At 37.1% G+C, this 144,179-nt stretch overlaps 5 protein-coding genes across 8 annotated transcripts in view; 1 reads left to right on the top strand and 4 right to left on the bottom strand.

Annotated features, from left to right (window-relative positions):
• Positions 1 to 36,176: 36,176 nt before the first annotated feature.
• znfx1 (zinc finger, NFX1-type containing 1) lies at positions 36,177 to 57,130 on the bottom strand. Its single transcript, XM_081380881.1, has 15 exons — positions 57,030 to 57,130; positions 55,750 to 55,852; positions 53,533 to 54,962; positions 50,305 to 50,591; positions 48,612 to 48,847; positions 48,332 to 48,454; positions 47,908 to 48,056; positions 46,990 to 47,133; positions 45,877 to 45,988; positions 44,712 to 44,965; positions 43,700 to 43,839; positions 41,322 to 41,622; positions 40,417 to 40,527; positions 40,202 to 40,297; positions 36,177 to 40,076 (listed from the first exon to the last, which is right to left on the bottom strand). Exons 2-15 carry the CDS (start codon positions 55,814 to 55,816, stop codon positions 37,626 to 37,628), a joined length of 5,901 nt encoding a protein of 1,966 aa, XP_081237007.1. The 5' UTR covers positions 55,817 to 55,852; positions 57,030 to 57,130; the 3' UTR covers positions 36,177 to 37,625.
• A 1,810-nt stretch (positions 57,131 to 58,940) lies between these two features.
• On the bottom strand, positions 58,941 to 77,815 carry ddx27 (DEAD (Asp-Glu-Ala-Asp) box polypeptide 27). Its single transcript, XM_081380884.1, has 21 exons — positions 77,501 to 77,815; positions 75,742 to 75,888; positions 75,603 to 75,662; positions 70,703 to 70,916; positions 70,572 to 70,612; positions 70,401 to 70,484; positions 67,546 to 67,651; positions 66,923 to 67,096; positions 65,774 to 65,924; positions 65,294 to 65,393; positions 64,108 to 64,249; positions 63,245 to 63,398; positions 63,080 to 63,161; positions 62,828 to 63,005; positions 61,899 to 62,005; positions 61,699 to 61,795; positions 60,978 to 61,069; positions 60,458 to 60,578; positions 60,269 to 60,359; positions 60,127 to 60,198; positions 58,941 to 59,056 (listed from the first exon to the last, which is right to left on the bottom strand). Exons 1-21 carry the CDS (start codon positions 77,585 to 77,587, stop codon positions 59,041 to 59,043), a joined length of 2,316 nt encoding a protein of 771 aa, XP_081237010.1. The 5' UTR covers positions 77,588 to 77,815; the 3' UTR covers positions 58,941 to 59,040.
• A 476-nt stretch (positions 77,816 to 78,291) lies between these two features.
• On the bottom strand, positions 78,292 to 86,983 carry snrpb (small nuclear ribonucleoprotein polypeptides B and B1). The gene is made up of 7 exons (XM_081380902.1): positions 86,734 to 86,983; positions 85,647 to 85,798; positions 84,359 to 84,470; positions 82,647 to 82,799; positions 80,013 to 80,145; positions 79,681 to 79,806; positions 78,292 to 78,970 (listed from the first exon to the last, which is right to left on the bottom strand). The coding sequence occupies exons 1-7, from the start codon at positions 86,734 to 86,736 to the stop codon at positions 78,933 to 78,935; spliced, it is 717 nt and encodes a 238-aa protein (XP_081237028.1). The 5' UTR covers positions 86,737 to 86,983; the 3' UTR covers positions 78,292 to 78,932.
• A 1,377-nt stretch (positions 86,984 to 88,360) lies between these two features.
• Positions 88,361 to 115,448, bottom strand: itcha (itchy E3 ubiquitin protein ligase a). 4 transcript variants are annotated; one of them, XR_014031223.1, is made up of 25 exons: positions 115,223 to 115,448; positions 112,204 to 112,264; positions 111,886 to 112,027; positions 110,813 to 110,937; positions 109,825 to 109,956; positions 109,027 to 109,075; positions 107,250 to 107,422; positions 105,690 to 105,879; positions 105,361 to 105,456; positions 103,766 to 103,940; positions 103,555 to 103,621; positions 103,346 to 103,430; positions 102,223 to 102,351; positions 101,885 to 101,957; positions 101,445 to 101,516; positions 101,255 to 101,343; positions 101,014 to 101,173; positions 100,767 to 100,900; positions 100,417 to 100,557; positions 96,950 to 97,070; positions 96,247 to 96,351; positions 96,039 to 96,135; positions 91,936 to 92,008; positions 89,758 to 90,492; positions 88,361 to 88,642 (listed from the first exon to the last, which is right to left on the bottom strand). XR_014031223.1 is itself a non-coding variant. In XM_081380883.1 (24 exons), the coding sequence occupies exons 2-24, from the start codon at positions 112,226 to 112,228 to the stop codon at positions 90,393 to 90,395; spliced, it is 2,553 nt and encodes an 850-aa protein (XP_081237009.1). In that variant the 5' UTR covers positions 112,229 to 112,264; positions 115,223 to 115,448; the 3' UTR covers positions 88,361 to 90,392. The 4 variants fall into 4 exon arrangements, 2 of the variants coding, with proteins under 2 accessions (XP_081237009.1, XP_081237008.1); XR_014031224.1 differs by having other exon boundaries at positions 103,555 to 103,624; positions 115,223 to 115,389; XM_081380883.1 differs by having other exon boundaries at positions 88,361 to 90,492.
• Positions 115,449 to 117,170: 1,722 nt separating this feature from the next.
• necab3 (N-terminal EF-hand calcium binding protein 3) overlaps positions 117,171 to 144,179 on the top strand; it is a gene marked incomplete at both ends in the record, with an annotated part of 46,922 nt that continues 19,913 nt past the window's right edge. The window contains 5 exons of the mRNA XM_081380901.1: positions 117,171 to 117,293; positions 125,007 to 125,031; positions 136,934 to 137,042; positions 142,867 to 142,892; positions 143,768 to 143,865. Of these exons, the coding sequence (XP_081237027.1) occupies positions 117,171 to 117,293; positions 125,007 to 125,031; positions 136,934 to 137,042; positions 142,867 to 142,892; positions 143,768 to 143,865 (381 nt within the window). The remainder of the gene's footprint in view (positions 117,294 to 125,006; positions 125,032 to 136,933; positions 137,043 to 142,866; positions 142,893 to 143,767; positions 143,866 to 144,179) is intronic.

Below are 144,179 nucleotides of genomic sequence, written 5' to 3'. Positions count from 1 at the left end.
GACAAAACAAACACTCACAAGGTCCTGCTTCCGCTGGCACTCTGTTAACACTCACTAACCCGAAGCCACGGTCACTGTGGTTTCCACCGGCCCTCGAGTAACACCTACACGAGTCGGCGCTGTCTGTATCGTGCTGAGGTCTCCTCACAATCCCCGCTGGGCCACAGATGCTTCTGCTTTCACACACACACACACACTCAGACAGGCCCTTGACGGCTACCTCAAGTTCATCACCCCTGCCAGGCCGAGCGACGCCAGCCTTTAGCACCATATGCTAAATCAGGTTCACACTGGGCAGCGGCAGAATGACAGATTTAGCACAGCAGAAACAGAAACATTCACCAGTAATGGGATATTAGATGTGGGAACGTCAAACATCCAATAGCGGGTCAGTGAACCGGCCTTCTGCTGAAGTAGAGATAGCGGACGCTGGATACTCCATGAAAACTGCTGGGAAAAACAGCATCTATTTACAGAGTCGCTGTCAGGTGTTTGTTAAGCGTCTGCGGCGGGACTCTGACAAAGAAACATGGTTATCCAGAAACACAAAGACAAAAATTATATCTGCAGGAAGCAACACATAGGCTACAATTTTGGAGTTAATATTTTTTTGCACTATGGCTATGACGTTGTTTTGATGCAGGGAAGGCTGTTCAATGAACGGATGAAAAGTATTTCATTTTTATAACATTTGCACTCTAAAAAATGCTGGGTTGTTTGGATCAAATATGGACAAAAAAACCTAACCATTGGTTTAAAATGTTTAATTACATTTTTAAACACAACAGTTGGGTTTGTCCATATTTGACCCAAACATGGGTTGTATGGGTTGTAAATGTAATATTGTAAAATAAAAAGTCAATGTCAAAATAATATCTTAATATCTTCATGCCTTATAGTCACATTTAGCAGGTTGAAGATGGATGATAATATAATTTATATTTAAAATGTCATAATTATGAAATAGTCAAAATTATGAGAAGAAAAATTGAAATTGTGAGAAAAGTGGAAATAAATGGCAGAAAAGCTCAAAATTGTGAAAAAAAAATTACAAATTCTGACATAGCTACTAAGTCTTATAAATAATTATGCGAAATTCTGATATTTAAATTCAATATAATGAGATAAAAAGTGATATATGAGATAAAAAGTGATATACTATGCCTTTCTATTCAATTTTTTACATTGGTTTTAGTCAAATGTATTTTTATCTTCATGCCTTATAGTCATATTTAGCAGATTGGAGATACATGTAGTTTTGCAATGGTTACAAGCAATCAAGCAGTTGAGATCTGCTATATAGTAATATATTGCTTTACGTGAGTGTACTGTATAAAGCTGGACATAACTATATATCCAAGTTTATATAAAGAGCTGGGCGATAACAGTTTGTGTGGTGTTTGTAAAGGCAGCATCACTATTACTGTTCCTCGTGCTTGTTTATGCTCCCATAACATCAATTACTGAGTGCAGACTAAGCCAAACATAGTCTAAACTTCTCTGAAAACCACTTTTTAAATCTTTCTTTCTCACTTTGCTCTTTCATTTGATAGGACAAATGGGTAGATTAAGCAGCGCGCTGTGCAAATGTAAATCAGCCCCGGAAAGATCAAACACAGAGAGGAGGTTTTGCCATCGGTCCACAGAGTTTAACTCCATATCTGAATTACAGCGTTACAGTGATTCCTCATAAAACCCTCCAAGAATTGAGAGTGAAATTTGCCTAAACTATCTCTCTATCACATTATATCTCTCTCTGACTGTCTGAATCTTCAAAACCAATGAATTCATCATATAAGCTACTGTTAACAAAGTTTAATAAACATGTATTGCTCATTGTTAATGCATAAACTAACATTAACTGATGGGAGCTCATTGTAAACATTTCAATGCAAGCATCACTATTGATAAATGTACAGGGTGGGCCATTTATATGGATACACCGTAATAACATGGGAATGGTTGGTGATATTAAAGTCCTGTTTGTGGCACATTAGTATATGTGAGGGGGCAAACTCCTCAAGATGGGTGGCGACCATGACATATACTAATGTGCCACAAACAGGACTTTAATATCACCAACCATTCCCATGTTATTACGGTGTATCCATATAAATGGCCCACCCTGTAGTGTTAGTAATTAAGCATCTAGGTGATTTCCAAGTGTCATATCGTCCCTTAAAGATGCACCAGTGGTGCCAGATTGGAAATGTCCAAGTATCGTACCAGAATCTCAAAATTATCGTATTTGGAAGAAAATTGCCGTACACAAGTCAAACGTACAGAATACAGCTCTTTATAGACCAGCAACTTTTTGACACGACCTGAAAAATACTTTATTGCTAAATAACTTTATTGCTAATTTATTGCTAAATCGACCTCAGCTTGGAAAAAAACTGACCTAAGCGCGCGCCAGTAACGTTAATTTTTTTTTTTTATATATATATTTTTTTTTACTTTTTTCTTCTTGCAAACATACAGAGATGACATGTTAATGTTATACAACTTTGTATACAATATACAAAAAGAACATTAACTTGTGAGAGAGAGTCATTCTCCACGATGATTGGCCGAGAAGACAAAGATGGAAGACATGCGTAACACCACGTTCACGTTCTCCTCACAATCATGATGGTAATCCACAGCTAGATCAGTAAGTATAGAAGCCCTATGATTACAACAACCATTATTTGAAGTGTCACAAAATTCTGAAATGATCGTACATTATGAGATTTTTTTCATTATTGATCGTACAATTAGTGATCAAAATTATCGTACAAATACGATCATTATCGCACGTCTGGCAACACTGAGGTGCACTGTGTAATTTTTAGCGGCATCTAGTGGTGAGGTTGCGAATTGCAAAGTAGCCAGTTAAGCAGTGAGGTTTCTTTACAAATACAAATTAAGAAATTAGATTTACTTAATTATTCAGTAAAACGATATGTTATTGCGAATATTATTGTTACTTGTTCATCATTGTGTCAGTGTTTTATTCGCTGACTTTAGCTAGCAACTTTGCACGAAGAACAACATAGTGACGAAACGCGTTTGTCCGTTTAGGGCCACCATAGAAACATGAGGATGTAAGGGGACCCGCGGTGTGTGTAGAGAGAAATGGCTGATTCTAAGGTAATAAAAGCATAACGGTTTCATTATAAGCTCTTTATACACCACTGAAAACATAGTTATGTATATGATATGGCATTTCTGTCAACAGATCCTCCTAAATATTACACAATGCACCTTTAAACCTACTCTGAAGAAAGCACCACTTAGCAACCCCCTAACAACACCTTAGCAACGTGGGGACAAGCAACCTTAGCAACGACGACTCAAGCACCGTTTACTTGAGAAAATGTAAAAATGTACTTTATTTTGCATGTGCACACATATTATTCCTTTCATTTGACACTTAAATAAATCAAACATGATTCTTTTCCCCTCGGCAGACTGTAAAATAAGGTGCTTCTGTATTTAACCATTCATTATAAATGGAAACGGCACACCAGCCCAAACTCCATCAGGTATTTCTTATTCGCTCGCGCACAGCTCAGAGAGCATAGACTAATGCTCGCTGAAATATGAGCTACGAGATCGCTTTTATTAGGCGCCTGTCTGAAATAATTTACCTCTCTCTTTCATAAACTTTTGCTGTGCTTAACTGCCGCTGCGAGGAAAAATATAGTAAGTCGTTAAAAGTCTGTTACAAAAAGTGGCTGTAAAATGAAGGCTTGACCACTGAAGAATACAGGGCAGCAGAAGTCCTGATTCATGTAAATCTGAGAATAACGCACCCGAGAGCCTCGTAAAGGAAGATTTGTGTGTAATTGCTTAGTCAATGTTACACACAGTCATGGTCAAACTCGATCCTCTGCCTTTCCGAACAAACTTTGACTTTGTTCATTCTTTGTATTTGCATTTTCAATCCCATGACGTAATACGAGTAGGGTAAATAACAACAGCACAAAAAATTATAAGTATTAGCAATAGATCTGACAAATTGTTTGATTGACTTACAGAAATCGGCATAATATTATTCTTAAATGGGCCAAAATTTCTCCAACAGGAAATGTTTACTTGCCGTTATTGCTGAGATACTGAGATCATTTTGGTTTACAAGTAATTTCACATATTTATCTCACATATACAATTTGAACCGAATTTGGTTACAAGTAAATTTGGGTTTAAAAGTAAATGTAAAGTGATGCTAACACCTTGGTATTGAATGATAACCATTTTTATATACTATGGTGATTTGCATGGTGCTTCAAAGAATACTACGATGGTCTAAAACAAACATAGTAATACATCATGCCCGATCATGCAGGTTTGCACTGCACACCATCAGGAAGATCAGGCCTTTCCAACTGAGCATGCAACACAACTTCTCGTCCAGGCCCTGGTCATTTCTAGGCTTGACTACTGCAATGCTCTTCTGGCTGGACTTCCATCATGTGCAACTAAACCTCTACAAATGATTCAGAACGCTGCAGCTCGTCTTGTCTTCAACGAGCCCAAAAGGACCCACGCCACTCCTCTCTTCATCTCTCTGCACTGGCTACCTCTCGCCGCTCGCATCAAGTTCAAGGCATTGACGTGTGCTTACAGATCTATCACAGGCTCAGCTCCCTCCTCCTTTCACTGGCTCTTACGAGTCTACATCCCTACCAGAAGCCTACGATCAGTCAACGAGCGACATCTCACAAAGAGCCACAAAATCACTTTCCAGAACATTCTCATTCCCAGTTCCATGCTGGTGGAACGCTCTCCCCACCCTCATCCGGAATGCAGAATCCCTGACAACATTCAAAAGACAGCTGAGAACTCATCTCTTCCGTGAGCACTTAACCTCATAGAAAGAAAAAAAAAATCTTTCCTTTTCCTTTAATCCTCCCTTATCGGGCTTATGCTACTCTGAACAATGCCTGAACTTCGTATTTTGAGCACTTCTTGCGTTGTTTTTGCCTCTTCACGATGACTCGCTTAATTTAGTCCTAATTTTGGACAAAAGCGTCTGCTAAATGACTAAATGACTAAATGTGAATGTAAAATACCATGGTACTTTTTTGTAAGTGAAACAGAGAGACCGAATATGCTGATTTGTAATTTTTCATGGCCCAAATCACTAAACACCCTCCAAATGTCCATTCAGCACTTCCATGCTTCAACAGCCAATTTATAACAGGTAAAAGTGTGTTTTAATTATTCTTACTCTGTGAAACTTCTGTCTGATTGCTTTTTCCTCTGATCCTTGTAAAAACATCTTTTTGCCTATTACCCAATTAAAATAGGGCTAATAGGTTGAACAGCGAAACGTACGAAGAGCCCCGGAGGATTGCGTTCAGCTATGAAAACTGCAACTGGATTTTAGAAGATTTCATTTGGATTTAGACTTCATGCTTCAGAGTCTATTCTAGGGAGACTGGACTGCTTTAAGTCTAATTTCAGACCAGTAAGAATATGATTTTTCATCCTGCTGAATGAACTGAAACCTTTAAGGCACTGATTTTGTTCAATCATAAGTTTATATATTCTTCCTAAACACTAATAGCAAGTAACTTACTATAATTTTGTCAAGTTATCATGTCCAAGGATCAACATCCTGACTGGACCTAAAACAACATCGCAAAGCAACGGGATGCAATGAAAAGCAAAGCAAAGCAAAGCAAAGCAATGCAATGCAATGTAAATCAATGAAATTCAAAGCAAAGCAATCCAAATTAATGCAATTAAATTAAATTCAAAGCAACGCAACACAACGCAATGTAATGCAATGTAATGTAATGAAAAGCATAGCAAAGCAAAGCAAATCAAGGCAATTCAAAGCAAAACAAAGTAATGCAATTAAATTAAATTAAATTCAATACAATGAAAAGCGAAGCAAAGCAATGCAATGCAATGTAAATCAATGAAATTCAAAGCAATGCAATGCAAAGTAAAATATAATTTCTTAATTTCTAATAGGTGAAACACAACCTATGAATGTTTCTGTGAGATTCACCTGTTTCTAAATCACAGTCAGTTCAGTCAGGTAATATGTAAATGTCCAAGCGCACATGTTACCTATTCCCCTACGATATCCTTGGCCAATTTGTCTTCAATGTGTTGACAGGAACATTAACCTTAATGTCAAGGCTCAGATTCACTACATGCAGTGAAAATATGCCTGAGACTTAAAAAAAAAATCACCCCATTTAAATAATAAATGAGAGTCCTCGCTCGACCTTTCTCCTCAGGTTGCGGAGGTGATGTATGGAGCCCCAGCGGGGACATATGCTACAACTGGCTTAACCTGAACTGAGTCAAAGGAAGCTGATGAAAAGCTAAGCTGAAGGAAGCATGTCCTCTGACAAAACGCCTCAAGTCTGAATGAGATGGACTTCATCTCCAAGTAGGAACATAGTCATCCTCAAAGGAACTTGGTGACAGTCAGACTCCAGATTAGGAAGGGAGAGTGAGGGAACAAGGACCAGGATAAACCACATTGGTTGATCTTAAGTGTTATCATCAGATGCATCACTGTAGCTTGATATTATCACAGTACTTGTGGAGAATGTAATCACATCAGATCAGTTGGGGCAGTCTATTTCCCATCATGCATCTGAGAAAAAACATAGGCTTTATAGTCAATGTTAAACTGCTGTTTGCAACCCAAAATACTTGGGTACACAATTTGACATATTTGCAAATGAAACATTCAAGTTCAGGAAATATATGTACACATGAAACCTATATAAATCTACAAAAGATTTGATTGAAAATAAAATTAATAAAATAAAAAGTAAAATTAATAAAATAAAGAAATAATAAATAAAAATTAAGTAAAATAAATCTTTTTTTATTTTTTCATTTTCAAATGCAGAATGGATGAGAATTAATTGTATCCACCAAGACTTGATTGGATGTTGAAAGTATGCTGTTTTATATCCGTTTGCTCAAACAATATAAGCAATATAAACATTATAATGGCTCCCTAGTTCAGTAATAACTTCTTAACATTAGTGTATTTGTTATTCATTCACCGTCACTGAACCTCATATTTTTTTTTAATGGTCTCTACCACCTGTTCTGTGTCCTAGTGTTTTAATTAAACTCTGTTAGGCGTGAGTCTGACATTGAGTTATAACGGACCCACGATTCACTACAGTTCGATTCCATAATGATAAATAAATAATGAAAGCATTCGGCTGCATATTTTTCTCCTTCTCCCAGCTAACCTTTGAGCGGCAGTGAAATGTTTCTCTAATCACTCATTACACTTCTCAGTATTGAATTTCTGTTCCAAAGTTCTCGCTTTGCATAGAGGCGGCCAATTAATCCCAAACCCTGCAACCGCAGTCCACAAAGACCACATGAGACCGAGAGACAGCGGCTATAAGGCGATTAATGTCAGGTGACGACATCTGAACATCACTAGTGCCTAATGCCACTCTTCAAAACCTCCAACCAGGTGCATGAAATCTTAAAGTTGCTTTTTGTTAAAGGGGTGATGAACTGAGAAATCAAATTTTCCTTGAGCTTTTGACATATTAGAGGTCATCATACTATCAGAATATCCTGTAAGTTTCAGAACTAAAAACTTCCTTGTTAGTCCAATAAAAGCTTTTATTGACACCAGGCACAGGTTTTTCAGGCCATGTCCACACTAATAGTTTTCGTTTTAAAACGTATATTTTTCTCTCCGTTTTGGCCTTTCTATTATTAATGAAAACGAAGCTTTTTGAAAACGCACTCCAAAGTGGATACATTTGAAAACGCCATTTTCATGTTGTGGACTGTGAAACCGGTGGTATTTAAAGACATAAATTTAGTCATGTGATGCATATTGTACCAATAGATATTCATGTTTATACCGGTGTTGTGCCTGTTATGTGCTATTCACTTTCACACTGTTGCTAAAGATATTCTACATTGCACACTCTTCATATCACAGTCCTGCAAAGATGACAGAATTTACTCACATTTGCTGCAATACATGAGAGCAGTTTCATTTTAGACCAATATGGTGACTGCGTGCGACCTGGACCGCATCAGTGAATGGTGAGATATTTTACTAAATAAAATGATCCTGTCAGAAGAATTGCGCGATAACTTCATTATTTACTTTTCCATCTGAATCATATCAGTAATCTTTTGTGGGATTTTACGCATGCGCAGTAAGCTGAATTTAGCGTTTTCAGGCGTTTTTCAAAAGTTTCTCATCCACACTGAAACGTCCGAAACGCCTGAAAACACTAGTGTGGACGGAGAGCGTTTACAAACGAAAACTAATTACTAAAACTAATGATTAATGTAGACGTAGCCTCAAAGTGGGGATCTATGACGTCAAAGGGTATCAAACCCCGCCTCCGCAGAAGAAGATCAACGCCTACTTAAACACTGCCTGTTTAGCCCCGCCCACCAATTCGTTTTACATGAAACTCATTATAATATGCAAAACTGTTATCCAATCATAGCAGTGGCCGTTTTCTTCCAAGTCTTCAATGCGGCACGCCCATAAAAAACGAGCGTTTCAGGAGCTAGGCTCAAAATTACTTATTCATTTTGACGTTTTTGAATGTAAAAACCAAGCGAACATCATAAGTTGACCTCAGAAAATATAAAAAAATTAAAAAAGCCAGTTCATGACCCCTTTAACAGCTTCACATTAGGATAAAAAGAGCTCCTTGTTAGGTGGAAGTGAAAACACCCCTGTGCAGTTTTCACACAACGACTTTAATTGCACGTTTTAACAATGCCATTTTAACCGCGGGTACGACACAAATTTAAACTGTCTTAGGTTAATGACTCCATTAGTTTAAACGCAATGAGCTTTAATTATTTTCAGCTTGTCAGACCTCACTATCGTTCTGCTCTGGTGAAAACTTAAAATGCATTCGCTTTCCAAACCACAGGCACTGCTAGAATTCAGCATTTGGGTCATTCTCTGCAGTGTCATTTTCATGTTGTCATTTTGACTTTATCCTCCAGGAAGTGACATCAGTAAGTATTATCTTCATAATGTTCTTGTCATTGTGCAAATGACATATTATATGAAAACGAATTATTATTATATATTATATATATTATATTATATTATATTTTGATTATAATAATAATAGTATAATTAAAATAAATAAATAAACACAATACAAATATGATCAAAATAATCAAATTAATAGGGTCGACGCGTTTTTATGCTAACCTGCAAACTAACTCAATGCCAGGTTTTATTTTTTGTTATTTTATATGTTCTTGACTTTCTAAAAATTTTCTAATTATTATTAATAGTAATAATATAAAATATATTCATAAATAAATATATGAATAACAATTGTAATCAAATAAATACTTAAATAAAAAAAATATACAAATATAATAAAAAATACTAAAAGTAATAATGTTACAAAAAAATCTTTACACTAACCTGTTTTTTTTTTTTGTTTTTTGCTCTTGACTTGCATAATAATAGTAATAATAATAATAATAAATAATAATAATAATAATAATAATAATAATAATAATAAATAGAAATAGTAAAATAAAAAATAAAATAATATTTTAATCAAATTATTTTATTTGTTCTTGACTAATTAATAATAATTATATATATATAATTATTATTAATTAGTCAAGAACAAATAAAATAATTTGATTAAAATATTTTTATATATATTTTTTATATATAAAATACAAATATAATTAAAGCTGCAAGCAGCGATGAAAGGGCCCTCGCACCCGTGCCATCAACACTCGGTGGCTTTAGGAAGACAGAGCATGGTTGGGAAATGTACATTTAAGGAGGTATATATAGTAAGAGTATGTCAAAGTCAGTTACAAAATGTTTTGTATAATGGTGATAATAGCATGCTTCATGACTCAGCTAAGTGTTGCTAGCATGTTTAATCTGTTTCTAGCATGCTTAGTACACAATAATTATGTGGTTAGTACTGCATTACTGTGTTAACCATGTCAGTTTCTGTTGCCAGTAGGTTGCGTTATGACTATAACTGAATATGAGCATGGATGTGTGTTCAGGACAGAACTCTTATCAAACGTGTGAAGTTTGGTGCAAATTGGACATTGCCTTCATGAGTAACAACAAAGTCATGTTTCACTGAATTAGCATTCTTTAGCACTTAGCTAAGCATTGTTAGCATGTTTTAACATGTTTCTAGCATGTTTAGAACTCAATGGCATTTTTAACATGTTGCTAGAACGGCATCAACGTGTTAAACATGTCACTTCCTGTTGCCAGTAGGTGGCGCTATTACTATAACTGAACATTCTCATGTAGATGTGTTCAGGCCATGACTCTTATCAAAAGTGTGAAGTTTGGGGCAGATTGGACATTCCATGCCTGAGTTACAGCAAATTCCTATTTAATTGCAATAATAGCATGCTAATAATAATAGCACTTAGCTAAGAGTTTGCTAGCATGTTTTAGCATGTTTCTAGTATGTTGTTAGCATGTTTAGCACTTGCTGGCACTTTTTTATATGTTATTAGGAGTCCATAACAGTGTTAAACATGTCACTTCCTGTTGCCAGCAGGTGGCGCTATGACTGTAACTGAATATAAGCATGGTCATGTGTTCAGGACAGAACGCTTATCAAAAGTGTGAAGTTTGGGGCAGATTGGACATTCCATGCCTGAGTTACAGCAAATTCATATTTAATTGCAGTAATATCATTCTTTAGCACTTAGCTAAGTGTTTGCTAGTATGTTTTAGCATGTCTCTAGTATGTTGGTAGGATGTTTAGCACCTACTGGCATTTTTTAATATGTTATTAGGAGTCAAGAACAGTGTTAAACGTCACTTCCTGTTGCCAGCAGGTGGCGCTATGACTATAACTAAATATGAGCATGGACATGTGTTCAAGAGATAACTCTTATCAAACGTGTGAAGTTTGGGGTAGATTGTACATTGCCTTCTTGAGTAACAACAAAGTCCTGTTTCATTGAATTAGCATGCTTTAGCACTTAGCTAAGTATTGCTAGCATGTTTTAATATGTTTCTAGCATGTTTAGAACTCAATGGCATTTTTAACATGTTGCTAGAACAGCATCAACGTGTTAAACATGTCACTTCCTGTTGCCAGTAGGTGGCGCTATTACTATAACTGAATTTGAGCATAGACATGTGTTCAGGCCATGATTCTTATCAAACGTGTGACGTTTGGGGCAGATTGGACATTCCATGCCTGGGTTACAGCAAATTCCTATTTAATTGCAGTGATAGCATGCTTTAGCACTTAGCTAAGTGTTTGCTAGCATGTTTCTAGTATGTTACTAACCTGTTTAGCACTTGCTGGCTCTTTTTTATATGTTATTAGGAGACCACAACAGTGTTAAACATGTCACTTCCTGTTGACAGCAGGTGGCGCTATTACTATAACTGAATATTCTCATGTAGATGTGTTCAGGCCATGACTCTTATCAAACGTGTGAAGTTTGAGGCAGATTGGACATTCCATGCCTGTGTTACAGCAAATTCCTATTTAATTGCAGCAATAGCATGCTTTAGCACTTAGCTAAGTGTTTGCCAGCATGTTTTAGCATTTTTCTAGTATGTTGTTAGCATGTTTAGCACTTGCTGGCACTTTTTTTATATGTTTTTATGTCCACAACAGTGTTTAACATGTCACTTCCTGTTGCCAGCAGGTGGCACTATGACTGTAACTGAATATGAGCATGGTCATGTGTTCAGGACAGAACGTTTATTAAAAGTGTGAAGTTTGGCGCAGATTGGACATTGCCTTCTTGAGTAACAACAACATCCTGTTTCATTGAATTAGCATGCTTTAGCACTTAGCTAAGTATTGCTAGCATGTTTTAACATGTTTCTAGCATGTTTAGAAGTCAATGGCATTTTTAACATGTTGCTAGAATGGCATCAACGTGTTAAACATGACACTTCCTGTTACCAGTAGGTGGCGCTATTACTATAACTGAATTTTCTCATGTAGATGTGTTCAGGACAGAACGCTTATCAAAAGTGTGAAGTTTGGGGCAGATTGGACATTCCATGCCTGAGTTACAGCAAATTCCTATTTAATTGCAATAATAGCATGCTTTAGCACTTAGCTAAGAGTTTGCTAGCATGTTTTAGCATGCTTCTAGTATGTTGTTAGCATGTTTAGCACTTGCTGGCACTTTTTTATATGTTATTAGGAGTCCATAACAGTGTTAAACATGTCACTTCCTGTTGCCAGCAGGTGGCGCTATGACTGTAACTGAATATGAGCATGGTCATGTGTTCAGGACAGAACGCTTATCAAAAGTGTGAAGTTTGGGGCAGATTGGACATTCCATGCCTGAGTTACAGCAACTTCCTGTTTCATGGCGAAACATCGAAATTTGTCAGGCCGCCGAGGACCCGCCCTTTGACGAAAACTCAAGATCTTCGCAATTTAACGTCGCAAAGGCCTTAAGATTACACTCACCAAATTTGAAGATGATCAGATTAAAACTGTAGGAGGAGTTCGTTAAAGTACGAGGCCTGAAAATGGCAAAAAGTGCACAAAAATCTGAGAGGAAGTTCAAAATGGCTGACTTCCTGTTGTGTTTAGGGCTATGCTCCAAGAGACTTTTTTGTAGGTATTAGGTCATTACATGTATGTACCGAATTTCGTGCACGTACGTGGAACGTTGCGGGAGGCGCACTCCGTTGAACTTTTATAGGTGGCGCTATCGAGCCATTTTGCCCCGTCCAATTCTGAAACCTATATCAGATGTAAATTTTCGCCAGTTCTGACGCGTGTGCAAAGTTTCGTGAGTTTTCGAGCATGTTTAGGCCCTCAAAAATGCAATTCAATGCGGAGAAGAAGAAGAAGAAGAATAATAATAATAATAATAATTAAAGCTGCAAGCAGCGATGAAAGGGCCCTCGCACCCGTGCCATCAACACTCGGTGGCTTTAGGAAGACAGAGCATGGTTGGGAAATGTACATTTAAGGAGGTATATATAGTAAGAGTATGTCAAAGTCAGTTACAAAATGTTTTGTATAATGGTGATAATGGCATGCTTCATGACTCAGCTAAGTGTTGCTAGCATGTTTAGTCTGTTTCTAGCATGCTTAGTACACAATAATTATGTGGTTAGTACTGCATTACTGTGTTAACCATGTCAGTTTCTATTGCCAGTAGGTGGCGTTATGACTATAACTGAATATGAGCTTGGATGTGTGTTCAGGACAGAACTCTTATCAAACGTGTGAAGTTTGGTGCAAATTGGACATTGCCTTCTTGAGTAACAACAAAGTCATGTTTCATTGAATTAGCATGCTTTAGCACTTAGCTGAGCATTGTTAGCATGTTTTAACATGTTTCTAGCATGTTTAGAACTCAATGGCATTTTTAACATGTTGCTAGAACGGCATCAACGTGTTAAACATGTCACTTCCTGTTGCCAGTTGGTGGCGCTATTACTATAATTGAACATTCTCATGTAGGTGTGTTCAGGCCATGACTCTTATCAAAAGTGTGAAGTTTGGGGCAGATTGGACATTCCATGCCTGAGTTACAGCAAATTCCTATTTAATTGCAATAATAGCATGCTTTAGCACTTGGCTAAGAGTTTGCTAGCATGTTTTAGCATGTTTCTAGTATGTTGTTAGCATGTTTAACACTTGCTGGCACTTTTTTATATGTTATTAGGAGTCCATAACAGTGTTAAACATGTCACTTCCTGTTGCCAGCAGGTGGCGCTATGACTGTAACTGAATATAAGCATGGTCATGTGTTCAGGACAGAACACTTATCAAAAGTGTGAAGTTTGGGGCAGATTGGACATTCCATGCCTGAGTTACAGCAAATTCCTATTTAATTGCAATAATAGCATGCTTTAGCACTTGGCTAAGAGTTTGCTAGCATGTTTTAGCATGTTTCTAGTATGTTGTTAGCATGTTTAACACTTGCTGGCACTTTTTTATATGTTATTAGGAGTCCATAACAGTGTTAAACATGTCACTTCCTGTTGCCAGCAGGTGGCGCTATGACTGTAACTGAATATAAGCATGGTCATGTGTTCAGGACAGAACGCTTATCAAAAGTGTGAAGTTTGGGGCAGATTGGACATTCCATGCCTGAGTTACAGCAAATTCCTATTTAATTGCAATAATAGCATGCTTTAGCACTTGGCTAAGAGTTTGCTAGCATGTTTTAGCATGTTTCTAGTATGTTGTTAGCATGTTTAACACTTGCTGGCACTTTTTTATATGTTATTAGGAGTCCATAACAGTGTTAAACATGTCACTTCCTGTTGCCAGCAGGTGGCGCTATGACTGTAACTGAATATAAGCATGGTCATGTGTTCAGGACAGAACGCTTATCAAAAGTGTGAAGTTTGGGGCAGATTGGACATTCCATGCCTGAGTTACAGCAAATTCCTATTTAATTGCAATAATAGCATGCTTTAGCACTTGGCTAAGAGTTTGCTAGCATGTTTTAGCATGTTTCTAGTATGTTGTTAGCATGTTTAACACTTGCTGGCACTTTTTTATATGTTATTAGGAGTCCATAACAGTGTTAAACATGTCACTTCCTGTTGCCAGCAGGTGGCGCTATGACTGTAACTGAATATAAGCATGGTCATGTGTTCAGGACAGAACACTTATCAAAAGTGTGAAGTTTGGGGCAGATTGGACATTCCATGCCTGAGTTACAGCAAATTCATATTTAATTGCAGTAATATCATTCTTTAGCACTTAGCTAAGTGTTTGCTAGTATGTTTTAGCATGTCTATAGTATGTTGGTAGGATGTTTAGCACCTACTGGCATTTTTTTATATGTTATTAGGAGTCAAGAACAGTGTTAAACGTCACTTCCTTTTGCCAGCAGGTGGCGCTATGACTATAACTAAATATGAGCATGGACATGTGTTCAAGAGATAACTCTTATCAAACGTGTGACGTTTGGGGTAGATTGTACATTGCCTTCTTGAGTAACAACAAAGTCCTGTTTCATTGAATTAGCATGCTTTAGCACTTAGCTAAGTATTGCTAGTATGTTTTAACATGTTTCTAGCATGTTTAGAAGTCAATGGCATTTTTAACATGTTGCTAGAATGGCATCAACGTGTTAAACATGACACTTCCTGTTACCAGTAGGTGGCGCTATTACTATAACTGAATATTCTCATGTAGATATGTTCAGGACAGAACGCTTATCAAAAGTGTGAAGTTTGGGGCAGATTGGACATTCCATGCCTGAGTTACAGCAAATTCCTATTTAATTGCAATAATAGCATGCTTTAGCACTTAGCTAAGAGTTTGCTAACATGTTTTAGCATGCTTCTAGTATGTTGTTAGCATGTTTAGCACTTGCTGGCACTTTTTTATATGTTATTAGGAGTCCATAACAGTGTTAAACATGTCACTTCCTGTTGCCAGCAGGTGGCGCTATGACTATAACTGAATATGAGCATGGTCATGTGTTCAGGACAGAACGTTTATTAAAAGTGTGAAGTTTGGTGCAGATTGGACATTGCCTTCTTGAGTAACAACAACATCCTGTTTCATTGAATTAGCATGCTTTAGCACTTAGCTAAGTATTGCTAGTATGTTTTAACATGTTTCTAGCATGTTTAGAAGTCAATGGCATTTTTAACATGTTGCTAGAATGGCATCAACGTGTTAAACATGACACTTCCTGTTACCAGTAGGTGGCGCTATTACTATAACTGAATATTCTCATGTAGATATGTTCAGGACAGAACGCTTATCAAAAGTGTGAAGTTTGGGGCAGATTGGACATTCCATGCCTGAGTTACAGCAAATTCCTATTTAATTGCAATAATAGCATGCTTTAGCACTTAGCTAAGAGTTTGCTAGCATGTTTTAGCATGCTTCTAGTATGTTGTTAGCATGTTTAGCACTTGCTGGCACTTTTTTATATGTTATTAGGAGTCCATAACAGTGTTAAACATGTCACTTCCTGTTGCCAGCAGGTGGCGCTATGACTATAACTGAATATGAGCATGGTCATGTTTTCAGGACAGAACTCTAATCAAATGTGTGAAGTTTGGGGCAGATTGGACATTCCATGCCTGAGTTACAGCAACTTCCTGTTTCATGGCGAAACATCAAAATTTGTCAGGCCACCGAGGACCCGCCCTTCGACGAAAACTCAAGATCTTCGCAATTTAACGTCGCAAAGGCCTTAAGATTACACTCACCAAATTTGAAGATGATCAGATTAAAACTGTAGGAGGAGTTCGTTAAAGTACGAGGCCTGAAAATGTCAAAAACTGCACAAAAATCTGGGAGGAAGTTCAAAATGGCTGACTTCCTGTTGTGTTTAGGGCTATGGAGCGAGACGCAGCAAAGCATTAGCAGTCTGGCACCATCTGTTCTTATAGCACAACGGCTACATGCTTCCATGCTATAAAACCGAGGAGTGTTGTTATAGGCTTGCAGTGCTGAGTTAGCGCTCTACGCCATAAAACCTTACGCTGAATGAAGTATATTGTGGCTGACTTCCTGTTGTGTTTAGGGCACAGAGCGAGACGCAGCAAAGCATTAGCAGTCTGGCACCATCTGTTCTTATAGCACAACGGCTACATGCTTCCATGCTATAAAACCGAGGAGTGTTGTTATAGGCTTGCAGTGCTGAGTTAGCGCTCTACGCCATAAAACCTTACGCTGAATGAAGTATATTGTGGTAAGAGATACTTTAATAGACTTCAGGATTGCAGGCCAAGACAAAGTAAGATTGAGGAACTGGAGATGTGACGATGGGCTCAGTCATTAACTCATGGACTCAATATTAAACTCATATTAGTGTTTTATTTACATTCTTAAAAATAAAAATTTTTCCAAAAGTTGTTTTTTTGCGGAAATGCCTTTCGGAATGGAAGAACCATTTTTTTTGTTTTTAAAAGAAATTTTTTTTTTCTAAGTGTAAAGAACATTTTAACCCTTTTCCCACTTTAAATAACATTTATTTGCAATGAAAAGATTCCATGGATATTAAAGGTTCTACATGGAACCATCAATGCCAGTAAAGAACTTTTATTTTTTAAGAGTGTATCATTATGAAAACATGAGATTTAAATCATTTCATTTCTGAAAAGCTGGCAATTTATTAAGAAATATTATAATTAGCCTACATAATAACATTGTTTTCTTTCTTTAATCACATTGTTTCAAACTAAAACAAGCGAGTCCCTTAAACGACATCATTCTCCAGGAAGTGACATCATTTTGGAGGGAATATGAAATAGGATTTAAATAATTTTGTGTCTCTCTAAAACTCAAACCAGTTTCATTAATATAAACATTTCGATTGAAAGTATGAAATAAAGCATCCTCATGTAAGCTAACTGATCAATGATTAAAGGGATATTTCACCGCTGGAAAGATGAATGTGTATTTAAATTGGGTCATTTATGTAGTAGAAATGTGAAATTATTTTAGTAAGTTGGAGCCTTCTAGACTGAGAAAAGCCAGAAAATGTATTTTTGGCTCATGTGGATGAAAGACAACAACTCCCAGAATGCACTTGCTTCGCTGCCCTACGAGGCCACTCCCAAGCCACGCCTCCCGGTTACAGAGGGCAGTATCGGGAGAAATGATACACCTAGGCTACTAGTGACTCGAAACTGAAAAGACGGCGTTTTATCGTGAGATCTCCCTATGGGCGGGTTGAAGACATGCGGGACGAGCTCCTCCTACTGGCTGTAATCTCTCGCCTCTGGACAAAGAAGCCTCTGATGAGCTAAATGATGATTTTTGCGTCATCTGAGTTTTCCAGACACACAATCCAGAAATCTCTCGTCTCAGGGGGACATGAGGGAGGGAAGCACGGTCATTCCATAATACTACCAGGTTTCTACTGATACAAAGCTTAATGCTAATCGGTGAAGTATCCCTTACGTTAGCTCTTCCTGCTCCATTTTCTTGTCATTGCATGTAAAGAATGTGAAAGTTAGAATTAATAAAGTGCCTGAGTTTGACCAGAGCATGAATCTGACAGTCTGCAATACGCTTTTATAAAAGGTGCAGTGTAACAGGAATGACCCAGTGTAATATTAGGCTTGTTCTTCCTCATTTGTGTCTGATTCCTGTCTGAATGGACGAGATCCACTCCTGGGATATCTCTAAGCCGATGAACCGTTCCCCCCTGGCATCGGTCGTCTAGGTCAATGCAGATGTTTTCTACTTCCAGCGGAGCAGCTGGCCTTTAAAGGTCAAACTATGCGAGGCAGTTCAGAATAATTATTACTAACAGCTTTTCCTACTTAGGTTTTGCCAGAATGCTGCTATTACTGATGTCAATTATGAAAACAATTACAGAATGAATTCCATTTTAAATGCACTTTTGCAAAAGACTGAAGAAAGTTTTTGAATGGCACAGATCTGCTATGCCAATGCACAGGACTTTTCTATTCTTTACAGTGGTACATTTTGCAAAAACTGCATTTGATGTGGCATTATACCACAAAAATAGTGTATACTTCTTATATATTTATACTTATTCATACTCTTTAAAACCAACTGTTGATTCTCATGCACAGCCGTGAGAGAAAAACAGATGCACTCATTGTCACAACAACAGCAACATTTTAGGCAGCTGTGATTGACATTTCATTTTATACAGACCCAAAAAACAACATAATTGTTTTGATGCTCCATTCGCATGTCTACAGTCTAGTTCCGGCTGCAGTGGTAATGGTTATAAATGTCAGCTCATGTTTGCATAGATTCAGTTTTTATGCCGTGTTGTTGCATATAAATTACACCAATGCATAATGCATCATATCAAAGACAAATTCAATCAACACTTGCTCTTTGCCACCGTGGCCATCTATCAAGTATGAGTCACCATCTTTGACTGAAAACCAATGAGTTTGATGCTGAAAACTGTTGCTAATTGGATGCTTTCAACAGTAAAAGCAAGACCAAAAAAAACAAGAAGGACCAAAATGTAAATTATTGCCATATTTTTTGGGATTGTCCCATTATCAAAGATTTTTGGAGAGGGATGCACATTGCCCTGCAAGATATTTTTAAATGTGTAATGACAAGTTACATTGTATGTAAAAATCTAATTAGGCCCATAGATAAAGTGAAATACATATGAATACGTGTTTATAAACAACAAACACCACGAAAGTTAAAAACAAAGGTTTTGCATTTCACAAATGAAAAAAAAGTGTGTTTGCTTGCTGGTTTGCATGAATTGATATTGATTTTGATTTTTAACATACGCTTGATTAATTCCCATGCATGATAGAAACAAGATGCGCTCATTGTCACACCAACACCAACAAAGCTGCTCAAAATTATATTGTGCAAATCACATATTTTTCCATTAAATTACAATGTATTGGTCCCAAATCATTAACTTTTCCAGTTTGCACTTTTCCAGTTTGCACCAATTTTTTCCCCAAACACCAACATGCAAACACACGTTTTGTCCATTATTAAAATGAAAAATTCCGCATAAATATTCAGTATAAAATGAAATGTCAATCATTCTGAATTATGCATGGGAATCAATCAAGCGTACATGTTAAAAATCAATGGTTGTGAAACCCACTTTTTTCCATTCTTGAAATGCAAAACCTTTGTTTTTAACTTTCGTCTAAGCAGTTATGATTAAAAAACGCCCATCTTGAATGTCATGAGGAGCGGACTTTGAACTTGAGCTTGTTTAATGTGCGATACCTGTGCTTTTTTTCTACATAACTTCTCACCTCTGATTTCATTTAGGAAAAGCATCAAGCAAATCTGCAAGACAATAAAATAATTTAAACTCCAATCAATATTAGATTTATTTCAGTGTGCATTTGCATTGTACACTCATACAATGCTAAAACAATTTTGTCTCTCGCCACTACAAATGCAGTGCAATACCTCGAGTTCATCAAGATCTGTGCAAAGCATACGACTCAACCCAACGTTCATTTATCAGTAATTCTTGACCATTCTCTAGGTCTGAATACTGGCGATAGTGTGCACTGTTGAGAAGTCTTAATCACACTCCCCCGAGACTTTCACAACTCCACTTCATTCATACAATGCTACCCACAAAGCTAAAGAGTTTCTAATGGGAAGAGTTATAGGATCAATACTGTGATTAGCAACTGCCTTGTAGCTATTGTGTGTTGTTAGCAATCTATCGTATCAATGCTGATGCCTCCGGGAAAAGCAGGCCTGCTGCGAGAAGAAAAGGAGACTCATGGGCTTAACCGCTCGGCCTATTAGAAACTGTTTGGCAGCACCGCGGTCAATAAGGGATTTAATAAGCTCCGGTTTTGAACCACGCTTATTTCATCTTGAGAATATGCAAGGTGCACGCAAATATTTGCACGCAAGTTTCCTAGTCGTGCTCGTAGGCAAGCGGTAAGGCTTCGTTTCTGCAGGTCTGTCAGTTGATGTAATTGAACGGAAGACCTAAAGAGTGCAGCTAAAGACACTATACTCATTGTGCCAGAAAAACTCAATAACTTACCGAGGAAAAACATGACATGGCCTTGATTTGATTCCAGATTAAATCTGCTCCACAAAGAGTTGTTTACCGTTACAGACTGTATTGATTGTGGTAGACCTACGTGTAAGCAAAAGACTGAACTGACAGCAGACATTTCCAGCATAGGCTTAGAGTATTTACGCTGTTTTGATTTTTAACATGACTCAAGCAATAGTCTTATAATAAAAAGTAAAGGAAATGCATCTGATTGTTTTTCTTTATGATGCCTTATGCACCAGAACAAACATTTTTACTCTGATATGAATAACAAAAATGTAAATATTGTGCTTTGGCATTATGCAGTCCACTACACCAAGTGGGAATCATGCAGTGCATTCACTTGGCAAAATATAAATAGCTCAAGGCAAATTCAAGTGTAAAAACAAAAGCATTTCAGGGAATATATCACAAACTGATGAGTGATATACATATAAAATCACATGTTGTTTGGACAAAAAAGCGTCTTCTAAACATAAATGCAAAACGATCTAACGGGGACTATGAAGCTGCAAGAAGGAAAAATGTTGAAGCTACATTTGGAGTGAAGAATGTGTTTATTACACTGCAAAAAGTGATTTTCCAGTACAAATATTGAAACATTCTGAAATCGAGATACATTTACTGTTGAAGCAAAATTACATAAAATAAGAAATCTTGTTTTCTGAAAATATGTATCAAATTATGAATTTATGCTTAAAACAATTAAAAAATATCTACCAATGGCTCTGAAAAACAAACGTAATTCAAAAGAAAACAAGAAATTTTTTCATAGTTTTAAGCATAAACTCAATTTATTTAATTTTTAGAGAACAAGACTTCGCAGTTATTTTGTTTCTCAAGGAAATGTATCATTTAAAAATGTTTAGATATTTGTACTGGAAAACAAGACAAAGAAAAACACTTTTTGCAGTGCAATCAGTATTTGCTCTTGTTTTCCATCAAATATATCTAAAACATCCTTAAAACAATATATTAAGGCTTGTCTCTTGAATGAATTTTTTATATACATTTAATCGTGATCATATATAAATAATTGTTGTATATTTTGTTAGATTCCTTCCTTATATTTTTGCCAGATGGGAAAGAATAATTAAAGGGTTAGTTCACCCAAAAATGAAAATTCTGTCAGTAATTACTCACCCTCATGTTGTTCCAACCGCGTAAGACCTTCGTTCATCTTCGGAACACAAATTAAGATATTTTTGATTAAATCTGAGCGCTGTCTCACTCCTCCATAGATTTCTAAGGGACTGAAACTTGCTGGCCCAGAAAAGTTATTAAAGAAATCGTTAATATAGTCCAAGTGACCACAGTGTCTTAATCTTAAGTTTATCAAGCGACGAGAATAATTTTTGCGCGCTAAAAACAAACAAAAATAACGACTTTATTCCACTATTCATTTCCTTCTCTCTGGGCCTCAAGTGAGTTAACGGAGTGTTTTTGCGCTGCGCGTCAGTGTTGCACGTCACCACGTAGGCTCACTATTGGCCGACGCTGGTCATGTGTGTGACGCGCTGCGCAAAAACACTCCGTTAACTATCCCTTTAGGGTTACTATAGGCCATCTGAAATGTTTAAAGGATGTTAAAATATTATTACTAACAAGAAACAAAATATTTTTCTACACGATAAAGCCTAAAACTGCCATTCTTAGAGCCTGTCTATAAAATCTAAAAGGTTTAATTAATTTTGTTTTAGTTATTTTTTTATTTCAATTAAGTTGTATTAATTTAAACAGCTTATAAACCTATTTTATCACTGGTCAGACTAAACATTAGTCAAAAATCTTGCTTCAAGTCTAGACTGCAGTAAACATGAAAGTAGCCTATTATGCATTCATTCAAGACATTTCTCCTTATAGAACCTTTCTGGCATAAAGGGTTCCTTAAAAATTAGGTTTAGAGTGTGAGTATTTTGGTCTAATTTAACAATAAAACAGTAAAAACACACAGATATGGTCAGTGATACGGCGCATTCTTCTCATCAGTGTGTCTGTGGTTTGTTATGACTGAAGAGCTTACGGGATTATAGAAGAACTTCCTCGAGGAAAAGATGATGTAACTTTCCAGCAATAATCCTCATCTGCACCGAAACCTCACACGCACAAACACTTTCAGAAATCAACTGGAAGGTTTGAAAGAGCACTGCGTCAGGAATTAAAGAAAATGGAAGACAAAAAAAATGACAAGTCAACCGGCTTTTAATAAGGGTTATGCCTTGTCCAAAAATACGCTTCGGCGCGGTATTCGAGGCTCCCATCATGCATTACGTTCGGGAACTCATGTGTCCCGAAATCGCGAGATGCCGAGGAAAACATTCCACTGTAATTTAAATTAATTAGATGCATATAATTTGGTAGTAAAAACACAGTGTTGCACATTTTATTGGTGCAAAGATGAGTATGGTCGGCCAATTTTGTACAACATTTGCAACTGTTTTTATCAGTTAATTAGAAGCACCACAATTTTGTGTCTTGTTAGTTACATAGGCATAGCGACTACTGAACAGACATGTAGAAGTTTATTTTAAAATGCATAGAATTGAAAATATAATAAATAAAAGCACTTAGACTATAAGTGTGTCTGCCTGTACTTGAACACTTGGGCCAAATAGAGGAAATACGTCATGCAAGTCCGTGAAGTGCAAAGACCACAAGTGTGGGTATTTGGACAAGGCATGTCATTCGTTCATTCACACACAACTCTCAGTTTGCACACTTCCGACTCAATTAGAGGTCTGGGACTGTGACGGCCTGCTGGAATTCATTATGGCGTTTCGTAACACGGGATGAGAAGAGGCCAATCGATACAGTCAGTATCTGCTGCTTCTAATCTCTGTCGCCTGTGTCAGCGCCGCTATCTGTAATAGATCTCCGGGATTATAGAAATCCCTAAGACACTACGGCACTATGGCCCAGGTTACGGGCTTGTCTGCGAGCTTCGCCTCGACCCGCCGGCGTGAGGGGAATGCCTGCGGGAGTTAATGACCCGGGATGGAGGACACCAGGGCTGGAGAGCCGGATAAGCGCGGAGGGCAGGCGAGCAAAGACTCCATGTAATTTCTCTAATCCTCGTGGCATTTATACCTCCACTGACAGATAATGAAAATGAAAAATAAAAATGGTGGGGCAACTTTTTTTTTACGTTTTAATCTGTTGCATGCTTAACGCAGTTTCTCCCCGGTCAGCAAGAATCTAAATGCTGACTCATATTTAGTGCAGTCTAGACTTGAAGCAAGATGTCTGACCAACATATCGAGAGACCAACCAGTTTTGTTTTTTGTGCCATTTAGAGGATGGTAGAAACGCATGAAACCAAATAAATAAACGGTTTAAGGGTTAGTTCACCCAAAAATTAAAATTCTGTCATTAATTACTCACCCTCATGTCATTGCAAACCTGTAAGACTTTCGTTCATCTTCTGAACACAAATTAAGATCTTTTTGATGAAATCTGAGAGCTTTCTGTCCCTCCATTGACAGCTACGCAACTACCACTTTGACACAGTTCATAAAGAGATCATAAAACGAATTCATATGAATTGAGCGGTTTAGTCCAAATTTTCTGAAGTCTCGATCACTTTATATGATGAACAGATTGAATTTAGACTTTTATTCACATATAAATATTAATCAACTCACACAAATGAGTATATGAGATAAATGGAAGCTCAAGCATGTTCGCTTGACGTGCGAGAACCAATGAGGTTCATTCTCGTGTTACGCATCACGTTTGAGCTTCAGCAAGAGCCAATGAGGTTCATTCTCGTGTTACGCATCACGTTTGAGCTTCAGCGAGAACCAATGAGATTCATTCTCGTGTTACGCATCACGTTTGAGCTTCAGCAAGAGCCAATGAGGTTCATTCTCGTGTTACGCATCACGTTTGAGCTTCAGCGAGAACCAATGAGGTTCATTCTCGTGTTACGCATCACGTTTGAGCTTCTGCAAGAACCAATGAGGTTCATTCTCGTGTTACGCATCACATTTGAGTTTCTGCAAGAACCAATGAGGTTCAGTCTTGTGTTACGCATCACGTTTGAGCTTCAGCAAGAACCAATGAGGTTCATTCTCGTGTTACGCATCACGTTTGAGCTTCAGCAAGAACCAATGAGGTTCATTCTCGTGTTACGCATCACGTTTGAGCTTCAGCAAGAACCAATGAGGTTCAGTCTCGTGTTACGCATCACGTTTGAGCTTCAGCAAGAACCAATGAGGTTAATTCTCGTGTTACGCATCACGTTTGAGCTTCAGCAAGAACCAATGAGGTTCATTCTCGTGTTACGCATCACATTTGAGTTTCTGCAAGAACCAATGAGGTTCAGTCTTGTGTTACGCATCACATTTGAGCTTCAGCAAGAACCAATGAGGTTCATTCTCGTGTTACGCATCACGTTTGAGCTTCAGCAAGAACCAATGGGGTTCATTCTCGTGTTACGCATCACGTTTGAGATTCAGCAAGAACCAATGAGGTTCATTCTCGTGTTACGCATCACATTTGAGTTTCTGCAAGAACCAATGAGGTTCAGTCTTGTGTTACGCATCACATTTGAGCTTCAGCAAGAACCAATGAGGTTCAGTCTCGTGTTACGCATCACGTTTGAGCTTCAGCAAGAACCAATGAGGTTCATTCTCGTGTTACGCATCACGTTTGAGCTTCAGCAAGAACCAATGAGGTTCATTCTCGTGTTACGCATCACGTTTGAGCTTTAGCAAGAACCAATGAGGTTCAGTCTCGTGTTACGCATCACCTTTGAGCTTCAGCAAGAACCAATTAGGTTCATTCTCGTGTTACGCATCACGTTTGAGCTTCAGCAAGAACCAATGAGGATCATTCTCGTGTTACGCATCACGTTTGAGCTTCTGCAAGAACCAATGAGGTTCAGCCTCGTGTTACGCATCACATTTGAGCTTCAGCAAGAACCAATGAGGTTTGTTCTCATGCGTCAAGCATACTTTTTGGGTGACCTATCTCTTTAAATTATTGCACAGAAGTTTTGGCTGCACAGAAAGCACTAAAGAAACTGATGCTGCATTCACGCCTTCACATAATTACCGTAATTATGATGTAACAACACGTGTTCACATCCTCGGACACTGAATTATGGGTTTCTATGGCAAAACTATCAACTGCAATATGAATCTGCAGAAGTCGGTGGGTTCAGTGGTCACATGGTACAAATCAGTGCTCAGAAAATTCCAAGTTTACAAGTTGTTGTGACGTTTACACTTCTTCCTTATGTTAATTACAACATGGCATGAACGAACCTTGAAGTAAAATGTGTAACGGACTGTAGGAAGAGACCATCTAACCAACATATTAAGGGTTTTTGTGCATTTAGGGGACGATTGCATAATAAATTCATGAAACCACTAAAGAAACTAACCTGAAAATATGTATAAGACTGTACAAAGATCTGATGCAACTAACCTTGCAAATTTTGCTAAACCCATTGATGTGATTTGCTCAATCCCAGACTCCTGGAAATCATGCATTAGTTCTGATTGGAGCTCGTGATTGTAACTGGTGCTTTCCATTGTTTGTAAACCTGCAAATCAAATATGAAAGTGTAAAGCAAACTTCTCGTTTCACTCTGTTAGTCTCAGCAAACAAGACGATGCATCAGCTCTCAGCCGTGAATGCACGTGAGAGGTTGAGTGCATCTCATTGAAATGGAAAGGTAATTGATGTAATTAATTGAAAAATAAGTATGTGCCTGATGGTGTGATTGTGATAATCAGATCCTCCAAGAGCTTCATACTCAAATGATTATTAAATCATATAAAAATATCCATCACTGAAACAGGGAGCGATAATCATAATTAATGATGTGGAAATCATTCAGTCAGTAATTTAATTGCACTGTTGTCAAACTGTGCTGGGAATATCTTGGTTGCAATGTCAAATACTGTAGGCTATATCTAGCTGCAGGTTTCACATCACCATTTTTTAGTTTACTCAGTTTACATTAAGTTCGACTGATTTTAAATGCTTTTGAATGATGCTCACAGACCTTTTTATGTGAGCGAGAGAGAGAGAGAGAGTGTGTGTGTGTGTGTGTGTGTGTGTGTGTGTGTGTGTGTGTGTGTGTGTGTGTGTGTGTGTGTACAATGTAGAACAATGAAGTACAATGAAGTCCAAATCCAGTTCACACCCATTTATCATAATGCAAGAAATCAAATTGACTTTACTGCAATCTGTAAAAAATAAGATACTAGATTATTTAAACTGTGAAGTGTGCCGTTTTTACTGATTTAAATAAAACATCACAGTGTAGTAAATCAATTACTGGACCACAGTAATGACAACCCTCGGGAATCATCATGTTTATGATTGATTCAATATGCAAACACTGTAAAAATCTACAGGTATGCATTTCATTATTTATAAAATATTCGTAAAAACACGAGTGATTAAACTGGTCAATAACGCATATGAATAAATATATATGCATTTAGAGGTCATTAAAATGCAGAGTACTGCTTATCTTTGTAGAGTTAGCCTTTTGAGGGGAAGATTACTGTAAAACTGAATTGCAGTGTTGTACACAAAGCACTTGACATCCGGTCCACAATCCTGACATGGCCAGAACCGTCCCTTTGCGTACGCACATTGCAATTAACCTCCCGCTGTAAAAGGTCAGCAAACTGCTAAAACATTCAACGGTCGAAAACCGTGCTAACTTTACACAAACTGAATTACTGCTAATGATAAAATTGGTAGCTTTATGTGTCTTCTGACCACACCAGCAGACAGGGTTGTGCAGATGAACCTTATATAGCTATTAAGAGACAAACGACTGAAACAAACTTAATTGAGATTTGAGTGTTTGTTGTGCCACTGGCTGCGTTGTTGATGGAAGCATGATGTACAGTATGTCCATTTCACTGGTTCAGGCTATATTTTTTACTCTTGAATCAACATGACATACTGCTTCATGCTAATATTGCTTCATGCATTTTACTGTGTAAAAGTAATTATGGCAACAGTGCCTTTCCACTTTTTCAGTGGCATTACTGTATATTCCCATTCATTTTTTCCCATATAGGGATTTTTTAAAAGTCTTTGTTAAAGAGTTATAAGGATGAACTAAACCAACCAAGTGAATCACATTTGCAGCAAAATCAAGCATTTGAAAATCTGACAAAAAGATAAAGGTTCAAGACTGTGTTTAACAGTCTTAATGAGGGAAAGAACTACAAGCCCATGACCATTTTGTAAATTTTGTTATTTTCAACCTAATCAGGTTGTCTAATAAACCTGGCATTGTATATTACAAATATTTTTGGCTCTTTGACAAAATGCTTTTGCTCCTCTTTTGTAAGTCGCTTTGCATAAAAGCATCTGTAAATGAATATGCAAAATATGCATATGATGCATAGAAATATTTAAGTATTTTGAGAGCGTATTTACTCGATTACGTCATTCGCAGAGAGTGGGCAAGTGCTAAAGAGTTATGGTGCGTCCAAGTCATGTCAGAAAGATTGTATTTACGAGTTGAACGGCACCACAAAGTCGTAAATACCAGTGGGAAGCTCAGGCCGGGTTTACGAGTCAGTGAGAACAATAATACAAGCTAATTGCCTGCACAAAATACACTGCCCTGCTAAAAAATCCTGTTCGGATTTAAATAGGCAAACGCTTAAGTCAATGATTGGATCATTATTGCAGGTATTATTATGTTTTTTGCATGTTATATGTTCTTCTAACCCTAATTGTTGGAGTGTGTAGCTTTTCATTTCTTAAACAAACATGTAGGAAGACACATCATGACCATATTCCAGGAGGATAATGTCAAGATTAATCAGGCTCAGATTGTGAAAGAATGGTTGGGAAGAGCATGAAGAATCATTTTCACACATGAATTGGCACAGACCTTAAATTCATTGAATGAAAGTGTTTGGGATGTTCTGGAGGAGACTTTACAGACTGCTGGACTCTTGCATTGACGATACAAGATCTTGACTAAAAATGTATGCACCTCTTGATGGAAATAACATCACAACATTTTATTTTTACATACATACATTTTTAGTCAAGATCTTGTATTGACAATACAACTATGTTTTAAGAAATGAAAAGCTACTCCATCAATTAGGGTTAGAAGAACGGTTGCAAAAACCTATAACATGCTAGAAACAAAAAAATTACTGCAATAATGATCCAATAATAGACTCTTAAGCATTTGCCTGTGTAAATCCAGTGATAGCATTAATATACCTATAAAATGCAGCAATAAAGTTTACAGTGGCTTCATAAATGAATTAAAAGCATAAAAAAGCAAAACACACCTGATGCACATTCTTTGTTCTTCAATTTAAAACCTTGCTGTTGTTTTGTGTGTATTTAATTAAACTGAAGTTACACCGCCATCTTGCTCCGGCGAAAGTGAGTTGAAAGCACCCGACGTCATGAACACAACTTCCCAATTCATGAATACGAACTGCCAAGGACAACTTGAACGCGCCATTTTGCAATTTGTTGCAATTTGCTTGTTTCAGTTCTCTGATTGGTGAATATTTCATTGCAGAATCATGGATAATGTATTTTTTCACTAGGAATTCTCCTGTTAAACATGATTATTTAAAAAAAATAAGTTGAAATAGTGTGGGCTGATGACGACTTCAACAAAAGCACAAACCATCGATAAACAACCTCATAGCTCACAGTAGGTCTTTCTGTAACTAGAATTTATAGTTCAGAATCAATTCGTCTATAGAGAAAATGAATGGGACTTTCACATCCAGATCACTTGATCAGTCACATGACCTTTACAGCTCAGGTAATTGGCGTAAATAATTACAGTTACATTTATGCTTTCATATGTTATACATAAATACTGTGTTATCGGAGCCAAAATTTCTCCCAATTTGTAAAAAAAAAAAAAAGTACAAAATCATCCAAAAACATACAATACACTTTCCCTTTTCAAGTAGTTTAGAGCTTTACTTACATGTCTGAAAACATCTGCCTAAGGTTTTACCAAGATGCTCGCCACGTCAGCTGAAGAACATTTCAGAGCAAGTTATTACATTTTGATGAAAGCGATTTAATGTGAACAGATGAATAATGCTAAAACCAGGAGCTTGTATTAAGAAAGTAAATATCACGGCAGATGTCACGTTGACTAACTTCAACAGATGAGAAACTTCACTATTTTCTGCATTTTAGTAGAAATCAGTGTCTTTAACTCGGCTCTCTGCCAGACCGTTTCCTCTCGCGATGGCAGAATGAACAGGTGTCGCTTGACGAAACGTCCCGGGCGTCTGGCTAATTGTGTGCAGATTGTTAGCAGATGTTGTTGAGGTGATGCCACAGCAGGATGACAGGGCTTTGACAGGTCTCAGGTCAGCAACGAGAGACTCTTCTTCCCTGTGTTCCTCCTCCCTCTCTTTGGCCCCGGTGCTGTCATGACACAATGTGACTATCTGGGGCCGTGCAGCTGTCGAAACTCATTCAGACACCCGCGGGCGCAGGACACCTCGCTCCGCTGATCTCAGGGAGAAGAACACTCTCCTGTACAGCAAGGCATATGCAACGTGCCATGACAAATCCAGAGGTCTGCGTGTGCCGGCCTTTTGTTTTATGCTGTGAAATTCCCTGCTGAGGACTGAGGAGCTCTGTAATTTGCTCAGCTTTGTGACGGCATTGAGACTCAAAGGATTATTTGAAGAAACGAGAAACTCGATGCATTGGAAAATGCATTATTTTTTAAAGCTCAACTTATTATATTGACAGGAGTGTTCACACAGATCTCATATATGCCTTTCATTGTGCTGCTTTTCCATTGTTTTTTCTAAACGTGCGCTAGACGGATGTGTTTGACCATTGCACTTGCGTCTAATGTCTTTTGTCTCATGCATGGAAAAAAAGAGGAAAAATTCCACATATTTACATTGAAGGAAAGACCTGATCCATATCTAGAGACCAGAATATCAGAGAGCGGATCTTTTCACTTGAACCTGTAAGAAACCACCCAGAACAAATCAAGTTATTAACATTCATGCAATTATTCCTTGTAAGCTTGTTACAGTTTGTCATTGCAAAAAGTAAATAAATATATATATATCTGTATATGTGTATTTAATTATATTTTCTATGATCTAAACATTCTTTCCAAGCAAAACACACAGTCATATCTTAATTGCAGACAGACGTATATGTTCTGCGTCGAGTTGAACTTTAAACTTACAGCAAACATTGAGCTCAAACAGATAAGAAAGGCTTTTCAATTCCCATCTGAGATCTGCCACCTGGATCCTGATGGAGTTGGATCCGACAGAAATTGCAAGGCTTCTCTTCCAGCTTTTCCCGCCAGCTGATCCCAAACGACTGAAATTATCCCACTTACAATCAGCAGGGAACAACTAAGCAAATAATAAAAAGCATCTAACCATATAATCATGATTATGGCAAAAATAAATAGATATTTAAAGGCGAGGGGAAACACTTTGCATACTATTTACTCAAAAACCACAAATAAAACTATACGAGGTAAAAAAAAAAAAAAAAAAAAACATAGATTAAGTATGGGTTTAACCTGCAATGCAATAAGGATTAATTAAACATGGATTGCACTGAACAATATTGCAGTTTGTGAGGTGAACTATTGCCTGCCAAAAGCATGAAACCACTGAACAGACATATACATATACATACATAGTTCAGTCAGTTTCCCAAAATTCAAGGAAGTTCTCAAGGTGCCAGGTGAGGCAAAACATTATTTTTAACAATAATCTTTCAGTTTCATCCTTTCTTATTCTTTTGCTTCTGCCAGCCCAAGATGAAATAATCACATAATGACATCCTGTCAGGTCGGCATCACATTAATCCTGACATAAACAGTGCTATCGACAGAGCCATTTTTAATGAAAGGCAGGCAAAAAGGGAGGCAAGGCGATAGTAATTGTTCTAATTTGGAGTGGATCGATGGTTTTGGCAGAGCACAAATCACGCAGCTACGCAGGCATATAAAAGCAGCCTGTCAGACCCCCCCCAAACCCCCACCGCTCCTGCCAAACATCCATTCAGCACACTTGGCACGTTGCAGCGTCGGCAAAGGTGGCATGCCAAGATTTTCGGTTCCCTTTTCAAACAGAATGGCTTTCCTAGTGTTATATAGTGCACGGATGTCTTTTAACACACAAGTCAAATGGCGGCAGGTTAAATTAAGGAGCCTCTGCTTCTGTGTCAAACCTGAGACGACAATAATATCCAGTACAAAGACAAGCAGAAGCATTTCCATTGCTCAATTAGGGGATGATACCTCGATGATTCCTCAAATCATGCAGCTTGTTGAAGAGAGCTGTGGTGCTACTATTTATGAACCATCAAAACAAGTGAAATAATCCCTTAGATTTGCATTGAGGGATGAATCTTCATACCCAAATACTTCATTATTCTAATAAAATAATGAATTATTACAATTACAAGTCGCATGCTCGTTATGTAGCTACTCCAGTAAATGAACGCTGTCTGAAATTGTAAGTGAGATAATTGGTTCTCATTAGCTCCAGTTTCTTGGCTATGTTTCATTAAATGTGAAGTACACACACACATAATTGCCAATTTCAAAAAAGCACATATGGTGTCATATTGAAAATGCTGAATTGAATCCAGAATTATGAAGCATTTCTCAGCCCAGCGCGGAAAAACGACTTAATGTCACTCACTAACTCAACGGCAGGTGCTCGTATAGCGAGCCGCCATTAGGTGGAATTGAGTTTCATACGTTTATTCAAATCAGTTTAGAATCACAACTGAGAAAATATGCTTAACTGGGCAAAAAAGGTGCAAGATTTTATTCACGTGTCAAGAGAGAGGCGTGCATCATCTGATGAACTAAAAGATTAACTCCAAGCTCTGGTGACTGAAAAAGGCACCAACACAGTTATAATGTTCATTATTATTATGTGAAAAGAATCATGTGTGAGTCTCAGTTCAAGATGATTATGTGTAATTCACAATTATTTCACATACCTGGGGTTGTTTTACATACATGTTGTGAATGAAGCTCAACTGGTCGTGTCAAACCTGTCAGGCTTCTATAGAAAGAGAGTTTTTATGGTTAAAGAAAATGAAAGTAATGCATAATGCAGAGCAACAGTTAAATTAATGCATGGATGTCCATTGGGGAGCCTGTGCATTTCCTAAGTCAAGCTTCAATATTATTATTTAAAGTCAATGGACTAATGATAAATAAATAAAAATCCCAAAGACACACATTGAAGGAGGGACCCGAGCCTCGCCATGGGCGATAACGATAAACGATAAAGATATAGTTCTAAATATAAACGAATAGCAGAGTCCACACCACACCACACCACAACTATAACGATAATGACACAGAGAAACGATTTCATTGGAATCACTATTTTTCCAGCTGATGAATGATTAAAACATCGGCAGCCAATCAGAATCAGAGTCCATCCTGCTTTAAAGAATTTGAGCATTTAAAGCAGCAGACGATTAAACTGCAGCCCGCGCTTATAATGAACAGAACAATACTGTCTGCTGATGGAGTGGACGCTATAGTTATCGTTCTTGGTGTGAATGGGCCTTTATTAGCCTGGAAATCCAGACCTAAATCTGAAAGATTAATGGTCTGGCATCGACTAATGAAACTCGTCCAGCTCGAGGGGCGGCACCAAGCATGCATTTGAAAATCTCACTGCACGCAATTGGATAACACTACGACCAATCACAACAAGCCCCATACGCTTAGCTACCAGCGGAGCTCACTGGTAGATTAGACTCTTGCTGGATCGACAAAACAGCAAAAACGCCCTTCTTGCAGAGGAACGATTCGAGCGCCGTCTTCTGTTCCTCTTTTAGATAAAAAGCCAAGTCTAACTCGTTCATTGTAGCGGCCAAAGCCGTTTCATCCATAGCCATCTTGCAATGTTTACTAATGACTTCGACGTCGCAGCGCTGTCCTCATCTGTTTAGCTCGGATACAAGGGCATATTTAATGAGCTTCATTACTCGACGCCAGAGTAAACTCGCTGAGCAAATTCAACTTGTGCTCTCGCGAGAACTCTGGATTTCCAGGGTAGGCCTTCATTAGAAATCAACAAAAAGTAACCACCTTGTAACAACTAGTATTTGAATAACAATGCACTAAAACCACACAGAACATATTAGAAAATCGAACAGCAACCCACAAGACTCGAGTTTACCACTAATATTTGATCTCCTAAAACTGTAAATGAAAAACATCTACATTTAAAGTTGTAAATTACAACTTGTTCCTCACAGAATGCATCTTATTAATCTTGATTCTCACACTTTCTCATCTTGGAATTTTTCAAATTTGCTCCTCTCACAAAAAAGCATGTCGGTGCATGTTTTTCTTTTATATGCTTATTAAAAGCATGCTTTGCTGAGTCTGTAATTGGCAGTGGTTGTACAAAACACATTGGCAGGACCGGTGCCAAAAAGAAGCGGAGGCACCAGAGAACTGGTCCACTCCAAATAAAAGACTTGCATTACAGGAACGTGAGCCAAAAGGGAAATCAGTTCAACAGGGAGTGAGGAATTAAGAAGCATATTATCAGTGGATGCAAGTTTATTTTAAGAAATATAGGGCCTAGTTGTTTAACGGGAGATTGCACCATGATCAGTGGAAAAACAAACCCAATAAAAATGTGTGCTGCACATTTTAAATAACAGAAGTGATCTGTTCTGGTTAATAAAGTGAACCAACAATATAAGAATTCTGCCATCGAAAATCAAACCACATATTTCATCAGTGCATTATATCCGGTCGTGGTTGAGATCCGTTTCGTAACGGATGAGTGAGGATGCTCGAGTAGATTAGGTAAGTTATTGGTGTTTTTCTCATCAGGTTTGGAATGACAGAACCTCTTAAGCAGGTTCATCTTTTAGCCACTGTTTTCCTCCTTTACTGTTCCCATTTGTAATTACATGATTAAAAGTTTACGCAAATTTTCCATGTTTCATAAGGCACTCCAAAACTCGACTTATGATTACACCTCGTTACACGACAAACCTCCTTTTGAACATGAATCATTGACTGTTCAAAGGACTTATAATCCAACATTAATTAAAGCAGCCGTACTGCAGGACACAAAAGTGCCTGTCGCTGAAACACAGAGCAGAGAGTGAATAAGGCTTTCATATGCTTTTATGGCGAAGCTATAACCTTACCAAATCTATATTTACACATCCGCATGCACATTATTTCATGAAAGCATATAGCTGGTCACCACAGGGCCCAATGAAATTTTAATCAGTTCTTTTCAACCAGGCAGGTTTGACAAATGCAACGTGGAAAACAGCCACAGATTTGATTCTTATAACGTGCACACCAACCTAAAGCCAACTGTGAACAATTTGTTTCAGATATTATTCATTTTAAGCTTGCATTAACATTACAACAATAATCTTACAAACCTGTGATTGAGAAACCCAGACATACATAGGCCTAACATGGTATTATTTATTTTTTTAATGGTATCATTATGTCAAAACATCCAAATACCATGGTATTTTGTTATTCTCAGCACCTGGAATCATATTCTACATGATTCAACAAGCCAGAATCCTACTTTTCCCATCTACGGTACTGTAAAATATTTTCCCCCATTTGCATATAAGCACTTGAACCCTAATTACATTAGCACTCAGGGTTAGCATGTGCTCGGCTGTGTCTCTGTGAACCCCGCAGTCCAATCTGTGTGACACGATCCTCTCCATTAAACACGAACAATCATGCATAGATGCTCAATCCCTCCTCCTCCCCCAATCATGCGTCAGACTCTGTCCTAATCTGCCCTTGAATTCAAACTGAAAATAAAAGTCACATCCATAATGAGCAGATGAGTGTGAAGCCACTGAAAAAATCGACTCGCTTTAACCCGTAACCTCACGCCAATTATGCATAAATCTGCCAGAATGCCTTGTTGATCTGTAGCAATAGTAAATGTTCTACAGCTAAACTAATAAATTATATTAATTAGCAAAAACATTGATTCATTGAACATGTGTCTTTTATCATATTGCTGTTGCCACCATTGCACAAAAGCAATGAAGCACTGAGAGATGGATTTTTACCAGAGTTTGGCCCTATAAAATCACAGCCCGTAAATACTGTCCCTCAAAAATATGCTTAAACTTGTGCTTGCTTTTCCTTTGCATCCTGACACAACAGATTTCGTTGTTGTAGTCGTTTCTCCACCCCACCCTACCCTTATTTTCTGTGCAGAAAGTGCCGACTTTGCATTCGGGTTTACGTTATGACAAGGTAACATTCATCACATAATAAACTGATGTAAGCTGCCGGGAAGTCGACCCAGCATCTCACGACTAGCCTCTCGTCTCACGTGACTGCTGGTAATTTAGGCTGATAGCTCGGGTAATGCTTTATTATTAGCCAGATATCAGTGGTGGATAAACCTGCTGAAGTTGGCAGAGACCAGCGTGTTTCTTGATGCAGGTCAAAGTCTGACCGTACATGAGAGAAACCACAGCTTGCATTATGGAGAGCACAAATGCATACTGACTTTGTCCCAACACAAGCTGGAAAAGTTGTCGACCAGTACACTGCTGCCACCTAGTGAAATTAAGCTTAGGACATACTTACAACTTCAAAGCATGCAATAAAGCATGAGAATTTTGGTGTATTCACAATAAAACATGGCCTCAAGTGCCTTATTGCTTTTATGAAATGGTTAGTATTTAATAAAAAATACACACATTTTCATTAAAACATGATTTTATTAAGCATATTTATGATTAAGTGCTATTCTTCTGTGAGCATGCATGTAAGCTACAGGTAATTTCATTGGTTAGCATTGTGTATGTTAGCACATCTGGATCCAGGACATTTATAGTCATGGCCTAGAACACCATATTAACCAATCAGCATCTACTGGTAATCTGCTTTATAAGACTATGCACGGACCTCCTTTATTAGGAGCATGAATATGTTGCACTTAAAACAAACTAACTTACTGTAAAAAAAAAATTAATTAAATAAAAACAAAAGCTGATGCACTGAAATGTACAGAGCGTAATATTTCTAACCAGTCGCCGGTTGCATAAACTGCAAAGTCTAGTCTTACAAGTTACTCTTAATTTGTTTATTTAAGACAGGTCAGCTTTAATTGTCAGTAGGTAGATAGATTCAGGCTAGTTCTTCAGACATAGTGGCTATGTTTATGCAGCTGGACCCTGGTTCAACTCACTACGCATGAAATGAGAGTTAAAATAGGCTTTGATGAGACAGTTACTCATCAATTAGAAGGCAGTAAAAATGATTTTGACTCTCATGTCACTTTTTTTTAAATCTGACATGTCATCTAAAGAAATTATTTGCATCTTCTAAGAAACGTTGTTCATGGAAAATATGCCATCATAATTTTTGCTGAAAGTGTTTTTCTCCACCAAATGAATATATGAGGATCATAACCAAGTGGAAGGAGCATTTCATCAAGGGATTGACTAGTTGCACGTACAGTAGTAGAACAACAACAAATATACCTACTACAAGAAAAAAAAAAAAAAAACATAATTCATCACAGGCACAAAATCAATGTGAGGAAATAATGCATCCGTCAATCATTCTCCCTTCAGTGGCGAGCATGAGAAAAAGTTAACTTTAAACTCTCTTGCTAACTGTTAAATTACAATTTGCTCTGAAAAAAAGGTGCAACCTGCTTACTTGGTTAAAAACCACATTTCATGATTTGTGTTACTGGATTAAAACCCAACACCTATCTGCACACAGAAGACAACGATAGCCCCTTTCTCAGAGCGTTGATCCCAGAAAATTGCCATAGAATTGCTATAGTGCCTTCTGTGTGAACGCAAACACATCCCAGGATTGATTCCGGAATGGGGACCAAGTAACATTGCTAGGATCAGTCCAGGAATGACCCTGTGTTGATAAAAGGCAGGACCAATGGCTTAAGGGGTGAGTCGTCGCAATGACGTAGTAATCGTGCAACTCTTTGACCGGGGGTTTTAAATGCACATCAATGTTCACGTAGGAACAAAAGAAGGACGAAATTGTTTTTTGCAAACACGCCACATCCAGATTCCAGAAAACCACCGGCAGTATGAATGAACCAAAATCAAATCAAACGATCCCGGGACACATAATCAGTATATTTCTATGTGAATCTCTATGTGAAAGGGGCTTAAGAATTTCAATCGTCAAAGTTCATCAGGTTATAGTTTGCCATGTTGGCAGCATCTGACCAGGCAGCATGTTCTGCACCATCCATCTCAGACGCCACAGCGTTGTCCTGAAGGAGATTGTGATTAGTACCTCCAATAGCAGCGTTGCATTCTGGACATTTGCTTTCTACCATAGCACCCCCACAATCACCAATTGCATATACGTGTCCATTGGGACATTTGTACCAATGCCCTTTTTTCAAACCGATGGCTTTGAGTATCATCACCCTCTCTTCGTCAGTGATCCCCAGGCCGCTGCGTGGTAGTTTATCATCCAGCTCCGTGAACATTTTCTTGACTGTACGTTCTAGACCCTCAGAGAAAGGCAAGGTGTCCTCCAGGATCTCTCTCAACTGTTGGACCTCGGTGGCAAGAACAACGTCTGAAAGTTTAACTTGAGACATCTTGCACCGCACTTTGAGCTCAGCCAGGTAGGAGAGTCTCTTCAATTCACGTTCGAGATCTGCAACCTGCTGGTCGAAAAACCTCTGACTTCGATCCATGAGAAATTTCAACGCTTCTTCGACTTTGCGGGAGAACTTAATATTGTCTGGTATTGTCATATGTTCTGTCATTTCTTTCAGTTTCCCAATGCTCTCGAGGAAGCTCATCAAGTTCTCGAGATGCCAAAGTTGTTGGTATGAAAGGTCCTTTGTGTTGAGCTTCTCATCAAGGGAGGCGAACTCTTTGGGAAGATGCTTCTTCAAGTTGTTCTGCTCAGACAGTTGCAGTCTTAGGTCTTCCTGCTGTTGCTTGATAATATCAGGCACACCATTGATCTTCTCCTTGACCATCTCGATGGCTGCCAGGCTGCGGTTGATGTGAGTGCCATACCGAAGGTTTCTACGGATGGGAGTGCGACACCTTGGACATTCCTTGAGTTTAATTGCCCTTTGATCCAATCCAGAACCTTGGTCTTCGTCGAGACTCATGTATTGATCCATTCCTTTGGTCTCAAACAAGTGCTTGCAATCTTCTAGCTGAATAAAACAAGCATCCGGTTCGTCTTCACTGCCGAAGAAGATCTCCGTGACCTCTTCCTTGTTGCAAACGCGACACTTATTGGGACAAGGGTCTCCACACAGGCCTATGCAACGATGTCCGCAGGTTAATTTTTTGTTACAGGGAACTAAACACGGTGGCCGGTCGCATGGTTCGTGACACAGCTTGGTACAGCTGTAGTGAGGGCACTGCCATTCGCAGGGTTCGATGCAGCGGGTGCAAGACTGTCCACAAGTCTTCTTACAGCTGCTGTGGACGCAACGGTTCTCGCAAAATGAGGAACATGGTGGACAATCTCTGACACAGGGTTCCCGACACGGATGAGAACACACAAGGGTTTCTCTGCATTTGTGGGTGCATCCTTTATGCAGGCGACCTTGACAGCAACCATGGCAAGTTCCTGGGCAAGGGTGGCCACATTTCAAGGTGGTGCCACATTTCGTTCTGCAGATTGGCTTCTTTTTGGGGTCCCTGGAAATATAGCATGGTTCTTCTTGGATGTGTCCACATTTTAGCTGCATCTGAACTCTTGCCATGCACTGAGAGGTGCAGGAGTCTCCACAAGTCGACTTGCATGGATGGCCGCATGAGAGGGTCTTTTGGCAATGCTCTTGACACGCAAATGTTTCAGGGTCTTGGTGGCAGGGCACCATTTGATTGTGCAGGCATGATGGTATTATCTTGTCTACGGGTACCCGGCATTTACCGCACTCTTGGTAACAGCGTTTCATGCATTTGTGGCCCAGTTTACACATCACCTTTGGACAGTCTTTCATGCACTTGTATTTCTTGTGCTCAGCATCGTATGGGTGGCACATACGGGTGCACACGTGGCCACAATCCAGGCGGTACTCGCAGGGCTGATCGCAACCACCCTCAGGGGCACCTTTGAAGTCATTCCCGCATGAAGCCTGGATCCGTTTCTCCGGATGGTTCTGACAGCTCAACGTCAAAGCGGCACCCACTTGATCCTGCTCTTTCAGAGTGTGAATGATGTTGCTCCACAGTTTAACCGAGCTAAGCATGTCCATATCCCCAATACAATAAAGACCCATCTTAGCACGAGAGAGAGCGACACAGACTCGGTTTGATATGTTCAGGAAGCCGACCCTCCCCTGACGGTTGCTGCGCACCAGAGACAATATGATGATATCATTCTCCTCCCCTTGGTATTTGTCAACGACATGGACTTTGACGCCAGTGAATTCTGGAGAGGGCATGAGCTTACGCAGACAGTGAAGTTGTCCGGTGTAGGTTGTGAGAATGGTAATCTGGGAAGGTTTGTATTCCTGGTTAAGCAAGTACCGGCAAAGCTCAACAACAAAACGAGCTTCATGAGGATTCTGGTGACTCCGTCCGTCCTTAATCTCTTCCTCGTGTTGAGAATGTTCCACAAAAAAGAGATTTGTCAGAAGCCCCTGCAGACCCAAAGATACAGGTGTCAAGTAGATTAATTTGAGTAATAGCCAAATAATTGTGATAAGTATAAATAATGACAGTGAGCATCTAAGGTTGTGTAATTATGTTCACTTATATTCCTTACCTTGACATTGTCATACTCCAGCACAGAGGGGTGGTTTTCCAGAGTTTCATAGATATGAGGAGTCAATAGGCGAGCGATGCTTGGCCTCATGCGATGCTAGAAACAAACAAAATATAAAGAACAGGATTGTTGTTTTAGCGCATGATTCACTTGAGGAATTATTGACATCTGTGAATATGTAACCCAGTGGCTGATGTGGTTTTATAGTAACTAACCTGGTAGTTGAGGCGCACAAACGGGAAGTTCACTCTGACAAGCCTCTCAAACATCGACACTTCCAGATTGAAATTCTTGGCAAGATCGTACACTGTTGCGCTAGGCCTCAGCTGTGCAGGTTCAAATACAGAAAGAATTAGCATTTTGGTTATTACTACAGAAGAATTCACTGTTTACATTAACTCCGGATATTCCGGGAGTCTAGTCCCAGACTAAAATGCAGGTTTGAGCTGTTTTAATTGAAAGCAACTTCCACTGACATATCTTTAAAATATGTCAGTGCCTTTGTTTTCTCTCTAAATGCACACCAGTAATGTTTTTTTTTTCTTCTACGGCATGTTTATTAAATATTGACATGACATTCATTATTGAACTGGCTTAATCTAAGACCTGTGTGTGAAACCAGGCCTAACTGTTTAGATTAATAACACTTACAAAAAGGTTTTATTAGTTAACGTTAGTAAACTACTTTAATTAACATGAACTAAGAATGAACAATACTTCTACAGCATTTATTAATCTTAGTTAATGTTTATTTCAACATTTACTAATACATTATTAAAATCAAAGGTTGTATTTGCTAACATTAATTAATGCACTGTGAACTAACATGAACAAACAATGAACAGCTGGATTACAATGCTGGATGTTACAAATGTATTGCTCATTGTTAGTTAATGTTAGTTAATACACTAACTAATGTTAACAAATGTGACCTTATTGTAAAGTGTTACCAACATTACTTTATGAGGTTCTCTGGGGAGTGCGTCAAAATATATATTTTTTGGTAAAGAGATTCCTGATAATCATTCAGTTATTGCATTTATATTTTGCTGGGCCTCATTTGGCCCAGAATATTTCCTGATTTATTTATAGTCCCAGAAATTTATCAAGTGGTGTGTACCTGCTGGTGATCTCCGATCAGTATGAGGTGCTGGCAGGCTTTGCTGAGGGTGGTGATGGTGTGCGCCTCCAACACCTCCGCCGCCTCCTCCACGATCACCAGTCTGGGCCGCAGCTCCTGAAGAGCCTGTCTGTATTTAGCCGCTCCTGTGGTGGTCATACCCACGACCAGAGCCTGCTGCAACACACACAGATCCTCACGACGGCGGATTTCATTCAGACGCTCCGCTGCGTCCTGATAGACCTGCTCAGCGTTCAGGGTTTTGGTGCGAAGTTCAGTCCGATAGCGCAAAACCCAAAGACTGAAGGAGGAAACGAAGTTGTTATACCATGAATTTATTTTCCACTGGTTTCATAGACAAGGCTTAAGCTAGTCCCTGACTAAAATGCATGTTTGAGCTGTTTTAACTGAAAACAAGTTAACTGACAAAGGCCCGGTTTCACAGACAGGGCTTAGATTAAGCCAGGATTAGGCATTAGTTCAATTAGGGCATTTAAGTAGCTTTTGTAAACGTAGAAAGAAACAATACTGGTGTGCATCGTGAGACAAAACAATGGCACTGAAATGCTACTTACAGTAAATGCCTAATTGACACTAAGGGCCCTATTTTAACGATCTGAAACGCATCAAGCGCGAAACGCAAGTAACTTTGTGGGTGGGTCTTGGGAGTTGTTGCTATCATACCGGCGGGATAAATTACTTTTGCGCCCGACGCAAATCTAAAATGAGTTGGTCTGAAGTCGCTTCATTACTCATAGGTGTGGTTTGGGCGTAACGTGAAATATACCAATCAGAGCGACATCTCACATTCCCTTTAAGAGCAGGCGCGCTTGTTCCATGGCGGATTGCTATTATAACGGCGGATTTGCCAGGAGCGGTTCACAGCCGAGGAGACCGACGTTCTCGTCAGGGCCGTAAAACACAGAGAAGTGACATTGGGGATGGAGAAACACACACAAATTAGCTTCGGTTAAACAGGCGTATAATAATTTGGGTAAATGTGTAAGCTAGATTTATGCCTATTTTTTCACATCTTCATGGACACCACAATGATTTCCCTCAGGTGGAATATTTTTCCTTGTAATTATGTATGGTTTGCAAAAATGTGAACTACTGCGTCTGTGTAGATGAGAGAAGCAAAGTGTATGTGTGTTGTGCACACGCTACATTATGGCCAAGCATGCGCCCTTAAAATAGCATATGAACGTGCCACTGACTTTAGGTTTCTCCTGGTCAGTGGAGGAATTGTTTTCTGAAACTGCAAAATAGCACCAGGGAACGTTTGCACCAGAACACGCCTCCTCTTTTCGCTGAACCGCCCCCGGGAGCGCAAGTTCATTCCCTAATTTATCGACGTGCGTCTGTGGAGGGAAGAGTCCGCTGTGCGTCGGGTGCAAAATAGGAATGATACATGCGTCGGTGAACAAAGTCAATTGCGCTGGGTGCAAGATAGGGCCGTAAAACCTAATCCTGGCTTAATCTAAGCCCTGTCTGTGAAACCAGGCATTTGAATCTTAGATTAAGATGTTAGTTCACTGGTGCACCTTAAACAAATTTGTGGTAGTGATGGGTTTCTAATTTTACGTCACACCTGAGTGTTCCTGGGTGAATATTTTAATAATAACATGAGCCGAGTGGAATAAAGAAAGTGATCAGCATGATAGATATTCAAACCGGTGAGCACGTGCTGTTTTGTTTACGGTGTGTATCTGCCGCCTACAGTGCTGGTTTCCCTTTTTCAGGGACGAATATAGACAAATATATCTGCAGAAATAGACCCTGCCTTAAGGCACTGCAGTCTGTACCGGAAACAGAAATGATTGGTTCAACTCATGAGTCTTCGGATCTGAGTCGGTCATTTCTGTCATGATGGCTCTTTTCCATAACTCGTGATGAACGAACGGCTCACACCCGAAGACCCAGGAGGTGAACTAATCATTTCTCTTCAGCCTATGTGAATTGACAAAAGAACAACTCGGATCGGGAGGAGAGGAGGGATAAACTAACAGAGTGCTTAGCCTGAAGACCCAGCTAAGCAATTGATGAATCATTTCTTTTTCTCATAATTTGGCCTTGGCCTGCATTAGTTTTTTCTTATTCTAAATGTGATCAACGTTTGCATAAGTTGATATGTTGGGGAATTTGGTTATTAACATGTAACATTTTAATTATATTCAGCTGAAATGAACGAAATTACTTGGAAAAAGATTTGTTCATTTTACTGAAGGAGATTCAAAGATCCGAGTCAGTAAAAATGATCCGAACTTCCCTTCACTGATTTGTGGGTAGATGCTGCCATCTCGTGGAGGGAGTGTGTGTGTGTGTGTGTGTGTGTGTGTGTGTGTGTGTGTGTGTGTGTGTGTGTGTGTGTGTCTTACCGATACAGTCTCCATTTGTCTTTCAGATCCAGGCTCCACACATCGCTGATTCGCCTTTCTTGCTCCTCACTCATGGCTGAAGTCTTCCTCAGCTCTTTTCGAACCATTTGCTTCATTTTTTTCTTCTGGTGGCCTTGCACCTGAACACGCATGAACAGAACAGTAGCACTGAGGTCATCAAAACACACATACACACACATGCTGAATAGTACTATACAGGTGAAACTCGAAAAATTAGAATATCGTGCAATTAAAAGTTCATTTACTTCAATAATTCAACTTAAAAGGTGAAACTAATATATTATATAGACTCATTACATGCAAAGTGAGATATTTCAAGCCTTTATTTGTTATAATTTTGATGATTATGGCTTACAGTTTATGAAAATTCAAAATCAGAATTTTGTGAAAAGGTTTTCATAAGCTGTAAACCATGATCATCAAAATTATAACAAATAAAGGCTTGAAATATCTCACTTTGCATGTAATGAGTCTATATAATATATTAGTTTCACCTTTTAAGGTGAATTACTGAAATAAATGAACTTTTGCACGAAATTCAAATTTTTTCATACATTTACAATAAGTATTTGTAGAAAATGTTGAATACACACACGCATGGCTTAAATTATTAAATAAAAAATAATATTGAATATAATATGATATAAATGATTAATGCAGTAACACTTTACAATAAGGTTCATTAGTTAACATTAGTTAATGTGTTAACTAACATGAACTAACAATGATCAATACATTTGTTACAGTATTTATTCATCTTTGTTAATGTTAGTTAATAAAAATACAGCTGTGCATGTTAGTTCACAGCATTAACTAATGTTAACAAATACAACCTTTGATTTTAATAACGTATTAGTAAATGTTGAAATTGATATTTACTAAGATTAATAAATGCTGAAGAAGTATTGTTCATTCTTAGTTTATGTTAACTAATGTTAACTAATGAACCATGTTGTAAAGTGTTATCAATAATGCATGAATATTCATATACCTGCCATTCCTCAGCCTGAGCCTGGCTCTGGAAGTGACTCGGGTCTGGTAGAGGTTCAGTATCATTCAGGTTCAAAGACAACATCGAGTCAGCCATGTCAGCGATGCTTTTCTCATCCCGTTTCTGTTTCTGGTGGTCTTTATCCCGATGATCTGAATCCACCAATATCCTCTCTGCCTGGATCAGTTCGGCCTCTTCTTCTATATCTATCAGCTCCTCGTCCCCCAGTTGTGCCTCGTTTTCATCTGCCGCCTCTGAGGAAGAAAGAGAGAGCTTGGAGTTGTATTACAGAAACTTAATATCTTCAGATTTGAAAAGTTCGGTTTCCTCTGAAATTTACCATGGTTACTATACAGATAGAATATGTTTCTGTAATAAATGACTGTTTATGGATGTTGCTTAAAATGGTAACACTTTAACAATAAGGTTCATTAGTTAACATTAACTAACATGCACTAACCATGAGCAATACATTTGTTACAGTGTTTATAAATCTTTGTTAATGTTAGATAATAAAAATACAGCTGTTCATTTTTTGTGCATGTTAGTTCACAGTGCATTGACTAATGATAACACGATTTGAATACAGTATTGGTAAATGTTGAAGTTAACATTAACAAAGATTACTAAATGCTGTATAAGTGCAGTTCATTATTAGTTCATGCTAACTAATGACTAATGTTAACTAATGAACCTTATTGTAAAGTGTTACACCCGTAAAACATTACAAGTAGTTAAACGATAACAAATCTGTTATGTGTCCTGATCCCAAATATTTTGTGCTTTATCAGCATGCAGAAATAAAAAGATGTAGATGTGCTTAGTCATGAAATCCGAGATCCTCTCATCTGTGAAATCTGATGGCAAGCGTTTAACCAGCAGAGGGCCACGATGAGCTGTATAATCAATGTCTATTTCATGCCAATACATGTTGAACAAAGTGTACAATTGAAAAAATTGGCAGTTTTTGCATTTAGTACCAAATAATAATAAATACTGCATCTCAGTGGTGAGGGGAACTCATTGTGCATTAAAGACTGAAGAAAATGCCATTGAAAAGCCATTCCTTTATTAAAAAAAAGCATGTGGTGATTTATTTGACCTCATATATAATATGAAAAGATCAATTTTTGTCGACGTTGTGTTTGGTCTGTTAGAGTCTCACCTCCTCCAAATGTTAGGTGTGGCCCCTGCAAGAAAATATTGGAGCCGATGCCGAGCCACTCTGCTATCATTGAAGGCTTCTTCTTCCCCACGCTCTCAAAGCCATCATACACCTAACACAGACATTATGAAAATTACATATGTACATATTACAAGTCACATGATTCATGGCTTGATGTTTAAGCCTGTAAAGCCTAACATAAGAAATAAGTAAAAAAATCTGATATTTTTTATATGGAACAGTTTATTGAACCTTAAGACAAAACATTCAAATTTTCTTAACATTTATTCAGAGGCCCAAACTGAGCAAAAATATGCAATGCAGATGCAGATATTTATTTAAGACAAAAAGATGAAATTCTAATAGATATTTCTAACAGTATAGCAGACTACTTACATAAAAGGATATAAATATCAGTCATCACTCTATATCTACCAATAATATTAGTCTTCTAATACATTAATATTAGTCTTCTACTATCTGCCAATAGTCTTAGTAAGATGATATTTAAATGCTGTTTATGATCAAAGCTCTGTAGTTTTAAAACATAATGCAATGCAATACAATGATAACGTTCTTCAAAAGCCTGATGATCTTATTTGATACTCATGATTTTTATAATAAATGATGTATGGATAATCATGTAAAATCATGTTGCAATTCAGTCCAGTAAGTGTTCATCTTGAAATATTACTAACAATTTAAAAGTTAATCTTACGTTTACTTTATAAAAATCTGTCAAGATTTCACAGCATGAGCTGAAGGACATTTGTACAATTATACTAAAAGGATTTTTACTGGCTAAACGATCAATCAGACGACAGAAGGACTGTAGTAGATTGTGTGCAACAGGTTTTACAGCAAAGTTTTGATCATTTAGAAGCCTTAGAAATTGGCTATTAATATGACACAGTAGACATTACAGGGTTAAGCAGGGTCCAGAATTGCTTCTGTATAAAGTATATATGGATGGCATGTTTGGCAGCTGAGCTAGTTTCAGCCCCTGTGTGTGTGTGTGTGTGTGTGTGTGTGTGTGTGTGTGTGTGTGTGTGTGTGTGTGTGTGTGTGTGTGTGTGTGTGTGTGTGTGTGTGTGTGTGTGCAGACAGACTCACTGGTTGTAGACACAGACTGTCCCAGTGCTTAGGTGAGATGTATCTTTCCAGAAAGTCTTCTTTGAGAACGCCACGCAAACTGCACTCGAGCTGAGCCGTCTGTATCTTTAAGACCTCCTCTGCCACCTCCATCTGTGTGTAGATCTGAGCACACACAGCACAACTCATTAGAAATATCATTCATATATTATGAGACACAATGGCACATAATTGTTTTCAGATAACTTTTGGAATATGTAAGAAATAAAAACACCCTAACAAATTTGCATATTATAATACAAGTTATGCACATGCATGACAGCACAGCCACACATTTAATTTAATTATCAAATTAAACATGCCATTAATTTGATTATTAATGAGACATGATTGTTCTTTAGGAACAGTTTATGTAAATATCTAAAAACAATTCTCGTTTAAAAAAATATATAATTCAACCTTAAGTGTTTACAGCAACATTAAAAAACAAAATTATTTTTATTCTACAGACAGTCCTAAGAAATAATAGACTAATATGATAAAATAAATTAAAATAAAATATTTCTATTCTACTGACAGTCCTTTTAAATAATAGACTGCTGTAATAAAATAAAGCAATTATTTTTATTCTTCTTACAGTCCCAATAAAAAATAGACTAATAATAAAATAAATTAATAAAATAGAATAAAATAATTATTTTTATTCTACTGACAGTCCTAAGAAATAATAGACTAGTATGATAAAATAAAATAAAGCAATTATTTTTATTATACTGACAGTCCTAAGAAATAATAGACTACTATAATAAAATAAAGCAATTATGTTTATTATACTGACAGTCCTAAGAAATAAGGGGCCAGTATAATGCAATAAAATAATTAAGAAAACACAGAAACGTCACAATGAAATAGGAGTTTTGTCCATGATAGGCGGCTCACCTCATGATGGGCTTTCCTCAGGTGCGGTGGCAAACTTTTCCGGAAGTTTGGACCCCGGGTGAGCTCCCTCAGACCGAAACTCTTGAGAGTTTCACTGTTACTCCGTCCTCCAACTCTTACAATGCCCTTCTTTAAGAAGCCATGGATGCCTGGGACACAAGTTGTGAAATATCTCATAATGTCATACATGAAGCTGTAGAGTTTTACTGTTCACACTTTTGCTGTGTTAGTTTGAACTCTCTGGACTGGAGTAGCCATTAAAGTTTAAAAGCTTAAAACAAAAAATCACTTCTGAGAAGAAGAACTTTCCATTTAATCTAATAGTTGGCTCAAAGAAACAACAGAGAGATCTCAAATCAAGTTTTTGTCCATGCTATCACCCAAAAATCACGCTCTTATAAATACCATATCAAGAAAATGTTACCTTCTAGAAACTGGTCAAGAGCATGATTGGTATAGCAGACCACCAGCATAGGGCAACCCCGTGACCAGGCCTCATGATTCTCTAGCAAAGCCTGAGCAATCTTTAGTCCAACATGAGTCTTCCCTGCAAAGAAGAAAACAAACAGGATCTTCAAAACCGTTAGCAGATATATGTGTAGCTCAGAAATAGGTTGCATCTATAACGTTAAAATGTACTTTTTTGTGTGCATATGCAACTTGACCTCAAGAGTAATCAGACCAGCATTGGTTAAAACAGTCACCTGTGCCTGGCGGTCCCTGTATGATGGTCAGTTCACTGGTTAAGGCCAGTTTCAGTGCTTGAAGTTGGCTTTCATCGAGACCCATTGTTTCCTCATCGGGCCAGGCGTGTTGGGTCAGGGGGTTGAAGGGTGGGATCTTCTGTCCTTCTGCCGCAATGCACGACAGATCGTATGACCTTCCCTCCACCTGAAGATAAGCTGGAGGATCTACATTTGTGTTGCACTCCACTATGTACCTAAAACAACACACGTTTACATTACCAACATTAAAAATTAAAAAATGTGTGGTGTTTACCAAGTCAAGCAACACTATTACTTTTGTTCAGACCTGGAACCCATAATAATATGACTTGGCTGTAGGGGTGTGCGATCTCAATATTTTCTGGGATATCATCGATAACAATAATTTGACGATATTTTGCTGCGAGTGTTTGTTGTGCATCTTTAGGACTGTCGTTGACAGCTGACTCCTAAAATGTTTGATATTCTTCATATTCTGTGTGGTGGTCAGTACGCAGCAGTGACAGAAATGATATTTTCCAATAAGTTTAAATTGATTTATATCTTTATATCTATAAAGCCATTTTCTTCAACTTAATTAAAGGTATGCATCATCTTTTGTGTCAAATTCTTACATTTAATCTAATTCAATTGTAATAATAAGACACAATAGGGCTTTTATCAACCAAATTAAATCAGTATCAACAAAATTCATCTTTGCAATGCAGAGGAAACACAGAAGCTGCATCTGAAGTGGCATTAAGATGCATTTATAAAGACCGTTTAAAGCAGTTCAGAGGGACATGAATGCATTTAGCCTGCAGTTACAAATGCAGAAATAATGTTTTGATATTTTAAACATAAAATGTTGAATATTGATATTTTTAATTGAAAAGATGCTTGAATTGTGAAATTAAAACCAGCGAGTAGATGGCAGAAAGTCACTGTTAATGAGTGAGTCAATGAGATTGAACTGATTCATTTAAACGACTGATTCATTCAGGAACAAAGCATTTGACTGTCTTAATGAGTGAGTCATTGAATCGTTCATTCAAACGGTTCATCCATTCAGTAAAGAAACATCGCTTTGTGTTCCTCAGAGATGCAAAACAGTCCTGTGGCTTTTTTGGAATTATTTTTGTTGGCAAAATAAAGCCAAAGCAGGCAATATTGAGTCTAAAATGTAAGTCACTTAATATAAACTTTTTGTTTATTGAACTGTTGTATAAAGTCAATATCACATTTGTAATATTCATGCTGATTTTGGAGAGAAGAAAAAGACATACAGAGGTTTTTTTGCCCCTTATCTTGAATATTAGGGGTGTTCAAAATGCATTTTAATAGACTTGCACTTTAAATGCTCAAGCGCACTAGTCTAACCTACTAGACTACATCACGTAGTGTATGCATGCGCTCTCTAAATGTGTTTTTGTAAAATGAGGGACATACTCAATGTCAGATCGCACATCGTTAAAATAACAATCACGATATTATCGTAGACGATATACAGTATATTGCACACCCCTACTTGTCAGTGAGCTCTTTTGACTTGAAACCACCTAGAAACTTCCAGAACACCCTAGAAACCACAAAACAACACTCTAAAAACCATTCAGAACACCTTACAAACCAAACAGCAACCACCCAAGAGTTTTGCACAAGAAGACAAGCCGTACACTTCAAACCTGCATACCTTTGAAAGGGAACATCATTTTCGTCTTCCTCCTGGAGACCTTCTAGGACGTATCGGTAGGCCTCAAAGTAAGCCGTGGTCTCGACCATCAGGAAGGAGTCTGAGGGCTGAACCGTGGCCATTCTGGCCCTGCTTTCAGAAGTAAAAGAGAGATTCACCAGTCCATGCCTTAGAAACTTTGGGTCCCGATCGGCCACAGTGGCAAACAGGAAGGTTTCGAAGTTGTCCATGGAGAGACACACAAGGGATCCGTAAATAAGACGTTTGGAATTTTCCCACCGGACAAACTGTAAGAGAAGTTGCAACGTAATAACAAACTGTTAGAAGGAACAATGGTGAGAGAACGTGATTAGGATTACAGAGGACATTAAGTTCTCTCGGACAATATTCAATTCAATTCACATTTAATTGTATAGCGCTTTTCACAATACACATCGTTTCAAAGCAGCTTTACAGAAAATGCATGAGATCACATTACAATTTAGAGTGTTCTATTATCAAAGGTAACTGTCTAAGTTATCTAACATACAAAATCACAGTTAGCGAAAAATGTATTAATTTAAAGGAACACTCCACCGTTTTTTTAAATAGGGCTTGTTCACCTTCTTTCCTACATTTAGATACGTGGGCAAATGCATTTTTGTCTCAGTGCATGCATTGTTTTAGTTTGACAGGGTCGGCGCTAGCTTAGCTTAGCATAATGAATGGAATCCTTTGTTTCCAACTAGCATGTCCTGAGTAAAAGTAATAAAAAAAACAAAAAAAAAACCTAATTACTTCTTGTGGCCTGCGTATTCACAACAGGTACAAATAGCGATGCAGATTAACACTAGGCGATTTCCTAGGCAGATATTGACTTGGGACTATATTAGGGGGAAGCACAGGCGAAGCACTGCTACTTGGGCGCAGAGATATCATGCCCAAGTAGCAGTGCTTCGCCTGTACTTCCCCCTAAAATAGTCCTTAATATACAAGTCAATATCTGCCTAGGAAATCGCCTAGTGTTAGTCTGCATCGCTATTTGTACTCGTTGTGAATACGCAGGCCACAAGAAGTAATTAGGTGTTTTTTGTTTTTGTTTTTTTATTACTTTTACTCAGGACATGCTAGCTAGAAACAAAGGATTCCATTCATTATGCTAAGCTAAGCTAGCGCCGACCCTGTCAAACTAAAACACAACATGCACTGAGACAAAAATGCATTTGCCCACCTATCTAAATGTAGGAAAGAAGGTGAACAAGCCCTATTTAAAAAAACGGTGGAGTGTTCCTTTAAACAATGTAATAATCTAAAGGGGGGGTGAAATGCTATTTCATGCATACTGAGTTTTTTACACTGTTAAAGAGTTGGATTCCCATGCTAAACATGGACAAAGTTTCAAAAATTAAATTGTACGTTTGAAGGAGTATTTCTGTGCCAAAAATTGTCCTTCCGGTTTGTCACAAGTTTCGGAAAGTTTTTTTCGAGTATGGGCATGTGTGACGTCAGATGTAACGGAATTTCCTTATACGGGTCCTAAGGGCACTTCTCCGGTAAGATCGCGGGCGCGCGCGCACTCGTAGACCAGAGCAAGAGAGCGAAATCAGTACCTCATCTAAGCGCTCTGCTCGGCTTTAGGGAAGTCAGTGTCACCAAAGAAGTGGGTTTTTGGTTGCCAGGGCAAGACAAACCTGCACAGATTCCCAAAGAACCCAGCGTTAAGGGAATAGTGGATGCAGTTTGTTTTTCCGGGACAAAAACGAGTTGAGCAAGACTGTTTCCCTGCATTTCGACGATGATTGTTTTATAAACAAAGCCCAGATCGACGGATTTGCAGATCGTCTAATGCTTAAAGGGATACTTCACCTCTGGGAAGATGAATGTGTATTTAAAATAGGTCATTTAAGTAGAAGAAATGTGGAGAAATTTTTGAATTTGGAGCTTTCTAGACTGAGAAAAGACAGAAAATGTATTTTTGGCTTATGTGGATGAAAGACAACAACTCCCAGAATGCACTTGCTTCGCTGCCTTAGGAGGCCACGCCTACCGGTTACAGAGCGCAGTTGAAAACAACAAGGCTAGCCTAAGTAAGTGATGAGTTTGCCAGGGATTTAGAGACCCAAAATGTCCGGGATTCGGCTTTTGCGTTCTACAGTCGCCATTCATCATGTTTACTGTGGCGAGCAGGACGAGGCTGACGGCTGCGGGAGAACGGCGCGAGGCCGGTGGCTTCATTACTGAGACGCGCCGGGTCTCGCATCTCTCACAGAGGAGCGGGAATTTTCTTAGCAAGGGTAAAGCGCACATCAACCGATCACTTGTTTAGCGTTCATGTAAACACTACAGTCAGATTCACAGATCGGAATTAATTCAGTTAGATTGAAACGAGAGGTGTGCATGTAAACAATGAATGGCACCGCAGAACGCAAAAGCCGAATCCTGGACATTTTTAACAGTCTCGCCCGCCGGACAAGTCCGGAAAAAGGAAGATGGTAACCCCTACTTACTCAGCTTTCTCCTATCATTCAGCTTTCTCCACAGAACAAGAGCATTGTAGCTTAGCTTCCAAAGAAAGACGGCTGATACTGTGTACATTCTGTAAATGAGATCCCACCCTGTATGGGCGGGTTGAAAACATGCGGAACAACGCCATCTACTGGCTGTAGTCTTTAGCCTCTGGACAGAAAATCCTCCGATGACGCAAAATGACGATTTTTGCGTCATCGGAGGATTTTTCCCAGACAAAAAATACATAAATCTCTCGTCTCAGGGGGATATGAGGGGGGAAAGCATGGTAATTCGAAAATACTACAGGTTTTCTACTAATACAAAGCTTAATGCTAAATCCTGAAGTAACCCTTTAAGGATCGAGCAGTCACAATGATAAAGGTCCGCAGTCGTGCGTTGGAACCGCAGGCGGTGAGTAAAACTGTTGAACAAATGTATCTGTGTGTTGTTAGCTCGGCGCGTTAGCACAGCTTTAGCACATCGCCCACACGGCCCGCCTCCAGCCGCTCGTTTTTTTCCGGAAAGACTCGGTACAGTCTATCTTTCACTTATAAATATAATAAAACTAAAGACTTTTTGGAGATATGAACGATGCAATACTACTCTATAGGTACTCAAGGTTAACAGGATATTGAGTGAAAATGAGCATTTCACCCCCCCTTTAAGGCAGAAATAATGAGCTCATTGAAGTAATGAATACTTGTTTGAAAAGAATACAATAGAAAAGAAGCTCGTCACTACCTTAAGAGGCCGTGGGTCAAACTGCACTTTGTAGGAGATTCCCGTTGATGTGCAGAGCGGCAACATCAATCGGGTGTCAGTGTAGACTCTGATATCATCAAAACGCTTCTTTTGTACCCCATCAATGTTTCCATCGCGCTCGATCCTCAGGATCTCCTTGACGCCCTCTCGCAGTGGCCTCACGAAATCTTCACGCAGAAGTCGGAAGTGTGTGTCCAGATAGATGCGAGCATTAGGGAAGCTTTGAGACATTATGTTGGGTCTCAGGAAAGGCCTCTCGTCTAAGTGGAACTCATCATAGGTTGGATAGATGCTCATCGTCCTGAAGTCTTCCTCCCCAGGTGGAGCATCTTCATCAGCTGCTAGGAAGGAGTAGTTATCTGTCCGCAAGGTGCCTTCCCTTGATTTCTCTTGGAGATGGTCCACCATACCCTGCACCCTCTCCAAGTCCTCATCAGTGCTGTCGAGAATATCCACACCAGAGGCACGCAACTGGTTGACGGTTGGTTTCAGAAGAGCCACCAACATTGACACAGATTGGACAGAGCTGTGTGGAAACATGTTGAGAACATCGGAGAGAAGGTTGATGATGTTGCTCAAATGTTGGGGATACTGATCCCTTCGAGCTTGCATGTGATCTGACATCATTCCAGTCACATGATAGGGCAAGATGTTACGGAAAAACGGCGAGTCCTTGAAGATGCGAGCCAAATGCATGACGTTCTTGCGGTCGATTCGAGACTGGAAGGCCTTGCAGAGAACCTGACAGATCAGCTGCACCAAGTCGCTTCTCATTGGATCTTCCTCGAGCAGATTCTTAAGACCACTGCTAGATGAAAGGGTGATGGCCACCTCGGACGCTTCTTTCTCCAGTAGACCTTCGAGCGTTTTATACCCCAGTTTGCGTACATCAGGTGTGCCGTCTCTCCCTCTTCCTCTTCCTCTCCCTCTCCCAAAACCCCCTCTACCTCTCATAGCTTCTTCTCTTCCTCTTTGAGGTTCTTCACCTTGTGGACTGGCTCTTAAGTCAGTCATGCTTCTACTGGCTCGTTGGTGGCGTGTGTCTTCAGGGTGGTTCACAGGAGCCGGAAAAGGATAGGGATTGAGAAGAGTTTGATGAGTGAACCCATTAACAGGTCTCCCAAATGCTCGTAATGGTGAAGATGCATTTGGTGGGCGTCCCCTTATCACAGGGAGGCGGTGGGGATGTGGTTGGTTTTCTCCTCTCCACGGTCCTCGACCTCTTCCATCTCCTCCTCTTCCTCCTCCTCTTCCTCCTCCCTCGCCTCGGCCACCTCCTCTTCCATCTCCTCGACCTCTTCCATCTCCTCTTCCTCCTCCTCTTCCTCCTCCCTCGCCTCGGCCACCTCCTCTTCCTCTGGTTCGATTGGGAGACCTACTTGCTTGTCTTTGACCAGGCACAGAACCATCTGTTAAAATAAAATGATGGTGTATAATTAATGAGGATGTACAATGACCCCAGAAAAGTCGCCGTTTGGATTTAAATAGGCAAACACTTAAGAGTCAATGATTGAATCATTATTGCAGAGATTATTACGTTTTTAGCATGTTATATGTACTTCTAACCCTAATTGATAGAGTGTGTAGCTTTTCATTTCTTAAACAAACATGTAGGAAGACACATCATGGCCATATTCCAGGATGATAATGCTAAGATTCATCAGGCTCAGATTGTGAAAGAATGGTTGGGAAGAGCATGAAGAATCATTTTCACACATGAATTGGCACAGATCTTATATTCATTGAAAGTGTTTGGGATGTGCTGGAGGAGACTTTACAGACTGCTGGACTCTTGCATTGCCAGTACAAGACTTGCACCTCTTGCTGGAAATAAATGTTGTGATGTTATTTCCATCAAGAGGTGCATCAATTTTTGATCAAAACCTTCATGCTCCCTCAAACCATTCTTTCACAGTTTGAGTCTAATGAATCTTGACATTGTCATCCTGGAATATGGCCATGATGTGTCTTCCTACATGGTTGTTTAAGAAATGAAAAGCTACACACTCCAACAATTAGGGTTAGAAGAACTGTTGCCAAACATATAACATGCTAGGAACAAAATAATCACTGCAATAATGAGCTAATCATTGACTCTTAAGCATTTGCTTGTGTAAATCCAAACAGCAGCTTTTTTTTTTTTGGCTTGGCACTGTATATTGACAATTTAAAACGAGGGAATGTAAAGATCTATACCTCTTCTTTGAGGGCCACTGAAGCCTCCTCTTCCTCTTTGTTGTCCTCCTCCTCTTGGATTGACCATTATATAGCTGTTAATATCTCTGCAAGGCGATTATACCTATAGATTATACAGAAAATAGAAATAATCAAGAAGAAAATGGGAAAGTGGAAAGTGGGGTCTCGCAGAACATACATAGAGTTGGTTCTTCGTCTTTAAGCAAAAATGCATGAGTCTCCCAATAAGTGCATTTCTTGAAACAATTTGTACAAACAGCACCATACAATGGATCACCCGCGAAAACTAACTTGCTCAAAATCCTTAGTTAATCTCTCAAAAGTAAATATGAATGTGATCAGTGCATGCATCAGAATTAAAAGTCCTTGTGTCATTGTTCACAAATAAGATATCAAAATGCTTTTTCATGTTGTCAATAAGTGCATTGTCTGTCAGTATTTCCTGATTCAAACTATATGGCATATAAATATATACATTTTTTTTTATCTATATTACACATCGCAATTGATCATGCAGGAAACAGCAGATGAATGTGCCTAAGCACTGGCAACTTGTTAAAGAATTTGCTTTTATGATGTGCCAAAAGTGACAAGAGGATGTGGTTAAACAAGCAGTTTTGAGAATTTCAGTTGTGATCTGAGAAACAATAATTATCATCATCATCATCATTTCTCTCTCATTCAAGACACACACACACACACGTGACTAACATGACTAATCTCTGAAATCTTGCTTTTAGTGAGCTTTGCTGATGTCTGAATCTGATCAATTATTTATATCAGTTTCATTTCTCGCTAAGGTAACTAACCTGTATTTAGACTACAGAACCTAATATAACACGTGTATATCTATCTATCTATCTATCTATCTATCTATCTATCTATCTATCTATCTATAGAAAGAGAGAGAGAGAGAGAGAGAGAGAGAGAGAGAGAGAGAGAGAGAGAGAGAGAGAGAGAGAGAGAGAGAGAGATGCTAACATAATAATATGCTTTTATAAATATAATTTTCTCAAATGCTTTATTAAAATTTTACTTTTTTATGTTGTAGAATGAGTATTACTCGCGAAAAAAAAAAATCAAATAATACATTTAAAATGAAATGACTGCGTACTTGTCAACTACCGGAAATGAACAGGCTAAAACACAACAGGCTAAAACTATTCTCTTTGAAACGAAGAAATTAGCGGCCGGCAGCAAATGACAATAGATATAACATATACACAATAGTATAAACAAAGCGAATCTTATCTAATATGATCTGAACTTGAAGCACTCACCTGGTTCTGATGTTTTCAGTATTAGTGCGTCTTCCATCTGTCAGTGTCTTTTATGCTGGTCTAGTTTCGTTTCTCGCAGTTATGGGCGGATCAGATCAGCTGGTTTCACTGAGTCAGAACCGAAAGTGATGAACGAAAAACAGATATCCGTTGCCGTGGTGAGATATAGACTGGGGCTAAAGCGGAGACCGGGGTTAGTTGTCCCATGGGATATACCTCATAGAGGTTTCGGAAAAAGATAAACAAAATAAACGAGAACACGCTGACATACACTGTTATGCAATGCACACACACACACACACACACACACACACACACAAACACACACGTCTGGTTCACTATCTTTGCGGGGACTTTCCATAGACGTAATGATTTTTATCCTGTACAAACTGTATATTCTCTCCTCTTAGACTAAGCCGACCCGTCACAGAAAACTGTACATAAAAAAAAAAAAAAATAAATAAAAAAACCTCATTCTGTATGATTTATATGCTTGTTTCCTCATGGGGACCTCAATTTAAGACCTTCATTTCACAAAACCGAAACCTATTTGGAGAAAATGTTGTGGCTTGAATGCAAAGCAGTGGGTTAGATGCAAAGCACAAACAGCATGTAGAGGAAGCATGCAGGTAAACCCTTAGAGAGCAAGCAAGGCCTGCTAATAGCTGTTCAGCTAATACACAACTAACGTGGCAGAGCCAATAAGCAAAGAAATACCCACTAGAATGTGCAAAACTCATGCAAACACAACCTGCTCTGATAAATGATATAGGCTACAGTGGAGAGGCTAGCTCTAATAACCAATATTTGAACAAATTTACAGCAAGACTTGTCCTGTTTATTATTGAGAAAACTCCTCTCAACTTTCACCGTTTTGTTTGTTCATCAAACAGTGAATCATTTCTGACTGACTCCACCTGAAAACTTTGACCCGACTGAAGCTTCATGTTCATTTAGAAATACAGCTTGCAATCAGTCTAGAACTAGATGCAATTTCCAATTTAGCAACATAGACTAATAACATTATACACAATATTGTCATATTACACCCAGTGTGATTTCATCATAATTCTACAGATACTGCCAAGTGAACTTAAAAAAGAAGGGGGAAATGAATGCCATGTTTACAACTGGGTCAGACGTGTGCCATAACTGAGTAAATGATTTTTGTAGAGTCATATATGAACATACAAGGTTGGCCTCATAAAGAATCTCACTAAAAACACAAGCCTTATCTTGTTTTGCTTCTTCCGAGCTGAACATGATTTATAATCACTGCGCAAAACAAAAGCTATGATATTTACACAAGTATTTAGTTCACTCAGCAGGTTGATTATATATATTAACGCAGCCAACATTCCCCACAGCAAATGTCTAAAATAAAACGAGTTACACTTTATTTCAATGGTCCACTTTAGACATTCTACTAGTTTTAAGTAACTTTGCAACTATAACTCAACTTATTCTACTAACCCAAACCCAAACTCTACTGAGAGTTAGCAGACATGTATAGTTGCAAAGTTACTTAGAACATCTAAATTGGATCATGGACATAGTGTTAGGGTTAAAACTATGATACAGTTTTACACAGTATGCATCTTTCCTGTGAAGAATGTGCGAGCTTCATTCATCTCTCGTGGGACGAGGGAGAGCTTCTCTCTGCATTATCTTCAAGGTCGGCTGATAAAGAAGACACAGATCCATTGTTTCACGTGGGCTGTAAAGATGCTGTCGGTGATATTCTGGGCTCTCTGTTTGACTTCACCTCTATGAGACTCAATCTTCTCGTCCTGCAGGGATAGTTTGGCTTAAATCAAGGGGAAATAAATCTTATTTCTGGTGCTCATTAGCCGTTGGTTATACACGTATCCTCTGCTCTACACATGCATGACAAACAGAAACACAGGTGTTCGGTTGTAGAGTTTTATTGGAGGGGTTTGGGAGGGAGGATGATGATGATAAAATGATAAAGAGGCAGATGTTCCCTTGAAGTTTTGCATCAGTCACGGCTTCACCTTCTTCTGAACCTGGAGAGACACAAAGGATTTAAGAGAAGACTGGCAGAAATTATGCTTTTTTCACCATTCATTCATTTTCTTGTATGAAACCTATCAAGACATTTGCTTTAGATTTACCTAAAATATACACATTTACTTAAGTCACAATTTATTACTACCTTAATTTCAGTTTAAGCAGTTCTGTAAATACACAAATATCTATTCTCATTTAATACAAGGTCATTAAAACCAGTTTGCATAATAACTGTAAAATAAAAATAAATAAAAAACACATAATTTACAGTATATGTCAAGTCAAGTTTATTTATATAGCGCTTTTCACAACATAGGTTGTATCAAAGCAGCTTCACAGTATTAAATAAAACAATACATCAATGTTTGTTTCTAGTGGAACGTCCACGTTTGGTAATGCTGATCAATAGTATCGTTGATTGATTAATTAAATTAAATATCCACAAATATCCCAAATATATGTGTATGTAAACATTATAATTCCCTATGCAGGGAGCCTAAATTATATAAGGATTTGATTAAATACATAACGGAACGTAGCAATAAAGAATTAAAAGTACAATGAAATGCAAGCATAAGTAAGTACATTTTATAAATGTATAAATACATTTCTCACCCTTTATATTTCTTTATATTACTAAATACTTATGCTTATATTTAATTATTTAGTGATGTATAACATTTTTCCAAGATACACCGATTTGCTTTATGTTGTGCACTATTTTATTTCAAGGGTGTGAGGTTTTTTTATTCACATTTTATTTTAGAGGCCATTTTGTATGGTATTTCACATCCTTTATTTTACATGACAAATGTATTTACTCATGCTTGCATATTGTACTTTTATACATTTATTGCATTTCATGACACATTTAATCATGTCAAATCCCTCCATAATTCCCAACCAATGCATTGTATTTCTTTTATTAATTAATGAAAAATAAAAGTTAAATATCAACACTTTGTTTTAATTTAATTTAACAGCACTTTAGTAATGAAGTGTTTCCAGATGCATGAAAAATGAGCACATCTATAATATCTAATCTGAATGAAATACTAAATCTCACTTGGACTTTGACTTGAAGCGTCCTCCCTTCTTGTTTGGAAGGCCGAGTCTCTTCCTGTCCTCGAAGGACGGCCTGGACAGAGAAATCACTGTTAGACTCAGACACAAGAATGAGAAACCTTGAGATGTGGAACGCCACTCACCCCGCTCTGTACTGCTTCAGCGTCTTCTTGCTGGTGTTCGTCAGCTCCTTGTCAAACACAGACTTCTTCCTAGATTTGTTCGGTTTTTTAGCTGGAAGAAGAAGGTTCAAGCTAACAGTCAGAGTTTGAACTCAAGGTTTGAGAGAATGTCAGTCCATGCTGGAGGATTACAGGAGTTTATTTGCGAACCTTTCTGAACGGGTTCGTCTTCTGGAACGACTCTGGCTCGCTTCGGCTTGCGATCGCGTTTGGCTGCTCGTTCAGCGTACATCTGAGACTTCAGCACCTCGAACTGAGCTCTCTCCTCAGCCTGGTGTACACACACACACACACACACACACACGTTCAGCATTTCAAAACTCAAGTGACATCTGACGAATCATACAGTGCTCAAACTCCCAAGAAAAAAATATGACCCATGGATTCATTACTAAGAGCAAATTTCATTTCTGATGGTATAGTTTCAGATTCAGATTATTTTATTTAGTGCCATGTCAGCATTCAAAACTATTTTCATGGTAAAAATGTATTTACAAAAATACAAATATCATCTAAATACAAAAAAAAAAAAAAAAAAAAAAAACAGCAAGTCATATTATACAAGATTTTTTAAATTAACATATGATAAAAAAAAAAAAATCCAAAACCTTTTCATGCATAATCTTACTAAATAAGTCCAGTTTACTTCAACTCAGGACTGAAGTCTCACCGTTAACTCTTTTCTCTTGCCCTGTTTCAGGAACTCTGCACGTTTTTTCTTTCCTCTCAGAGCAAAATCAAAATCCTGCAGCACCTTCGCCACTTTGACAAAGACATACACAAACAATTATTGAATCAAAGAATTATGTGGACGTGAATGTGGTCATATTGAATGGATTTGCTTAATTTGGGGTCAATACATTTTTTTGTTGTTCTGATGAAATTAACACTTTTATTCATCAAGGATGCATTAAATTGATCAAAAGTGACAAACACATTTATAATGTGACAAAAGATTCTATATCAAATAAATGATGTTCTTCTGAACTTTTTATTCAAAGAATCTTGAAAAATAAAATGTCACAGTTTTCACAAAAATAGGAGACTGTTTTCAACATTGATAATAATCAGAAATGTTTCTTGAGCATCAAATCATCATATTAGAATGATTTCTGAAGGATCATGTGACACTGAAGACTGGAGTAAAAATTCAACTTTGATCACAGGAATAAATTACATATTTAACTAATATATATATATATATATATATATATATATATATATATATATATTCAACAGCTATTTTACATAGTAATAATATTTCACAATTTTACAGTATAATTGATCAAATAAATCAACCCTTGATGAGCAGAAGAGACTTCTTTTAAAAACTTTTGAACTGAAGTGTGTTTGTGTGTTTCAGGAGAGAGCATGCATTGATGGAGACTCACTGCGGTCTTTCTTCCTCTCCTCGTGTGTCTGGAACCAGGTTCTGGGCGGCTGTTTCTCGTCTGCGCTCTGTGTTATCCTCTTCTGAGCTAAACTGATCTGGACACACACACACACACACACACACACACCCACCGTTTAATACCACAGGAGTCGGTGTGTTTAATCAGACAGCTGAATGTTTGAAAGAAGAGTGTCAGACCTGCGCTTCTGAATGAGCCATTGCCTTTTCCTCCTTCTCCAAGCGTAACACTGCGTACACGTCCTTCTCCAACTTCTCGATCAGATCACGAAACTTCAGAATCACCTCTGGTGACGTCAAACAATCAATTCACAACAGCTTTCCATTAGATTGTGATATATTGAAAACCAATAAAAAAAAAAAATTGGTTTTAAATAGTTCCTGCCTTTATTTCCTATAGTATACGCACTGCTTCATTCCAGAGTTATCATCATTAACTAAAACTATTAAAAACCTTTCTGTTAACTGAAATACAGCTTAAAAAAAAAAGAAAAAAAGAAATATTGAAATAGAACTGAAAAAAAAAAAAAAAAAAAAAATTACAAAGGCACATAACAAAATGACAAATATTTTAACAAATTAAACTAAAAGCTAATTAAAAAAAAATATATATATATATAAAAAAAAACTAAAACAGCTAAAATGGTTTTAAAATAAATAAAGCTGAAATGACAAAATATAATAATTATTATATGAAAAACTTGTATAAGAAATGTTGCCTCGACAAACAAATTTAGGTCAAAATACTTTTTCAGTTTTAGTAATTTAAGGCAAACAGAAATAATAATAATAATAATAATAATAATAATAATAATAATAATAATAATAATAATAAATAAACAAAATAAAATATTTTTTATAATAAAAATGACAAAAGCACATTACAAAAATTATTTAAAAAGAAATAAAGCTAAAATATAATAATGAATTTAAATTAGATTTCTAGTAGTTTGTGATACTGGAAAAGGATTTATAATCAATTTTATATAACCGATCAAAATGCAATGTATCATTTAGAAAGATTTATTAATCAGTTTGACAGATTCATAAAAAAAAAAAAAAAAAAAGATTTGGTCATAAATTGGGAGCATATTTTCCTCAGTCCTTACCTTGAGGAATGACACGAGCTTTGACGGGCATTTTGGCTTGTTTCACGATCTCTTTCATCATGTTCCTCTCAGTCTCGCCCACGAGAGACACGGAGCGGCCCACTTTACCCGCGCGGGCCGTCCTGCCGACCCTGTGCACGTAATGCTTCGCCGTGTTGGGCATGGTGAAGTTTATCACCTGCACACACACATGCATTCACATATCGTGGCTTCACTCATATTAATACTCAGTGCAAACGAATGAGAACTCACAGTTTTCACCCCGTCTATATCCAGTCCTCTGGCGGCGACATCTGTGGCCACCAGAATATCAATCTGCTCATCCTTGAAACGCCTGAAACACAGAGACGTCTTTCCTTCAGCTCCTTTTAAAGGCAAATATTTGTGTTTTTAATCAGACGGAACTGTTCACGGCACCTCAGACTCTCCAATCTCTGCGTCTGAGACAGGTTTCCATGAAGCTCGCCGACCTTTAACCCCATCAAACCCAGCAGAATGTGCATGCGATGAGCCTGTTTCTTAGTCTGAGTGAAGAGCATCACGTGATCATGAAACGTTCTGGTGAGGAGAGCTGTGGACAGAGTCATGTGATGCTTTAATGCTTTCCTTTTCCTTTAGTTTGTACATGATCCTCAAACGTCCAAGGCACAATGTCAAACATTTGCAGGAAAATTTGTCTAAAATACCTTGTTTTTGTGTTGCAATGTTGCATGCATCCTTTAACTAAAATTTAAATAATTTTGGTAATTTTAAATGAAGCTGATATGCAATTAAATATAAATATTAAAATGTAAAAAAAAAACTTAAATGAAAATTAAAAATGTTGCCTTGGCAAGCTGAAGAAACAAATGTCTAAAACTAAAACTGAATTAAAAATAAAGATAAATAGAAATATTTTTTAAAAAATGTATCAAAATAAAAGCCAACTATAATAGTACATATATAATAATAAAAAATACAAATAAAATCACTGATTGTATTTAGCAAAAAAAAGATGACGGATGGTTTCAAGGGAAAGATGTGTTATAAATGCATAAAAAATACATATAAACAAATATTCATTACTGATTATAAATTGTTGAATGTAATGTAATGTAAAAAGTGGATATTTGCATGTGATTAAGCATATTTTTTGCTTATTAAAGCAACACACTAATGCCAAACTCTGCTGGAATAAATGTGACCGTCAGTGAGTCTCTTGTGGTTCACATGAGAAAAGTCACTTAAAAGGACGTGATTCAGACAGCAGACTATTAAGACCCCTCACTAGGGCACTGTACCTGCAACAATAGCCTCTCTGTCTCCCTCTTTGTTGGGTCTGATCCTCACAAACTCTTGTCTGAGATACGGCGCCACGTCTGTGTTACTGTTCACAAAGATCCTCACCGGCTGCTTCAACGACACCGACGCCAAATCCTTCACCTGGAAACACATTCACAACGCACCAATATAGATATGATGATTATAGCCACTAGCAGACTAATAGCCAACAATAGTGTTATATATGGCACACAACCCATGTGATGATAGATAGTATAATGTTTTGTCTATAAAGAATAAACCCTGATTTCATCTCTCTCTAATATCAGCCAAATCAAACACTAGATCTGTCTGATGCCAATATGATCACTGCCTGGAACTGGATGATTTTTATGCCAAAATGAGAAGATCTTAATTGATTTTGTTAGTAAAGAAATTAAATTAGAAACGGCGGTATTGTTATTTTAGTTTTATTAAATGTATTTATTTTATTTATTTAATGGAATTTGTCTGTCTTTATTTCTATCCATCCATCCTTACATCTGTGTATGTATCCTTACATCCATCTATTTATCCTCTATCTATCTATCTATCTATCTATCTATGTCTATCTGTCTATCTATCTATCTGTCTATCTGTCTATCTATCTATCTATCTATCTGTCTGTCTATCTATCTATCTATCTATCTATCTATCTATCTGTCTGTCTATCTATCTATCTATCTATCTATCCATCCATCCATCCATCCATCCATCCTCCATCCATTCATCCATCTATCCTTACATCCGTGTATCTATCCTTACATCCATCTACTTATCCTCTATCTATCTATCCGTCCATCTATCCTCTCATCCGTCTGTCTGTCCATCCTCTCTCTCTCTCTCTCTCTCTCTCTCTATCCTCCTATCTATCCTCCTATCTATCCTCCTATCTATCATCTCATCCGTCTATCCATCCTCTCATCCGTCTGTCTATCTATCTATCTATCTATTCTTCCATCGATCTATCTATCTGCTTGTCTGTCTATCTATCCAACCATCCATCCATCTATTTTTCCATCCATGTTTGTCTGTCTGTCTGTCTGTCTAGCACAATATACTGTATTTGATTTCAAACCCTTCGACACTGGCTCCATCAAGCATCTTTCAGAACACATGATTGACAGTGGATAATGTGTCAGTAAAGCTGAAGACGAGCAGCATCACCTCCTCGCTCATGGTGGCTGAGAACAACATGGTCTGTCTCTGATAGGAACACATCCTGATGATCTCCTTCATCTGCTCCTCGAAGTACTCGTCCAGCATCCTGAGGAAAAGGATATTTTCCCACCGGTTAATCAACGTTTGACAACACCGGTATCACCGGCGGGGGCTTTTAAATCGCTAATTTAAAGGCGAAAGTAAAATGCGCGCGTCTGTACGTGCATTCATAATGGATGGTCTATTTAATTGGAAGGTTGAGGAAGGGCTTCTCATTAAAATCAGTAGAGCTCCTTCCCTTTCGGAGCAGCGCTTGCTCCGTTCGGCTCGCTCCCGTGGACACATTTTAATTTCGCTTTCAAATTAGCACCAATTTGGGGGCGGATTGCTTGAATGGTGAGCTCATTAGCCTATTATTCTTAATGAAACACACAACAACAAAACAGTACAATGACAAATTTGTAGCTGTAGAAGTTTCCCTCTCACCTGTCGGCCTCGTCTAAGATGAGGATCTCGATCTGACTGAGCTCGAACGACGGCGTGTTGTGCAAGTGGTCGATCAGTCGTCCTGGTGTGGCGATCAGGACATCAGGACCCGCTCTCAACGCCGCCTCCTGAGACTTCAGGTCCAGCCCACCTGACAGAGTCACAAACACCTCATTTACAGCACTGCTCCACTCGAGAGGTCTTATTTCAGTGCAGTCGCAAGTAAGAGCATGAGAAAGACTATTAAAGCAAAAGTGTGATTCATAACCGGTGATTTTATTGTTTACTACACCTAAAACAACGAAGAAAAATCCTTTAAAAACCTGGAAAAAAACTAATTAGAAATAGAAATTAAAAACAAACAGAAATACATAAGCTAATGAAAATTTAAAAAGCACATAAAATTACTAAAACTACATAAAACTAGAACAAGCTATACAAAATCGTTTAAAAAGAAAGAAAGCTGAAATAATAAAATATAACTGTTAAATGGAAACCTTAAACTTAAAATTCAGAGATGTTTCTTGGCAACTTCTTGAAATAAAAGAAGTCTTAAAAAAACACTGAAATAAATTCAAGAAAAACAGAAATTAGCTTTAAAGCTATTGAAAATGGTTTAAAAAGAAATAGTTGAAATAATAAAGAATAAAATTATTAGATATACTTCTTAAATTAGAAATGTTGCCTTGGCAACTTTCTGAAATAAAATAAGTTTAGGTTGTTAAGTTCTAAAATTACTAAAATAAAAAAGACAACAAGTAGTATTAAAAAAAGAAAAGAGCAAAAACTCAAAATGACAAAAGCACATAAAACTACCGAAGCTTTAAAACTAAAACTATTGAAAATAGTTTACAAAAATTAACCTGAAATAAAATAAAAGAAAGTAATTAGATGATTAACTTAATTAGAAATGCCTTGGCAACTTACTGAAATAAAATATGTTTAGGGTGAAGTACTAAAATTACTAAAACAAAACCTGAAATAAAAATAAGACAAATAGGAATATTTGTAAAATACTTAAAGCTAAATGGATATATAATAAAAAAAATACACATAAAATTCATGAAACTTAAACTGAAAAATGCAAAGTTAAAATCTAAAAGCTATTGAAAGTATGAGTAAATCCTCTACTAGTGAGGCGTCTCTTACCCACTGCCAGGCACGTGCTGATGCTGGTGAACTGTGCCAGCTGACGGGCCACGGTGTGCACCTGGATGCCCAGCTCTCGGGTCGGCACCAGAACCAGCACTCGCGTCACCTGAGTCTCTCTCGGCTTGTAGATCAGACGCTCCAGAACCGGCAGCATGAAGGCTGCAGTCTTGCCTGAGACACACAACACACACACAGTCAACTAAACATCATAGAGATTACAGTTACTGAGTACCTTACGCATAATTAGGTTGGTTGTTTATTTTTCTTCTTTCTTTCTTTGTATGTAGGATCATTTATATTTTATGTTTGTGACTGTGTATAAAGTTACATATGTGCTTAGGTATGTCAATATGCCATTGTTTGTTTAGGTACAACATATACACATAGTTATCTGTATATGTGTATGTGTATTTGTTTTGTTCTTTGTGATAATTGTCTTCATTTTAACCAGGGACGAGGACAAATTATCTTTATGCTATATGTACACGGCATCGGTTGTCTGTGTGTGACAATGCCCAGTGTATTGTCCCTGTTAAATAAACAAACAAAAATAAATAAAATAAAACTGTAATATTCATATTCTTTCTGGTCCAATCAAGCACAGACAGTGGAAGTCTTACCAGTGCCAGTGGCGGCACATGCACAGATGTCTTTTCCCAGAAGCCCCACAGGAACGCAGGCTTTCTGAATAGGAGTGGGCTGCTTAAAGCCCATAGTAGTGATGGCCTGAGGAAACACGAGGAAAACAACGTCGTGAGATGAAACTGTGCATCTTCTACAATGTTTCATTGTTAGGGCTTAATTATGTTTCTCTTTAATGGACCATTACCATTTATAAAAGTGGTCATTTATTCCGATGACACCATGTATTTCTCTCAAGAAATTCTCCAGGTTATTGTCCCTAAAGCATTTTTACGAGCTACTTGACATCATTTAGCAGCCTAAACCAACATTACTAGGTCAAAAACGTCTGTAACGACTCAAAAATGGTCACTTGCAATCCATGATTGCTTTATGCAAGCAAGAAATAAGGTACTCGAGGCTAGTGCTGTATCGTGAATATTCATCCGTGACTTATTCAAGATACAGCGCTAGCCTCGAGTACCTTATTACTCTTATTAAACGGTTACCACACAATACACATATTAAAGCCGAAAAATATGTATCTATGCAACTTTAATCAAGTAAAATCACTAAAAGCCTTCCTTCCGCTGGAAAAAATAGTCCCTGATCGTAAACAGCAACAGACTTTACACACATTATTTCACCAATAGATGGCGGCAAAAACTGTCTTTATGAGTAAGTCCAGAGCCGTCTACGGAGAGCCTGGCCACTCCCTATTAAAGCAACAACATGGAACTTTTCCTCTGCGGTCGCCCTACAGGTTGGAAGCGGAATTGTCCATTACCGCTGTCGTAAAATGATTTACGGTTACTGTATATGAAGCATGCAGGTTTTTTTCATATGGGCAATGACAATATTATTAATCTTCCCCCTTTCATAATTTATACATGTTTAGTAGACTAAACATTTTAACTCAAACATTTGCGATTTGCATGTCGATTGCAATGCTCAAATCTGAACGAGAATGATAGCGATAGCATCCTAACCATCTAAAACTACCATGTTAGTGTTTACTAGCTACCAGATTGATAATTCGCTCATCTACTAGCTGATTCATGAAGATAAATAAATGGAGGACCAGATAGTTTCCGTAACGTAGCCAGGCAGACAACAGATTAGAAAAACTAAAGATAGTATGCAAGCAATTTACAGTTACTTACTAGTTCAACAGCATGACGGCCAAGTCAGCATCGGTCTGGTAACACTCCTCATCCATAAGCTAACGCCAGCGAGCAAACGCTCGACCAATATTGATCCTCGTCCTGACTTTCAGTTTATCACTCTCCCTTTTCCTCTTCCGACTCTACTCCGACAAAACCTTGGACTTCTTACGTTTCGCTGCTGCTTCAGCCATGACGAAAACAGACGTACGAAAACAAACGCGCTGGTTGGCCACATTTGAGGAAGTGGTGGGCAAAGTGACGTATGCCGTAAAGCAGTCGAATTTTGTAGTTCTTTTTGAGCTCTGGTTACTACCCGCACCCCGAAGTTACATAGTGCCAGTAAAAGCGATACAGACCCCGTCAGGCTCTGGCAGACGTCTCATTCAGCCTATTGTAAGTCGATGTACTATCACAAGGGTCTTGGAAATATATTATGAAGGTTGAAAAGTTACATGTTGTTACTTTAAGTGCTATTGTACCGAATTGTGGTTGTAGTTCCACCAGAGCTCCACTGGGGGCGATCGCCCATGAGTGCAGAATGAATGGGAGTCTATGGAGCTAGACGGCTAAATTTGTCTCTTTCACCCGATTGCCGTTGAGAAATCTCAGATTTGATTGTAGGTTTTGCAAGTTCAACATGGGTTATAGGTCGAAAGTTGAATGAACGAGTTCTTATGTCCTTTCGATTTCTTACAGGTTGAGTTGTTGTTGCCCATAACACGCTAGCATTCTGCTAATGAACGCTGATTGGTCAGTGAAGGACTGATTACGACCAGAGATACCGCTTGATGGCATCGTGTGTGTGTGTGTGTGTGTGTGTGTGTATTTTCGGCGTGGTCTTTTAAAACAACAAAACAGAAACTCTTCGAGCACATGTGTTTCCCTGTGTCGGCTGTGTTGTCGATGCCTCGAGAGAAAAGAAAGTGCAGAGCGCGAAAGCACCAAAGTGACTGAAGGATTGCGTAAAGCAGTATCTCTGGTCGTACGATGTGTATGACGTCTGACATTTTAAAAGACTTTTTAAAGCAAATAAGTGACTCTAAAAAATCTAACACCCAGCAATGTGTAATTTCTTTGCATCTCCTTTCGAACACAACATTCAAATTACTAGACAAACAATTATATCCTGAGAAAAGTGGATTTTGAGGGGTATAGCGCCATAGACCTCCATTCATCCTGCACTCGTCCTGTGAGCGCCCTCATGTGGAGCCAGAGTGGAACTGCAGCCAGTTCAGAAGCCGGAAGTTTGCTGAGAGTGGAAGATCTCCCCTTATTAGACATTCTCTGAAAATGTCTAGTGTGTCACGGGGAAACCCCTCAACTGTTAAAAGGACAAGATATCGCAGCGGACATTCAAAAAGATTTTTTTATTGTGAATATAGGCCTGAATGACCTGAAGGAATCTACTGTAAATGCAGGTAACGTTACACTCGATCTCTCACAATACTCTACTCTAGCTTTAATGAACATTATCAATGAGATCAAACATGTTTAAGTTGCTAAGAGTGGTTGCTAGGGGTGTTGCGTAGTGATACATAGAACCGTTGGGTGAAGCGGTCAAAGCCGTGTTTTATCGTGAATCAATCAGAATCAAGGATTTGATCTAACCGTTTTATAAATATTGATATAAAAGTGCATATATGAAAAGTGTACATTACATGAAATTAATAATCAATAGTCAGTCTGACCTTCAGTAAAGGTCTGGATAGATTCATATCCGGGAAGGTGAGGTTATCGTCATACTGGGAAGCGTCTTCAAAAAATGCTTCAGGCTGGAATAAAGGAGTGAAACACTGAGAACATCATAATCATATGAGATTTATACCATAAACAACTCAAGAAAGCTGATTCAAACTCACAATTTTCCTCTTGCCCTTCTTCTGTTTTTCTCTCACAGTGTCTGGAAGAAAAGAAAGGATGAAATAAATCAAACATGTTCATAGAGGAGAATAAAAAAGGGTGTTTGGATTGGTGTCGTTCTTCCACATACCTGCTTTCTTCAGGACCTCTTCATCACCTGATGAGAACTCGTCTTCCTCCACCTCCTCATCATCATCATCATCATCATCATCATCTCCAGCAGATTCTTTACTGTTATTGTCATTTTCATCCTGTTCTTCTTCATCTTCATCTTCATCTTTGTCATCATCGTTTTCCGGTTTCGAGGCTGGAGTTTCTGCTTGCTTGTTTTTCTGAGTTTTCTCCTGCAGATGCAGAAATATGACAAACATGTTACAATTCTTGAAGTTAAAATGATTTCCAAACAAACAAATCTTTAACAAATGCTGTAACTTCTAAAACAATACGCACTTAATATTACTGAGTATCGAGACACTTAATATTCAGAAATATTATCGATTTGCACTGACATTATCCGCATCGGATGAGAACAAAACTCACACTCAACAAAACAAAACTCAATTGAGATGCTGAATAATTGTTTCATAATTGAATTTTTTTTTCCATAACTGATGTCTGTGTGTGGGAAGTCAGAGGTTAGTTGAGTGTGTGTGTGTGTGTGTGTGTGTGTGGTTAGTGTCAGAGGTTAGTTGAGTGTGTGTGTGTGTGTGTGTGTGTGTGTGTTTGTGGGGTTAGTGTCAGAGGTTAGTTGAATGTGTGTCTGTCTGTGTGTGTGTGTGTGTGTGTGTGTGTGTGTGTGTGTGTGTGGTTAGTGTCAGAGGTTACTTGAGTGTGTGTGTGTGTGTGTGTGTGTGTGTGTGTGTGTGTGTGTGTGTGTGTGTGTGTGTGTGTGTGTGTGTGTGTGTGTTTAGTGTCAGAGGTTAGTTGAGTGTGAGTGTGTGTGTGTGTGTGTGTGTGTGTGTGTGTGTGTGTGTGTGTGTGTGTGTGTTTAGTGTCAGAGGTTAGTTGAGTGTGAGTGTGTGTGTGTGTGTGTGTTTAGTGTCAGAGGTTACTTGAGTGTGTGCGCGTGGGGTTAGTGTCAGAGGTTAGTTTAGTGTGTGTGTGTGTGTGTGTCTGTCTGTGTGTGTGTGTGTGTGTGGTTAGTGTCAGAGGTTAGTTGAGTGTGTGTGTGTGTGTGTGTGTGTGTGTGTGTGTGTGTGTGTGTGTTTAGTGTCAGAGGTTAGTTGAGTGTGTGTGTGTGTGTGTGTTTAGTGTCAGAGGTTAGTTGAGTGTGTGTGTGTGTGTGTGTGTTTAGTGTCAGAGGTTAGGTGTGTGTGTGTGTGTGTGTGTGTGTGTGTGTGTGTGTGTGTGTGTGTGTGTGTGTGTGTGTGTGTGTGTGTGTGTGTGTGTGTTTAGTGTCAGAGGTTAGGTGTGTGTGTGTGTGTGTGTGTGTGTGTGTGTGTGTGTGTGTGTGTGTGTGTTTAGTGTCAGAGGTTAGGTGTGTGTGTGTGTGTGTGTGTGTGTGTGTGTGTGTGTGTGTGTGTGTGTGTGTGTGTGTGTGTGTGTGTGTGTGTGTGTGTGTGTGTGTGTGTGTGTGTGTGTGTGTGTGTGTGTGTGTGTGTGTGTGTGTTAGTGTCAGAGGTTAGTTGAGTGTGTGCGTGTGGGGTTAGGTGGGGTTACACCGGTGGGGACTTAAACCTGAATGCACACAGACTCATGGGGACTCGTGTCACCGTGGGGACCTAAATTGAGGTCCCCATGGGTACAAAAGCTTATAAATCATACAGAATTAGTTTTTTTGAAAATGTAAAAATGCAGAATGTCTCCTGTGATGGGTAGGGTTAGGGATAGGGTTAGTGTAAGGGGATAGAATATACAGTTTGTACAGTATAAAAACCATAGTGTCAGAGGTTAGTTGAGTGTGTGTGTGTGTGTGTGTGTGTGTGTGTGTGTGTGTGTGTGTGTGTGTGTGTGTGTGTGTGTGTGTGTGTGTGTGTGTTTAGTGTCAGAGGTTAGTTGTGTGTGTGTGTGTGTGTGTGTGTGTGTGTGTGTGTGTTTAGTGTCTGAGGTTAGTTGTGTGTGTGTGTGTGTGTGTGTGTGTGTGTGTGTGTGTGGTTAGTGTCAGAGGTTAGTTGTGTGTGTGTGTGTGTGTGTGTGTGTGTGTGTGTTTAGTGTCAGAGGTTAGTTGAGTGTGTGTGTGTGTGTGTGTGTGTGTGTGTGTGTGTGTTTAGTGTCAGAGGTTAGATGTGTGTGTGTGTGTGTGTGTGTGTGTGTGTGTGTGTGTGTGTGTGTGTGTGTTTGTGTGTGTGTGTTTAGTGTCAGAGGTTAGTTGAGTGTGTGTGTGTGTGTGTGTGTGTGTGTGTGTGTGTGTGTGTGTGTGTGTGTGTGTGTGTGTGTGTGTGTATCAGGGGTTAGTTGTCACTAAATCTCCAGTTTATAACACACGCTGAACAGAGGAGAGTCAGCTGGAGAAAAGAGAGCGACAGAGCTCGTAATAAAACAAGAATCAACATCGGCTTTTCAGAGATGGAGAACTGAGGGATTTGAAATGTTGTAAAAGCGACAGGAGAGTAAGTGTGTTATTGAACAGATAAACCTCCATATACAGCTCTAACACTGTAAAGCATGATCTATTGTGAAGATCATTTAACTATAGTTGTTTTAGCGCTGTTCTGGAATTTATTCAAGGAAGTACCGTGTCTAATAATGGGTAAAGCTACAGTAGCGTCTTCAGCTAGTCCGCTTGAGATCTTTCATCTGGTTATATCTCTGAAGCCTATAGTGAATGTTTTATGAGCAACAGGAGAATCATATTCATCCGCAGTCCCTCAGAGCCCAAGCACAACCAAAACAATGTTCTTCTGCAAAATGCTTGCAGTTTTGTTTTTTTAAACGTTACATGGCCAAAAGTTACATAGTGTACCTTTAAGCAGAATAACGACGATATATTGTCTTCAGTAGAGCAGCTTTACAGCAGAATATGAAGTTTCATTATTGATTGTGTTATTTGCTAGCCTGGGAAAACCCAGACAAACTTCTGCCAAATTTAGATTTGCTCTGCAAGTAGTCTGGCAAAGAGCTCATTCAAGCCCATTTCTAATCCGTCAAAATCGCGGCACCAATCAGAAACGTTGGGGCGGGCTTTACACGATGAGGATCGCTCTGATTGGTTTTAGGTCTATCCAATTGCGCCCAGAGGCATTTGAGCGACGTCCGTTAAGCGCACCCATGTTAAAATGCATTATTATATTCAAATTGCAAACACATGAGGACAGTCTCCATGAAAGACCCACTGGCAGATGAACGTGCTACTACATTTCTCTCCGAAACGGTAGGAAATTAAATTAGATTTAATAGAGGATTTTAACTGTGCCAAGATGATTGACAGGGCAGTTTACGTGACAGGGCAGTTTACGTGACAGGACGCACGCGACAGGTCCGATAAAGATGACGAAGTAGTATGTCCCAAAGCTTGCCTACTTTTTTGCTACACATTCAAAAGTAAATACCTTTTCTTCACAAAAAGAGTAACGTTACATACTTTTATGGCGTAGTGTAACATAGGCGAATTGGGACGCAGCATATGGCCTTACACGATGACGATCGCTCTGATTGGTTTTAGGTCTATCCAACTGCGCCCAGAGGCATTTGAGCGACGTCCGTTAAGCGCACCCATGTTAAAATGCATTATTATATTCAAATTGCAAACACATGAGGACAGTCTCCATGAAAGACCCACTGGCAGATGAACGTGCTACTACATTTCTCTCCGAAACGGTAGGAAATTAAATTAGATTTAATAGAGGATTTTAACTGTGCCAAGATGATTGACAGGGCAGTTTACGTGACAGGGCAGTTTACGTGACAGGACGCACGCGACAGGTCCGATAAAGATGACGAAGTAGTATGTCCCAAAGCTTGCCTACTTTTTTGCTACACATTCAAAAGTAAATACCTTTTCTTCACAAAAAGAGTAACGTTACATACTTTTATGGCGTAGTGTAACATAGGCGAATTGGGACGCAGCATATGGCCTTACACGATGACGATCGCTCTGATTGGTTTTAGGTCTATCCAACTGCGCCCAGAGGCATTTGAGCGACGTCCGTTGGTGACGCCCCTTTGGAAATGAGTTATTAATGAAGCTTTGCCAGACCATAACTCAGTTACTACTGAGAATGGTCTGGTTTTAACCAGGCTAGTTATTTGCATGTTTATTTCTCTGAAGCAATATGTGACCCTGGATGACAAAACCAGTCACATGGGTAAATTTTTTTAAATTGCTGAATATAAAGCTGAATAAATAAGCTTTCCATTGATGTACGGTTTGTTACGATAGGATAATATTTGGCCGAGATTCAACTATTTGAAAATCTGGAATCTTAAGTGGAAAAAAAATAAAAAATAAAAGGAATATAAATTGAGGAAAATCTCCTTTAAAGTTGTGCATTTATGGGTAACACTTTAAAATAATGGTTCATTAGTTAACATTAGATAACATATTAACTAACATGAACTAACAATGAGCAATACATTTGTAGCAGTATTTATTAATCTTTGTTAATGTTAGTTAATAGAAATACAGCTGTTCATTGTTTGTTCATGTTATTTCACAGTGCATTAACTAATGCTAACACATACAACATTTGATTTTAATAACGTATTAGTAAATGTTGAAATTAATATTAACTAAGATTAATAAATGCTGAATAAGTATTGTTCATTCTTAGTTCATGTTAACTAAGGTAGTTAACTAATGTTAACTAATGAACCATTATTTTAAAGTGTTACCCATTTATGTTGGCGATTGTGCAGCATTCACTCACAAAAATAAACGTTTTATATATAGGAAATTTACAAAATATCTTCATGGAACATGATCTTTACTGAATATCCTCATGATTTTTGGCATAAAAGAAAAATCGATAACTTTGACCCATACAATGTATTGTTGGCTATTGCCACAAATATACTGGTGACGTGATCCAGGGTCACATATATTGTATAAATCGCTATTTATATAAAGGTGACTTGACTCAACATGGTCTTACCTCAATTTTGCGCTTTTTCCGCACTTTCTCGATCTTTTCGTCTAAAGTCGTGGCCGCTTTCTGAAAGAAAAAGCGAAAGAAGAGATGAAGATCCGACACGAGCCACACGCATCTCTCCGTCCGTGTGAATCTCACTCACCCTCTTCTTCAGCTGAGCCATCACGTCATCCATCGCCCAGTCTCCGCTGTACAGGCCATCGCGCTCTCCAAACTCAAAGTCAGCGCTGAAGTCTCCAGTGCGGCCCTTCAGCGCGCGCTTCTCTTTACTCAACACGATGGGCTGATCCTGAACAAACACAAGTCAATCCATGCTAGAGTCACGCTATCAGATGCCAACACTGTCAGCTGTCAAATATACCATGGTGAGGACATTCGTGTGCAATGGTATTTACAAGCTGCATGATTCATCGTTAAAAGATGGCGATCTAAAGCAAACCCTAATTATAAGTGCATTACATACATAACTATTTTAAGACGTCATTGTTACAGTGTAATTATATATTGAAGTACTGAGTAATATTAAGCAACTACATGCACTTACTATAGGGTTAGGGTAGGATTAGGATTTGGTTGAGGGTTAATTGCATGTAATTATGCATAATATTATTACTATGGTAAGTATATGTAACATGTGTAACAAGAACACTGACTGTAAAATAAAGTGTTACCAAGTGTGTTACCCATTTTTAGGTAACACTTTACTTTAGTGTCATTGTTACATGTAGGTACTAAAGTAATAACTATTATGCATAATTACATGCAATTAACCCTCAACCAAACCCTAACCCTATAGTAAATACATGTAGTTGCTTAATATTACTCAATACTTATTCGAGTAAGTACAATGTAACTACATCACCTTAAAATAAAGTGCGTAACACTTTATTTTAAGGTGTCATTGTTACATTGTAATTATACATATTAGTATTGAGTAATATTAAGCAACTACATGTACTTACTATAGGGTTAGGGTTTGGTTGAGGGTTAACTGCATGTAATTATGCATAATTTACAGTTATTACTAAGTACATGTAATATGTAACAAGGTCTGTAAAATAAAGCGTTACCATAAAGTGTTACCCATTTTTAGGTAACACTTTATTTTAGTGTCATTGTTACATGTAGTTACTACAGTGAGAACTATTAATTATGCATAATTACATGCAACTAACCCTCAACCAAACTCTGATCCTACCCTAACCCTTTAGTAAGTGCATGTAGTTGCTTAATATTACTTAGTACTTAAATGTATTATTACACTGTAACAAGGACACCTTAAAATAAAGTTTTTTTTATTAAATATGACTTTTGTTCAGGAAGGATGAATTCAATTCTTCAAAAGTGCCAGTAAAGACCTTTATAATGTTGCAAAACAAAACATTTTGGGTGTAACAAACCCATTTTATTTCAGCTTTACTTTGAGTTAATTTAGTAAAGTTAAAATAAGTGAAAATGTGAATTGCTTCATTGACAAGCTCTAATTAAATTAGCTCGTTTTTTATATTTCATTTCATTTCAATTAAGGACAATATTTGTTTTTATGGATTTAGTTTTAACTATGTCAGTTTTGCCATTGTACATCCTCAAAAAAACACGATGCACATCACAAAACATGGTATTACCACAGTATGAGGATCAAAACACAGTATTACCATGGTAAGTTACATCCCCATATAAACTTCAAAAACATGGTAAATCTCCATGTAAAGTAGAATTATAATGACACAGATCACAAAACATGGTATTACCACAGTATGAGGCTAAAAACACAGTAACGTTACTACACCTTTAAACAACATACTATTACCATGATGCACTGCCCAAAATATGGTATTACCATGGTAAAGGCCCAAAAATAAATAAAAAACATGGTAAATTTTCAGTGAATCTGAACTTACGTCTTCATCGTCCGACGCTGAGTCCGGCTCGTCTGGCACTTCAACATCTTCATCAATAGTTCTGATCAAATCCATATCAGAAAACATGTGTGCTGTAAAACTCACAGGCTGATTACTACAACAGAGCACTAATAACTATTATTAGTGACTATTCAGAAGGTAAATCTGATCTTATATATTTTTTTCTACATAAAAGAGACCCGGTCATATAGTCTCACAAATCATAAACATATAACTGTATCTGATTGACACACTAACAGCTCTGCATGTTCATAAACACACACGTGTGTCGCTAAACTGAAGCAGCGGAAGTGCGTCATTCTCACGTGGTTCTTATTCAGTTGCTGAGGCGGAAACCGGAAGCTACAATGACACCTACAGGCGCGAAGGACCGGACGATTAAAGGGACAGTTCTCCCAAAAAATTTAAATTCTGTCATTTACTCACCCTCAAATTGTTCCAAACAAACCTGTATACATTTCTTTGAACACAAATATATTTGGAAGAATGTAACTAAGATCTCATAGCATTTTTTCCTACTATGCTAGTCAATGGGGGCAAGATATGCCTGGTTATAAACATTCTAATTATCTTCCTTTGTGTTCAGCAGAACAAAGACATTTATACAGGTTTGGAACAACTTGAGGGTGAGTAAATGACAGATTTTTCATTTATGGGTGAACTGTCCCTTTAAGAGACCACCTCTCTGGAAATTTAAATGAACAATATATGGCTAGCTGAGACTGTAGAGGGTTGTAGATCTAAAATAAACAATCTCTGAACACAAAATATCATTTAAAAATAGTTTACTTTCAGGAAAATCTATTTGACGTGTTTGCAAGTGCCAGACCTTATATTACAACCTGACAGAAGACATGCATATTATTAAACACTTTAAATCATATAGTGGAGGCTCAGTATCAATAATAAGACATTTTTTGGAAAAGGCTTTCTCTCAGTGCAATGCATCTCAAATAACCCAGTATTTAAAAAAAGAAAGAAAGCTGAACTCCTCTGCAAACTATAGTGTTCTACTTTAACAGTTCTTGAATATTCCACATCACTAAACTCTAAATATTAACTATGCATCCTCCAAACATGCAATTGCATCGCTGTATATTCTACAAGAAACCATATGCATAAATTAAACATTAAGAGAACATGCCATTTATGAGTTTGCGTGATGCATTTCTATAATGCATGTTTAGTTGCATCAAGTAGTAAAAACCAGCTCATAGTTTATTGGATGTTTAATTGGCATAATTTAAGAGAAAAACACAAGAGTCATATTAAAACATAACTGTCAAATAAGACACTTTATTATTTAAAAAAAAAGTAACAATACAAAAATCAAACTATACAAGAACTTGCAGCCAAACTTTCCTGTACAAGGAAAAGACGGATCTCAGACACGCTAGTCCAGCGCTGAGGTTCACGGTCGGGGAGGACGCATGCCTGGAGGAGGAGGACCTGGAGGAGAACCACAATTACAATCACTGTAGAAACATGGTGACACTTCACAATAATGTTCATTAGGTAATGCATTAACGAACATGAACTGACAATGAGCGGTTACACTATTTTAAGGTGTCATTGTTACAGTGTACTGAGTAATATTAAGCAACTACATGTACTTATTATAGGATTAGGGTTTGTTTGAGGGTTAGTTGCATGCAATTATGCATAATTTACTGTTATTATTACGGTAAGTACATGTAACAAGGATAATAAAACCCAATGAGCAATACATTTGTTACAGTATTTATTCATCTTTGTAAAAAATTGCTGTTCATGTTAGTTCTCAGTGCATTAATATTAACAAATACAACCTTTGATTTTAATAATGTATTAGTAAATGTTGAAATTAATATTAACTTGGATTAATAAATGCTTCATTCTGGTTCATGTTAACTAGATTCAGATTGTTTTATTTAGTGCCATGTCAGCATTCAAAGCTATTTACATGGCAAAAATTCAATTACAAAAATACAAATATCATATAAATACAATAAAAACCAACCAAACAAAAGCAGCAAGTCATTACAAAAAAAAAAAAACCCTTTTCAGCTATTCATGCTAACTAAGGTAGTTAACTAATGAACCTTATTGTAAAGTGTTACCAGAAATCTTAATCATGCATTTCATTCAGATTCATGCGAGCTAAACTTAACCGGCTTTACCTCTCATTCCAGGTGGCGGCGGCCTCATGCCAGGAGGAGGCATTCCCATCGGAGCGCCGCGGCCGGGTGGCATTCCCATCGGGGGTCCCATGGGTGGCCTCATGCCTGGAGGAGGTCCCATCATCCCTGCGGAAGAGGCACGAGCACAAGGGTGAGCGTTAACCATCACACAACCGGATGAGTGTCTGACGCACCGCCATGTGATTCTGAGCTCAGTGTAATCCTGCTTCCACATCATCGGTCTCAGAAGACATCTCTGTCATCACAGCTGGCGAATCAGCACGGCCATCAGAAAGACACACCGTAACTGAGGAACACGGAGACGTTCTCACCTGGAGGAGGAGCTCCTCGGCCCATCGGCGGGGGGGGTCCGGCCCGGCCTGGAGGGTACTGGGTTGGAGCGCCGGCTATACTGGCACCAGCAGCGGCCGCCGCAACCGTGCCTCGACCCTGAGGGGTCATGACCTGAGACACACACACACACAGAGAGAGATGCAGTGTGTTATAAAGAGAAGGACAGCTGGGTTTCCGTGCAAATCTGCCACAAAATACAGCAAAACCTATAAAAATTATTATAAAACGGAAATTACATTTAAATATCAATATTGTAATAAAATAAACAAGTTTCACACAGACAGATGTAGTTACATCAAATGTCTGTGGAATTGTTCAATGGACTAATTTTTGTATCAATTAAAATAAATATGATATATTGTTTATTAGTCATGCGTATATAATGCATATAAATGGAATAAATAATATATCGAAATATCGAATAAAAGCCATTAAAAAAAAAGGAACCTAATTTATGTTCTCAGTTAAGAAAAACAAAGACATACAAGAGAAATAAATTTAAAAATTAAATAATTTCTTTTAAAATAATTTGTTTTAAGAGTTCTGACATGGTTTTATTGTATTGCCCGATTTCACTCAAATTCTTAGTAATTAGTGAATTTAACGTAGCAAGAACTATATTAGAAATTGTCAAATCTGTGAAAAAGGCGCACATCTGCCAACAGAACAAATAAAAAAAAAAAATTACCAGGGAAAAAAATAATGTACAGCGAAATGATTAAATACATCTTGAAATGCTGCAATTGATGTATACAAGTATAATAGACAAGCATAAGTAAAGTGTGCAATAGATTTTTTATTATATAAAAAAAAAAATACAAAATACCCCTTAAAATTAACTCACAAAAACTGAAATGCACACCGTGAAATAAACAGTAAATAATAGGGGTGCACGATATATCGGCCGCCGATATAATATCGGCCGATATGGTCATTTTTTTTTACACATCGGTATCGTTCCGATGTCAAAATAGGGCCAATGTGAACAGCCCGATATTTGACGTGTGAAGTTGAAGATGAAGTTGACGATGCTGACTCGCGATCTTAGCAGTAGTGAATGCACCTGAGAGAAATACACACTTCATACAGATGACATAAGCAGAGAACAGTCTGTTTTCTTTCGTTTTGAATTGTTCTGTTTAAAAATAGATGTTTCAAGCTTTCTATGTCTTAGGTCTGTGAGGCAGGTTTCGGTTCATTTGAGACGCGCTTCAGTTCAGGCGCCGTCGCCTCCATGTCCTGATTAAATATTTTCTAATATTTACTTCTTATTTATTTTTGATGAAACATTGATCAAAATGAAGAAACAATTAATACAAAACGAAATTAAATTTAAAGACAGGCTTTGTGCTTTCTGTTTGAGGTCTCTGTGAAAGTTTTAAAGCAGTCTTTAGTGCTGCTTTCAGACGTGCGTAACAGAGAACTGTCCCGTCAGTAACATTAACGCAGTTATGTTTTTTCCCTCTTCATGACACATTTTTGATTGATCGTTTTTTGACTCGTAGATATTTGAATATATTGCTTGATATTTGATACCCGTTCGAATTTGATTTTTCTCAAAAGTGACAGCATGTGTGATTTGTGGATTACTGATAAGCGCGAGTGGAGAAACAGGCGTTTATTTATTCATTCTCAGTGTTGAGAAACGTAGCCTTCATGTGTTACGTTATTGTGTTAATAATAACTAAAGTAGCCTACCTAATTATGTTACATATTTATTTTGTATGAAAACTAGCGCGTTCGTTACTTATGGATTAAAAAGTAGGCTATTGTATCAGTGCTGCGCGAGCTCTCCCTCACAAACACGGATGCGCGCACACAGAGAGAGAAGACAATTGTAAAATGAAAAATTGACGGGCTAAGTTTAAATTTTGTTCTTGCTTGTTTTTTTTTCTATCAAAATGTCAGAAAGCATTTTGTATTATCCATTCGTGTTTTTAAAATTCGTTAAATGACGGACATTTTACTGTTAACACAGCCCATATGTCGGATTCGTCTTATAGCCTACTTGTTATTTTTAGAATAAGTGATTCGTTATGCTATTATTGGACTCCTGTCTATTCATTGTCAACTGTTTTCTATAAATATGTTTGTATTGGCTAACATTTATTCAGCTAATGCGTGTCCTGTTTAAAATGCGCAGTGTTCAAACGCAAAGACAGCACGTCACAAATATAAGCCCTTTTCCCTGTGGTATTTAGTATCATATTTGGATATTGGAATAATAAATTAAGTAGCCTATCTTATCTGTTTTTTTTTTTTCTGTTTTCTAAGGGTTTCTTAATTTTAGACAAGTTGACTAGCACACATTATATGCAATGCAATATAATGCATGTGTGTCGTATGTGTGACATATTTTGCATACAGGTAAAGGTGCCCAATATCAGTAATTTCTAAAGTAAAAAAAAAAGTGTTTTGGAAAATAGCTCTTTATTTGATAATCATTAAAATTTGTTTTCTATACAGAGATATCGACATCGGTAAATATCGGTATCGGCCATAACAGCAATATTAATATCGGTTATCGGTATCGGCCACAATTTTCACATCGGTGCATCCCTAGTAAATAATGTAAATCAGGATATTGAATGCATCTCAGATTATAGCGATACCTGTTGTGACGGGCCGCCGACTCCTCTGACGGGTCCTGCGAGTCCAGCGGGAGCCTGTGCCATCGGTGCTCCGGCGGGAACGCCTCGGCCGGCCGCTCTGCCCACACCTGGACCTCCAGCCACTCCGGCCAGCGGCACGCGGGCGATGCCAGTCTGTCACACCACACAAACACACGTCAATCTCCTCATTCACTACAAGCCAATCAAATGAGTCCGAATGCAGACTCCAGTTCCTCGCCACTGTCGCCTTTCACCTTTGTTGCCATTGGCTGGCTTAGTGGGGACATTAACTTTTAATTTAATATTCAACAATATTATTTATCTATCTATCTATCTATCCATCCATCTAAATTCAGGGTTCCCACTCCTCAGTTAACTTCAAATTCAAGGACTTTCCAGGTCCAATACCCTCAAACTCAAGGACTTAATGTGGGACACACTTCAAGTGAGAGCAAGGTTACATCGTGTTACCTTGTAAGATACATCGTTACAGTTTTGCGCGCGTGAACATGGCAACTAGTGCTGGGCGGTTTGACCAAAAATCAACATCACGGTTTTTTTCTAAATTATACCGGTTTCACGGTTTTTACCGGTTTTTTTTTTTTTCAAGCATGATGGGTGTTAACCACATTTTCTACTGAGTGAGAGAGGAAATACTGCAGTAGATTTACTTATAATGCCCTATTTTATTGTCATGAGTGAATATTATAGAAAAAATCCACACTAATATTAATAATACAGGTTTGCAAGGCTGTTTACAAAGAGGTGTCAGCAGGACGCGCTTTAGGAGCGGCAGAAACAGTGGTTTCCCCGGTAACGGCTGTACACAAAGCAGCAACGCTCATAAACACTGCTTTATCAGGAAAGATAAAGAAAGATTCAATCGTAATACCAAAGAAACTTTTCTAAAGACCGTCAGTTCACTTCAGATACGTTAATACAGTATAAAAACACGCGCGCAGCAAGAAAAAAAGACTCTCACCCCCACACGTCTCGTGCCCATTCTAGTCAATGCTTGTGTTTCAGATCGAAGCTTCCCAGAAGCGGCTCTCCGCGCCGCTTCGCTAAATATAGGCGCCTAGTCTATTTTGATGCACCGCGTGGAGGACGGCATAAAACCTTGTCGCAGCCGTAATGCGCCGCAGACGTGTGTTGTAAATGAGGGGTGAGACTGTGTCGCGCAGCGCCGCGTTCCGATTAAAGCGACATACACCGGTATTGCGGTTTATTAAAAATTCATATCGTAACAAAAATAAACACCGGTATTCGGTATGAACCGGTAAACCGCCCAGCACTAATGGCAACCTACAACACAAAGTACCTCACGCAACGTAACAAATGCACGTACCTAGCGTAAATCAAGCACGCAAGTGCGCCTAGGCCACAAAGTGCTGACGAAATAACATTAGCGGACCGGAGGGAATAATATGAAATTTAAAGAAAACTTCTGGCACAAAATAAATTCAAGCACTTGTATCCATGCATGTTTACTTTTGAAAACTTTCCAGGGTCTTGAAATCTTTTTTTTCAGATTCACAAACTTTCAAGGACCCGTGGGAACCCTGTTATTTAATAACATTTTTACAACAAAATGAACCATCACTGAACTTAAAGCTGGACTGTGACGCCATTTTCTTCTGGAAACAAACTTTGTTGCATTATTTTCCTGTTATCTCTGTAAAGCAGCTTTGAAACACTCTGACTTGACTCACGTCTTTAGGAGGAGGTCCTTCTACAGTCATGGACACGAGATTCTCTCCTCGGAGCAAAACCAGACCCAACACCCTCTTCTCCTCTCGCTCCGGCTGCTTGGAGTTCTTGGGCCTGTGAAGGACAATTGATAAACGTGACCCTGGATCACAAAACCAGTCTCGAGTCGCACGGGTATATTTCGTGTAATACATTGTATGGGTCAAAATTATAGATTTTTCTTTTATGGCAAAAATCACGAGGATATTCAGTAAAGATCATGTTCCATGAAGATATTTTGTACAATTTCCTACCTTAAATATATAAAACATGTATTTGTGTGAGTGAATGCTGCACAATCGTGAACAGTAATGAACAACTTTAAAGGAGATTTTCTCAATGTTTCAATTTTTTTGCACCCTCAGATTCCAGATGTTCAATAGTCGCATCTCGACCAATTATTGTCCTATCCTAACAAACCACAAATCAATGGAAAGCTTATTTATTCAGCTTTCGGGTGGTGAATAAATCTCAATTTCAAAAAAATTTGCCATTGTGACTGGATTTGTCATCCAAGGGTCACAAATACTGATATAATGTATATAATTTGCATAACAGAGGGACTTTAAAGGGATAGTTAACCCAAAATTAAACTAATCCATTATTTACTCACCCTCAAACCATCCTAGGTGTATATGACTTTCTTTCAACCAAACACAGGAGTTATATTAAAAAAATATCCTGGCTTTATAATTGGAGTGAATGACAACTTAGATTTTGAAGCCCTAAAAAGCGCATCAATCCATGATAAAAGTAATCAATACAACTCCATGGGAAAGGCCTTCTGAAGTGAAGCCATGCGGAGAAAAAGCCATGTAAGAAAAATATCCATATTTATAACTTTATACACTATAATCACTGGCTTCAACCGTACGAGTCTCTAGTTCCGGCGGAAAAGTGACCTCTGACCCGACGCATGACGTACTGTCGAACGCGGAAGCGCAGAGGATAGAGCAAAACATTACATTTATAAAGTTATAAATATGGATATTTTTCTTACATGCATGGCTTCTGAAGTCATATAGATTACTTTTATGATGGATGGATACACTTTTTTTGGGCTTCAAAATCTCAGGCTCTATTAACTCCCATTATAAAGCTGGGAAGAGCCAGGATGCGTTTTAATATAAATCTGATTGTTGGGCTGAAAGAAGAAAGTCATATAAACCTAGGATGGCTTGAGGGGGAGTAAATTATGGGATAATTTTCATTTTTGGGTGAAATAACCCATAAAGTTTAACAAGGACTCACTTGATCTTCCTGAACTCGTCACAGTCGCACAGGATCAGGTTCATGTGTTTGTCGAACGCTTTGAACGTGCCGATGAAGATTCGCCCGTCCTGCAGGATACAGCGCATCCGAAAGTCGATGTGCTGCAACATCTTACTGCTCTTGCCGACCGTCTGAAACACAATAAAGAGAAAAGAGTTCAAGTTAGAGATGCGTCACATGAACATCAGCCAGCTGATACCGCTGATCGTCTGTATTAGCAGATATATTATTATTTTTTTTTATTTTTTTTTTTAAATATATATATTTATATATATATTTAAGCAAATTTAAAGAAAACTATCAATAATTTGTTCACTCCATTGTGTTTTGGTGGCTGATTTACAATTATAGAGCTAATATGAATGCCAAAAGCATTGATATCATACAATTAGGATTATCAGCAAAGACCGAAATAATCGTTACAAAATAAAAGTCTTCCATCTAGCGTCACTAAACGGAGCAGAGGACATGAAAACGTAAACAATACACCAATAAAGCTACAAAAAGTGGTGCAAAACACAAGTCACTAAATACATTATAATAATGTGAATGCCTAAGCATTGAAATCTGTTTATAAACAAAAACTGTAAAATAAAAGTCTTCTTCCGGTTAGAGCTGCACAACTGACTTGAGCAGAGGACATGAAAACGTAAACAATACTCTTATACAGCTAAAAGAAAAGGCTGCAAAACTTTATTCATTAAAATGCATCAAAACTTATATAATAATGTTCGATTAAATGATTTAAATCGAAGCCTTGCGCCAGAGTTCGGCTGCGAGAGCGCACAAACGGCTCATTCATTCCCCTGCCTGGATTTTAGAGAATTATTTCTGAAATTTATTATACCAACATTTCAAGAATAAACTACCATAAATAATGTGCTTTATATCTCAAATTTAGTGTTTCCGGCTGCTTTTTTCCTAGAACAATACAAGCAGTTTTGCACTACGTATCAACAACGTATTGGAAACTCAGACATTTTTATAAAAAAATCCTAATTAATCAATAGAAATATTAAGATACTTGATTAATCACACACTAATAAGCTAAACAATGAAGTCTTACCATGGTTGCTGTTAGGATGGCTCCGATTAATATCGGATTCTGCCAAACAAGGTTTAAAAATTGACCCGCGAAGCGCCGCTGAGTCCTTTAATGGAGGCGAAGCGGAAGAGAGTGCGACAGGAGAAGAGTCCGACCGGAAACACGAAACACAGCCTAACGGTCCCTTCTTCCTGTTTGTTATTTTTACGATAAAGTGTCTTCAAAAAAATATGGTGACATTGTTTGAAGTATTACAGGATGACATGTTGATGCATGCAGGGTTTGAAATTAACTTTTTCAGTTACTTATATAAATGTCTTTTTACTGTTTTTCATTGTGAATTATATGGCAATGCATTGCTTTTACATATCATGCAATGGTAAACCATTTACAGTGTTTCACTGTATATCAGGGGTGTTTAATTGAAGTCCAGTCTCCATATTTCATTTCCAGCTGAGGTCCAGACAATACTTTTTTGGAAAAGTTATACATTTACAGCAGTAATACTTTGTAAAAAAAAATTAAAAAAAAGTCAAAATATCAAGGATAAGGATATATAATATATGTGGTGTATGTGTGGACTCATTAAAAATTTAATTTAGATGAATCACGTCATTGGATGTCACAAGTTATTATTTGTAGCTCAAGATCTGAAGTATTTATCTTTTAGGCCCTTTTTATTATTTGTTTATATAATAGATGTAGCCTTTTAATCTTTTAAACTGTATTTGTGTGAACTGTTGTGTTTTAACTACATTTTGTAGAACTAAAACCAATTAAACAATTTAATAAATAAATCAATTATGTAATATTTTTTGTCGTAACTATAATAATGAAATGCAGAAATACCACATAGAACAAACTTGAGAATCAAAACACGTTCAAAAGTATCTATCATTTTTTGCATTTAGAAATGTACTTTGGCAAACTGTTAAAGATTACATAAGAAGAAAAGAAGCAATGCATTATTTTATTTTATTTTTTTATTTCTTCAGCTGAGAATAAATTGGTATCTTTATATTAATCATTCAACTGTACACATTCACTTAAGAAAAATAAATATAATCCAAATCATTAAACACAGCTTGACTCAATGTTAATGTGTTATAGATAGCAGGCTAATCAATACATGATGTACAGTGTTAAGAAAATAAAGAGGTCAGCCTTTACATATTGAGAGCTACAAAATGCTTTAAGACATGAAACATGAACCTTGACCTTTATTTGTCAGTTAATTATAACCCAAACGATCTGGTATAAAGTGCCCTGTATAGAAGAGTGTTTCTGATGATTTACTGAGGAGAACAACTGTGTAAATAAATCAAAATCATGTTCTGGAAAAGAAAAGATGAATCTGTGCTAAAGTGAACACAAAAAAACTGCTTTGCTTGTTCAAATCGTCCCTCTAAATCTGTTATGATCATAAGTTATTCTTTGTACATTAGTATTTACAGTCCTGGTTTTGTGTTTTGCATATGAATAAGAAGAAAAGTCTTTGAAACGCACAGAATATCCATGAGGTCAGGGACTAAATCTTCGGCATAACGTCTCTACGACACAAACACACTTTATTCTTCTCCAAAATAAAGCACATTTTTGCACGAAATTAGTGATTTTGGTGAACAACGTCATTTTTTTTTTTTTTTTTAAGATATAAAAGACTAGCTGTGAATTTGACCTCACTAAAATCAGCTAACATTATGACATTAGTCGTGTGGATAGTGAACTCATGATTGGTAGGAAAGTGAATATTTAATAGTGGCGCATGAAGATGAAATTATTAGATGGTTTGATGGGACTATTGCTGTATGTGAACCCAACCACACATGCATATACATACTCTCAATGAAGGCGTTTCCAGGTCACAGCTCACTTCAAAATTATATTTTGCATAAAAAAAAAACATAAAGCCTATCCTTTATTACGGAAGCTTGTTTCCGCCACAAAATAAAACATTTTAAAAGATAATTTCGACTTTTTATCTCACAATTGCGAGTTTACATCTCACAATTCAGACTTTATTTCTCAGAATTGCGTGAAATAAAGTCAGAATTGCGAGATATAAAGTCAGAATTGCGTGAAATAAAGTCAGAATTGCGAGATATAAAGTCAGAATTGCGTGAAATACAGTCGCAATTGCGTGAAATAAAGTCAGAATTCTGAAAAATTTTCTCGCAATTCTGACTTTATAATACGCAATTGGGAGATATAAAGTCAGAATTGCGAGATATAAAGTCAGAATTGCGTGATATAAAGTCAGAATTGCGAGATATAAAGTCAGAATTGCGTGATATAGTCACAATTGCGTGAAATAGTCGCAATTGCGTGAAATAAAGTCAGAATTCTGAATTTTTTCTCGCAATTGCGACTTTGTCACGCAAGTCTGACTTTATAATACGCAATTGGGAGATATAAAGTCAGAATTGCATGATATAAAGTTGCAATTGTGTGTTATAAAGTCAGAATTGTGATATAAACTATTCTGAGGTAAAAAAAAATATATATATTTTTTTGCCTTAGAATTGGACTTTATATCTCACAATTCTGAGAAAAAAATGATATAAACTCGCAATTAAGTGTTATAAAGTCATAATTGCGTGAAATAAAGTCAGAATTGCGAGATATAAAGTAAGAATTGCGTGAAATAAAGTCAGAATTCTGACTTTATAAGACGCAATTTCGACTGTATTTCACGCAATTCTGACTTTATATCACGCAATTCTGACTTTATTTCACGCAATTCTGACTTTATTTCACGCAATTATGACTATATCTCGCAATTCTGACTTTATATCTCGCAATTCTGACTTTATATATCTCGCAATTCTGACTTTATTTCACGCAATTCTGACTATTTCACGCAATTCTGACTATTTCACGCAATTGTGACTATATCTCGCAATTCTGACTTTATATCTCGCAATTCTGAGAAATAAAGTCAGAATTGCAAGATGTAAACTCGCAATTGTGAGATAAAAAGTCGCAATTATCTTTTAAAAATGTTTTATTCTGTGGCGGAAACAAGCTTCCATACTTTACAGCAACTGTTACAGCAATAAGAATGAGATTTTCCTGCATTACAAGTCAATATTGAGGTGTAAAAACTAAAAAATTGCACGCCTCACTTTTTCTTCATGCAATATTTCTAATTTCTAAGATTCTGAGATGAAATATAACTAATTATTTCACTAATAAAGTGCAAACCTTTCTTTTTAACTGGTGTTTACCACGTCTAAAAAAGGATTCAGGTGCAATTGTGCACTGGCAATAAAAAAGTAATGAAAGTGTAACTTGCACGAACTCCTCCTCGCATGCACACGCAACAGAAGAGACTCACTCAGACACACACCATGCAAACTCACACTTCAAGTCGCAGAGGAAAAGATAAACATCAGAGTCTGTTGCATGTGCATTGCTGGAGTAGAGATGAGCGGCAGTCGTTATTCGGTGGAGGATCACAGTGTGCATAGAGTGAGCCGATGTCTGGCCAATGATCATTGAGTAAGGCAGCATAAATCAGAAAATGGGAAATGGAAGCAGATTTCCTTTCAACAAAACACTGTTTATCACTCATTCCTGGTTTTAAAGTAGCAGCGGCGGCGGCAGCTCTTGATATGATGGAGAAAGCTGATGTGTGTCGTCATGGTAAGGTGTTTAAAAGGCGATGTCGTGCGCATGCATCACTCTTGACCGAAGCCTTCAGTCTCCTCGATGGCGAACAGCAGCTTCTCCTTCAACTGCTCGTAGCTCTTATAGGGCGGCAGATCCAGACGGTTAAAGCTGGGGGGGGGGGGGGGGACAATAATATAAACACTGTAAAACTTGTGTTTTATATATTATAAGAATGCTATATTTTTAGCTTGAAGATAGTAAATGATTTAATCGTGGTTGTGAAGTGAATGAATTGCACACTGGTCATTTACAGTCGCATCAAAAATTATTCAAAATTGAAATATAATTTTTTTATGTGTTTTTACTAGTGTGTGCAGAACACTAGTTCATTTATGTAAGTGAGGAGAGCAAAATCAAGTAAACTGTGACATATTATACTCAAAAAGTCTTCATACAGCGACTACCAGTAACATTTATACACATTTGGGACCAAATATTATTCAGACAATACAATACAATACAATGTTTATTTATAAAGCACAATTTAAAAACAACCGAAGTTGGCCAAAGTACTGTACACACACACACACACACACACACACACACAAAAAAAAAGAAATAGTAAAATAATGTAATGATAATAATTTAAGAATAAAACACAAGCTATAAAATAGGTGTAACACACGAAAGTAAAGTCATAAAACAGCAAGTCAAGATATATTAAACGCCAAAGAAAATAAATGAGTCTTAAGAGTAGACTTAAAAGTAGATAAAGTTGGGGCAGTTCTGATATGAACCGGGAGACTATTTCATAGTTTAGGGCCGATGACAGAAAAGGCACGATCACCTTTAGTCTTGTCCTGGGAACTTGCAATAGTCCAGAATTAGCAGATCTAAGTGACCATGACTGAGGGTAGGGATGTAGCAGATCTGACAAGTACTGTGGTGCCTCATTATGAATAGATTTAAAAACAAACAATAGAATTTTAAAATCAATTCTATATTTGACCGGCAGCCAATGTAGTGAGATCAAGACCGGCGTGACGGAATCATATTTACGTTTTCCATAAAGAAGAAGACACTTTGAGCTGATCATGTTTTGCTGAAGTATTTTTTCTTTAATTGCTAATGCTCTTTTTACACACAGACTGAACAAAATGAAGCATTGCTTGGTGATTGGTTGAGCTAAACTGGTATTATCTAATTGTGTAGTTAAATTTAACAGCTGACAGATATTCAACATAATTCATGTGTGAGACAGTCTAACAGAAGGACGGACAAAACCAGTCAAATATCAACTGAGTTCTGCTCATATTTTATCACCATTTTCTAAACTATAGTGAATAAACAGCGATAATGTGAGAAATGTTGAAGGTGTCTGAATAAAGTTTGGTTTGACTGTATTATTACCTACAAGAATGCTGTATTTTTAGCTTGAGGATATTAAATGATTTAATCTTGATTGTGAAATGAATGAATTGCACACTGGTCATTTATGTGCATTGATGCAATACAGATTGTATCTGCTGCTTTATTGCACAAAACTAATTAGTGAGAACAGGCCTGTGCATACTGTACATTATGATAATGAAATTTGATTTCTGATCTTACCATGTGTGGCTCCTCGGCAGCCAGTTTTCTTTTCCCACTTTCTCAATACAGAACTTCTGCGGCCCATTGCTCCCTGCAGGAATAAAACATTCATTCTGATCAATAATCATATTCTTTAAAGTGCAATAGAAAGGACTGGAATTGCATTTAAACCAACATGTTAAGGCATTTCCATCACAAACCCCCTACAGCAGGGGTCACCAACTGGCGGACTCCGGTCCGAATCCGGACCGCAAAATGCGTCCATACGGACCGCGAAGCCTTTTGAAATAATGAAATAAATAAATGCCGCTATTTTCTAATAAAAACACATTTATATCAGGCACATCAAAGTCAGCTCAGTAGAGACGTTTGGGTCCAACAGCGCAACGGTTTGCTACTACAGTTACTATGCTCACTGTTGCTACGTTCAGACTATTTTTCAGACCAGATGCGCAGTCATTGCGCATTAATGCGCAATGAAGAGAGCAGAGAGCGCGCAGACAGATGAAACTTTCAGCGAGTGAAAAATGCAGAGAGATAAAACTTTCAGTGAGTGAAAAACAATGGCATTTTCAAAAATTAGTAAAGTTGACGCTGAAAACCAAGTTTTCTGAGATAATTGATGGAAAAATACGCATTTATTCTTCCTGCATCGAGCTGTAACTGTTACAAGGCCCGTGTGTCTCATTTGCTCCGAGTCTGTCGCGGTTTTATAAAAATGGAAACATTAAATGTCAGTACGAAGCTAAACATAGACACTTATTAGAAGAAACTTATCCTCAGCAGTCCGAGGTAAGGGCACAGAAAATAAATGAGCTCAAAGCCCAGTATGAGCGATCTACACGGGTCGTCCTCTCTCACTCATTCGCCGCCCAACATCGAGCATATGAGTGTTCACTGATAATACAGTGAATTTTAAACAATTTTATTTAAATTTCATAAGAGGTTATTTACATTTTTATGGACTGTAGCCTACAAAATAAGAGATAAAGGGTTTCTTGCACTTTTTAATTTTTCCAGGTGGCACTATTTTTTGCATGTGTTTCTGAATGATATTGCTGAAAACGCACTTTAGTTTTCCTTTTAAGTTGTTAATGTTGAAATTAATGTATGTTTAGTGCACATTTAGAGATGAAGGCATTTTGCACAGTTTCCTTTATCATATTTTTGTTAGACATTGTTACTGGTTGAATTCAGATATTTTGTACCAAATCAACGTAAAGGACATAACAGAACAGCATTAAAATTAGATCAGTTTTGTGAAGGATTACTTATGGATGCTTATGAAAAGACATATTGTTTATCCATTATATTTTGTTCAAAAAAAATGTTATCTACACTCGTTTCTTTAGTCTGGTAACCCATCAATTCATATTTTTAGGTATATAATGTCCGGACCTCGGCTGGTGAGGAGGGTTCATTTACTGGACCTCAAGCAATTTGCCACTTCCCTTTGCCACCAAAAGCCTCTAAATTAACAGAACCAATCAGAAGACGCGAATCAAATCACATGATCTCAAGATGAATGACACAGTGCGTATGAACCAGCTTTCAGTTGTCGAGCTGTACGTTTTTTATCCCGTTTAAAGAGATTTTTAAACAAGATGGAGGATTATAATGACATGGATGAATCTGTTGTAGTTTCACTGGCAAAAGGAAACGTGGTCAACCTTTCTAACACCGTGTCCTCACTACACATGCGATAAAAGGTTATTTTCCATGTTAATCAGAGTGTTTGTCCTAACCAGCCGCGACACGCAACGATTCTATTTTAGAAACGGTTTCTATTTTTCTGCGACATCGTGTGCTTTATTTAATGTTAAAAGCGTGTAATGTGACTTTGAATATGATTTAGTGCTCCAGCTTTGTAGCTGTAAAAGCAACAATAGAAAATTCACCTCAGATCTTGAAATTAAACAAATGGAAACAAGAACGTTCAAACTGTGAACAAACAAGTGTATTCTTTGAATTATGAATTTGATTATGTAGCTACATATCCATTTTTTTGCGAGTGCCGTCAAGATTACTCTCTGGTGCCGCAAGACTCCGCCCACACACTGTTCTGATTGGCTGACTCCGCCCACACGCTGTTCTGATTGGCTGACTCCGCCCACACGCTGTTCTGATTGGCTGTGGGTTTTGATTGATTTTGACGCATCTCGCAGTCGCGTCTAGTGTGGACAGACAAATTATTTGTCGCTGGAATCTTATCGCATCGCATCAGGTTAGGACACGGTGTAAGACCATTCTAAGACCTTGAACCTTTTCATAGTTCCTAGAACTATTGGTGGAAGTTCCCGGATTTTGGCGTGTTCTCACCACAGGAACTATGAACGATTTTAGTTCTAGGAACTCCTTTTGGAGGAACTAATTTAGCTCCTACTTCAGAGTCGGGTCTAAACCAGCGCTATAGGAACTACCAGTGACGTTAGTGAAGAACGCTGATTGGCTCGAAACGTACTCGAAACACCAGCACCCGCCATTTAAAAAAAAAAGAAAGTCATATTTTTACTCCACAAACTAACTCTATGAACATGGAAAAAACAGTGATAGATGGACCTCTCAACCTTTACGCTGAGGAGAAAATACAACGCCACTTTGAGGGGACTAAGCCAAACATGATTATATATTTGTGCTCAGCAACACTGGACATCAACAATACAGCAAACACAAATAATTTTTCATATTTACGTTTATATTTACATTTATGCATTTGGCAGACGCTTTTATCCAAAGCGACTTACATTGCATTTCAAGGTACATTTTTGTCAGTTCTTGCTTTCCCTGGGAATCGAATTTCTATACATAACATGTATAAACTAATGTATAAACTAATGAACACGGAGAAATGAAAGTCACAACAACAAGCACGGCTTACGTCACTTCACAGTTCCTACTGGCGGTGCGAATGCAACCAGGAAAATGTTCCTGAGGGAACCATTAGTTCTCCGGGAAACACCCTGGTGGCTAGTTCCCAGAACTGAGTTCCTAGAACTACCCGGTGTGAAAGCCCCTATAGTTACAGTGGCAATGACAGGATTTCGCGAGTAGCATGTGAACACAACAGTGTTTCGTGTGCTGCTGTAACCCTGACAGAAAGAACAGCTCTATTCGCCACGACAAGCGAAACCAGACGGACTCTGAGGTTTTCACATGGACAATCAATTTTGTTAAATACCAATGAATTGACCAGTGACATTTTTGAAAACAAGGTATTTCAATAACTGCCTAATAACCTTTTCATTGCCATTAAAGTTAATTACTGAACCTAAACATAAAAGCCTGATAAAATAAATAAATAATCTAATTTGACAGAAAAAATGTGAGACGGACATGGTGTTTGCATCTGAAATCTTCTTATATTACACTATATATTCAAATTCAGATTATACAAAAGATTAAAAAATAAATAAAAAAAAAAACACATTTCATCATCATTTACTCACCCTCATTCTCATTTTTTAGCAATTAAACATGATCTTTCTTTGAGTTTTCAGAAAATTGTACGCAAATTAAAACCATGGTATGTGTCTATAATGTTTGTAATGAACATGTATTTTTATGTTTTTAGATTTAGTACAATAATTTAGTACTTTATTACTTAGTATATAATATAAATGTAATTAATATTAAACTATTAATATTTTAATATATGTGACCCTGGACCATAAAACCGGTCACATGGGTAAATTTTTTGAAATTGAGATGTATACATCACATGAAAGCTGAATAAATAAGCTTTCCATTGATGTGTGGTTTGTTAGGAAAGGACAATATTTGGCTGATATACAACTAATGAAAATTGTTGCAAAAAATTCGAAATTAAGAGAAATCTCCTTTAAAGTTTTCCATTTATGTTGGCGATTGTGCTGCATTCACTCACAAAAATACATGTTTTATATATTTACTGTAGGAAATTTACTAAATATCTTCATGGAACATGATTTTTACTTAATATCCTCATGATTTTTGGCATAAAAGAAAAATCAATAATTTTGACCCATACAATGTATTGTTGGCTATTGCCACAGATATACCCGTGCGATTTGTGACTGGTTTTGTGATCCAGGGTCACATATCATCTATGGTTTGGCATGACACTGTCAAACTTTGACCCTTACCCATTAGATCAGCGAATCCCCCGACAGGTAGTCGGCATGTGCCGGTTACAAACTGCAGGAGTCGCATACGCTTCTCATTGTCGATCTCCTTCACAAACTAAACACAGACAGACAACAGGCGATGGAACACCGACACCAATATGGCAGCATCTCCACATTTATGATCATGTGGGTTTGATTTGATTAGTGTTATATTGTGAGATCTAACCTGCCAGAACCAGACGATCTGTTTGCTGCTGCGAGCGTAGTGTCTGTAGATGGTGTTCCTCTGCCAGTCACCCAGATCGATCTCCTGCATCCCACACAGCATCACCTACACCACAATTACAGGATCAGAATATACAGAAGACATGTAGACAAACTGTGGCCTTATTTAGACCTGATAATAACACGAGTGTCAGCACTAAAAACAGTCGAATGCATCTTTCTTGGGTCATTTGGAGGTCAGAGATGCATATGGTCAAATCACATTTGTATTAAACTATAATGCACCATAACGTCCCAAACAACAGCTAAAGACTGCCTGCTCACCCAACATGTAGTCAAGGGTTTTAAACGTTGTTTCAAAGTTTTAACTTCCAGTTAAAAAAAACATAAATTCCTGATCTATCATCCTGTGCCATTTTCAAGAAATGGCTGAAGATGCATCTTTTTTTGGCAAGACTTGATCCATTAATACAAACACTCTCTTTTCTTTCTATTTATTTAAAAATACATATACTGCATTAGACTAAACTGGGAAGGGTCACAGCACTTGCATATTGTTGTTATTGTTAGTTTAATTGCTTCTATTGCTCTCTTCATTTCTATGTCGCTTTGGATAAAAGCGTCTGCTAAATGATTAAATGTGCCTATCGGTTATCCATGATTCACAAAAAAAGCCTTTGAACATTATGAGTTGTAGTTTGTACCTCCAGTTCCTTGGCATCAAAGTATTGCAGGTACTGCTGTGGCAAGACCTCATTAAAGCCCTCGAGGAACGCCTGAGTTTGTTCCTCAACCCCTCTGGACAACCTCCACTCAGCAACCAACCTGCCACACAGTTGATTTCATCATTATTAATTAATATTGAAGTGACTGATATTAGCGCTAATAGGGGTGTCACTATTTGCTCTGAGCAAAGATTCTTAACAAAATGATGCAATGCAATCTGAAATTTGGAATTATTTTGATTACTTTGGTGCAAATTAGTTACTTATTTGAAAATAATTTTCTAAATATGCAGAAGAAGAGAGAAAATTAATCAATACCATATCAATACTTTGAATTTTCATTAGATATTTTTACAGTCCTAGTGGCTAACAATATATATATATAGTCACTATTGGGTCGTATATCCAAAATCATTACTATGCACGCAGTTTGGAGTTTGTTTGCAGTGCAAGGGTGAATAAAGAACTGGTACTTTGAATAAGTACAGCATTTTTTACTCAAGAAACACTAATATATATATATATATATATATATATATATATATATATATAAGTCTACTGTTTTATGTATTTGAGGAGCGGAGAAGACAGTCATTGAGTCATTGCCAATACTGCCTTAAATAGCTTGTGTGTAGCACTTCATCTTTAATAACATCAGATTTTGGACAAATGACAGAAAATATTGAGTGGCCACATAGCTACAGTAAACATTATAACCCGTAAGTTGATGAAAATGTAACACAATGCACTTACTAACTCAGATGCGGATTGACAAAACAAAACACGTCCTAAAATTCTCAGAAATTTGCTGGTAAAATGTTAATAATATAAGGACTCATGCAAATGTCTGACCATATATAAAGCCACGGTATCAACGTTGACAATGCAGTTTAATTATTTAAAAAAAATCAAGTCTTTTCCATTTTCTAAAAAGTAGAATTTTTTAGATACGAGGTTTCCGCCTAACACAACGATATAACAAATTATAATTTATACAATACATTTACATAATTCATCTGTGCACTATGCAGGGGTGCAAACACATGTATGGTCAAAAAAGAGAGAGGTAATCGAAGCCCTCGTCCCGCGGCAAATATCCAGATACTACATTGCCACCATCCCCAACCCACCCCTATAGGCACATAGAGTCAAATGAAATTTAGAAAATCTATCTTGCACTTCTTCTTCTTGCTTTACTGCTACTTCCTGAAAACAATTTCACCTGATGATTTGAATAGCTCTTTTTGTAAAGAATTAATAATTCTAGGATGATTGGGGTAATTGTGTAGGGTAGGCCTAGTCAGTGCTTGAAGTGGGGGGAAAAAGGTGCCGGAACTCTCTTGCCTTACTCTCACCGCCTTCACCCAGGGCCGGATTAACAATTTCCTGTGCCCTGGACAACCAGACTCAAGACCCCCGTAGTTAGGGGTGTTCGGGGGCATGCTCCCCCGAGAAAATTTGGATTTCTCTGATCTACATATGTGCAATTTAGGACTTTTGAAGGCCAAAAAATTATAAGAAATAGGCTATCTTTAAAACCTTGTCATTAGATTATTTATCAATAGGCTACCTGCTCTCTCCTCATCTTTATATTTATTTTCTCTCAGTCTTCTTATCCTGGCCTATTTCTTCCCCTCCTAAAGCTGAACTTAGTCTTTTCATTTTCGTCTGTGTCAATGACGAAAGTAAACATAGGCTCAACAGATATATATATACGTTTTATGAATCATTTTCTTAGACAAGTTAATTCACTCAAGGCTACCAGGAAAGCTGTAGCCTAAGTCAGTATTGCCATTAGGAACCTTCTGCAAGCTTTGGAATTTGAAAACGTCTGTTTTTAAATGTTAAAAGTAATTTTAAATAATACAAATTATATATAATGTCATATTCTGTGTTAATTTTGACCATGAACCACACGCTGTCACTTTAATTCAGCGCGTGCAGCACAGCGAAAATAGACTCGTGTGGAAACAATCGTTGGACTGCTGTATATGCACCGCTCCTGGAACGCATTGCCGGACCGCATCCGCGTGCAGTGCGAAAGTTCTAGTCTAACCTGTTAATATGGGTGCGGAAAAAAAATAAGCTCCGCATACGCATTGCAAACGGAGTATATGTGAAATGGGCGTGACACTGACGCTTTTTCTGTCAGTGGTAGAGTACCGGCTACATGCGAGAAGTAGCGGTACGCAAGAAAACGTGCAGGTACGCTTTGGAGTAAAATGCAGAAGTGCCGGTACTGCGTACCGGTGAGTACCGCCCCACTTCGAGCACTGGGCCTAGTGCATCTGCATAGAAACTAATAAACAAAATACAAATATAAATAAAATAAAACACAAATACACGAGAAATAAAGCAGTGCTTTATGTTTTTCAGGTAAATTAACTGTATTAAGTATTAATACAGTTTATCTTTTGACTAAACTTTGATTAACTTTGGTGACACAAACAGCTGCAGGTATATTGGGTGCTGTCCCTTTAAGACGAATGCACGTATCTAATACCGGTAATGACAACGCGTCTGTTTTATTTTGACTGCGTTTACAGGGAAACTTGTTGAGACGGACACTGGCTTATTTTTTCGTGCACATGTCTGTTCAAACACAAATAGATAAGAAAGAAAAGGGAATTCGGTGTTCACGAACTTCACGTGCTGTCTGCGACTGCATGGCTCTGTGCGCCGACAGACCATCTACATTTGGATGTTAAACATAATAGCCTATATATAGCCTGATACAGCAAAGACAAAGTCGGCAGTATTGACGGCAAAATAGGCTACAGAAGATTTCGTTCTGTAGGCCTATTGACGATTGGCAATATTTGAAAATCGATAATTAGGTCTATTTTTTAAATTACAATTATATATGCATTTGTCAAAACCGAGAGACTTTCAAGCATCAAAATGTAATTTATTAATATGTATTTGCGCCTTCTATTTTGTCTGAAAACTTCCAACACTCTTGCGTGTCGCGTGAAAAATAGGCGTCGGTTGCGGTTCTATTTCTAGCACGCGGTTTCGGCGCGGCTCGAGAAGTGTGTGTGTCACGCAGGCATTGTGCTCTAACACAAGCTCTAACCAGTTAACATGAGAGCCGACATAAAAACGGACACTCCACGCCACGCAGAGAGAAATGTGATGCAGTGGCAGATCCAGAGTGAGACAGAAACACTAGTGGTTCACGCTTGCGCACATACTGCTGGTTTGGCGCGCAGTGTTCTGGTTCTGATTCGCTTATTTCCTATTTACCTGTTGGTGGACGCAATCCAGAATTACTGTTGGTTAAATTATAATCAGACTCTCTCAACCCCCCCCCCCCCCCCCTCCTCCTAAAAAAAAACTCTTCGGATCTGCACGATTCACACAAGTCACCCAAACTGACGTGAAAAAAGCGGGAGGCGCCGAAAAGCGCGCTGTTTGCACCCCTGACTATGAATGAGATTTCCTACCTGATATACTCCTCTTTATTTTCCTCGGTCACCTGAATGTTTCCTCCATCAGGTTTGAGTTCATGAGTGGTGACCTCTCCCAGAATCTCCTTATCCACCGAGAAAAACATCTCCAAGCAACATTCCTCTATATTATTATCCCTATAGAAAAAACATCATTATCTCCAACCATTGTCAAATTACATACAAAAATACATTATCACATTATTCTGTTTCGTAATTAAGAGCAGTCACAGGGATTGTTAATTTTCTTATAACTCCTATCCCTTATTTTCACAGTTTTAACCCCCAAGCCCTTACTCATGTTTCTTATCGTAACTCTGTAACTCATTCAACTCATCCTCACTCACTTGATCCAGATGAGCGAGTTGTAAAACTCCGGGTCGATGGACTCCAGGTCTTTCAGAGCCAGAGGTTTATTCAGGATGCGCTTATAAAAGGGCAAAGAGAAGCCGGTGTCTATGAACTTTCCATGAAAGAGAGCCTATGAGAGAGAGAGAGAGAACGCACAAATAATGTTCAGAAATTTTAATTGAATTCCAAACTATGATCCGTCAGTCTGTCCAGTACAAGCACAACATGACTCAAGCGTCATACCATTGCAATGAACCGGCCAATGAACTTGAAGTACTTGAGGTGGTCAGGGTTGATGGAGGACGCGGGGTTAATCTGCAGGCAGTAGTTGTCTTTGCCGGCATATTCGAACAGACAGTACATGGGGTTCAAGACCTCGTGGGAGAGCAGGAAGAACCATTCCCTATGACAGAAACACAACATTACTGTGCGTGTGCACATACATCAACTCAAGTCATCACTTCCTGTAATTTATGCAATATACCTCGCCACGCCTCCATAATCAAGACCCTCCTCCCCTGGGAAAATAATCCACAATCTCCGTCTCAGATCTTGCGGATGGCAACTCATAATCTAAACAGATCAAATTACAAATATTTAACTTCTTTCTACATGCCACATGGTGACACACGTAAACCAGAATTGACTTGTCAAATATAAAATATGTAATTCACCTGTTGAAATGAGTCCTCGAACAGTGTTTTGCGACTGACGTGGATCTTAATGTGCTGAGGCATTGCTAGTTGCTATGGATAAAAGGATCATTTAAATCAATCAATCACATGTGCAAATATTGCCCTATATATGAAAATTAATTATATATATTACATTATTTAAAAACAAATCGCATTTTTAAACAATCTTCACTGACATTACTGCAACAAGTTTCTTGCATTGTCTGCTATTGAATTACTAATAATTAAAATGACAACATTTATCCTGTTGTGTTCAATCATTATAGTGTGTTTTGCTGATTAAACCGAAGTAATACAAAATTTGAATGAAACATTTATAACCCTAATGAAAGAACAGTAGCAGGTTTTTAACAAAATCCAGATCATTTTCTGAAGATTTAGTGTCAAAGCGACTTGTAACTGAAGTCACTCGGTCTTACCTGACACCAGAAGCGGAAATAGTGCACTTTGGCTTTAAAGTCTCGTACGTATGTGATCTGAGGGCCGTTCTCACTGCAGGTTCACAAAGACAGAAACAGACTGTAAAACTACACCAAAACCAGATGATATCGTTAAAAAACAATATGAAACATCATTTAACCTTTAATCGCATTAAACCACATTTGACTTATGTAACATTTCAATTTCAAAGTGAATATATTTGTATCCTAAGACAGGAACACTGTCTATGCTTTCATTATGAACATCTGCACACACAGGGACAGAGGAGGTCACAAAAGACCTTCTCTTCATATATTAAGCTATTAAAAGGGCTTACAGGGAGGATTTTCCTGTACGAGGGTCGATATATGTCGTCGTTTTCCTGTTGTGATCGACGAAATAGGGAATCCCGTCCACCGTAAACCTCATCTCCCAACCCTCCGGCAAAGGCTTCTCATTCAACAACCTGACAAACAAAAACATTTAATTCAAGCAGTAATGCTCCTTGCTTATTCTGTTTTACATCAAATAATAAAATCATATAGAAGGGAGGCAATTTAGCTGTGTTCAGGGTTATTGTCATTAACCAAAACTATTTAAAAAAAAATGTAAGTGGAAAAACTTAAACTGAATGAAAATTAGAAATGTTGCCTTGACAACTAACTGAAATAGTTTTAAGATGAGGAATTAAAATTACTAACTGATAAAAACTAACTAAAATAACTAAACTAAATAAAAACTAAAACTGAAATAAAAATTAATTAAAACAAAATAGTGATATAAAAATGACAAAAGCACATATCAAAAACAAAAAAACATAAAAATAACAGCTAAACCGAAATATGAATTAAAAAAATATAGCTTCACGATTGTGGCTGAATTGAGAATCACAATGTTTTTGTTTCAAATACAGATCTTGATTCTCCCACGATTCTGAACAGACAACTAAATAAAATAACATGTAAATTACTAGAGGTTCTTACACAATATTAATTGCTGCAGTCTATTTAATGTAATTAAATAACATTTTTGTAAATAGGTTTGAGTGAATGATTCAATGACAAATACATTTTTAACCGTCACTTGCCGCCACCTACTGGTGTAACTATGTAATCGATACAATCGTTTTTTGAAGCGCCGTGTTACTTTCAAAAGGTGATTTGCTCTATTTATATATGTTTATCTGTTCTATTTATATCTGTGTTTATATCTGAAATATAAACTTTTATACTGTGTGGTAGAAAAGACTTTTTGTGAGGCCGTTTCATACCTAAACATGCTCTGGTATGATTTTGTCAAAGGTTTAATAGACAGAGGCGAATCGCTGACATTTAAAAAATAATATCACGTGGGTGTTTGAATCGAGATTGCAATCTTTTGACAACTAATCGTGCGGCTCTAATAAAAAATTTAAAATAAATACTAAAATAACAGTGGCTGTGGTTGTGATTTTGTCCCACCCTTGTGTGCGAGGATCCTCCCATTGCGTGGATCTTGTAGGATGATGAACAAAATACATCCTCCTATTACTGTCTGTCCGTTTCTCTGTGAGCCAAACAACACACAAGTAGAAAGTCAAGGATGATGCGCTCAAGAAAAGACAGTGTGAGGCACTCTATTATGAGAGGAAAATGTGATTTCCTCTTTCCGCAGTATAAAAATGACTCACCCCATCCCGCCGGCAGAGGACCCAGAGGGTCAAACTCTTTATTAGCTGCAGGCACAAGCTGTTCCTGCTGCTGAAGAGATAAGCAGACAGGAGGAATAAGGACAGATGAAAAACCCTTAGCTCGGGTCATAGAGGAAATCCTGGCAGCTTCTTTTAATTTAAAATTGCTTGAAAAAAGTTGAAGTACATTATCTTTGACATGTTTACTCACCCCATAGATGAATCTCTGGTTGAAGCGGTGCATGGCTCCCTGCAGCTGACTGCGCTGGTTCTGCCACTCCTCGTAGTTTCGGACCGACTCTAGTGTGGGTCTTTGCCATGTGGTGGTTCTGATTATATGATCCACATAGTACACACGGCCCATCGGGTCCAAGCGACGCTCCCAACTACCACACAAACACACACAATTCTCTAAACAACTGCTCATTAAGGACATTTACACATTTGACCTTGGATGATTTCTGATACCAATAAAAACAAATAATAAGTATTATTATTAGTAGTACTAGAAGTAGTGGTAGTAGCATTAATCTTTCATACATAAAATGCAGCTAAAAAGGTTTCACAGGTCAGAAAATAAAAAAGCATAAAAAAATGGCATTTTATTAAAAAAAGTCAGTAAAGGCCCGTTCACACCAAGGACGATAACTATAAAGATAACGATAAAGATATAATTCTAAAAATCGTTCTCCATATTAAAGAATAACAGAGTTCACACCACAACTATAACGATAAAGATGTGAGGAACGATATCGTTGGGATCACTTTCAGAACGATTTTTTTTCAGCTGTCAAACGATAAAACACTGACAGTCAATCAGAATCCATTCTAATTTAAAGGTCTCGCGCATTTAAAATGGGGCGCGCGCGCGTGCTTAGAATAAAAAGACCGTTATCGTTCGTTGGTGTGGACGCATATATAGTTATCTTTGTCTTTATCTTTATAGTTATCGTGCTTGGTGTGAACGGGCCTTAACACTTTACAATAAAGTCCATTAGTTAACTACCTTAGTTAACATGAACTAAGAATAGTAATAAGTAAATATTGAAATTAATATTAACTAATACATTATTAAAATCAAAGGTTGTATTTGTTAACATTGGTTAATGCACTGTGAACTAGCATGAACAAACAATGAACAGCTGTATTTTTATTAACTGTAAAAATATTATACATATGAAACTCGAAAAATTTGAATATCGTGCAAAAGTTCATTTATTTCAGTAATTCAACTTAAAAGGTGAAACTAATATGTTATATAGACTCATTACATGCAAAGTGAGATATTTCAAGACTTTATTTGTTATAATTTTTGATGATTATGGCTTACAGCTTATGAACATTTAAAAAATGTCTGAGATTTTGAATTTGGGGTTTTCATAAGCTGTAAGCCATAATTATCAAAATTATAACAAACAAAGGCTTGAAATATCTCACTTTGCATGTAATGAGTCTATATAACATATTAGTTTCACCTTTTTAAGTTGAATTACTGAAATAAATGAATAGATGATTTTTCGAGTTTCTCCTGTAGTAATAAATGTATTGCTCTTTGTTAGCTCATGTTAGTTAATACATTAACTAATGTTAACTAATGAACCTTGCTGTAAAGTGTTACCAAAAACTATACCGAAGGACGCTTAAAATATATGAATCTACAGCCAGCTTAAATGCCGTTTTCAGATGCTCTTGAAGGTTTGGGAGCTTGTCAAACTTCACTAAGTAAAGGGGCATAATGACTAAAATCAGTGAGCTTTTCCTGACATTTTCTGCTTTACATAAAAGCATCTCTGCATCAATGGTTACCCCGGTGGTAGCGGTTCTGGTCTTTCCCATGTGGTTCTTTTCTCAATATGATCCACATAGTAAACGCGGCCGTTCTGATCGATTCTCTGCTCCCAGCTACACCATACAAAAAGAAATTCCATTAAACATATCAGACTAAATCCATACAGGCTTACTATTATTATAAAGTGTCTTTATTTACATTCATTTATTCATTCTGACATGCAACAGGAGCATAAGCTCTTATTAGTGGCATCATATGAGAACATTTCTGTCACTGTGAGCTTAACATAGCAAGTCAATTAGAAAATCTAAACTAAAAAAGTGGAAAGGTTTTTGATATCACATACCCAGGAGGAAGAGGGGTGCTATTGATTAGCGAAGCTACGGGTGGTGTTGGACTGGCACTGGGGGCCTGATTTGACCCTGAACCTGAGCTTGACCCCTGACTCTCCGTTTCTCCGTTCACACACACTCGTGGAGACGCCTCCGGGCTGGGAGCTCTGCTGCCGTGTGTGGGAGTAGAGCCAGCAGAGGATGCTAAAAAAAAACAATAGGTATAAAAAAAATTATAGGTAAGTAAAAAAAAACAATAGGTATTTATAGGTATTTTTCAGATAGGACCTTTCATGTAGTGTGTAATACAGCTGTTTGTGAATGTAACAGGTCTGCAAAGTTTTAGGGTGCTTTCACACCTGCCTCATTTAGTTTGGTTGAATCGCACTAGAGTTCGTTTTCCCCATTGAAAGTGTGAATGCGGCAATCGCACCAAAAGCGGACCAAACAAGCGTGAGGAGGTCTTGGTACGCCTTGAAACGAACTCTGGAGCGGTTCGTTTGTGGTGAGAACGTGATCCGACCTCGAACAGAACCAACTGCGCATTTCTGGACTAAACCAGTTGCTGTAGTCAGCTGCGCTGTGCATTATGGGATGAGGAGAAATGTTTGTTGACAGTTTGCACTTTAAGCATGGCAGCTCGGAGTTGATAGAAATTATTAACGTTATTTTCGAACCACATCCTCGCTTCTTTCTCAAATATTATTGTCTGTCTAAAGTGGTGTTGACATACTATATAATAAAATATGACCAGGGATACATTCAGCCCACGCATTCGTCTGTCCGTAGTAAACAGTGGTGTGTTGTCTGCCGGATTTTCCATCTCTTTGTTTACTTCCGGGAATTCTGTTGGAATTTTCCCGCACGTTAATTCTAACCAATCGAAATGCAATTATGGAAATGCGTTCAAGACACATCTGGCCAACGAGTGATGTGGATGTTGTCACGTGACTGCATTTTGGTTCGTTTTATCAACTCATAAATTGATCTGGACCAGTGTGGTGTGAAAAGGAACCAAAACGCCTGAAAAATGCTACAAAGTATAATTTTTCGCCCTTGGTCCGGACCAAATGAACCGAACTACAGATGTGAAAGCACCCTTAAAGATCAAAGTGCAGATAAATGGAGTTTCTGTCTGCCAACCCCAACATTTTTTTTAATTCTGAATGGAATGAAACAAGTCGATAATAATTCCAGTGTCACTTCTTGTTACAAACCTAGGTAAGGTTTGAAACAAATGTTGTCTTCATTGAACAATGCCCGTGAACAATTTCTACGCTGACCCGCGCTGTAAGCAATCAACCAATCATAACTGGGCCATCTGACCAATCAGAGCAGAGTCCGCTCACGGAAAGATGGGGTTTAGAGAGACTGGATCCTTTATCCAACCATTTCAGACACTGTGATAAAAAAGCTGATGCTGCGATGTATATTATGAGAAAATTGATGTTTTTTTTTACCTTGGGTGCATGTTAATATATTGTAGGAGACTCCAAAACAAAATTAGGAACCTTTAAAATAGCATCACACATGTGACACTATATTGTCACACCCCTATTGATGAGGTTCTCTACCTGTGGAGGAAGTGTGTTTGTGTGTCGAGGCAGGGGGCGGTCGCTGAGGTCGAGATGGACGCGGTGGTCTCAGAGCCCCTGCGGATGGAGAGGAAGACTCAGCGCTTCCCACTGCATGACCATTGGGCAGTGGCGCTTCATCAGTGATGTCACTGGATGGGGAAGAATCTCGACTAGACCAACAACAAACAGAGACAACGATCAAAATTCAATTAGCGTAAAATAAATAGCAAAGCAAAAACGGTCTCATTTGTTAACTTTAGTTTAAATGCATTAACTAACATGAACTAATCATGACGGCATTTATTATCCTTTGTTTGTTACTTAATAACATGTTCATATTCATATTAGTTCACTGTGCATTAGCTAATGTTAGCAGATCTTAAAAATGTATTATTAAATGTTGATATTAACATTAGCTAAGATGCTTTAGGTCATAGTTAGTTCATGTTAACTAATGTTAACAAATTAAACCTTGATTTTCAACTTATACAATATCTGTTTAACATCAATAGGTGTCATTCATAATATAAAGGAAATTGGCTAAAAGTACATTACATTTTTTATTTTTAAATGTATATTCCACAAATCAACTGCTAACATTCAATAATCTGGCCATATTTTAATGCATATTATTTAAACCAAAATAATGAGTTTATATAAATGAGTATATAAACTAAAGAAGGAAAATATTTTACTAGGGCTGAACGATACATCGAATTTTCATCGTCATCGCGATATGAAATCGCACGATGAACACATCGCAATAGACAGCCTGACACGATGAATAAGGGAAAGCAGTTTATTACGTGCGCCAAGTGCATGTAATAAACGTTTGACCCATCACGTTTAGCCCTGAAGACATGGTTGGCATGTGAAGCCCCAGGAAGTGTCAGCTACGCTCAGATTGATTTGTGAGGTGTCAATTTAGTTGCGACACTGTGCCGTTAGCAAATACGATGGCGGAGGAAGGAGAGAAGAGTGAGGAAAATGTGGTGGCTGACGAAGACCTTGTGATGAAAAAGAGCAGCACTTCAGCTATATGGAATTATTTAGGATTTAGGAGAGATGACGCGTTACAAACACAGGTAACGTAGACTAACCATGTTCCGTACACAGCGATATTCCGTACAGATGACCTTTTCCCGCCGATCGCTGAATAAATATGAGCCATTACAGTTATTTTAAATGGCCATTTTTATTTCTATTTATTTATTTGAGTATAAACCTTATTTTCCCCACATTTGTTTTATTCAAAGATAGATGTTTTTGTTGAGTTTACAAGAAAATATTTTGAAAGGAGCAGGGGAAATTGAACGTTAATTTTTTATAGTTATAATGCCTCATTTATGTGTAATTTGTTCAATCAAAGCATGTCAAAAATTATCTATTTGATTTCTTTATTCAGTGGGAATAGGCTATTTAATGTTTAGGTTCGCAAAGAACCTATGCACTAAGCGAAGAACCGAAAGCACTAATCGCTTTATCGCAAGTTAAATCGTCATCGCAATATTAAACAATGTTATCGCACATCGCAGCTTTTCCTCATATCGTGCAGCCCTATATTTTACACTACTGTTATGTATTAATAAATCCTGTATTATGATGATCTATAAAATGCCAAGTGCACTGAATAAGCAATCAAGATATTTCCCTCGAGAACTAATTTAATCAAGAATTCAAACAAAAGCAAAGAAAGATACACACTCTTTCTGCACATAATGTGGTAATATTCCTTCATAAACTGCACAGTAGAGTCGAGTAATCTTTATTTTACCTCCCTGCTACATCCCCGTTCTGTATGGATTCTCCATTTACAGCCGAATCTGTGATTGCAGAGAAACAGCAACATTACACAAATCTACATTTTTAACAGCAAAGAATTAGAGATGCACGACTCTGGATAAATAAACTGAGCCACTTTTTTGTGTACGTTTCAAACAGATATGTTCTGACAAAATGTTAATTGCTGCAGTCTATTTAAAATGTTTATTTAATCTGAATGAATTCTTTTTTTTTAATAATTTTGAATAAATTATCCAATGACTCAGTCATAAAGAAAAAAAAGAATCAGCATTTTTTTTTTATACGAATCTCTTGATTAAATGACAAATATATTTTAAACAGTCACCACTCACCACCTTATTTGAAGTGCCATGTTACTTTCAAAAGGTGATTTATTCAATTTTGATCGCTTCAGTAGACATCAGTGTTTATATCCGAACTATAAACTTATCCCATTACTTCTATGATAATATGAATATTTGTAACATAGAAATAACTGTACCTATTCATGAAAAACTGCTCTTTGGATCAGTGGCAGCACCAACGCAGATCTGAGTGCCGAGAAAAGCGCTATATAACTGTAATGAATTATTATTATTAGATCTGAATGTTCCGGTGTGATTTTGTCAAAGGTTTATTAGAAACAACCGAATCGTTGCCATTTAGGAATGAGGTCGCGTCGGTGTTTAAATCGAGATCGCCATCTTTTACCGCTTAATCGTGCAGCTCTACAAAGAATCTAAATCTCTCAACCGTTGCTGAAAAACATCAGAGAAAAAGAAAGTCTCACTGTGCTTTTGTTCCTCTGAAGCAAAAGTCTCGGGGTCCATCTGCAGTCCATCCAGACACACCGAGATCTCTCCAACCACCTCCGATCGCACTCTGTCTGAACTCAACTGCAACGTCTGCACAACCTCACAAACTGAGACACACACACATGATCTTCAACATGACACTGCTTACATAACTGAAAAATGTATATTAACAGCGCATAAAAGCAGTACCCTGATGCCAACACTTTTTAACCATGGCTTTTAAACACTTTATTTTACAGTGTCCTTGTCACGTTGCATGTACTTACCATAGTAAAAACAGTCAATTATGCATAATTACATGCAAGTAACCCCTCAACCAAATCCTAATGCTACCCAAACTTTTAGTAAGTACGTGTAGTTGCTTAATATTACTCAATACTTAAATATATAATTACACTATAACAACGACACATTAAAATAAAGTGTAACCGGATTTTTTTTTTTAAATAATCTTGTTTCACAAATGACTCGTTCAGACCAAGTCATGAATTGATTGAAATTATTTATAAAATAAACCAACATCATTACGGCTTGGTAGCATGTTTTACCAAAAATGCAATATCAAGCAGATAAAAAAAAAGCTTTTAAAGCTTAAAACCAGGTAAGTCATGTTCACAGATGACCTGGAAAGGTAGATTGGCTTCACTTAACAAGCTCACAGCATCACTTCAGGTCACAGGAAAAGAAAATGGTAACCAGGATAATCAACACCCTCAACTCAATCTTCAGTTCTATAATTCACATCAGCGGTGAGCGGTCACATGATGCATTGCCCACATGACCAAAGTCTCTGAAAAAACACTTTGTTTGATACTATGAGTCAGTTCACCTGCCTCTCTCTTTATCAGACTCTTGAGTGAACACACACACAGACACACACGCACACAGAGACACACACACTCAGACTAAACAGGCCTGACTCTGAATAACGAGATTCACAAAGTGAAGAACATGGAAACTCACTCTTCATATTGTTGGCTTTTAAGGTCTCGCTGACCTCAAGAGTGGCCAAGCCCAGCAAAATGTCGGCTTTAAGTGTCTGGTGACTCCAAACACGGAAGATTAACTTGCTGAAAGGGCTGACGATCCTGCAGGGAATATGATCAACAGAGCAGTGATGTTAATGTTAACTAAAACTATTAAAAATTACTGAAATAAAGCCGACTTAAAACTTTTATATTCCATAATTCAACTGCTAACATTCAATAATCTGGCCATATTTCTATGCATTTTATTTCAAATAAAATAATGAGCATATATAAGAAAAAAATCACTACACTTATGTATCAATAAATCATGTATTATATGATCTATAATATCTCAAGTGCACTGAGTGAGCAGTCAAGATATAAATGTATAAATATTAGATGAAAAACACTTGCCAACTAACTGAAAAAAGTTACTAAAATTACTAAAATAAAAATATCTATTTTTAGATATTTAAAATCAATCTAATAAATCAAAAGCTAAATAGAATTTGTTAAAAAACACAAAAAAATAACAATGACTAAGTATATAAAAAAATTGGTAAAACTTATTAATAACTTATAAAATTATGAATAAATACTATAATGGTATATCAAAAATACTAGAATAACACTGTCTGCAATAGTCATTACACTTTAATAATGTAGTTACGTGAATAACAACATTCACTTTTAGTCTGGAGAGAGAGATCAGAACAATAGGCAACACTTTACAACAAGGTCCCATTAGTTAACGTTAGTTTATGCATTAACTAATATTAACTAACAATGAGCAATGCATTTGTTGCAGTATTTAGTACTCTTTGTTTATGTAAGTTAATAAAAAATATAACTATTCATTGTTAGTTCACTTTAGCTGAAGTGATATTGTGTGTAATGTTGAACTTAACATTATTTTTCATTGTTAGTTCATGTTAACTAATGTATTTAACTAATGTTAACAAACGGAATTGTAAAGTGTAACCAAACAATATAATGATAATAAACACTGATTCTGGATCAGCTCTGTAACGCAAGTGTCACTCGTTTTAGTACATATTTCTCTCTTACACAGTGAGAGACTGTTTCCATTTGGGACTGTGAGTGTTGGTGCACTTCTCCGTCTTCTTGGACTGGCCGTCCACACACACCTCCACGTAAGGACTCGGCCCAAACCAATTCTTCTTACTGTCCCGCAGCTTAGCGGACAGAACTAACCAAAGACAACAAATGTAATCACAGATCTATTCAAAGTATTCATCTGACAACAAATATCCAGATGGCTGACATCTTAAAACAATATGAAAGCGCTACATTAAAATGTGTGCAACCCAAATTACAATTGTGAAGTCTTGCAATTACAAAATACAGATTATCACTTTAGCTCACCTGTTATCTGAAGTTGAGACTTCATGACGCGGCCATTAAAAGCACTTATTGTGGCTCAAATCTGAAATAAACAAATAAGCATATACAGTCAAACCAACATGTATTCAAACACCTTCGAGATTTCTCACATTATCACAGTTTATTCGCTATAGTTTAGAAAATGTTAATAAAATATGACAAGAATTCAGTTTATATTTAACTGGTTTTGTCCGTCCTTCTGTTAGACTGTCTCACACATGAATTATGTTGAATATCTGTCAGCTGTTAAATTTAACTACACAATTACATAATACCAGTTTAGTTCAAGCAATGCTTCATTTTGTTCAGTCTGTGTGTAAAAAGAGCATTAGCAATTAAAGAAAACACACTTCAGCAAAACATGATCAGGTCAAAGTGTCTGAGTAATATTTGGTCCCAAATGTTACTGGTAGCCACGGTATGAAGATTTATTGGGTGTAATATGTCACAGTTTACTTTATTTTGCTCTCCTCACTTACATTAATAAACTATAAACTATAGTGTCCTGCACACACTAGTAAAAATTATCAAAAATTATATCTTGAGTCTGAATAATTTTTGGTTTGACTGTAAATCGATTAATTAATTGGTTAAGTCTCATTATAACTAAAACGTGTCAACTGAGACGGTAGTAAATAGTGGCAAAAGGTCATAATACAACATTCGCAAGCCATTTTCCTTCTGTAATGTGTCACATATCTAAGCGAAACCGGATATGCTTTCATGTTGACTATCTCAACAAAACACCCACTCTCTTTCTAAAATGTATTTTTTTCTGGCTGATCTGTCACTAAATGCACAGTATAGACACACCTGACCCCTGATCAGTGCTGTGTGTCGTTTAGTAATGGTGTGTGATGTATGTCGTAGTTGTGTCTTCAACACCTCCCTGCGGTAACAGCTAATCTCACAACCGAAGCCTCCAGAAGTCTCCAGTAATCCTTGGCAGATTACAGATGATGCAACTCCAAGGACAGACCATGTTTCTCAGTCACTACAGGGAATCAGTCTCTCCACTGAGAGAAAGTCCTGATAAACCCGAGATTAAGGCTTGATTTTCACTGGCCTGACATTATTTACTCATCCACACATCGTTTTCAAATCCAAACCTGTATGATCTATCTATTTAAAACAAAAGGAAAATGTTCTTTCAGCTCTTTCCGATACAGTGAAAGCTAATGGGTACTGAGGCTGTCAAACTCCAATAAGAACATAAAAAGTCGTCCATTCCTATTACTCATTATAACAGGTTTGATATTCCTCAGTCTAAACCATCTTTAATGCCTCCAAGCGCATTAAACGAGAACTCCGGTCAATTTTAACATTGAGCTCATTTTTTTGTACATTTGGAGTGCTGTCAATACAGAGAACAACGACAAAAATCGGTGTTGCCTACACCGTGTTATCCTCTTTTTAAAATTTGCACCCTGTTGACTTCAATGGGGCAAGTTTTAAACCTGCTTTTAGCCTCTTAACATCCTTGATGTGTCATTACAAGTGCACAGCCAATGTGAGTGATTCCTTCTGAGTGATCGCGGGTGAATCTGACTGCAGTAGATGTGAAAGATATGAATAAAAATGATGATTATTCAGCCAGCGCACATACCTGTGTTTACATCCTGTTTTCGGTCGAAGTCCAAAGTAATCGATTGTCGAGTTAACGCGCATTGGTTTAGTATCTATGATCACACACGTGAACTCGACAATCGATTACTATGGACTTCGACCGAAAAAAAGGTTTAAAACTTGCCCCATTGAAGTCAACAGGGTGCAAATTTTAAAAAGAGGATAACACGGTGTAGGCAACACCGATTTTTGTCGTTGTTCTCTGTATTGACAGCACTCCAAATGTACAAAAAAATGAGCTCAATGTTAAAATTGACCGGAGTTCTCCTTTAAAAGCTCACATCTGCACGCTGTCAGAGATTAGTTAGCCACATTAAAAGTTAAGAAGATTTTAAAGCGCATACTGTGGTTTTACTTTTAAGGTAAGACACTGCAATGTATTTTCCATGCACGGGTCAATTTTGAGATTTTGGGGTATTTTGCTTCCAGTATTTATTTTAATACACATTGTCCATTTGCGTTTGTATCATTCAACTGGTTTATATGACATTTTATTCATAGAACAAGGTGAAAATGTATTTTTTTTTCTTAGTGTTGACTGTATTTTCTGAGTTATTGAGTCATAAAAACAGAGATAAAAACCTCTAATATAATCAACAAAATGAAACGAATTTTGAACAATGGCTTTATCCAATACTCAGATTTCCATTCTGGAAATATATGCTTATTAGTGCACATTTAATTAGATAAAGTATAAAATACATATTTAAACATTTCAGAAACCTTGTAACATATAACAATAGTTTTAATGTAGCGTGAATAATTAAGTGTGGTGCTATCCGTTACCATTATACCCTGTGGTGTCTTGCCTTAACAGTTTTGTATAAAAATACATCTCATACACTAACAAAAGCACTGTGGTTTTACCACGGTAACTTACAGACACGATATCACATGGTAATATCAATGTATTTTGGCATATACCACAGAAATTATATAACAGTTCCATTGTATTCCTAGAAGTAATCTTAGCTTTGTGTAGCATACAAATATCGTGGTACGTAAATATCAGTACCATGGTATCAGATGGTACTTTTATACTGTGTTATTATGATGATGATACTGTCACAAAACTAAAGAGCGCATTACAGAAGTGACGTCACGTGGCGTTTCTGACTGACGGTGTCGCAGCAACAAAAACGAATGTTTACAAGTCAATTACATGCATGTATCTTTTTGAAACCGATAATGGACACTTTTTATTCGTTTCACATTATTAATTACGTTCACTAATCAAACAGCTGTCAAAACCATCATCAGCCACACAGTCTAACGGTCGGTCAGTCAGTCACCGGTCAAACAAGCTAGCGCGTTATCAAAACACGGCTGTTTTTCCTCCATATTATCCTCTAAACCTGTGTCGCTTACATCTTACCGTCTTATGATCACGGGAAATGTTTCTAGATCTCAGTTTTAACGGGATCTGAGGTCATATTCCCGTCGTTAAAATAAACTTTGCTCCATCTCAACCGGTTGAACAAAACGTCCGCCACCAGCACTGGCTCCATGTCAGATTGACGTCACTGCGCAACCCCGTCACGTGACGCGACGCGCGCGTCCGTTTGGATAATGTACTTCTATTACCATTACCCATAAAGACTGAAGCACCGAGCAGGTAATGGATTTATTAATATGATTCAATGGCTGTACTTTCACGAGATGGCGCTGTTTGCCAGGACAAGTCCATATTAATTATGGCCCTTTACATATGTGGTGATTTAAAATACTGTTTCGATGACATTAAAGAAATTGTATAATAGTTTGTTCATATTTTTTTTTAAATATAATATAATATAATATAATATGATAGATGTAAATAATATAAATAGATTTGAGTCAAAAGTGAGTCAAAGCAATGATGTCCAAGGAACTACTGCTGGACCAATCAGCATCCGAGGAGGTGGAGAAACAGAGCGCGAAGAACTTCCTCTGAATCGGTTCGTTCGAACGGTTCGTTGCAATGGGAATTGTTCATAGATTATTTTCTTCTTATTTATATATTTATTATTTATTATTTATAGAATTTATATATACCAATCTGCCGAATGATATATGAACAAACCCATTAATACAAACCTTCAGAAGAATATAAATAGGAATATAATTGTAAAGTTTTGTGCATGTAGCCAAAGTGCTGCTAAATGTGTTATTAGGAAATAAATAGAAACATTTGCTAATTTACTGTAGTTGTTATTGTACAAAATGTCAAATATTAAAAGAGGGGTAAGATGCCCCTATTGGATAAACTTTTACAGAATGTATAAATTACTTTGATATCATTTTTATTCATATTAATTATTTAAATAAGTGTCAATAATGTAAAATACTAAAGAAACTGTTGTATTTAACATTTTATTTTGACACTTTAGTGTTACTTTAATTGAATAACTGATGACAGAAAAAGCAGAATCGCAGTAAAAGAGATTCATCTGAAAGGTAAAATTATACAGACATGAATATTTACTTATTTAATTGCCCTCCCTTTTAATCGAAGATATGTCATAATAGCAAGAATGCACATTTAATGGTTTCATGGTTATAGGTAATGATTTAATGGTTATAGGTTTTAATGAAAGTGTCTGAAATGTGCATCTTATTCATGGAATACTGAATAATAACCCCATTAATTACAATAAATATAACATTTCAAAATAATACCACTAGTAACAACTTGCCCCAAAAGGTCTTATTTGATCTTTTTACTTCTAAATAAAACTATAACTTTCAAAAAATTGATGTGTCCGCAAATCCCCCATTAACAAATAGACACAAAAAGAGTTAATATTCAACATAATACAATGTCAATGTTCATCTTGCCCCAACCTACCCTATATGTATTGTAGCCTAATTGAAGTCTACAGATGCAAATAGATAAAGTGTAATAAAATGAACATTTAAATGTCTATTTCGGATGTTTTCTTCCCACTATTATGAAACAAGACTTTAAGCAACATGTTCAGAAATCCAAATGACAGATACAGAACAGATGTGAAAGCCTTTCCATCTTGCTTTATGTAATTTACATAACATTAAATATAAAATAAAAAATAAATAAAATAAAAAACAGCCAATTTTCCCTTACAGACCAGTTATTCACAATCGCTTTTCGAATCGATTCGTTCGAATCATTCAAACGAACAGATTCGATCATTCAAACGATTCTTTGGCGTTCACTAGTATTCCATCCTCAGCATCAGCAGAAGCATTCGTCCAGAAGATTACTCACACACCAGTTCCGATCTCATTTACTCGGGGATCTGCATATTTATCGGTGTCATTAAGTGAATATTTGCTTTCAAAAGTCTTGCTCAGCTCGTTTAAAGATGTTGGCGTGCACCGAAATGATCACGATGTGTCTCCAGTCTGCGAAGCGCGAGCATCTCCGCTCCAAACTGCAGCAGCATCAGATGCAGGATTCGGTCCACGGACTGTCCATCTTTCACGATGTAAGTAGCCAAATATTCGGGCAATGAGCCCACCGATAGGTCACCATGCAAACATTCACCTTGAACCCAAAAACACAAGTCATTGTGTCACTTCTAGGACAGAGAGAGAGAGAGAGAAAGAGAGAAGGTTGATTGGTGATGCACATGTGAAAATGTATAGTCTTCTTGAAATAGGTTATGCTATAAAGCATTGATTGTTAGGCAGTTTAGGGAGTGAATAATGCAGTGGATGCATTATTGTGAAGCGCAATCATTAACAAAAAAAAAATAATCTACTTAAATAGTGGTCTTATTTTCACTCTTCCCTTGTACATTAGATGTATTACTGTATATATAGCTCATTTGCATATTTAAATAGGCCTAATACATATGTAACATAGCATGTGGCTACAAATGAACATAACATGTCATCTGTTTTAATTTATTAATTAATTTATTCTTTGTGACTCCCCGTAGGCTAATTGTCATTTATGCTTAATGATTATGATGCTTTTATGCCTTACAATTAAAACAACTGCAGCAGCCGCTGGTGAATCATATCAGAGGGAATTGATTGTCACGATTTCCTTCTTTTCTATAATGCAATGTGATATATTCTCTTAAAATGGACAGCTAGATTGTTTGCATGTTTGCTTTTTGTGTAAATTTTAAGCACAAACCTGGCATTTTGATCAGAATTTGTAATCATAATCAAATAGATTTTTTTTTTTTTTTTGAAATCTATTTGTGGTTAAAATATAATCAAGGGTATCGTCAATATTGCATTGCATTGATTCTTATAAATAATCATTTCATCTGTCTTTAATGTGTATTGAATTGTGGCTGTGTAATGTAGAGTCAATGTGACGGTATATTCAGGAACACACATTGGTTTAGGGCTGTTAGTGACAGATAAAAAGTTGCAGATGTTCTCTCAGCAGGGTTAAGTAAGCTGTCATAGAGGGGGTCTGACAGCCGAGGTGAAGTGTGTGTTTGTGTGGTCTTTTCTATGTCTTTAAATTCAACCTGAATTTAGCACATGTTCCTGGTCTTATTTTGCTTGATTCATTAGTGCAATCTTTAATCTAAAAGAATTAAAAGTTGCTAATGTTATTTCCTACAATAGATTTCCATGCATTAAAGGTCAAAAACACTCTCTTCCTCATAAAACCCATTGCACATCATCTCATTTCTCAAAGAGTCTGAAACGGTTCGTTCGAAGATTCTGTCTCTCGAAACCCCTTCTTTGCGAGAGCCTGCTCTGCTCTGATTGGTCAGATGGCCTAGTCTGTTGTGATTGGTCTACCGCTTACAATGTGAGTCGGAAACGATGGCATTGGTTTTACCGTATCAATTCCTCATTCTTTTCATTCCCAGCACAGAAAACGGCATCTTCTCGACAACACGAACCAAATTCTTCCAGTCTCAGCTACAACTACAGTGTTTGAGGGCGGGGCAAAGTAGGGCAGCCAATGAAATCCATAGACTGGCCTTATGCAAATTCGTTACAAACCTGGTGTGTTACGGAAGTGAGACTGGAAATGCTGACGACTCGTTTCAACAGTTCAGAATTGATTCTTTCTTTTAGGAGACAATAACTTCTTCAATATCTTCACAAACAGCTATATTACCCACTTACTTAGTAATATTCTAAAAAGCACTTCAATTTGCTCTGCCTCTTTTTGTTTGACGTCACATTTGGTGAATGTTAACCAGTAGCCAAGTACTATTAATTGTTTTAGGCTGCTGTTGGTTGAAGCAGGGTTTCTAAAATCTTTGACAATAGTTAACGGAAATAATATAGATTAATAATAATATAGACAATGATATCTATGGAAGCTTGTTTCCGCCACAGAATAAAACATTTTAAAAGATAATTGCGACTTTTTATCTCACAATTGCGAGTTTACATCTCACAATTCTGACTTTATTTCTCAGAATTGCGAGATATAAAGTCAGAATTGCGTGAAATAAAGTCGCAATTGCGTGTTATAAAGTCAGAATTGCGGGATATAGTCAGAATTGCGAGATATAAAGTCAGAATTGCGAGATATAAAGTCAGAATTGCGTGAAATAAAGTCAGAATTGCGAGATATTAAGTCAGAATTGCGTGAAATAAAGTCGCAATTGCGTGATATAAAGTCAGAATTGCGGGATATAAAGTCTGAATTGCGAGATATAAAGTCAGAATTGCGAGAAATAAAGTCGCAATTCCATGAAATAAAGTCAGAATTCTGACTTTTTTTCTCGCAATTGCGACTTTATATCATGCAATTCTGACTTTATAACATCTTTTCTCAGAATTGCGGGATATAAAGTCTGAATTGCGAGATATAAAGTCAGAATTGCGAGATATAAAGTCAGAATTGCGTGAAATAAAGTCAGAATTGCGAGATATAAAGTCAGAATTGCATGAAATAAAGTCGCAATTGCGTGTTATAAAGTCAGAATTGCGGGATATAAAGTCTGAATTGCGAGATATAAAGTCAGAATTGCGAGATATAAAGTCAGAATTGCGTGAAATAAAGTCAGAATTGCGAGATATAAAGTCAGAATTGCGTGAAATAAAGTCGCAATTGCGTGATATAAAGTCAGAATTGCGGGATATAAAGTCAGAATTGCGAGATATAAAGTCAGAATTGCGAGATATAAAGTCAGAATTGCGTGAAATAAAGTCAGAATTGCGAGATATAAAGTCAGAATTGCGAGATATAAAGTCAGAATTGCGTGAAATAAAGTCAGAATTGCGAGATATAAAGTCAGAATTGCGTGAAATAAAGTCGCAATTGCGTGATATAAAGTCAGAATTGCGGGATATAAAGTCAGAATTGCGAGATATAAAGTCAGAATTGCGAGATATAAAGTCAGAATTGCGTGAAATAAAGTCAGAATTGCGAGATATAAAGTCAGAATTGCGTGAAATAAAGTCGCAATTGCGTGATATAAAGTCAGAATTGCGGGATATAAAGTCAGAATTGCGTGAAATAAAGTCGCTATTGCGTGATATAAAGTCAGAATTGCGTGATATAAAGTCAGAATTGCGTGAAATAAAGTCGCTATTGCGTGATATAAAGTCAGAATTGCGGGATATAAAGTCTGAATTGCGGGATATAAAGTCTGAATTGTGAGATATAAAGTCAGAATTGCGGGATATAAAGTCTGAATTGCGAGATATAAAGTCAGAATTGCGTGAAATAAAGTCGCAATTCCGTGAAATAAAGTCTGACTTTTTTTCTCGCAATTGCGACTTTATATCATGCAATTCTGACTTTATAACATCTTTTCTCAGAACTGTGAGATATAAAGTCCAATTCTAAGGGGAAAAAAAGACAGACTTTTTTTTTTACCTCAGAATAGTTTATATCTCACAATTAATTCTGACTTTATAACACGCAATTGCGACTTTATATCATGCAATTCTGACTTTATATCTCCCAATTGCGTATTATAAAGTCAGAATTGCGAGATATAAACATGCAATTCTGAGAAAAAAAGTCAGAATTGTGAGATTAAAAAGTCGCAATTACCTTTTTTATTTTTCACTCTATGGCAGAAACAAGCTTCCATAAATATCATATAATAATTGATTTGGAAAAGAAGCATCACCATTGGGATGATATATGAGATGCTCTGCAAGGTAAAGTTGATCTTCCATTGCAAACCGCATTCAGTATAAAATGCCCACTTTTCTTGATCCAGTCAATTCCAGAAGGATTAAATCAAGTCCTGTCCTACATTTTTCTTTAAAATGCTCTTGCACGTCACATTATGGGTTGCAGACACTTCATGTTAACTTTACATGCAGCTCCAGCTTTTCAAGCACTCTTAATTAAGAGCTCGGTGCATGTGTGCCATTGGGAGATATACAAAAAAATCAAAATATCGTGTTTGTGTCTTAAGCTTTCATCCTTCAGCGGGATCTTCTGTGTCTTTGATCATCACAGAAATAACAGAGACGTTTTCTGACAGTTCTGATGGACGTCATGATTAATGTTGAAGGATTTAATCTTTTCTCAGCATGTGATTCAGTCAAATTTACTTTCTGTTTCGACGTTTAATTGAAGAGACAATTGCTAATGTTGCTGTCTTTTGCCTTGCATTTCAGACCATGTTAAAACATCTTCAGGATGTGGAATTATGCATGAAATTAAATATGAGCCTTCTCAAATCCGTACAACATCACCAAAATTGAGTTTTACATTTTATGAAGAGATTTTGGTGCTTGTCTGTGCAAAAAACAATTCTAGACTGTTTTTATAGGAGTAGTAAAAGTGATGCTTGACTTATCAAACAGTCAAATTGAAATTAATAACAGAAAAACATCTCCTCTAATGATCACTGACACATACTGAAATAAATGAGGTACTAATGAAAACATTAAATTAGATTAATAGTTGCTTTTGTCATTAAAACAGACAGTGCGACTCGTGTTAAAAAATCTCTTCTCGCAACACGACGGGCAGAGGTTGTGTTTGTGGGAGGTATTCATTCGCTCCCCGAGGCGATCATTTCTAATCATCTTTCCCGAATCTGCATCTTCAGGAGAAGAGCGAACAGCGCCTTATAATTCCCTCGGCCCGCGTTTGAAGCTCTTGTGCGCTGATCCTGAACCGTGGCTTCTGAAGGAAAAAGAGATTTGGATTAACTAAGATGCTGTCAGGCCTATTTATAAAGCGTGACTCAACTGATATTGTGCTTTGTGAGTCGTTTGTTCTCTTTCTAGTGAACGGAGTCGGTAGGACTCGTGTCTCCCCACTGACTCAACACCTGCCAGAGAGCCATTGGAAACGATCTCTCGGCATGAAGCTCAGATGACCTTTAAAGGACATTGTTAATGATGCATTATCCTGCACTTATCTTTTGGCAATGCACTGTTGTGCATCTGGCTTTTACAAACCTTATTGTGTAATATAAAGCTGAAGAATCAACAGACACGCTGCCTACTCTTCATAAAGCGAGTATATTTCACCTTTTAATCTCCATCTGGGTGTCGTTTTGCTTAGATGAATCTGCTCTGGAGAGATTAGTCAGCGCTGGTTTGAATGCGTGGCTCTCAGCCAAATGCAAATCCTACTATTGGTTTTAGTTCATTCCGTTTGTCTGAATGACATTTTAATTGTGCAAGCCAGTCAGCTGTGTTTTAAAGCTGTTTGTATTTTAATAAGATTGTGAAAATGCACTTTTGCTTCAGAAATGTTAAAGGAATAGGTTATGCAGTAGGGATCACTTTATTTTCTTATTTTGAGCAAAGAAAAAGAAAATTAGGATCATCTTGTAGCTCTTTTCTATGGATGCTTGTTTCTGCCACAGAATAAAAAAATTAATTAATTTTTATCTCACAATTCTGGCTTTATAACAACGCAATTGAGACTATTATTTGCAACACTTACCTTGCAACTCACAATTACGAGTTTATACCATGCAGTTCTGAGGGAACAAGGCAGAATTGCGAAAACTCACAATTGCGATGTAAACTCACAATTGCGAGGACAAATGTCAAAATTGTGAGATAAAAAGTTACAATTACCTTTTGTATTTTTTATTCAGTGACGGTAAAAAGCTTCCATATTTTTTCCAATAGTTCATTGTATACAGTTTAGAGCAAAAAAGCACTTTTTTAGTCTGTACATGAACTTGAATTTTGAAGCTTCGCATGAACTTTTCCTTTCAATTAAAAAAGAGTTTCTAAAGATATAAAATACATCCACTTGCACAGAAACTGCTTGTATGTTGTCAATACTGAGGCCTAGACATAAAATCACTGAGTAGTTTGTCTGAAGGTGACACTCTTAATTCTCTGTTGTTTTGCTGCGTATTTTGAACACTTACAGCTGCGTTTTATAAGATATAATAAATTAGCCACCTGACGATCCCAGAGGAGAAATTCAGCTCTCACAGTGGCACTTATAGACCAGAGCTACAGAAAAGAAGTAATTAGCAGAGGAATGACTTTGTAAAAATAAGCTATTAAATTAAAAAGAAGCATAAAAACCTGCTAATGAGGAAAAAAAGAAAGAGAAATATTAATCCTAAATCTTAGAAATGTTTTCAATACTTGCTGAAAAGGTTTGACATTTTTTCTTTTAAATCTTTGCTTTTAAAAATCTGTTTATGAAAACAAACAGTCTGGCTTTAGATATTATTCATATTTAGCTGTGTTGTACAACTTAATGGTAGAATCATTTTAGTTGACCAAAGAAGAACCTTTCAGTGATCAGTTCTGAAAAGAACAAATCATTTAATAATCCGAAGATAATAATCTTTTTCCACTATAAAGAATCTTTTGCGTTTGGAAAGGATCCATGGATGTTAAAGGCTCTTTATGGATCCATATATGCCAAGAGTGTCACACATATGATCTTTTTTTTTTTTTTTTTTAAATTGACAGGTGAGATAAATGTAAAGTAGCAACAAGAAATGATTCGGGCTCAAGGGCAAAGCGAGTTTCTCTGGCCCAGAACCTTTTATTCTGTAAAAACACATGGATCTGTGTTGTGGAAATATATCAGACACATGTACAGTACGCAGTTCACTCATACACCCTATAATCACCCAATAATCAGAGACCGGGAGGTATTAGCGAAGACTGAGGATCGTAAATAGACTCTTGTGGGCTTGGACTTGAACTGACAGTAACTTTTGCCCATCAGAAGTGAAGGCCAGATGGTGTTAAAAGCACTCGAGGAGTCAAATAAAGACTCTAACAGGGTGCCGACCCCGTCCAGGTGTGAATGAGCCGTGTTTAGCCACCGGATGATTGTACTGTCGACACCTACATAATCCTCAAAGGCAAACTGATCAGAAATCTTCTCAGATGAGTCTCAAGCCTTCACACTGTGATATGTTTGGGCCTGAAGAGCCAGTGGAGGAAGAAGAGTGGTGAAAAACACTTGAGAGACTTTGACGGATGAAAGGATTAGTTGCCCTTGAGAATAGCAACCATTTTCTCTGTTATGATGATCCAGAATACCAGAATTTATGGGTTTCACATTCTTTTAAAAATGTTTTGATCTAAAGGATTCTGCTGAAATGCATAATAAATTGTGCAATTATTGACAAAACAACACTAGCGTTCAAAAGTTTAGGCTCAGAAATATAGAAATGAAAGAGAAATTAATGCTTTGATACAGCAAGGATGCATTAAACCGACCAAGTAAAGACATGTGTAATGTTTCCACAGAAATAATAAGCAGCACAACTGTTTTCGACATTGATAATAATCATAAATGTTTCTTGAGCAGCAAATCATCATCAGAATGATTTCTGAAGGATCATGTGACACTGAAGACTGGAGTAATGATGCTGAAAATTCAGCTTTGATCACAGGAATAAATTACAGTTTGCAATATATTGACATAGAAAACAGCTGATTTAAATTGTAATATTATTTCACAATATTACTGTTTTTACTGTATTTTTATTCAAAGAAATGCAGCCTTGAGGAGCAGAAGAGACTTCTTTCCAAAGCATTTTTAAGATCTCACCGACCATATACCGAGTATTTTGCTTATGTTTATGTGACTAACAGGCTTTAAGAAGGAATCTCAGTTATAATGTCCATCAGTGTTGAAGAGAGAACACCATACAGCTCTAAAGGGGAAGTTCATTAAAGGCCAAATTATGTTTAATATTGATCATCACTGTGCATTTCCATCAATCCTCAATGCTTCTGAATAATGTTCATGTTGATAAACTGCCATTGACTGTTTTTTTTTCATCTTTATCTCTTCACAGATTTTCCGCAGAGCTGACAAAAACGGTGAGTGTGAATCTGACCTTTTGTTGCATCACATTTAAAAGGTTTCTCTTGTTACTTTTACGCAGCGGTTTAACCACAAGTCGAAAAGCAATTTATTTCTCTGTAAATAAAACTTTTGTGTAGTTATTTTGCAAAAATAGCCTGATGCATTTGTTAACAATCTCTCTGGGCACACATGCATTTGAAAGAAAAGTAATGAAACAAGAGAAGATTGTATTGCTCTATTATAGCTCACGAGTTCAAATATCAACATTCCTTAAAAAGAGATTTTTGAATCAATAAAATGAATGTGAATCATTCGATCATGTAAGTAATTATTTTATATTAAGATCTCAACATCTATGCATTAGGCTGAGCTTTTATTCAGAGCAACTAATATCGCATTAAATATACATTTGATCAAATTCATGCATTTCCTGAATCAAACCGGCTAATCTCAGACTTGATTGCAGATTGGTATCTTTATTTGCCTTGATCTTTTAATTGATCTTTATTTGCCTTTCCATTGCTATCTAAGGGATATAATTTCAATAGTATAGATATGCAATATTTCAGTCTTATTTTAATATGAAATTTTTGAATGGAAGTTGTGTGAATATGATTTTACTAGATTGTACAGTTTTCTACTTCAAAACTACACGTTCAACTCAATGTGTTACTTGCCATTTCTTTGTAATTGTTTGTGAAATTGACAAGCAATTTCTAAGTGAAAATTGTTTCTACACCAAACATTTCTCAGCGTCGTTTCTGGAAATGCTATTATAGCCAGTTGCAAAAAACAAAACTTTTCATTTCATGCCGAATGCATGATATCTCTCTCTGAGAGTTTGAAGCCTTAGAGTCCCGCTGGTTCCTCTGTGCCGGAGCCAGTGTCACGAAACCCTGTTTATTCTTCAAAAGGACTTTAATGCATGTGGAGAGAGAGGGCGAAATGAACAGAATGATGCGCTGTCCAAACAAATCAGAAATGAGTGGCTGTCACTGGGACAGCACGAGTCCTTTCAGAGGTCATTACCATTGTTGCAGAATGCCAATTACCTTCTTGCCACTTCAATCATCATTGCCGAGGACAGAGAGAGAAATAGAAAGAGAAGTGGAGTGGGTGAATATAACAGCGTCAGAGAGAATAGGAGCCTGTGTATGTGCTGTGAAACCATAATTAGTGGGCTTTGATAAGGCAGCATCAATATTACTATTGCTCATAGTGAGTTAGTGTCAGTGATTTAAACAAACCCCTGACATTACGTGTATGTTTGCCATTTAACTTGACTGTCTGCATTAAAGTCCCCCTGTAGTCAATCATTTTATCCCTTAAAATAACCGAAATGACGTTTAAACGTTTTTCCTTTCAAAAAATTCTTCATGCCTTAAAATGTCTTGAATGTAACTCGACACCCTCGCCTCATTTAGTATGCGCGGTTCTATGAATATGCAAATGAGCCCCGCCTCCACTCACTCACTCACTCAGCTCAGAGATCCACTGGTTGACGATCACACGTTGATCTGATTGGTTACAAGGTAGTTTGTGACGTCAGAAACACCAGCGATTTCAAAGCGTGTGTTTGAGACTGTCTTTGGTTCACTGCAGTTTTAAGGAGGAAATACTCAGCAATGCTGTCGACTTATGAATTTACACATGGTTTGTCTTAAAGCATATTAAAAACACCACATAGACATTTACACCACAGGGGGACTTTAAAGGAGGGACCTGAGACCATATAATGCATTGGGTCAGTTTTGCACACGTGAAGCTTCTCACTATATTCATAAATCATCATAATACATCTTAAAGCATCTCAGTGAGCTGTTGGTGTCAAACTAGAGCACGGCTGCTAAGTAGAACATTGAGTTAGACGAGTTTTGGGAAATAAAAACATAGTTTGGCTGGTATTCTCCTCTTGAGAGTATATCAAGCTTTTAGTCGAGTTTCAGCTCTCATGTGTGGATTTTGAGCTCAGTGACTTGAAGGAAGATTATTTAAAGATTAGAAGACGAGTTAAAAGCAGCCCGTCCTGCTTCACACTCTCCCACAGGCCTGTGTTTGATGAGTGGATTTGTGCTGGTCAACTTATCCAACTTATCTGGGTTGTGTCTGCTACACTTTGAGGAAGAGATTAGACTGATTAAGACTGCTAATTAACTATAGATAACAGTACTGATAACTAACTGATAGATAACTAACTATAGATAGCAATAAGCGTTGCTATTAATTCAGTATTTTTAAAGGCATTCAATTTGTGAAATATCACTTTTAAGCATTTGTTTTGCTTTATAGGAAAGGCTTTATTTTACTTCTATAATAAAATTAAATACAAAATCATTGTTAATTTCTATAATATTTCGTGCAGTCAAATTGATTAATCACATCTAACATAAAATTTTGTAAATATATAATTATATATTTTTATTATAAAAATATAATTTTTTAAAGTTTAAGTTTTTAATCTAAGGTTTATATTTTATTTTATTTCAGCTTTATTTCAATTTATGAAACGTATGTTTTAGTTTTAGTTAACAATATGCACAATTAATTATTTTTGATTTTTGACAACCCTATAATAATTAATAGTCTAATGTTTGTGTGAAAAATGTTTGGAAATATGGTGAAATTGTATTAGGAAAACAAAGTAGTGCATGTTAAGGGTTAGTTGGGTTATTTAAATTTCAAAGCATCCATCAGTGGCAGATTTAGGCCATTGCTTGTTGATTTCAATGCTCTAACGGTTAGTAATTAATGGTGATGTGTAATTGTATGTATGTTCAAATAGTTTCTGGTGTGTTCAGAGACACGTTATTGGTTGTTTATCTTCATCAAAAGTTGGACGTTCATCTGCGACCCAAAAACTTGGGTTTGCAAGTTTGTTTTACTAATTCCAGCCCGACGCAGTTATCATTTTCACGTCCTGTGCCACGTTGTTTAAATATCGAATGCATTTGCGCTCATGGGCTGCTGGTCTGAAAACGAGGTGTGTGTTCAGGCGCATTATTGGCACATTTGTTATTTAAAGAGTGCATTAGTAATGTGCACCTATACGTGGGTCCACAACACACATACACTCACTGCTTATTAAACACACAGGGACGCACAGCAGCACACAAATATGCCAAATATAAAAATGAAAGGATTACAATATAAAATATTAATATTGTTTAAAGATATGGTTGAATCCGGCTTGTCCCGTAGATGGTATAAAGCTTTAACCTCGCGCATGAGCAGATCTGTTTGCTGTCTAGCGAAGCGTCCAGTTTTTCATGTAAATAGTGAATATGCCATGGCTCGAGCGCGACTGGCTTTTAAAGAGAATTGGAGATGACACTCGATGACATTGGTTTATTGCACGTTACGCACAATACAAACCCATTACTCATTAAGTTAATAGAGACAACCCTTTTAGACCATGCGCCGCACGCGCCGACCATTTGTCCCATTATTAAACTAGCAAAAGGAGATTCGGACACGACCTATGTGCACTTGCACCCTGCATTTTAGACCATGCGCTTAGATCGTTAAATAGGGCCCATTATTTTGTTTTCTTTGCTCCAACTTTGAGATGACATACTTTTCCTTTAAAATCAAGTAACTGCTTGAATATTCTGGTTGTAGTTTGTTCTTCTACTAACTGTGTCACCCCACAGTCGTGTGCGTTGCGTAACTGAATCATATTGCCTGAAAGAAGGTCAGTTTCAGCATCTGCCTGAGCCCGTCGCTGCTGCCAATCGGATGACAAACAGCACGTCAAGCATGTCTACGGCCCCTTCGGCAGGGCCCGAAATACTGGAGCTGTCAGCACAGACACACAGAGAGCGAATGAGAGGGAATGTAATGAAAAAGGCCTACGAGAGACAAAACAGGCTGTGAACGCCCACTGCGACTGTCTCTTCACTTACAACCAGCACTTTCCCTTCTGCTCTTCTGCATCTTCCTTGCACAAATTAGCCCGTTTGGAAATGTTCTTGCTTTCTGTCTGCATATTCATCATTTTCCTGTCCTTTAAACCCTCGTCCTCTCCCCCTAAATCCCTTCTTTATTCCCCTCTCTCTCTCTCTCTCTCTCTCTCTCTCTGCGTGTTCCTGTTTCTTTCAGCGCTCAGACAAACAGACAGATTGGCTGGGGCTTCAGAGTGTTTCTCTGCTCACGTTGCATCTGTTGACTCAATCTGACAGCAATGCTGGTCGAGAGCAAACCTCTCAGAACTCGAGAGGAAGAAAGATGAGGAAAGATGAGTGTGATAATGAGGATGCTGAAAGTATCAGGAAAGAGGAAAAGGAGACGATTGTGTTAAAAGTGAATCATGTCACAAATAGAGAAAATTGTGCGATTCAATGAATTGGTCATACGTTTCTTTGAGGCTTCTCTGAGTGGTGTGTTTAAGTCAGTCGTGAATGATTCCTCAATGATTTGTTGAGGAGAGGTGTGCGCTTACTTTATTATGTGATCGGATTTCCAAGACATACAGAATCTAGAGACCAGAATATAATTGGCAGATTAGAGTAGGGACCAGTAAAATCCTAGCAACCATTCAGAACATTCTAGCAACAATTCAGAACATTCTAGCAACCAAGAACATTCTAGCAACCATTCAGAACAACCATTCAGAACATTCTAGCAACCATGTAGAACATTCTAGCAACCATTCAGAACATTCTAGCAACCATTCAGAACATTCTAGCAATCATTCAGAACAACCATTCAGAACATTCTAGCAATCATTCAGAACATTCTAGCAACCATGTAGAACATTATAGCAACCAAGAACATTCTAGCAACCATTCAGAACAACCATTCAGAACATTCTAGCAACCATTCAGAACAACCATTCAGAACATTCTAGCAACCATTCAGAACATTCTAGCAACCATTCAGAACAACCATTCAGAACATTCTAGCAACCAAGAACATTCTAGCAACCATTCAGAACAACCATTCAGAACATTCTAGTAACCATTCAGAACATTCTAGCAACCATTCAGAACAACCATTCAGAACATTCTAGTAACCATTCAGAACATTCTAGCAACCATTCAGAACAACCATTCAGAACATTCTAGTAACCATTCAGAACATTCTAGCAATCATTCAGAACATTCTAGCAACCATGTAGAACATTCTAGCAACCATGTAGAACATTCTAGCAACCATGTAGAACATTCTAGCAACCATTCAGAACATTCTAGCAACCATTCAGAACATCCTAGCAACCATTCAGAACATTCTAGCAACCATGTAGAACATTCTAGCAACCATGTAGAACATTCTAGCAACCATGTAGAACATTCTAGCAACCATTCAGAACATTCTAGCAACCATTCAGAACATCCTAGCAACCATTCAGAACATTCTAGCAACCATGTAGAACATTCTAGCAACCATTCAGAACATTCTAGCAACCATGTAGAACATTCTAGCAACCATGTAGAACATTCTAGCAACCATTCAGAACATTCTAGCAACCATTCAGAACATCCTAGCAACCATTCAGAACATTCTACTGATGACTCAATATATATATAAGTTCACAATACTCATATGTATTTATTTTTAAACTTAAATGGTTTGCCGCAATCAGTTTCCTCAATCGGTTTGAGTTGAGTTAACTTGTTGGGTTTTTCAGTGGTTGAAATTTTCCATTTAAATATCGCCATCGGCTGATTCGTTTTTCTGTTTGGCCGATGTGTCGGAAGCGGGACTTTTATTATGATGGCATAATGTATTTTCCCAGCGCTGAGAACGCCAGCGCCTGAGCAAAGAGCTCCCATTCTCCATCTATATTACGGTCTTACAAAGAATACACAAACAAAGCAAGTAAACAGTGTGCGACAAGTAGAAAACCCTAGATTTTAAACTATGCTTTGCTGAGTTGCCCATGTCATTTTCACTGTGCGCTGTACTTTTATTGTATTTTTGCACTATTGATTTTTGTTTCATCCGAGGCACTGCCTCTCTTATCTTACCCGAGTTGAATTATCTGTGAAAACTGCACTTTTGGAGATCTGTTCTGAGTAGTGAAGTTTCATACTGAGATGAAAAATTACATGTGAAGACTTCAATTCTCCAGCGAGAGCCACCGAATGAGAAATAGCTTAAAGAAGCAGATGACTGGAGGTTTTGTGCTGAAATAAAGCATTGTCTTGGCAGAAGCCAGAGACTGTCCTGTGAATTCATTTGAAAGAATTTCCTTTTGAACCACGTCTTCAGAAAAAAAAAAAAATGTTTTCTTTGTTCAAAGGAAAGATACTGCCTCTTTTAAAATGTGCTTTTAAATATTCAGATGATACTGTCTTTTCCTTCTTATGTGGAAATAAAGCTACTTTAAGCATAAAATATTAATACACAGAATTATCACTGGTTAGGTGTTTGCAGCGTCTCGTTACTGCAGGGCGATTGTGTCACTCATACATAAATGAATAATTCTGCATCCAAAATTCTCATAAACTATTTCAATGTCTTCGTCTTGGACTTCAATATGTTGTAAGCTGACAGCAAGATGACATTCGTGTTCATGCAGAGATGTATGAATCATAATTTTCTCAATTTTTTTTTTGTTAGACCTCCATCATATAGAAAATGAATGACTCAGAAAGTCTCCTTCACACTGGCATTCAGCCATTTCTCCCATTGTGACCGCGGTGAGATGCGATGTACGTTTAAGCCTCAAAGAAACCCTTGGCCATTGTTTTGGATCCTTCCAGCGAGGGGCAAACGTGGGCACGAGAAAAGAGACGTGTGTGTGTGCTATTGAAGCGCTAAAGGTTCTGGATGGACTGCTGGGTCTCTCCTGGTGAACACCTGCTGACATTTGACACAATCACTCATGGACTTTTGTTAAGGTTTATCCACTGAACACCTCCAGGCCGTGGAGAGCTAATTTGCATGCAGTGTGAATATATTTAATTATGGTGCAGTACAAAAAAATACCTGGTAATTTTGTTGCACCATCAAAAGAAAAAAAAGAAGTAAAACTCAAGTGTAATTTAAATTAAGCGATGAGCCAGTTGCACAGCATTTTTGTTGGTTAATTTAGAACTGGTTTGATGTGCTTGTGTGTAAAGATATTGAGGGCGGATACACTAAACTATTGCATCTGCATAATTTTCCCATGCAATCAGAACTAATTTTGTCCTTTCGTGAAACAGCCCTAAAGGTGCATGGAAAAAAACTGCACTGTTAGCGTCAGTAAATGTTTTTAAATGCCTAAACCGTGCATTTCTGAAGCGCAGATGCGTGAAACAAATCAGGCTTTAACAGAACAAATTCCTGAAGTGACTGCAGCAGACGAGGCTGTGTCACATTGCTTCATCCTTGCTAGAGGAGATGTGTTTGAAGCTCAGCATGGAATGGGTGGGGAACGCTTTGGAAGATGCATTAGAGAATGTTGATCCGCAGACAACAGCGCAGAATGGCACATTAGTTTGAGACTAAATCAGGCAGAGCAGCGGAGTAGATAAAAGTCTCCTGAGAGCCGGACTGTTTTCTCCAGTGCCTCCATTAAACCAGGAGAGCCGCGATCTATCTGACTGCAGATTGAGCTCTTACTGGACTTCAGAGATCACTCACAATTAAACTTTGACCTAGAAACGTCAGGCGATGTTTGGCAAGAAAACAAAGCAAATGTTCACAATCCAAACCAATGATGAAAACTGTACGTTCAGGCTCAATTACTTATTTTTTTTAAAGAGGATATTTTAATTACCAGTCTAAACACACTTGACCCTGGCATGTTCATCATAAGATCATTGACAAATGTTTTTAATAACATTTCATATATTGCATTTTTGTGTACATTGCATATTTTTTATGCATTAGTATTAACATTTTAACATACTTTTACCATCCAAATCATGCGTCACACCATTTGAGATGTAATATACACATGATATATATTTGTATATGCAAATGATTCATTAGTTTTTGAAAATATAATATATTTTTATTTGTATAATTAAATATATTTTTGATTATACATACTGTGCAAATATTTGGAGATTTTTAATGTTTTAAAAGAAGTCTCTTCTGCTTACCAAGCTACATTTATTTGATCCAAAAAATACAGTAAAAATTATCAAATATTATTACAATATAAAAATAAGTGTTCTCTATGTGAATATATAGTAAAGTGTAATTTATTCCTGTGATCAAAGGTGAATTTTTAGCATCATTACTCCAGTCTTCAGAGTCATAATCATTTCTGATTATTATCAGTGTTGAAAAAGTTTTTTTGTGGAATTTTATATACTACTGGTATATTAATATAATTATTTTCAGGATTATTTGATTAATGTAAATTGCAAAACAACAGAATTTATTTGAAATATTTTACTGTCACTTTTTTGCACCAATGCATCCTTGGTAAATAAAAATATTAAATTATATAGTTTTTTTTTCTTACAGATCCTAAACATTTTAACAGTAGCATATCACTTTATTCACTTTTGTGTAATATTTCAGATATACATATTTAACTTCAGGAATGAATGCTAGTGACCCGGATTGGTATTGAAAATTCAGTTGAGATCAGCGAACAGTTTTTTCTCTGTTATACAAAAACAAATATATCACATTTACTCTTGTGTCTGCTATTTGTGTATAACCCAATTCAGTGACACACTAAATTTCTAGGATCCAAATGCTAATCCAGATATGCCTTGGAGATTACAGAAGTCCTCTGAGAGAAAACAAACCCGCTGATACTGTAACTGGACTCATTCTTGCTGAGGTTTCTTCCAACCTAATTACATTTCTGGTCAAGATGTAAATGATCTTGTTTTTCTTCTTAAGTGCATCTTTGGCTGGCTAGTGTGTATTTTTATTATCCAGAGACGGCTCTGATTCTGGTCATGCCGTCTGTTGTGAAGAGACTGAACGCAGATGGCCATTAACTTTGCTCTTGAATTAACTGGAGATGTTGGAGAGTTTTCTAATGCTCTGAATATGTTCAGTCCTTGTGTAATTAAGTGTCCATTTGGCCTCAAAAATGTTGTTTTTAACTTAAAAACATTCAAAGCTCGTTCATGCGTCGCAGTGAAATTGCACTTTTGTGGATCAGACGGTTATTTGAAGAAGTCTCGCTGCTTATGTGTGCATGGATTTCTTTTTCAAGTATAAATATAAACCTCTGTGTGAGTTTTAGTGAATTGTAAGTCTGATAATCTTTTTGACAGCATCAGTCTAAAGATTGCTCTTTTTGACTCGTCAGGAGTTGATGTCTAGATCAGAATGATGTGTGCTTTGTAAATGATGAGTATTTTACTTCTTTCTGAAAGAAACTGGTCTGATCTCTGGCTCTGGAGACACAGCGCTTCTCTTTGCAATCGGTCTTTGATTTATGCCCCATGTTTTATAAAAGTTATCAGAGGCTCACATGCAGGCTACTTTATATTTCACTATTTAATATTAATCATTTTCTCAGAATCTCAGTCTAATCTTCTTTAACCCTAAAAAGCATGATGAACATGATCAAAACTTTGCAAGTGAAAGAGTTTTAGTATAATTGTGCAAACGTCCACCTTCAGCTCGTGCTTCGCGTGTCATTTTTGATCTGAAACCTGATTTTTATAAAGTAAACATAAGGATAACTTTGATATTGTTAGTAATATTTGAAGATGAACACTCATGGGTATCAAATATGATCATCAGGATTCTGAGGAAGGTTTATTTGTTCATCTCTCAATCATCATTGTATTGCATTGCATTATACGTTTTAAAACTACAGAGCTTTGATCATAAACTATAAGCATTTAAATATGAGATATTGACAGATATTGATATTTATGTGCATAAGTATCTGCTATACTGTTATAAAGATCTCATTTACAAGCATTAGAATATCATCTAATGACATATGAGAACGAAATATATACTCAGGTCCAGCAGCGTAATAATAATAAAAAAGACTTAATACACTAAATTTAAAAATAACTTCCTAAACAAGTTATTTAGTAGTTTACTTAGTAAACTTCATCTTACGATGTGAGCCATAAAAGCCTGACGTATCAAATATGATACTCAACAACAATATAAAAACATGCAAACCTGTTCCATTTAAAGAAAATTCTAGATCTTTTGGTTACACTTTATTTTAAGGTGTCATTGTTACAGTGTAATTATATATTTAAGTTCTGAGTAATATTAATTAACTACATGTACTATAGGGTTAGGATAGGATTAGGATCTGCTTGAGGGTTAGTTGCATGTAATTATGCATAATTTACTGTTATTACTATGGTAAGTAGATGTAACATATGTAACAAGGACACTGTAAAATATTTTTTTTTTTTTAATTTCACATGTCAGACAGGGTTAAGCATATCACAGAGATTTAGCATTTAGTATTTCTCCTAAATCCTTTTTGCACATCATTTTCTAGTTAATATTTGCTTTATATTTGATTTTTAGATATTAGATCTAGAGTTTTCCACGTTCTGAAAGTCGAGTCAAACGTCACGATTGACGTGGAGCTCAAGTGTCATCAAACCCCAAATGCACAAGTGGAGGGCTGAAAGAATCCGGTGTCTTTCGGGAGGCTGATGAATGTCAGAGAGCCGAATGTTCAGAGAGGAAGTGATGTAGACGGTCTGTCAGCCGTGAATCAATGAGTGCTGTGTCACATATTGGCATGTAAATCCCCCTTTCTTCTCTTTGGGCTCTTGATGGATGACACGTTCTGCACTTTACCTAATAATAAGAGCAGATGCACTGACGGCAGATGGTAGTTCACGGATCAGGGTTGATCTACGACATCTGCCGTCAGTGAAAAGCATTGCCAGGTGTTTATCTGACCTGAGAAAGACAGTCACCGTGGGCTGAGGAGAATATATATATTCCAGCCAGCGTTTCTGGTCCATTCACCAACTGTGTGATGTGTAATGCACACAAAACTGGAAAGATTGTGCGAACATTGCAAGCTACGTCTCAATTTCTAGGAGTCGAAGTGCACAGTTTTGCATCAGGCCATCAAATTTACTAGTGAAGTGAAGGGTAACTCATTTCCAAAGTTTGCATGGTTTGTGGCATCAAAACAACGCAATATAAAATATAAATACATACATATGTGTATATATATGAAGAGTTCAGATGCAAAAACTTCTAAGTGCCATCTGAAATTTTCTTCTAGAATGATTATGAAGCTCATTTATTTAAGTTCAGTAATTTCACTTAAATGGCAATTAATAGGTAATTATCATTGCCATTTAAGTGAAATTATTAAACTTAAATATACGAGCTTCATAAAAATTATCATTCTAGAAGAAAATTTCAGATGGCACCTAGTTTTTGCATCTGAACTCTTCATAGTATATATATAACGGTTAGTTCTTATGTCAAATCCATAAGACTTTCGCTCATCTTTGGAACACAAATTAAGATATTTTTAATTAAATCTGGATTTATTTTATGAATTTTTTGTATCGTCAGAGTTTTGGATGTATAGACTTTCAATGGAAGGACAGAAATCTCTCAGATTTCATTAAATACCTTCATTTGTGTTCAGAAGATGAACAAAAGTCTTACGAGTTTGAAATGACATGAGGGTAATTAATGACATAATTTTCATTTTTAGGTGAACTAACCCTTTAATGTACACAAACTTGTTGTTTTTTGTTAAATCTGCCTTTAAATACCACATAAAAGCAGAGATTGTTGTGATTGGTCGCTTTGCATGTCCATCAGCCGGTCTCTTTCTGTCTAAATGGATTTATTGCTTTAAAGCCCTTCTAGATGAAAAGTGATTCCGAGCATCGACATAGAATTTATGCACTACTAAATTAAATGGAAAAAGGTTTTTCTTGATAATTAGCATTCCTATCAGATACATTTTTAATGCGCTAAACCTATTTCGCACAAAAAAAAAGAAAAAAATCTTGGCAACAGCTGTGTGTGCTGATTTTCTCGTGTGTCTTCTTGCAGACGACGGCAAGCTGTCCTTCGAGGAGTTCAAAGCCTATTTTGCAGACGGGATTCTCACCACCGACGAGCTGCGCGAGCTGTTCTACTCCATCGACGGACGGCAAACAAAGTATACACTTCAACCATCACTAACACACACAGCCAACTCACTGCACACACTGCACACAGTACAAGAGTGCAAAAACTCTCATTTCAAAGTTTCATTTAAAGGATTTCGGCTTATTATATATTGCAACATATTTACAAAACTCAGTGCTATTTTTCTAGTGCAATTAATGCAATTAATATTTAATTAGAAGGCTAGCTGAATGTTATTTTAAATAGACCTTCGTCTGAGTTTTTAATTAATCATGGCTGCAGTAAATCATGAAATGATGATTAAATGATGGAGAAGAGCGTTATGATCATATCTCTCCCGATGCACGTTGTGTTCGAGAACACAGTCTGCTGTTTAAGATCGATTTGGGTGCTTTTGAAGTGAGAAGTAATATTCCTTTACATGTAATATGAAATATTATATTGTCTAATTATGTTTATTGCAATAAATCAACAGTTTGCAATATACAGTGGAGAATACATCTGTATCTATTCAGATGGTGTCGCTCAAGTTCTGCTTTTAAAGAGATAGTTCACCTAACAATTAAATTCAAAAATCATTTACTCACCCTAATGCCATTCCTGATGTATTTGACTTTCTTTCAAGATTTTTTGTCAAGATTTTTAGGAAAATAATTCATCTCTGTGAGTCCATAATACAGTAATGCCATTGAATTTGAGATCTTTAAGATCGATTTGGGTGTTTTTGTGATGCTGTACAGTCACATTAAAGTCACATGATTGTTGCTTCCTCCAAACGCGACCTGCACTAATTATTAGTGCCTTTTTGCATCGTTATCTGATTTGCATGATTCCATTAGTGAATCAAAACAACGCAAACAGAGCGTGCATCAGTAGGCGCAGTTCATGCGTAGTGAACTCCCACCACTGGTTATCTGTGAGTTGAGGTGACCTGTATCCTTAGCAACCTTACATTTTCGTTCCCTAATTAGTTGCCTTTCAGAGAGGCGTGATTATGTTGCGCCGCATGCCATAGCTTTTTTTGAAGCATCAGGAACGAAAACGAACAAGCAATCGAACGTTGACGCGCAGGAGGATCAAAGTATTTCCGGAGGTGGCGTGTATGAATCAAAGCATGGAGAATTGTGTGCCAGGAAGCCAAGGAATCGACAGAACAAAGGAGCAAATTTGATTTCACACAGAACTGCATTGCAGAGCTGCCACACACACACACGCACGCACACGCACACACACAGGGCCACAAAGTTCAAAGCTCAGATTTTCCTCTAAAAATGGAGCATATTTCTGCAATCAGTCGGAATGGTCGCTGGGTAATTACTGTATTCAGAAGCCCGTAGTAAATTAGTCTAGTCAAGTTAGAGTCTAAAATAGGTCTGCTTCATGCAAAGCGTGCGTCTCAGTTCGTTTTAAACAGCTCCCGTCCTCATTACGCCGTTAAACCAGTCGGTTGATTTACAGACCCCTGGGAAATATTCAATGCGAAAATGACCTTATTTTTTTCCTTTATTTCATGGATAAATGTACCTGCTGGAATTTGTGTTAGTGGCTGTGAATCGGTCGTACTGTACGGCCACACATGCAAACTTTAAAGATTATGTGATTTTTTTTATGTGACACTTTTTACATTATTATTGCAAAGTCTTGTTATGAATGATTCAGCTGACTTCTCATTAACCAAACCCTTCTGTCATATAGAGACACTTTTCACCATCCAGTCAATTTCCAGATGGATAAAATCCATCAAAATGCATCAGTTTGCATTAGTGACCCTATTCCATAGGCATTTATTAAATATGATCAAATGTTTTATGCTAGGTTCAGTTTACAGAATATTTTTACGATAGTCACTGTGCCAGATTATGCGATGCACACCCAATCATCGCATGCCGTCTTCAATGTGTTTTGCACTGGCTGTCTTTCATTGCATAATTCCACCTATATCATCATCTCTCTTTTGTTTCGGCATGTAATAATATAATATAATATAAGTATATTATATTTATTATGTTCTATACTTTTATAATATATAATATAATATTAAATTTAGAATTTGAAAAATGCATGCATTTATTTGGAAATTTGAATGGAGATTTATTTGGAAAGCTCAGATTTTATTTATTTTGACATCCCAGATGTGGCAGAACCCGTCTTGGGGGACCAGAATAAATGAATAAACATGCTAGCCTTTCAGTCATGACGTCACGTTGGTTGTCGTCCACTATACGAGATAAAACGATCGATTCTTATGGAGGCCAACAGGGCCAAATGTTGGGCCTAATGGCTTTCCATAGATTCGTTCATCTTGACGCCCATTGTCGTTTACGAATCACCACAACACCGTATGCCAGACGGATCCGGCTGATATCATGAAGTCTGAGCATTAGTCTGTGGATGGTAGTGTGCTAATAGACACCAGTTTGGACACAATGCAATTCAATTACCCAATTCATTCAACTAGTCCCTTTTCTCCTTTTGCTTTTTCCGTCCCTCAGTCTCAGCGAAATATTAAAAGTCCATTAATGCTATCAGGGAGCACTCAAAGCAAATTCAGCCAATTATTTCGCCTCACACATAATTGTGTTTTGGCTGCGATGGCGATTTAATGTGACAACACAACACAACACGTACTGGGGTATTTGTAGATCTGTTTTCATCTGCAGAAGAATATGAATGTGGAGTTCAGCATGAAATGCACAATCCGAGAGGTGTGGGATGGTGTGACTGTGTGAGGCTTTATTCTTTGGCATGTTTCCTCCATACCAGTAACTCATGGAGATTATCTGCATCTTCGGTTTTAGGGTCACCTCATTTTATAATGGTAATGCACAGTATTCTTATGTCATAACTTCCAAATAAATGCATGTATTTTTTAAATTCTAAATGTAATATTATATTATATATTATAAAAGTATATAATATATTATAAAAGTATATAATATAATATAATATAATATAATATAATATAATATAATATAATATAATATAATATAATATAATATAATATAATATAATATATTACTTATTATATTATATATTATATTATAAACCGCTTCATCCTCTGCAGTGTCACTGGGATGTTGGAACCTAATATTATATTATATTATATTATATTATATTATATTATATTATATTATATTATATTATATTATATTATATTATATTATATTATATTATATTATATTATATTATATTATATTATATTATAAAGTTCAGGGAAAGCAAATTGAAGATGATTGTGCCATTGCTACTACTTTTAATAGTTTTTTATTAACTCAGTGAAAGAATTAGGGGAAAATTTTTCGAGAAGGGAAATAAATATTAGTCCGATTGATGATGCAGGTGAAGGTTTTAATCTAAGACAAATGAAATGCAAGTCAACAAAGTTATTTGCTCGTTGAAAATTTCTAAATGTAGAGATGCTCATCAATTGGATACTATGTTTGTTAAGATATTTTAACCCCTTGCCATCACTCATTTAATTAACTCATTTGAATGGTGTTTTTCCTACTGCGTGGAAACAAGCCATTGTTATTCCTATTTTTAAATCTGGAGATTGTTATGAAGCTAGTAATTATAGACCCATAAGCATACTGCCAGAATTCTCAAAGGTTGCAGAGAAGAACAACTGACATCCCATCTTAACACAGTTAAGTCTGGATTATATTGTATGCAGTTTGGTTTCAGAGTCATTCTACTGAAACAGCTTTACATTTAATAGAGCAAATACAATTTAAAGTTGAAAAAGGAGGATTTGTTGGTGGCATATTTTTGATTTACGTAAAGCCTTTGATACAGTTAATCATGCAGTTCTCCTTTATAAAGTGTCTACATTTCAGTTTTCATCTGAAGCTTTAGCATGGGTATCCTCATATTTACTTACAGATAAATACATATTTATTTTGTAGAGAACAATGTGTAAAAATTAAAGGGGTTAAGTCCTGCAATTTACATTATGCAATGGGTGTACCCCAAGGATCAGTGTTAGGTCCCTTATTATTTAGTCTGTATATTAATGATCTCCCGCAACAGTGCAAATGTTTGCTGATGATACTGTTAGTTTTACACATGCAATTACAGCAGTGTTAGCAGCTGAGAAGTTAAAAGCTGCTAGAGAAGGGATTGCACAGTGGCCGGATCAATCATGTCTTAGCTTGAACATTAGTAAAACAAAAGGAATTTTTTTTTCTCAAAAACAAATGTTAAATCTCCTGATGTTGCTTTTTTAATGGTGAAAAGATAGAAGTAGTTAATGAGTTCAATTATCTTGACATAATATTGGACTGAAATCTCAGTTTTAAAAAACATGTAAAGAAAACGGTGAGGAATATTAAATATAACTTGGCAAATTTTAGACAAATTAGACAATGTCTCTCTGTTGATGTAGCTAAGACTTTTATGCATACTACAATCCTTTCTCACATGTCTTGTTATTAACTGTGATTAAACCCTTAAAATCTATATAAACAGGCAATACATTTTTTACATTAAAAACCTAATCATTTTCATTATTGTAGGATCATAGAGAAACATCATTTTTTGAACTTTGACAATTTTAGACTTTTTTCAAGTTTGTGTATGGTTTATAAGCTCTTAATGGCTTGGCTCCTTCTCTATTATGTGACTTTGTTGATTTTCGCTCTGAAAACTCTGTGAGATCTACCAGATTATCATCCATGAGTAATTGTCTGGTTCCCTTTCGTCGTTCTGCATTTGGACTATCGTCTTTCGCAGTGAAAGCTATAATCAGTGGAATGCCCAGAGGATATTAAAGGGTGCAAAGCTCTTGGTCTTTTTAAATTGAAGTTAAACATTTTTTTTTAAATCGAACCAGCTCTGTAAACATTGAGATTTTTGCAGTTTAATTGAGTTTAGTTTTTTTTTTTTTTTTTTTTTGTGACCCTGATAGTATGTGTGTATGTTTTTATTGTATGTGAACACATAGGCATTGTGTCTGTGTAATTGTATGTTAGTTGTCCTGCCTGGGGACTAGGGAAGAAAATTAGCCTTTGGCTAAATCCGGTACAATGCATGATATGGAAACATTTATGTTAAAATTTGTACATGGTCCCTTTATAAAAAAAATAATAATAATAATAATTTTTAAAAATTGCTCTATCCTCTGCAAGGTCACTGGGATGCTGGAACTTAATATTATGTTATATTTTATTACATTACATTACTTTACATTATATTATATTATATTATATTATATTATATTATATTATATTATATTATATTATATTATATTATTGAATTTTTGATAGCAACAAATCAACAGTTTGCAATACACATTAGAGTTAGAAAAGTAATGTGTTTTTATTTTATTTTATTTTAAAATAAAAATTAGAAAATAGACACTATACAATAAAGTTCACACAATATGCATACTGCATAAATAAATAAATATTATACTGACAGTTTTGAGTGTGAAAAAAATATTGTGGTTGTTCTTTGCTTTAATTATTTATACTGTATATTAATCTTTGTGGGTCAATGGTATAGAGACCCGCTGTTTGCACATGATATTTTAAATTGGTTTAAATCATTTTAGTGCAGATCTGAGTTTGTAAAAGTCATAAGGCATCTGAGTATAGGATATTTTTTGTTCTATTGGTTTTACCCGATTAACGAGATCATTATCTCTGCGAGTTACCATCTGCTGAGAAATATCACCTCAGCCCTGCGATGTTCGCAGAACCAAGCATAATTGGGCTGTTTACACTGTAAAAAACTGTGGACGGCCCACACATCTTCCTCTAATGACACCGCTCTCAAATCCTTGACCCTTCTCCAATTCAATTAAGGCTTTTCATCTTATGACTCATTTTATTCTCTCTCTCCTCTTCCTTTTCCAGTAACCTCGATACAGACAAGCTATCAGGTAGGTGTGGACTATTCCTTTAAATGATCATGGATAGAAAATAAAGATGGAAGAAGTGTTTCTTCAAGTGCAGTAATTAAAAAAGAAATGTACCTGTTGGAAACGGCTTCACACATTTCACATTCTCTGTAAGAATGAATCTTAAGTGTTTGTTATTACTTTGCAAGGTCATATTCTGTTAATATCTCCTCTGATTCTTTGAGTTATATAGCATCTCAACTATATTGAGAATCCGAATGTTTTGAATATTATCCGTCTTGAATAGTGTGCAAGATTAATGCGTCGTGATTTGTGTACTAAAGCTGGTGTATTATTTCAAAGGTGTTATACATTTTCTGGTGGATTTTTGAAGTGTGCATCCATGCATGTTGTGAGAGTAATACATTTTTAGTTAATTAGTTAAGCTAGTTTCTGATGCAAAACATTACGTAACCAAGCGGTCTGTAATATCAATGCATAAGATTATGACATGGCAAAAAAATTACTTCATTGCATTGTCTCCACAGAGATATTATTTTTATATATTAAAAAGAGTTGTTTTTTTGCTGCTGGATTTACGGTTTTAAGGCTTAAAACTGTTTATTATAGAATTCTCTGAGATCCCCGTGGAGAAACTGATTAAAAAGCACCAAGGCCGCTATAAAACTGTGTGCTGACTGTACATTTAGTACACAATATATAAATCTATGAATTGAGACGCAGTTGGTCTGAAGTAGCTCTCTCTCACTATTTTCAGTTTAATCTGACCATTTGCCCAGAAGGTTAATATTATCTCAGTAAACATGCATAAATGCACAGCTAAAAAAATCCACCGGAGAAAGAATATGACTCATGTTTTGTTTCTGACCTATAATTCATCCTCTTTCTCTTTCCAGATTACTTTTCTCAGCATCTTGGAGAATATCTGGATGTTCTGTCAGCGTTAGAGAAACTCAATGTCGCCGTCCTGAAGGCGATGGACAAGACGAAGGAGGTAAACTACCTAACTAAAACAGAAAACCTTTGCTTTGAATATTCAGAAAACATTCAGAAATAATGGGAACATTAGCAAAACGTTCGTAGAATTCGGATGAGGTCACATCATATCCAGGGTTATTATTGGTAACTAAAACTATTAAAAAATATTTTTTTAACTAAAATAAAGCTGCACTACAGTAAAATAAAATCTAAATATTAGATGAAAAACATGAACTAAATGAAAATTAAAAGTAATGCGTTTGCAACTAACTGAAATACATTGAAGCACTAAAATGAAACAAACCTGTAATATATGAAAAAAAAACATAA

The sequence above is a fragment of the Scardinius erythrophthalmus genome (genome assembly GCF_964197995.2).
Source record: "Scardinius erythrophthalmus genome assembly, chromosome: 12".
Lineage (NCBI taxonomy): Eukaryota > Metazoa > Chordata > Actinopteri > Cypriniformes > Leuciscidae > Scardinius > Scardinius erythrophthalmus.
Note: the sequence above shows the minus strand (reverse complement) of the source record. Positions and strands in the feature narration are given on the sequence as shown.

Coding starts and splice junctions, on each gene's coding strand:
- znfx1 (XM_081380881.1), bottom strand. CDS start 55,816: ATGGTCAATCCAAGAGGAGGAGGACAACAAAGAGGAAGAGGAGGCTTC. Junction 50,592..53,532: donor TTGACCCACGGCCTCTTAAG/GTAGTGACGAGC, acceptor CTTCTCTTACAG/TTTGTCCGGTGGGAAAATTC. Junction 48,057..48,331: donor TCTTGACCAGTTTCTAGAAG/GTAACATTTTCT, acceptor CTTGTGTCCCAG/GCATCCATGGCTTCTTAAAG.
- ddx27 (XM_081380884.1), bottom strand. CDS start 77,587: ATGTTTTCTGATATGGATTTGATCAGAACTATTGATGAAGATGTTGAA. Junction 70,613..70,702: donor AGAGGTCCTGAAGAAAGCAG/GTATGTGGAAGA, acceptor CTTTTCTTCCAG/ACACTGTGAGAGAAAAACAG. Junction 63,162..63,244: donor CAGAGATTGGAGAGTCTGAG/GTGCCGTGAACA, acceptor TCTGTGTTTCAG/GCGTTTCAAGGATGAGCAGA.
- snrpb (XM_081380902.1), bottom strand. Junction 82,800..84,358: donor AAGGACCTCCTCCTAAAGAC/GTGAGTCAAGTC, acceptor GTGGTGTGACAG/ACTGGCATCGCCCGCGTGCC. Junction 78,971..79,680: donor GCCGCCACCTGGAATGAGAG/GTAAAGCCGGTT, acceptor GTTCTCCTCCAG/GTCCTCCTCCTCCAGGCATG.
- itcha (XM_081380882.1), bottom strand. CDS start 112,228: ATGAAGTCTCAACTTCAGATAACAG. Junction 112,028..112,203: donor GTCTCAACTTCAGATAACAG/GTGAGCTAAAGT, acceptor GTCTTTGGTTAG/TTCTGTCCGCTAAGCTGCGG. Junction 103,431..103,554: donor TCCTCTGCCGGCGGGATGGG/GTGAGTCATTTT, acceptor TTTGGCTCACAG/AGAAACGGACAGACAGTAAT.